Here is a 142550-nt window from a genome sequence, read left to right as displayed (position 1 = left end):
TTTGTTTGTTTGTTTGTTTTTGACAAAGTGTTGATCTGTCGCCCTGGCTGGAGTGCAGCGGCGTGATCTTGGCTCACTGCAATCTCTGCCTCCTGGATTCAAGAGATTCTCCTGCCTCAGCCTCCTGAGTAGCTGGGATTACAGGCATGCGCCACCACACCCAGCTAATTTTTGTATTTTCAGTAGAGACAGGATTTCTCCTTATTGGCCAGGCTGATCTTGAATTCCTGACACCAGTTGATCCACCCACCTTGGCCTCCCAAAGTGCTGGAATTACAAAGTGCTGGGATTACTTGGCCTCCCAAAGTGCTGCACCCAGCCCTTCATAGGTGTTTTTACAGTGTTTTCAGCATGGTGCCTGGCACATAGTAAGCACTCAGTATATTATCATTATAGCTTCCAGATACCTTTCTCTATATGCACTCGTTTGTTAATTTTTTTTTTTTTAAGTGTAACTGGTCAAAATTAAACCCAAAACTGTTTTATCTGACTGGGGCAAAAGGTACAGGGTGCTAGCACTGTCCTAGATCTACAAATTTTACTTCTTTTAGTGCAGCCTAAAATTATACTGGCTTTTTTTTCCTAAGTAGCCATATCATACCGTGGAGTCATATCACCCTTGCATTTAATAAACCTCTCAGACCTTTTAGTGTGAATCTCTGTCCAAATAGCACTTGCCCTTCCTGTATCTGGGTAATCAATTTTAAAAAATATTTTAATTTTATTTCTTAAGATGGAGTCTCTCTTTGTGGCCCAGGCTGGAGTGCAGTGGTGTGATCTCGGCTCACTGGAACCTCTACCTCCTGGGTTCAAGTGCTTCTCCTGCCTCAGCCTACCAAGTACCTGGGATTACAGGCACCCACCACCAAGCCCGGCTAATTTTTGTATTTTTAGTAGAGACGGGGTTTTACGATGTTGGCCAGGCTGGTCTTGAACTCCTGACCTCAAATGATCTACCCACTTTGGCCTCCCAAAGTGCTGGGATTACAGGTGTAAACCACTGCACCCGGCCTGACTCATCCATAAAGTTGCTGAACAGGAGGCCAAGGGCAAAATCAGCATAACTCTAGCAAAGCTCTTCAAGTCAACAGCAGTCAATAGTCCAGCAACATTCTTCACATGCAGTCTTTCAGCCTGCAATTCCCCATCTCCGTCTGTAAGGATGTCATGACAAACGTCCCAAATTACCATTTCTTAAAGATGTCTGCAAAATATGGGCTCTAAGGGTGTTTGTTTATAACAGCAAAAAACAGAAAGCAACCTTAATGTCCAACAAGAAGAGATGGATTGCATCCATGTTTGTACATATTTTCAGTGGACAGCTTTTGCATTACAAAAAATTTAAAATTCTGCACATTCGTGTGGCCTAAACTTATTTTTAACCATAGATAGTTGTGGCTATTTGGGGTTTAGCTCCTCCCTAGTTTTCCTTCCCTCTTCTGGTAGTATCACTCTGACTGTCTTCGGGTGAAGGGAATTTCCCTTTCCCACTGGGTTCCTTTTAGTGAAACTGTCTAATAAAGCAACTCTTGCTTCCCTAACCAGAGGGAGGATACCTGACCCAAGCTAGGACATTGAACTAGAACTGTCTCTTCAAGGACTTTAGGGACTAAGAAAAATTGGAACTGGTGTGTCACAGCAATTGTGCCGTGATCCAACTGGCTATTAATTCCTGCCGCCAGAAGCCCAGAGCTGCCCCGGTTCCTGCTCTTTCTGATTCTGATTTTCTATCTCTCTCTTTGATGTGGTGAACTCCCCATAACTCCCAATGAATGACATTTTGCTTAAATTGTCCAGTGTTAGTTTCTGTTGCTTACGATAACAAATTTTAATTGGTTCTGTCAAGTCCCTTAAAATATTTTAGAACTGATTTTAAAATCCCAGTATATAAAACAGAGTGCAGGCTGAGTGGCAATGGCTCACATCTGTAATCCCCAGCATTTTGGGGGACTGAGGCAGGTGGATTGCTTGAGACTGAGGCAGGCGGATTGCCTGGGCAACACAGTGAGATCTCATATCTACCAAAAAAAAAAAAAAATACAAACAAAATTAGCCAGGAGTGATGGCACATGCCTGTAGTCCCAGTTACTCCGGAGAATGAGGTAGGAGAATCGCTTGAGCCTGGGAGGCAGAGGTTGCACTGAGCCAAGATCATGCCACTGTACTCCAGCCTGGGTGACAAATGAGACCCTGACTCGAAAAACAATCATACAGGCCAGGCGCGGTGGCTCACACCTGTAATCCCAGCCCTTTGGGAGGTCAAGGTGGGCAGATCACGAGGTCAGGAGTTCGAGACCAGCTTGGCCAACATGCTGAAGCCCCGTTGCTACTAAAAAGACAAAAATTAGCTGGGTGTGGTGGCGCGCGCCTGTAATCCCATCTACTCAGCAGGCTGAGGCAGCAGAATTGGTTGAACCCGGGAGGCAGAGGTTGCAGTGAGCCAAGACCATGCCACTCTAGCCTGGGTGACAGAGTAAGACTCTGTCTTGAGAAAACAAACAAAACAAAACAAAAACATACAAACAAAAAACCCAAACAGAAAAACAAGAAGAAACCAGAGTGCTCTTGCACGTGAGTGGTCTGTCCATTTGGCTAATTCTTACCTGTACAATAAACTCCCAGGGCTCTACGAACGCAATGTAAAGCAGAAGTCATCTTTTGAGAATGGAGTGTCTCCTCTTCTCTCTGTGGTGATATTAAAGGTATTCACTTATTATTTCCTACAAATCTTAATGTTGGTTTTGTGTGTTGTCCTGTCTTTCATGTTAGAAGCTTTTCCCAAATGTCTGACGATTTTTGGCTGTCAGTTTCTGTTTAAAAGCAACCCAGTAAAATGATTACCAGATATGTACAGGGCCAGGGTTTGTACCCCATTCTCCTGTTTTCAACTCCACTCCTTGCTTTTGAGGTCCTCAGTGCTTCAGATTCCTGAGACTTCCTGGTGTTCTGTTGCCCAAATTGTCTTCCTTCATTGGCATCTCCTTTTGGAGTCATTTGCTTCCAGCTTTCCCTGTTCTGCCAAGTCAGTTACCACTCATCCATTTATTTTCTACCTTCCAAAAATGCATTGTCATTGCTGGTCCTGTCGTTTCCTCTCCTAATCTCTTTATCTGCGGATTTTTATCTTTCTTATTCCTTTCATATAATTTTAGTGTTTTTTAGTGAGAAGGAAGTAGAGATAATTTCATTATTGGGTTCATTATTTCAGTAGAAATCTCTACCTTTTCTGAAGTTACCCATTTTATTTTTATACTAAATACAAACAAGAGTATTTTTAACTTTATGAAGACACAGTCCTATAACATTTGTTTGTTGTCTGCCAGTAGTCTACAAATCTATTAGTCAAATCAAAAAGGAAATAAAGACAGTTACCATGATTTGTCCTTAATAAATTAATTGTGGCTCCAAGTATTGACTTAATTATTTTCTGGGTGTTCACAACAAACAACCCTGTTTCACCAGGTGATCCTATTAATTGTCAATATTCAACACCAAGGTGGTGATTAGCAGAACCCACTATTTTCCTACTCAATTGCAACTCCTTTCCAGTTTCTCATGAAATTTTAAAGCTTATTGATACTTTACAATCCCTTTCCCAAGTCCCCTTAGCATCTTATAAATAAATGTGTCTAGACATGAGGTTTTTATTTATTAAAATAATTACTTTAAATAAATTACTTCATCTACCCGAGACTTTAATCCTCTTTTTGCAATATTTGCCTTAAATCTTTTTAGTTTGAGGACTGTACTCGATTTTTTCTGGGAAAAGTGGGACTGCCTAGCATCTAAACACCCTTCTTATCTGGGGGAATCCAGATAAGGGCTCCACTGTGAAAACCAAAGGGGTAGAAATTCTCTCTCCTGTCCTCTAGCACGAGAGCATGTGATCTAGGCTCAGTGAATCAGGATTTTGAATACGGGGGGAATGATGTAAAGACACAGAAGGTGGGAGATTTCCGCTGCAGTGGTAGAGGAGTGGGAGTAGGCATGTGTGGGAGTGGGCACCCTTTGCCAGTGATGCCTTGGAGTGGGCACCCTTTGCCAGTGATGCCTGGGAGTGGGCACCCTTTGCCAGTGATGCCTGGGAGTGGAAGCACCAAGTAGCCACTGGTGGCAGTTCCAGCCATGATGGCGCTGTTCTGGTGGCAGGACCTTGATAGAATTTGGCTGCCCAACCTCTCTTTATCTCTGGATGGATTTTTTTGTTTTGTTTTGTTTTTGAGAAAGAGTTTCACTCTGTTGCCTAGGCTGGAGTACAATGGTGTGATCTTGGCTCACTGCAACCTCCACCCCCTGGGTTCGAGTGATTCTCCTGCCTCAGCCTCCCAAGTAGGTGGAATTATAGGCCCCTGCCACCACACCCAGCTAATTTTTGTATTTTTAGTGGAGACTGGTTTCACCACGTTGATCAGGCTGGTCTTGAACTCTTGGTCTCAGGTGATCTGCCCGCCTTGGCCTCCCAAAGTGCTGGGATTACAGGCGTGAGCCTCTGCACCTGGCCTCTGGCTGGGTTTTGATCTTGGTGTTGTGGACTTCCCCTTGATTCTGTGAACTGTCTTATACCATTCCACAAATTTCTTTTCTGCAGAAGTTAGCAAGAGTCAGTTTCTGATATCTGGACGAAGAACCTTGACTGGTACAGAGAAATTGCTACAAGGAGATGGTTGCAGATGACAGAACCCTGGAGAAATGGATGAGGGAGGGAAGATGAGCTGTCTACCTAGCTACTTAGGACTGAGAGCAGTTAAAATTCCGTTAGTATGTAGGGATAATATGTGCTTAATATTGTATAGTGGCAGAAAAAAATTAAAAGAAATATTTTCCAGATCACTACTTATTAGCAATTATTTGCCCCTGCAAACTATAGGAAAGTCAAAAGAAATGCAAGGACTCGAGAGTGGTGCTCACTTCTTTTCTTGGCTAGAGTCTGCTTCAACAAAAACAGATGACAAGCTCAGCTCCTTAAATTCTCAGATCGTAACACAGATTGACACACAGGCACTTTCTAAGACCATACTAAAAAGGATCTCATTTATCACAACCATAGGACAGAGGTAACTGAAAGCCAAACTCCAGGAATTACCAAATTACAAAGTCAGTTGAATTTTTAGCCTCACTAGGACCCGTATGTGAAAGAGCATTGATCAGAACCACTTTGCCACCGAAGAACTGGAATGAGAAAATATGGGGATATTTGAAAAACCCAGGGAACTCTGTACCCTCAAGCTTCACTAAGCCTTCATCACCAGCCAAAACAGAGCCTGCACCTATGTGTAATGAGGCTATCATTGCTTTACATGAAGACGCACCTAAGAGAGTTATCATGTAAAAGGAAGCCAATTATTTTCCTGTTCTACTCCCTTCACTCCTCATTATCTCCAAACATATAACTAGAATTAGGTACCAGCATGTCCAAGAGGGCCAGTTATAAAGTTAATGATTAGCACACACTGGACAAGATGCACACACACACACACACACACGCATACATCCCAAGATTTGCTAATTTACAGTAATGTGGAGGAACATACATAGAAATGGATTTTCTGAGGAGGAAAAAAAATTTTTTTGATTCTGGCTGAATTTATCAATGCAGGTATACTTTCTAGAAATTCAGATTTAGCAGATTGACTCAAGTAGCTGGAAATGTTTCTAAATATTTTCTTGGTTGGTTGCCTGAAACCTAGTCACCATGAAGGACAATGCCAAATGAAGTGGAGGTACAAAGTGTTGTCATGTTGAGCAAGGAATTCAGAAATGCTGGAAGATAGAAATACTGGAGGGCATTCCTATGTCCTCTTTTTATGTCCCCAAGGTGGCCCAGAAAGCCAGTGAAGAAAATACCCGCGTCTTTGAGAGCGCTTTAGTGACTGTCTAAGTAGGCCAGGAGTGCCTATGGGAGAAGCTGCAGCTGCCGTGGCTTCCCGTATTTTAACGGCAATGGATAGATCCCGGGTCAGCAGAAGCCACATGGTGGCACTTAACTGCCAGTGGTGTGGGGACGTGACTTTCATCTTAGGCAGCAAGGCCAGCGTGATGATAAGAAGCTTCAGACCTTCAAAACTCTTTGTTTTTGTCTTTTGTTTTTGGGGTTTTTTTTGGTTGGTTGGTTGGTTGGTTGGTTGGTTTTTGAGACAGGATCTTGCCTTGTTGCCCAGGCTAGAGTGCAGTGGCACAATCATGGCTCTCTGCAGCTTCCACCTCCCAGGCTCAAGCAATCCTCTTACCTCAGCCTCCAGAGAGTAGCTGGGACTACAGGCTCAAGCTACCATGCCTGGCTAATTTTCATATTTTTTGGTGGAGACGGGGCTTTGGCCCGTTGCCCAGGCTGTCTCAAGCTCCTGGGCTCAAGCACTCCAACCACCTCAGTCTCCCAAAGTGCTGGGATTACAGGCGTGAACCAGCATGCCCAGCCCCTTCAAGGCTTTTTGATCATAGGTCCTCAGTACTATAACAAGTGATTAGCCGTTAGACATCCTCAGAATCACAGAAATGGCCTCCTGACCTGTGGAATAAGGCCTATATGTAAACAGGGTCATTTGGAAGTACCTGCACTTCCCCTTACCCATCCAGAATCAGGCAAAACCCTGCATCCCCAGGGAAATCACCACCAGGATCTCGTTAGGCACAAGGTGCAGTTATATTACATTTCCATTAACGATTTAGTTTAGTACAGAAACTGGCTGGATCTTGAAAAATCACATGGGTCCTCAGTGCTCTTGTATCTGCTGTTCCAGTTGGGGTCTCCTAATATAGCAGTGGCACCTGGAAGACTGCAATGGTCCCTAATGCCTTTGTTTTCTATCCCAGGAATTAGAAAACACCAGGAAAAGGGTTGTTTCCACCTGGAAGAGGAATGCTAGAGCAACACGCCATCTTCCTCCGCATTACCATCTGTCTCTGGACAACAATGAAATTCACAGGACACTGATTGTCTTTTTATCCCATTGGACATCATGCTAGTCTACAATACTGATAACGCCACGATGATAGGATCTAAAGACCTGGAAGCTGCAGGTACCCAAAGTACCTTGATAAAACACATGCCAGAGTATGGGAAGGAGGATGGGAAGGAGAGAGATTCTAAGAAGATGCAGGAGTTGGCTGGGCGCTATGGCTCATGCCTATAATCCCAGCACTTTGGGAGGCTGAGGCGGGTGGATCACCTGAGGTCAAGAGTTCAAGACCAGCCTGGCCAACATGGTGAAACCCCGTCTCTATTAAAAATGCAAAGATCGGCTGGGCGTGGTGGCAGGTGCCTGTAATCCCAGCTACTCAGGAGGCTGAGGCCAGAGAATCACTTGAACCTGGGAGGCGGAGGTTGCAGTGAGCCAAGATCATGCCACTGCACTCCAGCGTGGGCAACAGAGCAAGACTCCATCTCAAAAAAAAAAAAAAAGACAACGCAGGAGTCTGTCACCTCAGTGACGTTTCTAGAGGTTGGTAGGGGGTCTAACTCCCATCAGAATAGCCCATACGAAATGAAGACTAGGTTGAGCACCTTTTACTCTCATCACTAAGAAAGAGGCACTAGTGGCCAGGTGCAGTGGTTCACGTCCATAATCCTAGCACTTTGGGAGGCCGAGGTGAGTGGATTACCTGGGGTCAGGAGTTTGAGACCAGTCTGACCAACATAGTAAAACCCTGTCTCTACTAGAAATACAAAAAAAATGTAGTCGGGCATGGTGGCACATGCCTGTAATCCCAGCTACTCGGGAGGCTGAGGCAGGGAGAATTGCTTTGACCCAGAAAGCAGAGGTTGCAGCCAAGATCATGCCACAGCACTCCCGCCTGGGCGACAGAGCAAAACTCCGTCTCCAAATAAATAAATAAATAAATAAATAAATAAATAAATAAATAAAGAGGCACAAGCTTTGCTGGCCTTTTTAGACTTTTTTTTTCCCTTTCCTGAGACAAGGTCTCCCTCTGTCACCCAGTCTGCAGGGCCGTGGTGTGATCTCAGCTCACTGTAGCCTCAACCTCCCAGGCTCAGGCAATTCTCCCACCTCACCTCCCAAATAGCTGGAACCACAGGCACGTGCCACCATGTCTGGCTAATTTTTGTATTTTTTGTAGAGACAGGGTTTCACCATGTTGCCCAGACTGATCTTGAACTGGGCTCAAGCAATCCTCCTGTCTTGGCCTGTCAAAGAGCTGGGATTACTGGCATGAGTCATGGAGTCCCGCCCTATTTATTTATTTATTTATTTATTTATTTATTTATTTATTTTTGAATTCTCTTGCCCAGACTGGAGTGAAGTGGCACCATCTCGGCTCACTGCAACCCCCACCTCCCAGGCTCAAGCAATTCTCCTGCCTCAGCCTCCCAATTAGCTGGCATTACAGGCACGTGCCACTACCACTCAGCTAATTTTTGTATTTTTAGTAGAGATGGGGTTTCCCTTTGTTGACCAGGCTGGTCTTGAACTCCTGACCTGAAATGATCCACTGCTTTGGCCTCCCAAAGTTTCGGGATTGCAGGTGTGAGCCACCGCACCCGGCCCGGCCTTTTAGACTGTCCAGGTAACACATACCACAGTTGGGTGTGCGTCTCCAATCCCTTTACCAAGTGACTTGAAAGGCTTCCCAGTTTTCAGCAGGGGCCAGGTTGCAGTATGTGTGATTTGGCCACTTAACCTTAACAACCCAGTGGATCTAAATGGTGCTTGAGTTATCAGTGGCAAACTGGGTTGCAGCATGTAGCTTGTGGCAAGCCTGATTAAGAGAATCACCGTGGAGACCTTTATTGTTTTGCATCAATCCCTGACCTCTTCAGTAAGTGGCTGTTCCCTTTGTAAGAGATACTTTTGGCCTGCTACTGAGCCTTAGAATAGACAGAATGTTGCCCATGGAACATTGGTCACAGTGAGATCTTGAGTTATCCGTCGTGAATTTGGTAATGTCTGAGCCACAGTGCCATAAAGTTGGGTGTGTTTAGCAGCTTACTAGAAAGCAGTGAGAACAGGTTCAAGTAGGTCCTGGAGGCACAATAAAAGAGAATTTGTTCACACGTCTAGTACACCAGCTCCTGCCACATTGCTGTCCCTTCCTCAGCCCACGTCTGTGGTCTCATGTGGAGCACCTTACCAGCCGTATCTACTAACAACCCCACTCAGGTTAGTTCTAAGGGACATGAGAGAAAGGACATCCTCTCGGTAGGCAGAACATACAGCATATCTCACTGTCCATTTTGTCTTGAAGAATTGATAACTTGAGGTAAGAGTTTACAATGAGTGTCTGGCAGTGTCTGGTGTTTTGGCTGTATAACAAGGCACTTGGAACAAGACTGCAGAATAGTTTTAGGGAAGAAGTACTTTTAATGACCTGTTGGTCAGAAATGATGTTGTCGTTTTGGAGCAAGATATTTGGGGAAGAAGAAAGTGAAATGAATCAGGCACAGTGGCTCACACCTGCAATCCCAGCACTTTGGGAGGCCGAGGTGGGCAGACGACCTGAGGTCAGGAGGTACAGACCAGCCTGGCCAACATGGTGAAACCCCATCGCTACTAAAAATGCAAAAATTAGCCAGATGTGATGGCTTTCACCTATAATCCCAGCTACTTGGAGGTTGAGGCAGGAGAATCACTTGAACCCGAGATGTGGAGGTTGCAGTGAGCCAAGATCATTCTACTGCACTCCAGCCCGGGCAACAGAGTGACTCTGTCTCCAAAAACAAAAAGAAAAGAAAAATGAAATGACCCAGTAGAATGAACCCAGTTAATCAGATGAACAGATGGTTACCTACTCTGCCATTCAACTTCCTTCCCAAACTACCCTAATGTTTGTCCAATGGGATGAAGCAAAATAGAAGCTCTACATTAACACAACTACAGGGAAATTCCTGCTACCGAGTCCATTTTACCTGTGTTTCCTTTCTTGGTATGCTAAATACTTTTATATTTCTACTTTAAAAAGAAAAGAATTGTAGGCTGGGGGCGGTGGCTCACACCTGTAATCCCAGCACTTTGGGAGGCCAAGGGGGTTGGATCACCTGAGGTCAGGAATTCAAGACCAGCCTGACCAACATGGTGAAACCCTGTCTCTTCTAAAAATACAAAAATTAGCTGGGCGTGGTGGCATGCACATGAAATCCCAGCCACTTGAGAGGCTGAGGCAGGAGAATCCCTTGAATCTGGGGATGGAGGTTGCAATGAGCTGAGACCATGCCACTGCCCTCCAGCCTGGGCAACAGAGCAAGACTCCATCTCCAAAAGAAAAAAAAAGACTACATTCCTTTGCTTCTTCTACTTTTTGAAGAGTTTACATCATAAGGCAAGTAAGGAATCCCTCATATGATTTGCTTTGAGTTGAATTACACTCATATCTCAAGATCCCTTTTTGCAATTATTGCTTCTCTACAGAGAGAGAAACAGGAAATAGAGGAAATAGAGTTGAATATTTGAAAGGCAGGACATCCTCAGGGGGTAGGCCTCAGTAAAGTCAGCAATGGACAGATGTGACTATGCTCTTGGGGATGTATCATGCTAAGCAGTTTCACAAGAAATGGATGTTTCGAAAGTGCCCACTTACAGTTAGAAATGTAAGTACTTGGGAGGCCGAGACGGGCGGATCACGAGGTCAGGAGATCGAGACCATGCTGGCTAACACGGTGAAACCCCGTCTCTACTAAAAAAAAAAAAATACAAAAAACTAGCCGGGCAAGGTGGCGGGCGCCTGTAGTCCCAGCTACTCAGGAGGCTGAGTCAGGAGAATGGCGTAAACCTGGGAGGCGGAGTTTACAGTGAGCTGAGATCCGGTCACTGCACTCCAGCCTCGGTGACAGAGCGAGACTCCGTCTCAAAAAAAAAAAAAAAAAAAAAAAGAAATGTAAGTACATAGAGGACTGAAATGTTCAAATTGGCTGATTTGCCAGCCTCACAGATAAGCTAAAATATAACCAGAAGATCGTGGTGAACCAGGGAAAAGAACAAAGGGAATCAGCAGGTTTATCTAAAGGTATTAAGCTTGATCGTCAGATACATCCATCTTCCCTATGGGAATATACCTGCCAATGGACCTGAAATATCTGGGTCTGCTGGTCAGGGATGCCCATCCCCCAGAGAGGCATTTGCTTCAGGTCCACTGCCAAAGTCAGGCTCCCTGGGCACGCCTTTCCCAGGCTTCTATCTGATCATCTGCATTATTTTCATACACATCTGCTTTTAGGGTGAGTACAGGTCTGGCACAATGGCTCAAACCTACAATCCTTGCACTTTGGGAGGCCAAGGCAGGAGGATCACTTAAGCCCAGGAGTTCAAGACCAGCCTGGGCAACATAGTGAGACCCCATGTCTACAAAATAAAAAATAAAAAAGATTAGCTCGGAGTGGTGGCATGTGCCTGTAGTCCCAGCTACTCGGGAGGCTGAGGCATAAGAATCACTTGAATCTGGGAGGTGGAAGTTGCTGTGAGACAAGATTGTGCCACTGGACAAGCCTGGGTGACAGAGCAACACCCTGTCTCAAAAAAACACAACAACAACAAAACAAAAAAGAGGGAGTACGACATAGTAGATGAGGGCAGAGCCTGAGATATGTTAATACCGTCCTCTGAAAGTGTGACAACACCCACACACTCTGTCCCTGGTATTCCCCAATGCCTGGGACTCCCATTGTGAATAGTTACCTCCCCCATTGGCTTCCCTCATTGACAGTTACTGTGTTAATTGAAGTTGTGAATTACTTTGCCCTTACACACACCCACCATTATATTCAGTTGTACTGCTAGTTCTCATCTCTTTATTACAAAACCAGCTCCTTTTCTAGAGTTTCATGTTGCATGCATTTCTGTTTCCCCTTAGCGGTGTCCCCTTACCACCACCACTAAAGGAAACTCCACATCTTTATCCTGTGACAGCCTCCTCCTTGCTCTATGATCTGGGGCTCTTACGCTGCCTGCTCTCAACTGCTCGCAGTCATGTCCACCAGTTCCCGCTACCTGTGGAACCCAGGCTTCTTCCATGAGTCTGGAGTGGAGCTCAAGAATCTGCCTTGTAGAAAGCTCCCCAGGGGCTGCTGGTGCAAGCTGAAGGGAAGCCCGCTGTGAACCACCTCCTTCAGTTCCCCAGCGAGCTTCCTAGAAGAGTGACATTGGCCAGACCCATCTGCTACCTCATCTGTTGCCACATCACAAACCTGCGGCTGAGCTACTTGCAATCTGGTGAGAAACAGAAGAGAACAGAGCTTGGAGAAAGGCAGACCGAGACGGGAATCCTGCTTGTACCATTTATTCTTTTTGATGTTGTTGTTGTTGTTGAGATGAAGTCTTGCTCTGTTGTCCAAGCTAGAGTGCAATGGCACGATCTTGGCTCACTGCAACTTCCGCCTCTTGGGTTCAAGTGATTCTCCTAACTCAGCCTCCCAAGGAGCTGGGATTACAGGCACCTGCCACCATGCCCAGCTAATTTTTGTATTTTTTGTAGAAATGAGGTTTCACCATCTTGGCCAGGCTGGTCTCAAACTCCTGACCTCCGGTGATCCACTCGCCTTGGCCTCCCAAGTGCTGGGATTACAGGCATGAGCCACCATGCCTGGCTGCTTCTACCATTCATTGTGTGACTCTGGGAATGGCTCTTTTAAAAATGCGTTTCCTAATTCTAATCTAGTTCCCAGGGTTGTGAGGCTTAGAGGGAGAAAGATGCTTCCTTCAATGAGTATGTGTTGAGCCCCTCCTACACACCAGGCATTGGGTACTGGGCTAGGTGTAGTGCCTAACACTGAGCAGGAGCTTGGCAAATACTCATTCCTTGCTTCTTCCCTCTCCCTCTCATCGCCCTGAAACCTGAAGGTCACCATTGGAGTTCTCCCTTCTCTTGGCTGGCCTTGTATCTCGTCCAGCTGCCTCCTGCCACGCTTAGATTCCTGAGAGGTGACACAGGGCACATTGCTGATGAATTCCTTGTCTTGATTCCTGATCAAGGCATCTCTGTCTCCAGTCTCTGGGTGGGAAACGTAGTATGCCAAGCTAGGCAATATGGAAACCAGTATGGACCCATTTCCCTCTTACCAATGCAGTTGAGAGACAGAGTCGGCCATAAGGAGCCAGCTTGTTGTCTCCCGTCCCCTTGGCCCAATGGCGCCCTTTAAAGGCAAAGGAGCCTCCCAGGTAGAAGGCTTACACAGCCCATGTCTTGCCACCCTAAGGGCCACTTCTTAAGGGAAGGAGAAAGAGAATACATAGGGATGCAGATGAATTTTATAAGCCCTTCCCATTCTTTCCTGGGAAACAGGAAGAGACTTGGTTCAACCTTGGTATAACCCTGCTGTGCATCTTCAATGCCCCCAATGCCAGGAACCGCCTTTCTGAAAGAGGCAGTCATGAGTCAGGGAGGAAATGTGTTTAGTCACCAGTGACCTCTTAACTCCACATCCATCAGCCCTTTCTGCTCCTTCCTCCACCTATTAGCAGCATCTCACACTCTTGATACCCCATAGCTTCCAGAAGAATCTTCCTCACTGAATAGAGGCCAAAGTCCTTAGGTACTCAAGGCCTTTTGTGACTGTGCCAAAGCCCGCCTTTCTTACTGCATCTCTCCCCGTATCCCTTCAGTTAGCATATGTTCCTCTCAAATGTGCCATTTGCTTTTCTTTATACATAGCTGTGACTTCCCAACACCTGCCTTTGCTCAAGTTACGTTCTCTCTTCATGTCTGGCTCCTTCCCTAACTCCCTCCCAGTCCACCCAGGTGGAGCCTCTCTCCTAGGCTTCTGCCAGGACTCCATTTTTCTCTTTCTCTGAGACATCTCTCTATGCTGACTTGTATTCTCGACTGGACTGTGAGTTTTCTGGATGGCAGGGACTTTTTACTCTCTCCCCACCATGTCTTGAATGTAGTAGGCTCTCAATAAATGCATGTGCCATAATTTAGAACATGAGTGAGTCCTAACCTACCAGACATCAGATACAGACTCAAACTTCAACTCGACTTTGTCTACCACGTGCGTGTTGGCATGTAGACGTCTGAGCTTCTCTATCATGTTCACTGAGAGTTGATGAACATCCTCTTCCTTGGGCCATCGTCATGAGACTGAAGTCAGCTGACATCCTTGAGCCAGAAAAGTGAGGGTTGGGCTAGAGATTTGAAAGCTGAGGATTGGGGCTGAGTATCAAAGTGGAGTCCTGTGGCCAAGAAGAGTCCAGAAAAGGGAAAGCGGGCATGGCCAGGGATCCTTAACTGCAGAGCTGCCAAACCCTGAGGGGGCTCAGGTGAATGTAAAAAACAGCATGCTTTATTGGGAAAGGGGTGATTTCAGGGTCCGAAGTCCATATAAGGCAGTGGCTCTACAAGGCCTGGAGGGCAGGGTTTGGCTTAGGTGGGCGAGGGTAACTTCCCCAGAGAGGTTCCATCTGGCCCTATTGAAGAGCTGGGGCTCTTCCTACACCAGTACCAATTTTCAGGTCTTAGGGGTTCAGCATCTCACATGTTCTTTTTGTATTCTTATTCTATTAGCCAGGTTTACAATTTCCTGGAGGCATTTTTCTTTTTACATATTTAGTTTTTTGAGACAGGGTTTTACTCTGTTGCCCAGGTTGAAGTCTGGTGGCGCAACCATGACTCACTGCGGCCTCAACCTCCCAGGCTCAAGTGATTCTCCTAACCTCAGCCTCCCCAATAGCTGGGACTATAGGTGCATGACACCATGCTTGGTTAATTTTTTTTTTTTTTTTTTTTTTGCAGAGACAGGGTCTTACTGTGTTTCCATGGCTGGTCACCAACTCCTGGGCTCACGCAATCCTCCTGTCTCAGTTTCCCAAAGTGCTGGGATTACCGGCGTGAGCCACCACGTCTGGCCCTGGAGGCATTTTTCTCCCTGTCCTTTCATTTTGTTTCAACCGTTCTTTGATTGGGCTGGCCAGTTTCTGGGCAAGCCTATTTCTTGGCTGTGGTGAGATGCAGGTTTCCTTAGCTATGGCGAGGAGAGCCACATCTGACTTTTTGAGATCACCTGTGTGACCAGCTATTCATTTCCTATCTCTTCTTTTCTCTTCCATGTCATGTAGATCAGCAGGAAGAAGAGATGGAAGCAACGCCATGGACCTTTATGTTCTTCCGAGTGTGGGTGGGCTTGGGCCTTGCAGTGAGAACAAGTATCACTCAGGATGGAGATGGGAGATAATGGGTGGGCGACAGGTGCCTCCTACTGCTGGCAGCAAGGAGAGAGTGAAGAGGCAGAATTTCCTTGGTCTACACTAGAGTCTGGGTCATGGGCATGGCAGTGCTTGAGCTTTTGACCAGAAGCAAGTGGACATGGATTTGAGCTTCGGGTAAGAAAAGAGACTTCTCTCCAGGGACCATAGGGGCTGGCAGCTGAAGAAGGTGACTTGGCCCCTGTCTAGAGGGTGAATACAGGGTCAACCCAAGGCCATGAAGTAGATGGAACTGGGAGAGCCTGCTTGGTACTTTTAAATGTCAACATGTCAACCACAAATACCTCAAACACTGCTCACACAATGGTAAAATCTAGTTGCGAAATCTGTCCTGCAGCAGCCTTCTCCATCCCAGGCGCCCAGGCCCCATCTCCTGGCAGCAGGCAGCTCTCCCCATCCCCCGTCATGTCCCTCCTACAGCCCAAGGCAACTCCCAGCAACCTTCGTGAACGAAGCACATCCTGCTGCCCGGGCTCCTGAGCTGTTTGCCGTGCTGCGGAGATGCAGCCTTCAGCCGTGGATACCCACCCACTCCTCTACTTGGGCGTTGTTTTCACAGGCTGCTCTTCGCTGTAGCTTCAGAGAAGTAGGTCAAGTAGGTTAACTTGCTTTGAGGGAGAAGTACCAGGGGTTCAAGTCACCCAGCCTGGAGGCAGGAATCCTGGGTTCTATTGCTGACTTCACAGCTAATCCTCTGTGTGACAGTCATTAGGGGCCCATTCTCCCCTCTGGGTCTCCCTGGGCCCTTCTCTAGGTCCCACATTTTTTTTTTTTTTTCTGAAACTGTATTCCCTGGACTGTCATCTTCTTCCCTCTTCCCTCCCTCTGGCAGTTGCTCTAAAGCCGTTGGCTGCTCGAGGCTGGCGCCCTGGGCAAGAGGGGCTGCAGTTGTTGTAGTTGATGAGGAGGAGATAAGAGGTTTTTGTGCAGACACAGTTGAGCTGATGGGGCCGTGTGAGGCTGGAGTGTCAGGAAGCCAGACTCCTGTAACTACAGGACAGGCCCTGGTGATGTGATGACGGGGATGTGACGGGGATGCTGAAGCCCGGAATGCGAATGAGAGTTCCTGGGTTTTATGCAAGGGATGTAGATTCCCTCCCACTTCTAAGCCTCCCTTTCTGTGTCACGCAGGGAAATTCAGTCTCTGGTTCATATGGAAACTTGGGACCTCACTGTGCTGCTTGCTCTTGGCAGAGGATATCATTTGAGCTGTCACAGCAGAGGACCACGTTTACCAGGGTGCACTTTGGCCAAAGAATATTAACCTTTCTAAGGTTTAGTTCCTCTGGCCTGACCAAACCAATCCCAGGAGGCCCCTGGGTTCCAGTCAAGGTCACGAGGGAGGCCCACCATGGATGAGGCCTGGGGGAGCAGGGTGGAAATTAAGTGTCCAGGTGTGGTATGGATAGCCTGCAGCCCTCTCCAGTCCCTACCCTCCAAACCCAGTGATGGGGCACATGAAACAGGTGAGGCAGAGGAGCAAATGTGGGTCAAGGGCAGGAAGGGGCGTGAGGCTTTAGACTGCCAGGAACTCCGAACTGTACTTGACTTACAGCACGGTTGTGATGTGCACATCAGTGTGTGCCACAAGACAGCATGGTGTGGTGGAAAGAAAATGGATTTTGGACGGAGTGTCCTGGGTTTGAATCTCTGCTTGCCCATGTACTAGAGAGTAGTCTAACCTCTCTGGGCCTCAGTTTCCCAGATGTAAAATGGGAATAGTAGTACTTACCTTGCACAGGTGCTGAGAGAATTCCATGAGACAGACAACCTGTGTAAAGTGCCTGGCATAGACCTATCATATTAGGACACTCAGTAAATGTGATATCCTTTCTACTTGCCTTCCTGTCATACCCACCACCATGTTTTGGATTTCTGCAGCTAAAGTTAAGACCCTTTTAAAGATAGGAATCCCAATTCTCACTTTGCTTCCTTTTCATAGTTCACCTAAATGGCTGACTCTGTTCAGTGCCTCTTCATGGGCACACTATTCTGGAGAGTGGGACCCTAGAGTTCCGCCCTTCAGTTTTTTTTTTTTTTGGTTTGTTTGTTTTTGAGACAGAGGCTTGCTCTGTCACTCAGGCTGGATTGCAATGGTGCGATCATGGTTCACTGCAACCTCCGCCTCCCAGTTTCAAGCGATTCTCCTGCCTCAGCCTCCCGAGTAGCTGGGACTATGGGCGCCCGCTAGCACGCCCAGCTAATTTTTGTATTTTTAGTAGAGACGGGATTTCATCATATTAGCCAAGCTGGTCTTGAACTCCTGACCTTGTGATCCACCCACCTTGGCCTCCTAAAGTGCTGGGATTACAGGCGTGAGCCACCGTGCCTGGCCAGCCCTTCTGTTTTAGACTGTGAGCCCGAAGACTGGGCTCTTTCCCAGGCTCAGTTTCCTCATATACATAAAGCCACTGTCGTCAACTTCTACAGCACTATTTCCTGCAAATATTTTGTCTAAACACCTTGACTGCACCTCAGAGAAGCTGGGTATGGGCCGGATTCCTTTGCCACTGAATACATAGAGCCCAGAAAACAATGTTGGCTGCTAAGCCCCGGGGGGAGAACAGAGAATCAGAGCCTCTTTTCATGGTTCTCACAGGCCATATGACACACAGATGGGAGAAGCTGGCATCTGCAGGGCCAAAGGCCTCTGGCCAAGGCACCCATACCAAAGGGGACAGACTGGCCAAAGTGACCTTATCCCTGTCTCCTTAGGAACCACATTCTAGTGAGATCTGTTTGGTGACACAGGTTGGGAGCACGGATGTGGAGGCCTGCTCCAGGCCTGGTTCAGTCATGAGGATCCGGGTGCACCCTCCAATGGCCGGTGCTAACTACAGTTGCCAGATAAAACACAGGTAGAATCTGAGTTTCAGAAAACAAACAAAAAATGTTTTTAGTATGTCTCACATACTGCCTGTGGCGTACATTAGAAATCAGTCCTTATATATTTGAAACTCAAATTACATTGGGCATCTTGTATTTTTATTTTTTTGAGACAGAGTTTCACACTGTTGCCCTGGCTGGAGTGCAGTGGCGCGATCTCGGCTCACTGCAACCTCTGCCTCCTGGGTTCAAGCGATTCTCCTGCCTCAGCCTCCTGAGTAGCTGGGATTACAGGCACCTGCCACCATGCCCGGTTTTGTATTTTTAGTAGAGACGCGGTTTTGCGATGTTGGCTAAGCTCGTCTGCCAACCCTAGAGCTGACAGGAAGGCTTTTTGGGTTGGGCGGTTTTACAGGGAAAATTTTCTCTAACAGCATTTTTCCTTTACTCTCACATCACAACAATCAACGCAGAAGAGTTGTGACCAAATATGTGGGGGGTTTTCCCCACACACCAAGCAGCTGGGTGTCCTCTAATGCCGTTCTGACACTGAAAGATAGTGTCAGATCCCACAGTTGAGGGCTCAGTCCCCAAGACTGTTCCCCCTAACACCAGTTGTAAGTCCAGACCTCCAGAACTTCTGACCAACTGGCTTCAAGTTGGGGTTCCCGTGACCCCCTCTTCGGGTTCAATTAATTTGCTGAAGTGGTTCGCAGGGACTGAAATTTGCAAAGGTCAGAGATGGTAGAGGAAAGAGTATGGTAAGTGTGATGTGCAAGCCCATCTGGTGGGAGCACAGTTGAGGAGGGAACGGGAGGTAGAAGCCAGGTGGGAAAGGAAGTCTGGGGCCCTGTTGGGAGGACCTTGAGTGCTGTGCTGTTATGATAGACAGTTTTCCTCCACAATTCCTGGCTCATAACTCCCATAGACCTTGTTACAATCTTTTGTTGTAATATTGAGTGTGTTAGGCCACAGGAAACAAAATCTCTCCTTCTCCTGCCCTCCTTTCACCTGCCCCAAGGCAGGACTCTAATCTTTCCTGACCTTTCCAATGGTCTTCTTAAGATAATTCCCAGAGAGGTTCCCACCCTGTACCCCCAGGGGAAGGAATGCTGACGTTATGAATCTTTCATAAAAACCCAAGAGGACAGGGTTCAGGGAGCTTTTGGATACCTGAACATATCGAGGTTCCTGGACTGTGGCGCCTGGGGGAGGGCCTGGAAGCCCTGTGCCCCTCCCCCCACACCTGAATGGTGATTTTTTCTCTTTCCCTTCACGAAACTCTTCCCTGCTCCTTATATGAACCTCCATAGTCATTATAAGATTTTACGATAATTTTGACATGTCTCCCCGCTCCTAAGTACCTTCCACAGGGTCTAGCATGTCATAGGGAGTGATCGGTAAATGACTGATAGAAAGAACAAATTAAACCATCAGCCTTGTAAGTTATCTAAACAGAGATCTGTACTTCTCATGCAGAATAGACCATGTTTTTTTCTTGCCCAGTAATTTTTTTTTTTTTTTTTTGAGTCGGTGTCTCGCTTTGTCACCCAGGCTGGAGTGCAGAGGCACAATCTCAGCTCACTGAAATCTCCGCCTCCCAGGCTCAAGCGATTCCCCTGCCTCAGCTTCCTGAGCTGCTGGGACTACAGGCATGCACCACCATGCCCGATTAATTTTTGTATTTTTAGTAGAGATAGGGTTTCACCATGTTGGCCAGGCTGGTCTTGAACTCCTGATCACAGGTGATCCTGCCTTGACCTCCCAAAGTGCTGGGATTACAGGTGTGAGCCACCAAGTCTGGCCTCAAGTAATGTTTTTATCAGTATTCATCTGGAATTCCTTGCTAGACCTTTCATTCTTTGAAGATAGACACTGTATTTCCTTCTGTACTGCAGACACCAATGTTTCATGAGTATATTTTGTGTTGAGCAGAATTGTGGGAAAGGAGTGTCTCTGGGTGATCATATCAAGCTAGAGCCGAGATTCTTCTTCCTGCTCTAGTTCAAGTCTGACTCTCAGTCAACCTCAAAGCCACCTGGCCTGGTCCTGGAACTGAAGAACAGAGACAGAGCTTATTTATGAGATGCAGTGAGTGTGTGCCCAGGGTGGGGGGTCTAGACTAAATGTGTGTTCCAGGAACCATCCCAGGGTTTCCCTTGGGGCTGGCATGCTGCTAAGAGAGTCAAAGAGGTCAAGGAACAAGAAGAAAACCTGGAAACAGCAAGAGAGTGGGGCACGGGCAGGAGGTGGAGGCCCAGACCAGAGAAAAATAGGAAACATAAGTTTTGAGGGCAACAGACTGAGCACTGTTTCAAGAGTCTGGCAACCTGGATTCTTTCTCTGGCTCTGTCCCTGCCTTGATCCATGAAGGAAGGAAAAAAATATACATGAGTGCCCACTGTATCATTTCATGTAGATTTTATTCAAGTTTCCCAACAGTTCTGCAGGAAGCTGGGGTTGAGAGAGTAGATCACTGGCCTACAGAAACACAGCCCAGCATAACAACATAAATTAACCTCTCAACGTTAAACGAAGTAAAATGAAGTTCAGTTCAGTTCTTAAGTATCTTTAAGTTCCTTTCTTCTCTAACTTCTTCTAGTAGAATATTTTTACCAGTAGAAAAAACAAACAAACAAACAAAACCCAGACAACTCTCAACCATGGGGCAAGAAGAACTAAGAAATCGATGTTGAAAGGCCAGGAGGGTCAGGAGAAGTGGCTCAGGCCTATAATCCCAGCACTTTGGGAGGCCGAGGCGGGCAGATCACTTGAGGTCAGGAGTTCCAGACCAGCCTGACCAACATGGTGAAATCCCTTCTCTACCAAAAATTACAAAAATTAACTGGGCGTGGTGGCATGCACCTGTAGTCCCAGCTACTCTGGAGGCTGAGGTGGAAGAATCGTTTGAACCCGGGAGGCGGAGGTTGCAGGGAGCCGAGATCGCTCCACCGTACTCCACCGAGAGTACGGTGAGTACGAGACGAGAGTGAGACTCTACGTCGAAAAAAAAAAAGACAGGGGAACGTGTTCAGTGTAGAGAAGGCTGGATGAGAAGCCCAGGAAAGTCCTGAGCTAGCTTAGGAGAGATCTTCAGGTGTGGGGCGTAGGCATGAGACCCTGCCTCTCTGTGCCTGTTCCTCACAGGGTCACTGCAGGTGCACAGCTGGAATTCAAGTCGGCCCTGGGGCTCAGCTAGAGAGGATCCTGGCGGCAAAGCTTGCGAATTACACATATAAATCGGGGAGAGGAAAAGCAAGCGGACTTCCTGCAGCCCTTGGGGGTTGGGAGTGGGGTGCGTTTCCTGCATCCCTGACCCGGGAAGGACGCTGTTTGGTGGTAGCAAGCACCTAGCCAGAGAGTGGCTGGGCACCTAGTAAGAGAGTAGCTCGTAGGGCGCAGCTGAGGGCTGGAGGGCTTCATCAGAGAATGGAGCTCAGCTAAGGTAGCCAGGAGAGGGTGGAGGTTATCCCCCAATTCCCATCCTTGTACCTCCGGCTTAGCCCACGCAACCTGGACAGAACTGGAGGAGGGGTGCACCTGCAGCTCCCAGCGCCCCGGCTGACCTCGAGGACCCCAGGTTAGGGAGAGCTTCCGAGCGCTCCGACAGGAGCTGGGAATTGGGGTGGGTAGCTCCGCAGGTGCACGCCGCAACCCTTAGGGCGACAGCCTCGGAAAAGGCGCATCTCAGGCTGTGGGTTTCTCGGGGGCGGGGCGCAGGGGCGGGGCGGGGCGAGGGGCTCGCAGCGGCCGCCGGTTGGCCGAGCCGGGAGGGAGGGGCATCATCATTAGCATAGCCCCTGCCCCCTGTGCGCAGCCGGGCCCAGCAACCCGAGCGGAGGCGGCCGCGGCCAGCCCGGCGCTGAATGGGCTGGCTGCGCCCGGCTCCGTCCCGCCCGCGGCCGGCCCCCGCGTCTGCTCCCTCCCCGCCCGGGCTCCTGTCGGCCGCCGCCAGCCCCCGCCCCGACTGTGAATGAAAGGCGGGCGCCGCCGAGGGCTGGCTGGGAACGCCGCTGCGACGCCGGCCTCCCGGGAGGCGCGCGCCCAGCCGAGATGTACGGTAAGGAGGGCTTGGCGCCCGGGCCCGAGCCCGCGGAGGCGACTCCGCACACTTCCCGGGCGCGAATCATTGTCCCCTTGCGCGGCCCCGGCGCGGGGCCAGGCCGCCGACCCGGTGCCCGGCGGGGCTGTTGCGGTCGCTCTCTGCGCGCGCGTCTGCGCTGCGAAGACAAAGATGCCTCGGGCCGGGGACCCTGGGGTCCTCTCCAGGCCCGGCGCGTGTTGGTGCTGGGCGGTGGTCCTTCAGGGGGCGGAGGCTCAGGGGAAAGCGGGTCTCCTGGAGCCGAGCAGACCGGGAGTGCTGAAGGAGGTGGTCGTGTGGCAGCATTTGCGGAATTAACAAAAGCGGTTTGTGCCTGGTAGTTTTCTGCGGGAAGCCGGTCCAGGGCTGAGGGAGACGCCCGCGGCCGGTCGTCTGCGCGGCTCGGAGAAGGCGGGAGGCGGCGCCGAGGCCCTGGGAGCAGCCAGTGGCCGAGTCTCGTCTCGCTGGCCTGAATGGACTCGGCCTTTGCCTGCCCCTGCCGCCCTGCGGGATCCAGGTTCCCCAACTTGCAGATTTGTCCTCCGCAGTGATGAAAGGAGGAGACGCTGCCGAGAGTGCAGCACAGCCCTGACCTCTCCCCGCCTCCACCGTCATCCCCTCAACTGCGGTGCAACAGTTAGCCAGACCCTCACGATGCACGGCTTTGCTTGATCATTTGCCAGGAATCCCTCTGGTTTTGCAGGCAGTGTGGGTGAAGAAGAGAGAGCGCGTTGGGTCCCACAGTGCAGCTCTGATGAATGGAGCACTGGAGACCTAGACCAGTCTCGGAATGGACTGCATTCCCGAGCCTGCAGCCCATCAAGGGCTGTGCGTATGTGTGTGATCCCAGTAGATGTAAGTCTATGAAAACCCAGGTCTCTGGCAGCTCTTCTAGGGCCAGCAAAAGAATTGGAGCTGTGCTCACCTCCCAACCCCACTGCAAGGTAGGGGCTCAGGCTGCACTTGAGGGGTCAGTGTTTGGAGAAGAGTGCTTTCCCAATTTAACCCATCACTGAGGCTGCTCGGCTGCTCAGCTGCCTCGCTCCTGGAACAGACTGTGAGTCACAAAGTTTGTTAGAGGCAGAGGAAACTGAGCCTGGTGCAAAGGCTCAGCAATTGGTGGGCCCCCCTACTGAGAGAGAGCGAGAGAGAGAGAGAGAAAGAGACTGACTCAACTTTTTCATCAGTCTCCTTCCCTGCCCAGTTGCTCAAAAATACATTTGCATTTCTGATCCAGGGTGAGACATCAGCAGGTCCCCTCAGCAAGTACCATTTCTCTTGGACCAAGTGGGAGGAGGGGGAGGTTGGCCTGAGAGGCTGTGCTGCTGACCACTGGGGACTCTGGGGAAAGGTAACAAGGCGGTTGTGCTTTATAAGCCAGAGGTTGTGAGCTATATATATAGATATAGATATATATATTTTTTACTCTCTCTGTTTTACCCCTATTCTTTTCTGCAGAGGGAGCAGCCTGAAGCTGCAGATCATTTGACCAAAGCATGTGACTGCAGGGGCACCTGCAGTGGGGAAGGAGTTAGGACAGGCTAATCAGAATGGGTCAGAATTAGGAACTGGGTTCTGCTGGACTGCCTCATTGTACTTAGCCCCAGATAATTTGAGATATCTGAAGGTGGGGGTCCCAGGCTGCCTCTGTTGTATGAAGCAAGACAAGGAAGAGCTGGATAGTCAGAAAGGTGAACTGGGGAGCCAATGCATCTGGGTGCTATTTTCAGACACATCACAGATTTTCATTTCTCTTTTATATTTTTATTTCCCCAGATGCAAACAGAGATGGTATTTACCCTGAATGATTCATAGAAAGATTGTAATGGAGGAATCCTCTGGGCAGTTGCCTGCGGCAAAGGAAAGTCACACCAAGCTTGGGTGGGAAATTATTACTGAGTTGCTGGGTGCAGAGTCTGATCTTAGGAGGTGTGGGAGGGAGCCCACTCCCCCTGGTGAGGACTCAGCTGCCTGGATTTTAATATATTCCTGACTTTCATGAAAATAAAGGGTTTGTGTGATATTTAAAGTCATTTTCTCACCAGAAATCAATAGTGATGAAAAAAAGTGAGTAAGGAGGTCGAGGGGGAGCATGGAATTACACACTTCTTATAATTGCTATTTTCTTCTTATTTTACAAGTTATTTTTCCAGAGTGGCACAGTTAGATGGAACAAGGCAGAATGAAAACAGGGGCCTCCTGGCACTGTGCTTCTCCCCCTCCCACCTCCGCCATGCGTCCTATAGAGGCTCATTAGAAAAATACCACCAGGGGTTTTATTAACTGATGGGCAGAGAGTCCCCTGTGGAGCCAAAAGTCACCTAAGAGCTTTAGGTAAAGGTGTCCCTTGTCCACCCACCTTGGTGACTTGTGCCACTATAAATTTGTCTTCCCATCTTTCCAGCTCTGGAGAATCTCTATTTCCCATCCTTCCTCCTCCTCACCCTGCCTCTGCCCTCCACAGCTCAGCCTTCTTCGTTCTGCTTATGGGAGACTGGGAGCCCCATGTCTTTGCTGAAGGACACAGTGCTATCTAGGATAGAAGGAATCCTTGTTCTGGGGTCATCCCATCTTAATCCAGGAGCCCTTTGATGGCTGGGTGACCTTAGGCAAGTGGGATTGTCATTCAGAATTAAATCCCTGTATACAAAAATGAAATGCATGTCTGTCTACCTTCCAGGTCTGTTGTGAGCATCACAAGAGGTTCCGAGCTCCTGAAACTGGTTGCTCAAGAGCCTGTCCCCTTTGGGCCCCCTTGGACCTGTTCCCTCCTCTCTTCTCTGCCAACTCGGGCACAGGCCTGTTTGTATCACCTGCCACCCCCGCTTACACTCGCACATCACCTCGACTGTGCCAGTGCCAGGCCGCTGAGCCACTTCTCTTTCTCAGACTCACCCCAGCTGTCTCCTCACCACTCAGTCATCCCTAAACCCATCGCTTTCTGGAAATGGCTCTCCAAAAGGACACAGTGACTGCCCACAGTTTTGTGTGGGAATCCTATGAAGGCAGATTGACAAGGGACATGAAAAAATGAAAGCATTTTTACTGGGGTGGGAAGATCATTAGCAAATTCTCTGCAAAAATGGATTCCCATGAGCTTTTCCTTTTGTTAGTATTATACAGCTAAGGCTGGGCGCGGTGGCTCACGCCTGTTATCCCAGCACTTTGGAAGGCTGAGGTGGGCAGATCACCTGAGGTCAGGAGGTCAAGACCAGTCTGGCCAACATGGCGAAACCACGTCTCTACCAAAAGTACAGAAATTAGCCAGGCGTGGTGGCGGCACCTGTAATCCCAGCTACTCAGGAGGCTGAGGCAGGAGAATCGCTTGAACCTGGGAGGCGGAGGTTGCAGTGAGCTGAGATTAGCGCCACTGCACTCCAGCCTGGGAGACAAGAGCGAGACTCTGTCTCAAAAAAAAAAAAAATTATACAGCTAAGAGTTTCCCTGTTGCTCTCATGTGGGCTGGTGCATCCCATTTCCCCGCTGAGGTGAGACAGAGCTCTGAGAAATGCCACCGTCTGAATTAGGGCAGCCAGCTAGGAGGGACATTTGGAAAGGATTTCCCCAACCACAGTCTGTGCACCCCGATCCCACTAGCAGCAAAGCTGCCCTAATTCTTCCTCACCGCTGAGTGCTGCCTCATCCTCAGCAAATGCCTCTCGTCCCGCTTAGTGGTTGAGAATGCTGACTTTAAGGAAATAGCAACAGCGAACAACTTTTTGAAAATGTGCTTGGGCTGGGCACAGTGGCTTACGCCTGTAATCCCAGCACTTTGGGAGGCCAGGGTAGGTGGATCACCTGAGGTCAGGAATTTGAGACCAGCCTGGCCAACATGGTGAAACCCCATCCCTACTAAAAACACAAAATTAGTCAGGCATGGTGGCACACACCTGTAATTCCAGCTACCAGGGAGGCTGAGGCAGGAGAATTGCTTGAACCTGGGAGGCGGAGGTTGCAGTGAGCAGAGATAGCATCACTGCACTCCAGCCTGGTCCACAGAGCAAGACTGCATATCAAAACAAAACAAAACAAAACAAAATAAAACAAAACAAAAAACCACACCAAAAATGTGCTTGACGGAATCCTGTTTGGTGAGTGAGACTGTTGCCATAAGGGTGGAGAAACTACAGGGCAAGGCAGGCTCCCCCGAGGGGCAAAGTCTTACCTCTGCAGGAATCTCCATGGACACCCTGCTCCTCCTCACCGGAGATCCCACAGCACATGTGCGCATGTGCACACACATGCATCAGCCTCCTCCCCCAGATCCTGAGGTTTCTGCAGCCCCAAGATGCCAGGTATGGCCTGTGCATGTGGGAGCTGTGTGCCCTTCCCCCTCCTACCCACCACTCCAACTCCTTTATTCCCCTTGAGAAGAGGGCCAGGTGAGCCTGTTTTCTCTCTTGCTGCTCACAGTTCAGTGAATACAAGTGGTCAAAGTTTTTTCTTGTACATAAATAAAAGTTAAGGTAATATTATATTACAGAAAATCTGGAAAAGAGTGGAGAAAAAAATCATCCACAATTTACCCGTTTAAAGCAGCCTTCTATATATGACATCAATTACCGCTCCGGTTTTGTGCTCACCTCCTCCAGTCCTTTCGTTGCTATTTCTTTTTGATCCTGGCTTCAAGGAGCACGAAGAACCCCACAGCCTGGGTCTGAACCCTGGCTCCCACCCTCGGGTAATCTTGAACCCGAGCATTTCTGAGCCTCTTTCCTGCCTCTGGAAAGATGACAGCCGTGTTTATCTCATGGCAGAGATGAATTAGGATAAGAGAGCTGCCCCCACTTTCCCTGCCCCTTTTCTTACCTCTCTTTTCTCTGTTTCTTAAATTTTTTTTTATTTTTTAATTATTTATTTATTTTGAGACAGTCTCGCTCTGTTGCCCAGACTGGAGTGCAGTGGCGTGGTCTTGACTCTCTGCTACCTCCACCTCCCAGGTTCAAGCAGTTCTCATGCCTCAGCCTCCTGAGTAGCTGGGATTACAGGCACGTGCCACCACGCCTGGCTAATTTTTGTATTTTTAGTAGAGATGGGGTTTCACCACATTGGCCAGGCTGGTCTCGAACTCCTGACCTCACACTGATACACTCACGTTGGCCTCCCAAAGTGCTGGGATTACAGGTGTGAGCCACCATGCCTGGCCCTTACTTTTTCTTTTAAAGGCAAAAATAAAACAAATAAGAATTTATGTTCCATAAGATTAAGAACAGTACTGTAATACCGTTCCTTGTATCAAACAAAGGAAAAATGTAAAAAATCATCTAATCCCTCCAGAAAATCTAGAAAATACAGTAAACTATAAACATAATATTTACTGTTCTAGTATCTTTCTTTCCATGCGTTTGTTTAGGTGGTTGGAACCATTTTTTTATTTTAGAGACAGGATCTCACTCTCCCCCAGGCTGGAGTGCAGTGATGCTGTCATGGCTTACTGTAGCCTTAACCTCCTGAGCTTAAGTGATCCTCCTGCTTCAGCCTCCTGAGTAGCTGGGACTACAGGCATGTGCAACCATGCCCAGCTAATTTTTTGTTTTTTGTAGAGATGGGGTCCCACTATATTGCCCAGGCTGGTCTTGATCTCCTGGCCTTAAGCGTTTCTCCCACCTCAGCCTCCCAAAGTGCTGGAATTACAGGCATGAACCACCACACCTGGCCTGGAATCATTCATTTTATATTGTTTTGTATCCTTTTTCTTTTTCCACTTGGCGCTAGAATATAAGCGTGCCCCACAAGTTAGTACACTCATTGGCTATCATTTTTAATGTCTATGTAATGGTGCACGGAAAGGATGTATAATTTTGTTATTGTACATTTAGGGGTGTTTCTATATTACTGCCCCTGGAGAAGTACTTGGTACTCAAAGCTTTCTGTGAACTTTGGATTTTTTCCCTAGACTGTAGCCCTTCTAATGGATTGGTCAAGGTATATAAACATTTTAAGACTAGTTACATATTGTCCAATTATTTTCAGTTTGTATCCATTATACTCCTACTAGAGTTATAAAATCACCTATCTCCCTGTACTCTCAAGAGCATTCAAGATTAAGATTTTTTCCCCTGGTACTTGCTAATTTGATAGAAAATGTATATCACTTTAACTTACATTCTTTATTATTAGTGAACCACTTCTTTGTCTTCTAACTATTTGCGTGTTAGTAAATTGTCATGGGAGTATGAGTTATTAACTACTTGCCTGTCTTTTGCTGTCTGCTCTGTGTTTGGAAGGGATATAGACTAGGGATATAAGCTGTCAAGTATTTATGGAATAGCAGCTATGTATGATACTACAGAGGCCATCATGAGGGATGGAAGAATATATAAAAGTAGTTTCTGTCAAGAACATTAGAATTTAACTGGGCAAACAAGTTATAAAACATGCAAACAATTAAATGATACAAAGTTCAGTAAAATTGCACTGTTCTGCAAAGTGGAATGGAGTTACTCATCAGGTGTTCAGCCAGCAGTATCTTGAAGTGGAAGAGACCCGTGCGAGGTGGAGTCATCTGGGCAGGCTTCAGAAGCAACAGCCATTTCTCCTCTACGGAGGAGTAGAGAAGGGAGGTGGGTGTGGCTGGTGGAGGCACCAATGTGAGGAAGTGTGTGTGGAGGTGGGGATGGAGAAGACCTGTCCAGGGAGAGTCGGGGGGCTGCCTGGGTTTGAGCAGAGTTTAAGGGGAGAATTATGTGATCGATGAGGAGATAGGCCAGTCGCAGTGGCTCACGCCTGCAATCCCAGCACTTTGGGAGGCCAAGGCAGGCAGATCACCTGAGACCAGGAGTTTGAGACCAATCTGACCAACATTGTGAAACCACATCTCTACTAAAAAAAAAAATACAAAATTAGCGGGGTGTGGTGGTGCATGCCTGTAATCCCAGCTACTTGGGAGGCTGAGGTAGGAGAATCACTTCAACCCGGGAGGTGGAGGTTACTGTGAGCCGAGATTGCGCCACTGCATTCCAGCCTGGGCAACAAGAGTGAAACTCCGTCTCAAAAAAAAAAAAAAAAAAAAAAAAAATAGATAAGGAGATAATGTCAAGATAAGGAGTTTGCACTCATTCCTGTGAGCAGTGGGAGCCATTGATGGTTTGAAACTGTTGAAGGACTGATTTGCTCAAGTGATGTGAAGTGAAATCAAGCCGGGGGCAGCTGTGCAGGGTGGTGGGAGGTGATGTAAAAATGAAGAGAAGCAGAGGAGGAGACAGTTGTTGCAGCCACAGGTGGTGGCCTAAGGAGCAAGAAAGCTTTGGACCACAAGTTTCTGTGCATATGCAAAGGATGATGTTGGCTCCTTTAAAAAAAAACCTTTGTGTGGGGGTGCGGGGGTAAGGGTGAGGAAAAGGTGAACTGAAACTTAAAAAAATTTTTTTCCATGGTACATAAAATGGGGTTATATAAGCAGTTATTTTAAAAAGTTGATTTTAAAATAGAAAATAAATTACCTAGAGTTATACATTTATTCTAAAGAAGATTTGGGGCATATGTTTTACACACACATGACAATACATAAAGAGATCAAAGCAAAGAAAATCTTACACAAAAAAAGCCAGGAATAAAGTCATTTCAGAGAAAAAAAAGCAGGCTATGTTGCAAATTCCATTTTGAGCTTACTGTAGGCCAAAATTAAGAGGGGGAAAGTCATTTACAAGATTCATTAGCATTGTAAAATTAATGAGATTGCCTAGGACGAATACAGCTTTTTTGGGATGCTAAGATTTGAGAGGAATTCATCCTAGAAGAGGAGATACTGCCTAAACCTTGGTCTAAATTAGATATTTCTTTTGAAAATATAGTCACCTTAATCTGCTCTTTATCCATTTGCATGGTATTAAGTTTGGTCCAAATGCGAGTTTGTGGAGAGGATGAGTGACTGATTTCCCTCGGTGAAATTGCCACTGACCCTGCTCTCAGCTGCCTCCTGGTTTGCTCACGGAGGCTCCAGTCCCTTTGCAATTGTGGATATGATTTCTCTTTTTTTCCTTCTTTTTTTTTGAGATCGAGTCTCACTCTGTTGCCCAGGCAGGAGTACAGTGGCATGATCTCAGCTCACTGCAACCTCCGCCTCCTGGGTTCAAATGATTCTCATGCCTTAGCCTCCCAAGTAGCTAGGACTACAGGCGTGAGCCAGCATGCCTGGCTAATTTTTTTGTATTTTTAGTAGAGACAGGGTTTCACCCTGTTGGCCAAGCTGGTCTTGAACTCCTGACCTTAGGTGATTCACCCACCTCAGCCTCCCAACGTGCTGGGATTACAGGCGTGAGCCACCGTGCCTGGCCTGATTTCTCTTTTGATGGATGATGTGATCTTCTGAGATCTCTCACTGAGAAGCTGTTCTTGCTTTCACTATCTCAGGAGGCCATCTAGTCACACTCCTTTGCATACTGTATTTTAATTCACTGTATGGCCATTCATCACTAATATTTCTCTTGTTTCCCCCAGTAAACTGTAAGCTCCATGAAAGCAGATAATACATTTCTCTTTTGTGGTTTTTTTTGAGACACAGTCTCGCTGTGTTGCCCAGGCTGGAGTGCAGTGGCGCAGTCTCAGTTCACTGCAACCTCTGCCTCCCGGGTTCAAGTGATTCTCCTGCCTCAGCCTCCCAAGTAGCTGGGATTACAGGCACGCACCACCACGCCTGGCTAGTTTTTGTATTTTTAGTGGAGACGGAGTTTCACCATGTTGGCCAGGCTGGTCTTGAACTCCTGACCTCAGGTCATCCGCCCACCTCGGCCTCCCAAAGTGCTGGGATTGGCTGGGTTTGGCGACACTCCTGTAATACAGGAGCCGAGATTGCGCCACTGCATTCCAGCCTGGGCAACAATTCTCACTCCTGTAATCCCAGCGCTTTGGGAGGCTGAGGTGGGTGGATCACCTGAGGTCAGGAGTTCGGGACCAACCTGGCCAACATGGTGAAACCCTGTCTCCACTAAAAATACAAAAATTAGCTGGGTGCGGTGGCACATGTCTGTAATCCCAGCTACTCAGGAGGCTGAGGCAGGAGAATCGCTTGAACCTGGGAGGCAGAGGTTGCAGTGAGCCTAGATCACACCGCTGCATTCCAGCCAGGACAACAAGAGTGAAACTTAGTCTCCAAAAAAAAAAAGAAAGAAAGAAAAGAAAAGAAAGTGCTGGGATTATAGGCATGAGCCACTGCACCTGGCAGAGAACACATTTCTCTTGTTCTCTACTGCATCTTTAGGGCACAGAACACTGCCTGGTCCTCAAAAACCGTGTTGAATGGTCCTCAAAAACCATGTTGAATGAATGCATTCTGAGCGAGGCATCATCTTTTTCATTTGCTTCTTTGTAACTTCTGACTCACTCTATATATTTCAGCCTCAGGTGGGTTCTGAATAACAGCACAGTTACTGTTAATGTGGCTTCCATTCATTGGGCACCACTGTGTGCCAGGCAGAGTTCTTTTTTTTGAGACGGAGTCTTGCTCTGTCACCCAGGCTGAAGTGCAGTGGTGCGATCTCTGCTCACCACAACCTCTGCCTCCTGGGTTCAAGCGATTCTCCTGCCTCAGCCTCCTGAGTAGCTGGGATTAACAGGTACACGCCACCCTGCCTGGCTAATATTCTTGTATTTTTAGTTGAGACGGGGTTTCACCATGTTGGTCAGGCTGGTCTTGAATTCCTGATCTCATGATCTGCCCACCTTGGCCTCCCAAAGTGCTGGGATTACAGGCGTGAGCCACTTTGCCAGGCCTGTGCCAGGCAGAATTCTAAGCACTTTTTTTATGGAGATAAATTTGTCTGTACTAAGCAGTTTTTATGTCTTATATAATCTTTCCCAAACCCTATGATGAGGGATTAGTATTCCCATTTTAGAAATGAGAAAACTGAGGTGTTGAGAGGTTTAATAACTTCTCCATGGCCACCCAGTTATGTGAAAAGTCTGGGATTTGAACCTCAGCATTCCAGCTCTGGAGTGTGGACTCAGCCTCCTGTCACACTGTCCCTAGAACATTCTGAATAGTCCAGAGAACACAAGTCTTTCCTCTGTGGAGCTCACTGTACTTCAGACTCATGCATTATTAATACTTTGGGAAGGGCAAGAGAATGTAAGACACAGGCCTGAAGGTCCCAGGCCAGTCAACAGCGAGGCTGCGAGCTATCACTTCTGGATCACTTCTCTCACTTCTCACTCTTGGCACCTTTCCCACCTCCCTTACTTTACTTTGTCAAAGAGAAAGAAGGGCCCCAGGAAGAGCTTTGGGGACCACAGTGAGGATAGGTCCTGAGAGGCCAGAGAGCAGGCTGAGGAGGATGGAAGACAACGCAAGCACCGACAATGGCCTGGAAAGAAAGCGTGGACATGCCTTTCAGAGACAGGCAGACTGCAGAGTGGGGTGTCACCACCAAGACTGGGTCACACACACACCTGATGGGCAGTGTTCTTAGAGATGGGTTCCATGGTCAATCAGTGCTTGGCCTGGAGAAGAGCAGAAACCGGGAACCTGGCATTGCAGGAGGAGCTTCTGCTCTTCTGACGGTTTGGGTGTGAATTAAAACTCCTTCCCTGGCCAGGCACAGTAGCTCATGCCTGCAATTCCAGCACTTTGGGAGGCTGAGGTGGGCAGACCATGAGATCAAGAGATTGAGACCATCCTGGCCAACATGGTGAAACCCCATCTCTACTAAAAATACAAAAATTAGCTGGGCATGGTGGCGTGTGCCTGTAGTCCCAGCTATTCAGGAGGCTAAGGCAGGAGAATCGCTTGAATCCGGGAGGCAGAGGTTGCAGTGAGCTGAGATTGCACACTGCACTCTAGCCTGGTGACAGAGCGAGACTCTGTCTCCAAAAAAAAAAAAAAAAAATTAAAAAAAGAACCAAAAAACACACAAATGAAAAATTCCTCCCCTTCATCTTCAGGTCCAGGCAGCAATTTGTGCTTCTAAGAGGTGGAGCTGGGACCGGGCTGTGTGGTGCAGGCCCAGTCCTGTGCAGATCCCTTATCCCTAGACAGCAAAGCTGTGCAGTCCATGGGTTAGGCTGGAATTGATGGACACATGGTGGTCCAAGTCCCAGATGACCATCTTCCAGCCAGAGGGCCCTGAACATTTAGTTCGTCTTTGTCTAAGCTCATTCCTCCCCCTGGAGAGGTGGGATAATTAGTCCGCCCCACTCGTGAGGGTGTATGAGGGGGATCAAATGAGATAATATCTATGTACATGGACTTATATTGCATGACACCGTACCTGTGAAAGGTGACATTATTACCATGCAAGTAATTCAGTAATTCTTTTTTTGGAGATGGAGTTTCCCTCTGTCACTCAGGCTGGAGTACAGTGACGTGATCTTGCCTTACTGCAACCTCTGCCTCCAAGGTTCAAGGGATTCTCCTGCCCCAGCCTCCCAAGTAGCTGGGATTACAGGTGGCTGCCACCATGCCTGGCTAGCTTTTTGTATTTTTAGTAGAGACGGGGTTTCGCCATGTTGGCCAGGCTGGTCTCAAACACCTGATCTCAGGTGATCCGCCTGCCTCGGCCTCCGTAAGTGTTGGGATTACAGGCATGAACCACTGTACCTGACCCATGCAAGTAATTTTTATGGATGCTTCTGGAATATAGCCATACCCTTTCCAGAAAGTGACAGTCCCTGCATATAAGGATGAGTGTGTCATATATAGGCTGTATTTGTTAGTGAAAATCCTTAGAAGGGTCTGGGTAGTAAGAACATAGAAACAGGGCTCCTGAGATACTGAGGAGCCTGCCTGAGTGCTGTCTGTCCACCCTGAGAGGGGACGACCATGAACCGATCGCCTTGAATACGTCCTCATCCTCTAGAGGGCTGCCCGCAGGTCAGCAGTCCATGACTGTGTCCCTCTCATCTCTGCACTGGAAAGACAAGAAAATCTCTTAAGCCACAAAGAGGACAGAGGTGACATCTTTATCTAAATCCTTATGCAATTCTAAATTCGTATGCATGACTAAAATTTTGCAATGTTTATTCCATGCCATTCTATTCATTATCTCAATTCAGAAGAACTCTTTGGAGGTGGATGTCATCATCATTTCTGTGGTTGGGAGGAGAACGCTGAGATTCAGGAGTTCAATAACTTGCCCAAGGTCATGCAGCTGGTTCAAGTCTGTTCACTCCATTGCCTCCTAAGCAAGCATTCACAGAGCTTCATGTGACATTAAAACACTGCCTTGTGCCTGATGGCAACTGCACATGTCTTATGCCAAACAGCAAATTTTACTATTAGAGAACTCTAAATTGAATATTTTCATAGATTTTACATAGATAACTTATGGCCTTACATCTAGGACTTGGGTTATACAAGTCCCTCATTGGGGACCCACAGGGCCTTTTAAGCTTGGTGCGCTATAGTACGTCCTTTATCCTGACAGAGTGGTTTGTCTATAAATCTGAGAATTAGGGTTCCTAGATTCAAATGCTAACTGTCTTATTACCGTGCAGAAGGTCCTAGATAACCTTAAGCATTCAGAAGCCAGGAGTCTTGAATCTTAGCTTGGCCGAGCTCCCATCCCACCCTTGGTGTAGATATTCATAAAGACTTCATTTCCTCACTTTCTTTTTAGCTGGGTAAAAAGAAATACTGTTTGTGCATTGCATGAAGGATAATCCCTAAATTACAAGAACATTTATAAAGACCTTGCCTGAAGATCTTGTAGAAAGGAATGACTTACAATGAAGGGATGCATCCCTAGCACCTTATAGCTGCTCACAGCGTGTGCAGGAGGGATGCTTCTACAGCAGAAGCATACAGGGTGGATGCTGGGAAAATCTAGAGCTCTGCAGGCTCCCTCCAGGTCTCCTCTACTGTATCTTAGAGTTTACTGTTGTCATTTATTTCTTTACACAACAGATCAGTGAACCTCTTGAGGACACTATCTTAATCAGCTTTGTTTTTCCTAGCATCTAACAAGGAACTTTGGTATGTAGTAGTAAGAGTCCAGATATTTGCATCTGACTATAAAATAATGATACATATCATCCGTTCGTCTATACCTACATAGCAGCCGGTGTTTCCAGGATATCAATGAACATGGGCTGGGGATTTATCTAAGGTCAGAGAGAGTCCTGTAGTGACAGCAATAATATTTTGTCATCTCAACATATCTTTTCATGGATTTTTGTTCCAAATAAATAAAGAATATACTAGAATACAGCCATTTGAGTTTTCCTCCACACTTGGAGGCATTGGTTGCAGACACAGCCCCTTGGCCTTTCTGCTGAAACGGTTAAGGCTGTTAGAAGGACTTCTCATGTATTTCCTCCTTGGTTTCTGGCACTCAGGATAAATGTCACAGTCTTTTCTTCTGAAAGGAAGGTCATTTAATGGTATAATTATGGATAAGTCTCTATTTTGATTTCCATTCATATTACTTGTGCTTTTTTTTCTTTACAAAACAAGAATGATGAAAAGGCCCTTTGAGGCAGAGGCAGTAAATGTCTGTATCTCGTTGCCTAGAAGCAGCCAGCTGGAATGTTCCTGATAAACCACTAAGCAGCCTTGTGCACCTTCAGCTTGTGTGCAGTAGCAGGTCTTCAGGTCATATACAGACAAAGCAAAAGAGGGAAAAACAGCAGGGTCTTCCCATTGCTGTCATCCAGCTCCTAAAAGTGCCTGATCATACAGGCAGGCCTGGGCCCAGCAGCTGGCAAATACAGTAAGCACGTCTGACTGTCCAAAAGCTTTTCCACAGGGCTGCTCAAAACGTCCTCCTCTCCCCCAGACAGCACTCTCAGAGAGTAGGCTGAGTGTTCTGGAGAGGCATGGGTGGCACTGGGAGGCGCCAGCACTGTCCTTCTATTTTATCAAGGACATTTCTGGACAAGGGGTAGAGTTGGCCATTAGAGGTGATTGCTGTGTAAATTTGGGCAAGATTCTCAACCTCTTTCAGCTTCAGTTTCACCATCCGTAAACTCAGAGAGCTGGAATGAGTGGGCTGGAAGGGTTCTCCAGCTCTTCTATTCTGCAGCTGAGGCACCCGGGGCTGGGGGTACAGCCAGAGTAGAAGTTTTCAGAAGATCCCAGAGGGAATGTAGGTGCTGCCATCTCAGGTTCTTTATGTAACCTGGCTATGCGTGAATTTCCTCATTGGTAAGACAGGGATAATGCTCCCTTTGTGAATTCAGTGTCTGTCTAATGGCATGACCCCCACTGGTGTAGCGGTAGATGGGAGCCGTGCCCCTTCCAAGTGCTGGTGCTACAATTCTTGCTCTGCATGCATTTTAGTTTCACAAAACTTCTGCATGGTGGGTATGCCTTTCCCTCCTTCCTCTGCCATTTTCAGATAAGTTAAATGCCTTGTGCAAGTCACCCAGATTGTTAAGTGGCATGGCTAAGAAAAAAAAACAGGTCTGTTTTATTCCAACGCTCTTCTCTTATATCCCACAGATTCTTATTGAAAACACCATTATTAGGCTAGACGTGGTGGCTCACGCCTGTAATCCCAGCACTTTGGGAGGCTGAGGCAGGTGGGCCACCTGAGGTCAGGAGTTTGAAACCAGCCTGACCAACATGGAGAAACCCCATCTCTACTAAAAATACAAAAATTAGCTGGGCACATGCCTGTAATCCCAGCTACTCAGGAGGCTGAGGCAGGAGAATCGCTTGAACCCGGGAGGTGGAGGTTGTAGTGAGCCGAGATTGCACCATTGCACTCCAGCCTGAACAACAAGAACGAAACTCCGTTTACAAAAAAAAAAAAAAGAGAGAGACCATTATCAATTGAGCTACAGTAAAATTAAAAACTTTTGTGCATCAAATGATGCTTTTCAACAGTGAAAGGCAACCTACAGAATGGGAGAAAATATTTGCAAATAATACTTACAAATAAATATTTACAAATAATATCCTGGATAATAGGTTAACCTCCAGAATATATAAAGAAAAGAGCACGTAAAGCTCAACAAAAACAAGCAACTTTGATTAAAAATAGGCAAAGGATTTGACTAGGCATTTCTTCATAAAAGATACATAGCTGGGCATGGTGACCTGTATCTGTAGTCCTAGCTACTCCAGATGCTGAGGCGGGAGGATCACTGGAGCCCAGGAGTTCTGGGCTGTAGTTCACTATGCCAGTCTGGTGTCTGCATTAAGTTTGGCATCAATATGGTAACCTCCAGAGAGCAGGGGACCACCAGGTTACCTAAGGAGGAGTAAGACAGCCCAGGATGAAAACGGAACAGGTCAAAACTCTCATGCTGATTAGTAGTGAGCTTGAGCCTGTGAATAGCCACTGCACTGCAGTCCTGGGCAACAGCGTGAGACCCTGTCTCTTTTAAAAAAGAAGTGGCCAAGAAGCATATGAAAGACACCTAACATCACTCATCATTAGGGAAATAGGAATCAAAACCACAGTGAGATACTACTTCACACCCATTAGGATGGCTATTATCAAAAAAAGCAGAAAATAAGCAAGTGTTGGCCAGACGTGGTGGCTCACGCCTGTAATCTCAGCACTTTGAGAGGCTGAGGCAAGCAGATCACCTGAGGTCAGGAGTTCGAGACAAGCCTGGCCAACATTATAAAACCTTGTCTCTTCTAAAAATATAAAAATTAGCCGGGCAGGGTGGTGAGTGCCCGTAGTTTCAGCTACTCAGTAGGGTGAGGCACAATAATTGCTGATTGCTTGAACCCTGGAGGCGGAGGTTGCATTGAGCCGAAATTGCGCCACTGCACCCCAGCCTGGGCGACAGAGTGAGACTCTGTCTCTAAAACAAAACAAAACAAAACAAAAAAACAATAACCAAGTGTTGGTGAGGATGTGGAGAAATTGGAACCATCACTGTGTACGGGTAGTGGGAAAAAATGGTGCAACTACTATGGGAAACAGTATGGCGACTCCTCAAAGATGAAAAATATAATTACCATATGATCCAGCAATCCCACTAATAGACATAAACCCTAAAGAAATGAAAGCAGATTTTTTTTTGAGATGGAGTCTTGCTGTGTCTCCCAGGCTGGAATGCAATGGCACGATCTCGGCTCACTGCAGTCTCCGCCTCCTGGGGCCAAGCCATTCTCTTGCCTCAGCCTCCCGAGTAGGTGGGATTATAAGCATGCTAATTTTGTATTTTTAGTAGAGACGGGATTTCACCATGTTGGTCAGGCTGGTCTCAATCTCCTGACCTCAGGTGATCCACCTGCCTGGGCTTCCCAAAGTGCTGGGATTACAGGCATGAACCACCACACCCGGCCAATATTCAGTCTTAAAAAAGAAGAAAATCTTGACACATGGTACAACATGGCTGAACCTTGAAGATATTATGGTGAGGGAAATAAGCCAGTCACACAAGGACAAGTAGTGTATGATTCCACTAGTATGAGGAAGCTAGAGTAGTCAAATTCATAGAGCCAGAAAGTAGAATAGAGGTTACCAGGGAATGGGGGGAGGGGAGAATGGGGAATTGTTGTTTACAGGTTAGAGTTTCAGTTTTGCAAGATGAAAAGAATTTTGGAGATAGATGATGATGATGGTTGTGCAACAGTGTGAATGGACTTCATGCCACTGAACTGTACTTTTAAAAATGGCTAAAATGCCAGGCATGGTGGCGCATTCCTGTAATCCCAGCTACTTGGGAGGCTGAGGCAGGAGAATCGCTTGAACCCAGGAGGTAGAGGTTGTGGTGAGCCAAGATCATGCCATTGTGCTCCAGCCTGGGCAAGAAGAGCGAAACTCTGTCTCAAAAAAAAAAAAAAAAAAAAAAAAAAGACTAAGATGGGCCAAGTGCAGTGGCTCACGCCTGTAATCCCAGCACTTTAAGAGGCCGAGATGGGCGGATCACAAGGTCAGAAGTTCGATACCAGCCTGGCCAACATGGCGAAACCCCATCTCTACTAAAAATGCAAAAATTAGCCAGGCATGGTGGTGCACGCCTATAGTCCCAACTACTCAGGAGGCTGAGGCAGGAGAATTGCTTGAACCTGGGAAACGGAGGTTGCAGTGAGCTGAGATCACACAATTGCACTCCAACCTAGGTTACAGAGCAAGACTCTGTCTCAAAAAATAAATAAATAAATAAAAAAGGCTAAAATGGCAAATTGTATATTATGTATATTTTACCATAATTTTTTAAAAAAACGTTTTCATACACACATTATCAGAGTTAATCATACCCTTTGCCAATGGCATGGATCAGACCACGTTGATGGCTTTGTGTAGTCACTTTATTGCTCAGGGGTGTCTATAAAAAGAGACTCAGAAGCTGGCATCTTCATATTCTTTGGATCTCTGGAAAACTCTTCCAACTCAAATTAAGACTATCATTAAAGTGCCATTTTTTCCAGTAAAGAAAGTTTAAATAAAATTAAGAGAATGTCTACTACTGTGTTTTGTGAAAGTGGCTGGAGGAATAATTGTCAAAATTGGAGTACCTGTTAGGGGTGGTCTGAGTTCATGGCAAATGGGCTATTCACCTTGGGGAGGGGGCAATATCAAAAAACTAGCCGCTGTCTGCCGGGCGCGGTGGCTCACGCCTGTAATCCCAGCACTTTGGGAGGCTGAGGTGGGCGGATCATGAGGTCAAGAGATCAAGACCATTCTGGCTAACACGGTGAAGCCCCATCTCTACTAAAGATACAAAAAATTAGCCCAGTGTGGTGGCGGGTGCCTGTATTCCCAGCCACCCAGGAGGCTGAGGGAGGAGAATAGCGTGAACCCAGGAGGCGGAGCTTACAGTGAGCTGAGATCATGCCACTGCACTCCAGCCTGGGCGACAGAGCGAGACTCTGTCTCAAAATCCACACAAACAACAACAAAAAAACCCCAAAAACTAGCCACTGTCCTTCTGAGTGACAAAACCGAGGTACCGCGAGAGACCCACGTGACTGCCGATGGAAAGAAGAGGGCCAGGCATATTCCACAGAAGAGAATAAATGTGAATTCCAATGTTGGCTCCAACTCAGCCACAGGGGTTGGCACCTTGAACTGGAGGATAATTTTTTTTTTTTTTTGAGACAGTCTCACTTTGTTGCCCAGGCTGGAATGCAGTGGTGCAATCTTGGCTCACTGCAACCTCTGCCTCCTGGGTTCAAGTGATTCTCATGCCTCAGCCTCCCAAGTAGCTGGGACTGCAGGCATGTGCCACCACACCCAGCTAATTTGTGTAGTTTTGGTAGAGACAGGGTTTCACCATGTTGGCCAGGCTGGTCTTGAACTCCTGAGCTCAAGTGATCCCCTTGCCTCAGCCTCCCAAAGTGCTGGGATTATAGGTGGGACACACTGTGCCCAACCTGGAGGTTGATTTTTGATCGAGCTGCCTCTCACACGGGCAATGTAGATGGCCTACTCAGAAGTGAACAGTAATGAGCTTTATTTATTTATTTATTTATTTTATTTTTTTTGAGACGGAGTCTCGCTCTGTCGCCCAGGCTGGAGTGCAGTGGCCGGATCTCGGCTCACTGCAAGCTCCGCCTCCCGGGTTTACGCCATTCTCCTGCCTCAGCCTCCAGAGTAGCTGGGACTACAGGCGCCCGCCACCTCGCCCGGCTAGTTTTTTTGCATTTTTTAGTAGAGACGGGGTTTCACCGTGTTAGCCAGGATGGTCTCGATCTCCTGACCTCGTGATCCGCCCGTCTCGGCCTTCCAAAGTGCTGGGATTACAGGCTTGAGCCACCGCGCCCGGCTCATTTATTTATTTTTGAGACAGAGTCTTGCTCTGTCCCCCAGGCTGGAGTGCAGTGGTGTGATCTCGGCTCACTGCGAGCTCTGCCTCCTGGGTTCACGCCATTCTTCTGCCTCAGCCTTCTGAGTAGCTGGGACTACAGGCACCTGCCACCACGACCGGCTAATTTTTTTGTATTTTTAGTAGAGACGGGGTTTCACCGTGTTAGCCAGGATGGTCTCAATCTCCTGACCTCGTGATCCACCCGTCTTGGCCTCCCAAAGTGCTGGGATTACAGGCTTGAGCTACCGCGCCTGGCCCTTACTTTTTTTTTTTTTTGGAGACGGAGTCTCGCTCTGTTGCCCAGGCTGGAGTGTTATGGTGTGATCTCAGCTCACTGCAACCTCCACCTCCCAGGTTCAAGTGATTCTCTTGTGTTAGCCTCCCAAGCAGCTGGGATTACAGGCGTGCACCGCCACGCCTGGCTAGTTTTTTGTGTTTTCAGTAGAGATGGAGTTTCACCATGTTGGCCAGGCTCTTCTCAAACTCCTGACCTCAGGTGATCCACCCGCCTTGGCCTCCAACTGCTGGGATTATAGGCATGAGCCATCCTGCCCGGCCTACTTATTTAAAAAAAAAAAAATCTAATGCCACACTGAGTAGCCACCCTGTAATAATTGTGGATGTACTGGCCCTGAAAGAAACCCGCTAGAACATGAACAGTGGTTATTTCTAGGTGGAAAGATCATGGGTGATTTAAATTTTCTTTTAATTTTTTTTTCTTCTTTCTTTCTTTCTTTCCTTCCTTCCTTCCTTCCTTCCTTCCTTCCTTCCTTCCTTCCTTCCTTCCTTCCTTCCTTCCTTCCTTCCTTCCTTCCTTCCTTCCTTCCTTCTTTCTTTCTTTCTTTCTTTTCTTTCTTTCTTTCTTTCTTCTTTTTTTAACTGTTCCTTGAGGAGCAGGGCCACCTCATAGGCAGTGTATGCAATGGTTTCAACTTTCTTTTAAAACGTATTTTGTATTTTCTACACTTCATGTAGTGAGTGCGTATTTTTAATTTTTAATTTTTTTCCCTACAACTTAATGCTCAGAAGTGAGCATGTATTTTTAATGGCAGAACGTAAATATAATTAAAAGTGTTCTTCATCACCAGGGGCCTTGTGGGTAGCTGTCTAGACTCTTCTAATTACGTTTCAGAAATCATGATGTAAGAATACATGCAAAAACAAATTTATGATCATAGATATCAGATAGTTGGGCCAGTGGGTTGACTGGAAAGGGGGACTTTGTGAGGGGATTAGCAATGTCCCACCTCGTTTGGGCGATGGTTACACAAGCGTAAAAGCAGTTGTCAAAACTCAAGGTACTGAATGCTTAAATGTGTGCATCTTACTGCATGTTAATTATATTGCAGTAAAACAGGAAACCCTGGAAGAGAAGAAAACATCCGTGCAAACAATCCCAGGGCTGTTTTGCAGTGCTGGCAGTGGGTATACTAGGAGACGGATGGTCAAAGGCCTGTGCCAGCCCGCACCAGGGCTCTTACCAGCAGCCCAGCACCAGTGAAAGGGCTTATTGAGAACTGCTGGTTGGGGCAGCAGGCTGGGGCTGCAGGCTACAAGACAACTTACGTGCTGAGTAGCAAGCAGCGGAAGCTGACCCGGGAAGTCCATCCAGTTGGCAGCTGGGAGGCTGATGGTGCCGGCAGGGCAGTGGGTGGAGGCCTTTACAGCAGGACCATCTAGGTGTCAGACCTGCCTTTTGGACGCTGCCATTAGCATTGCTGACTCTCAGGGGACCTTCAATGACAAAACCTGACTCTCCTAGGCCTCTGGCACTGTCTCAGCACAATCACAGACACAGCTGAGCAGGTCTGGGTATGGATTGAGTTTTCTTTTTTCTTTTTTTTTTGAGACAAGTCTTGCTCTGTCGCCCAAGCTGGCATGTAGTGGCACGACCTCGGCTCACGCAACCTCTGCTTCCCATGTTCAAGTGATTCTCCTGCCTCAGCCTCCCGAGTAGGTGGGATTACAGGTGCCCCCCAACCTGCCCCACCCACCACCCTCGGCTAATTTTTTTGTATTTTTAGTAGAGATGGGGTTTCACCATGTTGGCCAGGCTGGTTTTGAACTCCTGACCTCAAGTGATCCACCCGCCTCAGCCTCCCAAAGTGCTGGGATTACAGGCGTGAGCCACCACGCCTGGCCGAAGGATTGATTTTTCCATTTCCTCCTTGGGGCTTTTGTGACCTCACAGCCCACAGTAATGCCATTCTCCTGGGAACACAGAGGCTTTAATGACCTTACTCACCTGTTCCTTAATAATGTACTGGCTTGTGACATCTCTGTGTAAGGACCTATGCTCCCTGGTTAGGAATGGTATATTTTCTAATCGCACATTGAAATGGATTAATCTCAGTGTGTCCTTTGCAGGCCAGGGCTTAAGTGGGAAGACCCTGCAGTCAGACAGTCCTGGGTTTGAATCCAGCTACCCCGTATAGCAGTTAATGTGACTTTGGAAATGTTACTTAACTGGCCTAAGCCTCATTTTCCTCATCGGTAAAATGGAGACCGACCCCGCCTCAGTGTTGTTGGGAGGATTAGGTAAAAAAATGCATTCAAACCTCCTAACAGTTCCTGACCGATTGTGAGAGCTTCATAGATGTTAGCTGATGCTCTGATGCTGATGTTAATTACAGAGCTTGTAATACATATTTTACCATCAACCGATCCTTTTAATGACAGTGTGGCAGTAACAGGGTCACCCTCTTCAGGGGCCTGAGGGTCTGCATTGGAGGAAGGGTTCTCCACTCCTCATTTAGAGCTTTTCAGAAGCTGTCTCTTTCCAGCTGCATTCTCACTGTCTGCTCCTGGCTTCTTTTTTTTTTTTTTTTTTTTTTTTTTTGAGACGGAGTCTCGCTCTGTCACCCAAGCTGGAGTGCACTGGCCAGATCTCAGCTCACTGCAAGTTCCGCCTCCCGGGTTCACGCCATTCTCCTGCCTCAGCCTCCCGAGTAGCTAGGACTACAGGCGCCCGCCACCTCGCCCGGCTAGTTTTTTGTATTTTTTAGTAGAGACGGGGTTTCACCGTGTTAGCCAGGATGGTCTCGATCTCCTGACCTTGTGATCCGCCCGCCTCAGCCTCCCAAAGTGCTGGGATTACAGGCTTGAGCCACCGCGCCCGGCCTGCTCCTGGCTTCTTGCGGTGGGCAGAATCTGCTTGAGGGACTTCCTTCCTCATGCAGGTGTTCCCAGGAGGCCCATGCGCGTTAGAGCTGCTTCATTAAAAATGGGTCTTGGCTCTGCTTGGCCTGCTGCTTACTTGGCATTTTTAGTAGGGCTTAACCTAGTACTTGTTTTGCATTTTTGCAGAATTCTGGTGCTTGCTTCTGATTCTGTTTTGCATTTCAAAAGTGTTGCTTCTGAAATTTCTCTTTGGCACCGTGACCACCCTGGCCCTGGCTCCACGTTTCGGAGGCTCTGGGCATGGCGCCTGTCTTGTGTTCTGGCACTGCGTGCATGTTGCAACAGTCTCTCTGATGATATATTTGGGCATTTGAATGATTGATCTTGGATCTTTAGCTTTTCAGAATCTGCGTCTTAAATCTGTGAGTTCGTCTGTATATTTAAAGCACTTACACTTGATCTCAATCAGTTTGGCTCCATAACAATAAAGCTTCCTCTGTTTCTATATTTGACACTGTGTGTTCATTGAGAAAGCTGAAGGTGAGTAACCCTGCTTTTTATAGGCTGTCTGCTGACCACAATAGGAAACTAGGCATATTTTGGGAAAGGGGAAAGCATAAATGTGTTGTAAAGCCCAAATCCCGATTTCTAACACTATTGTCTTCGTGTGATAGATTCTACTCGCTATGATGCAAGCTCTTTGAGAGTACGAGTTATTTATTGGAATGCTTCTTACCCCCAGAGTCCACATGTACTTGAAAAAATCAAATGCCTCGAGGTGCCAAATAGTAGGTATTCAGATGAATGAATTCCCATGAGGAGCTCAGATCACCTTAAAGAAAGCTGTATACGGAAGCATTAACTTTTTTCCCTTTGCTCCCATTTATTGGGATTCCTGGAGCTTAAAAGGCTTACAAAGCACTTCCTTCCAAAAATGTAACCAATACATTACTTACACTGATAAATAACATTTTTAAAGTGAATACCAATCAAGTTATAAAATACCAACAATAAATTAACAGTAATTTTATCATCAAAGCTACAAAACACATTTTGGATTCTAAGGACACAACTGGAGCCAAGTGTCAGGACCAATTTAGCAGTTCACCCCTAGCCTGGGGTCACTGGTTCCCAAAGACCTGCACTGCTGGTGTTAGAAGCAGCCTGCATCCCTCAATTGTTCCCACCTAGGGGTGAGGGGGCACACCAAGGTGGCACATCTGCCCCAATCTATTCAGAGACAAAGCAACAACAGCTCCCGTTGTTATTGTTGTTAAATAAATTATTCCTATAATATTTATTTATTTATTTTGAGACAAGGTCTCGCTCTGTCACCCCAGTTGGAATTCAGTGGCACAATCATAGCTCATTGCAGCCTCGAACTCCCTGGCTCAAATGATCCTCCCACTTCAGCCTCCCAAGCAGCTGGGACTACAGGTGTGCATCACCACACCCAGCAATTTTTTTTTTTTTTTTTTTTTTTTTGGTTCAGATGAGCTCTCACTGTGTTGCCCAGGCTGATCTCAAACTCCTGTGCTCAAGCGATCCTCCTACCTCGGCCTCCCAAAGTGCTGAGATTACAGGTGTCAGCCACCATGCTCAGCTGATTATATAATATTTTACAGTGCTCTTGAGCCAGCAGTCATTGAAGCTGAGATTGCACCTTTCCCCCTTTCATAGTCATTATTCACTTCACGCTATTTGAAATTCCAATGTCACCTCCCCACTGACAACCTCTCGGGAAGGTCACCAGTGCAGGCCTGAGGGCCAGGCCCTGTGCCTTCACCTGCTTCTCAGTTCTCACTGCTTCTTCCTCTCTCAGCCATTTTTTCTTCTCGAAATTCACCTCCCCTAAGCTGTCAGGACTCAGCGCCCGGGGGTCCTTGTCTCCTTTTGTGATGATGGCCTCTGCTCTGGGCTGTTCCCAGCCCACCCGTGTCACACACTCACCCCGTGTGAACGGGCAGGTGCTGGGAGGCTCTTCCTGAAGCCCTCTGCTGTCCTCTGCCTCTGAATGTCTCCTTGGAAACCCCTCCCACATGAAGGGAGGGAGAGCGGCAGATGTAGCCTGTGTTCCACCCACCTCATCTCTGGTCCTCTACTCCGATCCCACATGTAACCACTTGGCTATGGGGCAGGTGGACGCCAGTCAGAAGCCTCTGCTTTCTTTCTGACTTTCTTTTATAATTCCCTAGCACTTCACTGCAGGCTGGAGACCAGATATCCCCCAACCTCCCCACGTCACACACTAGCCCAGTGTGATGCCCCCAAGTTTGTCACTTCCAGCTGGACATTTATAGTTCAGGGCCTTGTCTTGCTCTTCTTCCAGGATAGAGACATTCTTAGTGGCCTCCTGGGAGGTTCAGAGCTTGCTCCATTTGTTTATCCACTGGAAGTAGATTCTTTATGCATTCTAAGAGCACAATAGAAGGTGATAGTGGCTGTTATTTAGTCATAATGACAGCTCTCCCCTCTTGGCCTGGCATTTAAGGGCCTTTCACCATCGGTCCCCTCCCTGACACCTCCAGCTTCACCAGTGCTACTCTAGACAGGCTGGCTAGCTGATATCTCTTAGAACATTCCCTTGTGCTTGGCACCCCCACGCTTTTACTGATGCTGTTCCCCCTGCCTGGAATGCCTTCCTTTCTTGTCTTTGTCCACATGTTACTGATACTTCATCTCCATGGGGAGGCATCTAAACCAAAACAACGTCTCCACCCTCTGAAGGAAGTCCTAGCACGCTGGCTGTCTGACCTCAGTGACGCTTGTGCTTCCTTTCAGTATGGCCTCATGCTGTCACTCTAAGGGGACAGGGACTTGTGCATTCTATTTCTTTTCACCTTCTATGTCTAAAGGACTTGATGCATTTTGTGTTGCATGCCATGTGTGCATGAATAAACATAATGACTTCTAGATCTTCAATCAGCTCCTTTGGTTCAAAATTCCAGCAAGAACAGAGCCGAGCAAGTTTAGAAAACAGTTCCTGTATGTATACGTGTGTGCATGTGTGCTTTAACTCCAAGATTCCAAATCTTTAAACAGACAACTTTTGCTCATCAGATTTGTAAGGAGTTTTATCCTGAAGAGAAAATGGGAGAAATTTATTTTAAATTACATAAGTAATACTCCTGCAATGATGTCAGTGCTCTGTGTCTCCACTGTCCAGTGTGGTAGCCATTAGCCACAGGTGGCTAGTAAGCACATGAAATGTGGCTAGTTTGCTGGAGGAACTGGATTTTTTTATTTAATTTAAGTAGCCACAAGTGACTAGTGGCTACCATATTGGGTAGTGCAGTTTAATTCCTCACCCCTCCATCCCTAGGCGCCCCCACCCAGCTCTATGCGGTAACCAGTGTTAACACTGTGCTATGTATCTATTATAGATCTTTCTTTGTTCATAACGGCATATTTCACGCACATAGTTACATACACACTCCGTTGGTTTGGCCTGTGAGGGTGCACACAAACGGAATCATATCATAGGTGTTCTACAGCCTCCTTTTTAGTTTTTGTTTCTTTGTTTGTTTTTTTTTTGTTTTGTTTTTGAGATAGACTCTCACTCTGTCGCCCAGGCTGGAGTGCAGTGGCATGATCTTAGCTTACTGCAACCTCCGCCTCCTGGGTTCAAGCAATTCTCCTGCCTCAGCCTCCCGAGTAGCTGGGACTACAGGTGCCCGCCACCATGCCCAGCTAATTTTTTGTATTTTTAGTAGAGACGGGGTTTCACCGTGTTAACCAGGATGGTCTTGATGTCCTGACCTCGTGATCAGCCTGCCTTGGCCTCCCAAAGTGCTGGGATTATAGGCATGAGCCACCGTGTCCAGCCGCAGCCTCCTTTTGAATTAACAGTATGTTTGAGAGCTGTCTGGGGCAGTGCTCAGAGCTCTGCTTCATTCAGTTCAGCTGCTGCCTAGTGTGCATTGCATGACTGTTTCCTTCCTTATTTAGTCAGGCCTCTGTCTTCTTTTTAATATTAAAACATTTTTTTTTCTTTTGGAAAAAAATAGAGATGGAGATATTGCCTTGTTGCTCAGGCTGGTCTCAAACTCCTGGGCTTAAGTGATCCACCCACCTCGGCCCCCAAAGTGCTGGGATTACAGGTGTGAGCCCCTGCACCTGGCCTATCCAGTCCTCTATTGATGAGCATTGTAGGTTGTTTCCAAACAAAGGCACCAGATCCATCCCTTACCTGCTTCTCTGTGCATATGAGCAGGTGCGGATACCCAGACATGGGCTTTCTGAGCCAAGGGGAGGAAAAGCGTCCATATTTCTCCTGTGGTGCTCTCACCCCTGGTTCTCCTGGACCATGTATGGAGGGTCGGGGCTGACGTGTGTATGAGCCATAAGTCTGAGATGCGCCTGGGGAGCCGTTATTTATTTAGTTTTCTTAAGGAAGCTGACAGTTGTGTCCTACTCTGATCTGTTTCCACTCCCTACACTGAGGAGCTGAAACTTAGATTTTATCAAACAGGCTGTGATGGGCCCTAAAAATACTGAGACATTAATAACAATCTGAAGCTGACAGACACAGACAGCAGGCATCTGCAAGCTGAGTCAATGCAGACTTGAGCAAGATCAGGAAGGCTCCACGCCTTGTTTTCTAAGTTACATTTCTCAAGCCTCGTTCATTACGCTTACCCTGGGGCACAAGCATAAGATAACTGGGTTTAAGGACCTATGTGTTGGCTAGCATTTGAATATTAGGTGTCGAGCAATGAATAAAACAAAGATTCACCATATGATCTGTACCAGAGTCACTTTTCTTTTTCTTTTTTTTTGAGACGGAGTCTCGCTCTGTCGCCCTGGCTGGAGTGCAGTGGCATGATCTCGGCTCACTGCAAGCTCCGCCTCCCGGGTTCACGCCATTCTCCTGCCTCAGCCTCCTGAGTAGCTGGGACTATAGGTGCCCCCCCAACACATCCAGCTAATTTTTTGTATTTTTAGTAGAGACAGGGTTTCACCATGTTAGCCAGGATGGTCTCGATCTCCTGACCTCGTGATCTGCCTGCCTCGGCCTCCTAAAGTGCTGGGATTAGGGGTGAGCCACCATGCCCAGCCTCGCCACCCCACCCAGCTAATTTTTGTATTTTTAGTAGAGATGGGGTTTCACCATGTTGGCCAGGCTGGTCTTGAACTCCTGACCTCAGGTGATCCGCCCGCTTCAGCCTCCCAAAGTGTTAGAATTTCAGGCGTGAGTCACTGTGCCTGGCCTGTACTGGAGTCACTTTCTAAGTAAGCAAAGGAGGCCAGACCTTGGGCACAGCAGAAAAGCCAGGGTCAATTAAAGCGAGGTGAGAAGCCATCGCTTGTCTCTGGTGGCCACGATGTATCTTGTCTGATGCTTTTTTTCCCCCTCTTCCTGATTTCAAACCATGCTAAAATAAAGATTATTAAAGAGTCAGTACTAATGTAGGCTAGGCGAGCCCCAAAGTGAGGCTTAGTCTGTGAGGGTTCTTGGCTTTGCCCAGGAAAGAATGCAGGGGCGAGCTAGTGATAGAGTAGAAGAAAACAGCTTTATTGAAGTGGCAGCATTACAGCTCCAGTGGTGTTCCAGCTCCATGACTGCTCCTGCAGGGCAGGGCTACCGCGTAGACAATCTGTCTGAGAATAGCAGCTCAGGGCAGTTTCGCAGCGGTATTTATACCTACTTTTAATTATATGCAGATTAAGGGGCAGTATGTGCAGAAATCTCTAGGGAAGGGGTAGTAACTTTTGATTCATGAGGTCATTGCTGTGGAAAGGGACAGTGACTCCTGGCTGTTGCCATGGCAGTAGTAAACTGACATGGCACACTGGTAGGTGTGGCTTATGAAAAGATACTTCTGCCTTGTTTTAGCTAGTCCTCAGTTTAGTCCGGTGTTCAAGTCCCCCCACCAGAGTCAAGTCCCGCCTCCTACCTTATTACACAATATTTTCCCTGCGATTATTGGGGGCTTCTAATGATTTTATTTATTTATTTATTTATTTATTTATTTATTTATTTATTTATTTATTTTGAGATGGAGGCTTGCTCTGTCACCCAGGCTGGACTGCAGTGGTGCAATCTTGGCTCACTGCAATCTGTTCCTCCGGGGTTCAAGCAATTCTCCTACCTCAACCTCCTGAGTAGCTGGGATTGCAGGCACGCGCCACCATGCCCGGCTAATATTTATATTTTTAGTAGAGATGGGGGTTTCACCATGTTGGCCAGGCTAGTCTTGAACTCCTGGCCTCAAGTGATCCACCTGCCTCAGTCTCCCAAAGTGCTGGGATTACAGGCGTGAGCTACCACATCCAGCCGGCTTCTGATGATTTTAAAATTCCACTCTGGAGAAGCTGGTGATGGCTGATAAGACAATGAAGGAGGAGCCGGGTGCGGTGGCTCAAGCCTGTAATCCCAGCACTTTGGGAGGCCGAGACGGGCGGATCACAAGGTCAGGAGATCGAGACCATCCTGGCTAACCCAGTGAAACCCCGTCTCTACTAAAAAATACAAAAAACTAGCCGGGCGAGGTGGCGGGCGCCTATAGTCCCAACTACTCGGGGGGCTGAGGCAGGAGAATGGCGTGAACCCGAAAAGTGGAGCTTGCGGTGAGCTGAGATCCGGCCACTGCACTCCAGTTTGGGTGACAGAGCGAGACTCCGTCTCAAAAAAAAAAAGGAAAGGGCCGGGTGCGGTGGCTCAAGCCTGTAATCCCAGCACTTTGGGAGGCCGAAACGGGCGGATCACAAGGTCAGGAGATCAAGACCATCCTGGCTAACACGGTGAAACCCTGTCTCTACTAAAAACTACAAAAAACTAGCCGGGCGGGGTGGCAGGCGCCTGTAGTCCCAGCTACTCGGGAGGCTGAGGCAGGAGAATGGCGTGAGCCCGGGAAGCGGAGCTTGCAGTGAGCTGAGATCCGGCCACTGCACTCCAACCTGGGCGACAGAGCGAGATTCCGTCTCAAAAAAAAAAAATAAAAAAGAAAGAAAAAGAAAATGAAGGAGGAAAGCAGTGAACAGCAAGTGACAGCCTTTCCATTAGAAATGTCCCTCCAGCAGCCAGGAGTGGGAGATATTTGGCAGGAGTGGGCCACTGTCAATGAAGAGCTGAGGAAGGGAGAAAGATGGAGTGGACATGGGAAGAGATGGAGGGCACAGAGGCTCAGAGGGACAGACTCTGTTCATCTGCTCATCTGACAAGCTGTGAAGGCACACACACAACATTGGAAGGGTGAAGATATCCATTCAGATTAAGGCAGAGATCCACACGTGTTGATGGAAATGAAAACAAAGGAGAAGATTCACTGTTGTTTAATCCTCCACAGGCCAAGCTTTTTTTTCTTTCTTTCTTTCTTTCTTTTTTTTTTTTTTGTTTCTGAGACAGTCTCACTCTGTCGCCCAGGTTGGAGTGCAGTGGCGTGATCTTGGCCCACTGCAACGTCCGCCTCCTGGGTTCAAGCGATTCTCTTGCCTCAGCCTCCTGAGTAGCTGGGATTACAGGTGCATGCAACCACACCTCGCTATTTTTTGTATTTTTAGTAGAGACGGGGTTTCACTATGTTGGCCAGGCCGGTCTTGAACTCCTGACCTCGCGATCCACCCATCTCGGCCTCTGAAAGTGCTGGGATTACAGGTGTGAGCCACCACGCCCAGCCAGCCAAGCTCTTTTCTTTTCTGCACATCCCCTGTCCCAATGTAATCGTAACTTTCATAGTTTTGTCCTACTTTGGATGCGGTTGAGTGTATATCTTTCTCATTAAATGCTCTAGCCGAGGAATTTTTCCATGTGGTTGCCTAAATTATGTCTTCTTTATTGCTGAAATTATTTTGTTGTCTTCCAAATTATGTCATGGAGGTTTGTACTTACTTAATCGATACCTTTCAGCCAGCTGGCTAAGCTCCCCTCAGAGTTCCTTTGTTTACAAACATCCTGGTGAAGTGTGTCCTGTGCCTGTGATTAGCAGGTGTGAGAGAAATAGATGCTGGTTCTGGAAGGCTCTTGCCTGTGGCTTTCACCCCGGAGTTTTCATCAGCTTTTCAGTGTATCTGTTTTACTGGGCAGTCTTCAGACTCTGGCCCCAGTTCCTCTTGTTTCTTATGGCTGGTATCAAACCTCGCACATCACCCTGGTGGTGTGGTTTTATTGGTGCCAACCTTCCTTAGTGGTGGGATGAGTTTCTAATCCAGTTTGCATTGCCAGTGTGGCTATGAAGCTCTGGGGGTGGGGTCCCCGCTTTCGTCATCAGTTCCAGGCGCTCAGCTTCTCCCTCTGGGTGCTGGCAGTTGTGGATGTGGGTGGCTGTTACTCAGTGCTTGGGCCATCTGGCCATTCCTTTCTGTTCTCTTTCCCCCACCACCCAGGCTCTGGCCCTTATTTTCTCTTCTTATCTTTATTTTTTTTGAGACAGGTTTTGCTCTGACACCCAGGCTGGAGTGCAGTGGTGTGATCTCGGCTCACTGCAACCTCTGCCTCCCAAGTTCAAGTGATTCTCCCACCTCAGCCTTCTGAATAGCTGGAATTACAGGCACATGCCACCGCACTGGGCTAATTTTTGCATTTTTTGGTAGAGACGCAATTTTGCTATGTTGCCTGGACTGGTCTTGAACTCCTGGGCCCAAGCGATCCTCCCACCTCAGCCTCCCAAAGTGCTCGGATTACAGGCGTGAGCCCCTGCACCCGGCATCCTTATTTTCTTATGCCTTGACTTCTGCTTCTTCTCTAGATGTTCTCCCTTCTTCTGAGCTCTTTAAACTCAAATTCAACCATAGCCAGACCCATGGCTACCCTTCCTAATACACCATTCTCATCCTCCAGTACCTCCTCTTCAGAAAGACCTCAAATGACACCCCTCAGCTGCAGAATGCCACCAAGTTCTTCACCTGGGCAGCCAGAGCTTCTTGCGGCCTTGGGGCCCACAGGACTGCTGCTTGGAATCTCCCCTCTAGCTACTCTCAGGCCTTTCCTGCTCCCGAAGAGACCATTGAAATTCTTGAGTCTTAAAAATATGCGTACCTTTTGACTCCATTGCTGGAAATCCAGTCTAAGGAAATAATCCACAAAATGGAAACAGCTATAATGTCTACATACTCTTTCCAGCATTGTTTTAAATAGCATGAAAGTGTAAACAAGATATACGTCAAACAATATGGAAAAGATTTGACGCATTATTGTGGATCTTCTCACTGGAATTTGAAACACACATTCAAAATGATAATTATGATGACAATTCAACACCAGGATAAACACTTAAGAAATAGAATGAAGAGGACTAGGGAGCTGCCACCTACAGAGCCCAGTGTGTCCCAGCACATATTCGGTGTTTTGCTCACCTCCCACAGACAAGGAAACCCACAGAGGGTGTGGCACACCTGCCTGAGGCCACATAGCCCGTGGTCCCAGTTTTGCTGAATTCCAAGGCATGTTCTCCTTATGCTATAAAATACAAAACTGTGTATATTATTTAAGCTATTTAATACTTTATTTTTAGACAGAGTCTCGCTCTGTTTCCCAGTCTGGAGTGCAGTGGTGCAATCTCAGCTCACTGCAACCTCCACCTCCCAGGCTCAAGTGATGCTCCCACCTCAGCCTCCCAAATAGCTGGACTACAGGTATATGCCACCATGCCTGGCTAATTTTTGTCCTTTTTGTAGAGATGGAGTTTCGCCATATTTCCCAGGCTGGTCTCAGACTCCTAAGCTCAAGTAATCCACCTGCCTCGGTCTTGATTGTGCCTTTTGTCTCCAACTAGACTGTAAGAGCCTCCAAACCAGTCCTGTCTTGGCAGTGTCTCATATCGCCAGGTAGCTCTTGGCACAGTGGGGGGACCCATAATGGATACTCAATATATGAGTCAGCAAATCTTATTCTCCCTCCAGTTGTGACCAACCTGGTGTGGGGCTGTTTGGTCGCTCTAGGGGGTGGCAGGAGAGGCTCTGGCATGATGTTGGGATGCTCTTGTGCTCCCATGGCTCATCAGGCTCCTGAGCCAGAATCCTCCGCCAGTTACTACCTCTACTCAAAGGAAGCATCTTTGGCTGAGCACAGTGGCTCTCGCCTGTAAACCCAGCACTTTGGGAGGCCGAGGAGGGTGGATCACTTGAGGTCAGGAGTTCGAGACCAGCCTGACCAACATGACGAAATCCCATCTCTACTAAAATACAAAAGTTAGCCAGGCATGGTGGTGTATGCCTGTAATCCCAGCTACTCAGGAAGCTGAGGCAGGAGAATCGCTTGAACCCAGGAGGCAGAGGTTGCAGTGAGCCAAGTTCGTGCCACTGCACTCCAGTCTGGGTGACAGAGTGAGACTCCATCTCAAAAAAAAAAAAAAAAGAAAGAAAGAAAGAAAGGAAGGGGGGGGAGAGAGAGAGAGAGAGAGAGAGAGAGAGAGAGAGAGAGAGAGAAAGAGAGAAAGAAAGGAAAAGAAAAGAAAAGAAAAAGAAGCATCTTTGCCTTCACTATCTGCCAACTTCTTTTTTTGAGACAGAGTCTGTCTGTGTCGCCCAGGCTGGAGTACCATGGCGCGATCTCGGCTCACTGCAACCTCCATCTCCCAGGTTCAAGTGATTCTCCTGCCTCAGCCTCCTGAGTAGCTGGGACTACAGGTGCATGTGCCACATTAGGCTACTTTTTGTATTTTTAGTAGAGATGGGGTTTTACCATGTTGGCCAGGCTGGTCTCGAACTCCTGACCTCAAGTGATCCTCCTGTCTCTACCTCCTAAAGTGCTGTTTTAGAGGCATGAGCCATCATGCCTGGCCTATCTGCCAACTTTTTAAAAAAATTTTATTTTGAAATATGGATTCATGGGCAGTTGCAAAAAAATGCACAGAGAGGTCCTGTGTACCCTTCACCCAGCCTCCCGCAGTGTGAACATCTGCATAACTATAGTTCAGTATCCACACCAGGAACTTGATGGTGGTACCATCCACAGAGCCCAGATTTCATCAGTTACACGTGACTTTTCGAGAATAATTTGTCCTGGAAATTGTCCTTTCCTACTTGAGCACATTTTCTTCATATCCCCACCTGGAATATTTACTCTTAGTTCAAATCTCCCACAGCTCCGAAGTCAGAGGGCCTCCCTGGCTGTGTTCCTGACTCTGTTCCTCACTTCCTGTGTGATCGTGGGCAAATCAGACAACCTCTCTGAGCCCTGGTTTTCTCTTCTGAAGACTGACAATACTAACCTCATGGGATTTTATTTTTTTTTAACAAGGTGCTCAAGTTAGGCTGTTAAAATAATAGGCAGTCAGGAAATGTCTGTTTTCTTTTCACCCTTTCTGACGTGGAAAACCCTCTTTCTCACCAAACAATGGAATCCTTCTCTTTTAAGTAATGTTCAAAATTAGTCTCCTCTGACACCTTCTATCCCATCTCTAGTTTCCTCAGCAACCCTGCTCTGTGTGTGTGTAACAGTTAATTCGTATGATCCTGATTATATGTTCCATGTTCCTGGTGAATGTATTTTCAATTCTATTTTTTACCTACACGGTATTTGCAGGCAGAGACCTCAGTTCTTTAATTTTACAAGTTAACATATTAGATAAGAACCTAGGCTTAGTGCCATCTGTAAAACAAGGATAACTGTGTCAACCTCAGAGGCTTTTGATAAAGATTGAAATGAAAGAATGCATAATGCCTGGAACAGGCAAGCTCGAAACACGTTAGCTGTTGCTCATGGTCATCATGGCGCCCTTCCACTTGTGTTTCCTCATGGAGCTTTGTCCTTGGGCGGGGCCTCGTTCTGTCACTCAGGCTAGAGTGTAGTGGTATGCAGTGCAGTGCTATTCACGGCTCACTGCAGCCTTGACCTCCTAGTCTCAAGCAATCCTCCCACCTCAGCCTCCCAAGTAGCTGGGACTACAGGCATGTGCCACCATGCCTGGCTGATTTTATTTTTATTTTTAGAGATGAGGTCTCACTTTGTTGCCCTGACTGGTCTCAAACTCCTTGGGCTCAAGTGATCCTCCCACCTTGACCTCCCAAAGTATTGAGATTACAGGTGTGAGCCACCATGCCTGGCCTTGGATTTAGATGTCTTAATCGTGATTGGTACTTCACATCCAAGAATAAAATAAAGATAAAGGACATTAAGGGCTATCGTTACTCCAACATTCTGTTTTTTTCTACCCTGCCTTTTTTCTGCTAAGTTGGGAAAAAGATTTTAATAATAATTATCATAGTAATACTGATGATGATGATGATGATGATGATGATGATGAAAGCTAACAATTACTGAGTTCTTACTGTGTGCCCAGAATAGGTATAAGAACTTCACTGTGTTCACTTATCTAGTCTTCACCAGAACCCTATTAAGTAGATTCCCTTCCTCCCATTTTGCAGATAAGTAGAACAAGGCACACAAGATTGTACAGCTTGCCAAAGCTGGAACTGGATTTGAAACCAGGCTTTCTATTTCCCCAAAATGGTTGGCATAAAATTTTCCTGCTGTTAGTGGTCCCGAGAGACAGAGAATGGAAAAACATTCTGTTTATTTTCATCTATTCTTTGCTTGAAGAGCATATCGAAGCCCAAAGAAGCCTGTAGTTCGTGAAGAATTGAAGCCCTGACATTAAATCAATCAGACACATTTCTCTCCTTTTAAATCCCCATCCTCAATTAAGGTGGCAATCAGATTAACCAAGATTGGCCGGAAATGGGTGAGCATCTCGAAAGCTCCAGAGCTCCAGAAGGTCAGGCCACTGACAGCTACTGATTTGTCTGTTACTTCAGGCAGCTCTCACCCACACTCTCTCCCCAGGGAGAATTCAGCTGCTTTTTAATTCTACTCCCAGTAAGATCTGTTTGGAAACTCAAATCCTGCCTCCTTCCCCAGATTCATTTTCATCAGCATTTCCTCTTGATCTCTTCAATCCTGAATCTTTCCCAGATGAGATATAGGTCCCGGGCCCTGCAGATGTGCCCCTCTGCTGCACACCAGTCCTGCAGCCACATGGTGCTGTTTGATTTCCTTATCACCAATAAAACAAAACTAGGCTCTGCCTGTATGATTCCTGGCTTTAATTACCAAAGGCAAATTGCTGCGTCACTCAGAATAATGAAAAACTGGAAACAACAGAGAATGATTAAATAAATCAGGATCCAGTCAAAAGATGAAATAATAAGTAGCCATTAAAATTAAGGTTTGAAGTATTTTCTTTCTTTCTTTTTTTTTTTTTTTTTTTTTTGAGATGGAGTCTTGCTCTTGTTGCCTAGGCTGGAGTGCAATGGCATGATCTCGGCTCATTGCAACCTCTGCCTCCTGGGTTCAAGCGATTCTCCTGCCTCAGCCTCCTGAGTAGCTGGGATTATAGGTGCCCGCCACCATGCCCGGCTAATTTTTTTGTGTATTTTTAGTAGAGACAGGGTTTTGCCATGTTGGCCAGGCTAGTCTTGAACTCCTGACCTCCTGATCCGCCTACCTTGGCCTCCCAAAGTGTTGGAATTACAGGCATGAGCCACCATGCCTGGCCAAAAAATCTTCAGTAAGAAAGTAAGTGCTCACAATATAAGAAGAAATTAGGTTTTAACACTATCCTGTAGGATCCCTATTTTATGCATATATATTTAAAAATATACATAAACATGGACACAAAAACTAGAACAAATACACTGAAATTCTAATAGTTATCTTTTAATTATGTGATTCTAAGTGATGTTCATTTTCTTTTTTCCTCCGTTTTATAAATTTATACCTGTGAGCATCTATTCCTTTGAAATTCAGAAGCAAGGAAAAAGGGAAAAGAAAAGAGGGAACCATTTTGCTTTTCTTAAAATTGTCCCCATTGGAGGGTTATTGATTTTTTGTTTCATGGATTCACCAGTACTTACCAGCTGTCTCCACCCCTCATATCTCACATGTCACCTCTTCCAGGAAGCCTTCCTAGATTCATTAAACTCAGAGATTTCTTCAGTTTTATGGACTCCTTAGTCTCATTGTGACATATCCTTGACCCTTAAATGTGTGCAGGTTTTGTGTCCCCAGCTAGAGAGTAAGTTCCTCGATGGCAGAACCTGTCTATTTTAAACTTCCTTCTCTTCCCCACGCCACCCAGCAAGTGCCCTGTGAACTGCTGGAGTCCATTAATGTCAGTGAACACAAGTGCCCCGGGGAAGGCACTTCAATGTGACGCACCTCTCTCTCTGAGCTTTGTTCCATTTCCTCCAATTCATTTGAAGGGGGTGTCCATGCCATTAGCCCTGGGTCAGATTTTATTGTAAATTGTTTAAAAAGAATTCCATTTGTTTTGGTAGGAACGATCAAGTCCAGCCCTTGTCTTTACAAGAAGATTATAAAGCTGAGAAAATAAATACAAACTATATTGAGCAAAAAGGCATTTTTCTTGGTGAATGGGGATGAGAGAGTTGATGTTTATAAGAAGGAAAGGAAAGGCCAGGAGGGGAGGTGACTTCCCCGAGTCTCACGCTGATCAAAGGCAGGTGAAGTCACACATCACGCCAGCTTTCCTCTAGTCCTGCTGGGCTCAGGATACTGTATTGAGGTCAAAAGAAAACGAGACCTAGGAATTTACAGTTTATCTTGGGAGAAGAAAAGATGAGTCACTGAAATAACTTCGCCTGAACAAGCAGCGGGAGAAGATTATATAAGGTGATACAGTGCGAAGGATGCACAGAAGTCGAGCTGGCAGAGAGCACGCTGTGCCTGTGGTCGGAGGGTGTTCTTCATGGAAGGCTTCCAGGGAGCTCAGCAGGTGTCAGGATCCGCCAGGTGTCAGGTCCATGGCGCTGACTCTCCTGCTCTTTCAACATCTCCAGCTTGTGACCAGTCCCCGTCACCCAAACATCCTGTCATTCACAGCTACGGGGCTGTGTGGCTCCCCCAATCTGCTTCTCTTCCAACCTCCCAGACCTTCTCACTGGGGATTCTGGCTGCTGGACACAGAGTATTCCAGGAGGCAGAGCATGGGTGAGAGGACCCCCTACAGTGGAGGAAGGACTTGAAGACAAAGCAACCGTCCCCACCTCTATTGGGGCATCCCTTGTTAAATCCTAAGTTGAAGGGTTGACATTTAATGCAGCACAGGCCATGCTACCTGCTTGACCATGAAGCAAACTAAATTAAATATTTGCCTTGGAGCTACATAAAGAATGAATTGAAGCGATGAGACTGGCCAGGTGCCCGGGACTGAGTGGCAGGTGTTAAGGAGGCTTCCAGCAAGGTGGCTGTGGCAAAGGAGAGCACAAGATGAACTTGGGAAATTGTTAGAGATATGCTTTTTTGAAAGTGATGGAAGAATTAGGGAAGTTTCATGGCAGAGAAGAACATGCTGTGTGACCTTGGGCAAGGCACTTAACCTCTCTGATCCTGCCTCTTTATGTGTAAAATGAGAATAATAGTATCTACTTTATGGGGTTGTTACAAGTCTTATATAAAATATTTGTAAAGTGCTTGTCCTAGTGCTTAGTGCAGAGCTGGTGGTAAATCCTAGAATTTTTTTTTTTTTTTTTTGGAGACAGAGTCTAGCTCTGTCGCCCAGGCTGGAGTGCAGTGGCGCGATCTCGGCTCACTGTAAGCTCCGCCTCCCAGGTTTACGCCATTCTCCTACCTCAGCCTCCCGAGTAGCTGGGACTACAGGCACCCGCCTCGTCGCCCGGCTAGTTTTTTGTATTTTTTAGTAGAGACGGGGTTTCACCGTGTAGACCAGGATGGTCTCGATCTCCTGACCTCGTGATCCACCCGTCTCGGCCTCCCAAAGTGCTGGGATTACAGGCTTGAGCCACCGTGCCCGGCCAAATCCTAGAATTTTTTAAAATATATTTTATTTGTAGGACCCTTATCAATGAAGAACTTTGTATCCAACAATAATAACAGACATATTGCAAGTTACATTTTGTAGAAGAAGCAAATAAGACTGGCTGCAACAAAAGAAATTAGATACCTGCATTCTAGGTTCTTTATACAAACAGTCTGTTCTCTAAATAGTAGAATTAAATGCAAACCAAATGCTTTTAAAAGTTTGTATACCTACATGGCAATTACAATCTCCACATACTAAAAAGAACAATAACACAGAACATGGTATTCTTAATGATTATAGCACATTTAACACCTTCAGCCATCCTCTGGGTTTTTAGATCATATTGGCTGAAATTTCACATCCACATGGGCTTGCTTGGCTAAGGTCACAGTTTCAGAGAGCCTTCTGACCATTCTAGCAGCTTCCTCCAAGTCGTCACAAGCAAGAATTTTAAGCCCACTGTCCACTCTCAGTGCCTTAGCATCGTCAACTCATGTACCTTGTAACCCCCACAACAGGTATTTTAATTTCCACATCTTTTACTGCCATGACTATACCCTGTGCAAAAACACCACAGTGCATGATTCCTCCAAAAGTGTTGACCAGAATAGCCAGTACCTTTTTATCTGAAGTGATATGCTTAAATGCTTCTGTTACTTGATGGACTGTAGCACCACCACCAACATCAAGGAAGTTGGCTGCAGTCCCTCCCCAAACCTTTTTTTTTTTTTTTTGAGACAGAGTTTTGCTCTTGTTGCCCAGGCTGGAGTGCAGTGGGACCATCTCAGCTCACTGCAACCTCCGCCTCCCGGGTTCAAGCGATTCTGCTGCCTCAGCCTCCTGAGTAGCTGGGATTACAGGTGCCCGCCATCACACCTGGCTAATTTTTGTATTTTTAGTAGAGACGGGTTTCACCATGTTGGCCAGGCTGTTCTCGACCTCCTGACCTCAGATGATGTGCCCGCTTTGGCCTCCCAAAGTGCTGGGATTACAGGCATGAGCCACCATGCCCGGCCCCTGAAGTTGTATTATATCCATTGTGGCCATGGCCAAACCAGCACCATTTGCTAGACAGTCTAGATTTCCACTGAGGTCAGTGTAGTTGAGATCTGCCTTAGCAGCATCTTTGTCACTTTCATCTTCCTGGGTTCAGTACTATAAATCAAAGATTTTCTTTTGGTGATAGGCTGAATTAGAGTCAAAATTGATCTTTGCATCCATCACAGCACAGCTCCATCTGAATCTTCCACCGTTGGATTTATTTCTTATTATGGTTGCATCATATTTCAGAAAAAGGCTGTAAAGCTTGACCGTGTTTTCTGCTGCAGAATACACAATATTCTGGTGGAAATATGGGTGGAAATCCCATCTTCTGTTCAAGCCGGAGAGCTTGTTCCTTTTTGATGCCTTCTACAATATCAACAGGTTCTTTAATTGCATCAGGAGTCTCAGCAGCAACATCTGCAATGTTGTCATCACCATGTGAACTTCCTGTTAATACAGGACCTTGAAGTGACCTTTCCGTCACTATTGCAAAGTAGTCTTCTCCCCTGGGGTATTTTCGCTCCAATCCTTGATTGCATATTCCGCCCTTTTCTCCCATTTGCTTGGTAAACAACTTTTTCCCAATCATTTGTGAGGAAACATCTTTTGCTTCTTCTGGAGGGAAAACTGTCTTCACTCCTCCTTTGAGGCCACTTTCAAATGTTCCTTTTCCTCTACCATCCGCTAAAACCTGCGCCTTCATCTCAACATCTTTTGAACCTGCTTCTTACTACTTGTGAGTCCCAGAGAACTTGCCAGCAATACTCATAGTTACAGTTTATCCTGCACATGTTCTTTCTTTCTTCTGTACCTACTTTTTTGGCAATTGCATAAGCTTCATCTGGTGACTTTGCCATACATATCCTTTGGGAACAGAGATGCCAGCTTCTTGCAATAATTCCACACTCATGTATTCATGTAGTGAGAGATTCCTGTGCTGTTGCTGCTGTACTTGGAGTCCATGGTTATTCAACAATCCAGAACCTCCTAGAGCTTGAGCAGTGGCCCACAGGGCCATCCAGGGCAGGTGGCTCCGAAGGGTGGCTGTAGCCAACAGCCGGCTGTAGAACATGGAGGCTGCCATTTCTGAGTCAGACCCATCCCCTCGGTGCCTCCCGCAGCCATACAGGCCCCTGGAATTTTTTTAGATTTTAAAATCAGCATGAGAGAGACTGGAGTGACAATGAAGGAGAGGAAATAAATCAAAGGAAATAATGTATCTCAGTGGGCCTGGCAGGTGATGCTGGGTTACTAGTAGGGAGTTTGGGGGAAGGGACCTAGATTTTGAAAAGTATGATGTAGCGTTTGAGACTTTGTTTCAAACCACCAATTGCCCTGAGTAGGGGGTGGCTGTGATCAAGGGGACAGCTCAGTCAGGCAAACAGGATCCAGCAAGCAGGCCAAAGAAGAAACAGGGCTGCAACGCCTAGGGATCACGGGGACCCAGATGCTGCTGGTGGCCCAGGTGAGGGTCCTGCGTCCTCTGTGGCAAGGCTGCCAGCAGCTGTAGGATCTGCTCTCACATGTTGGACAGACAAGGAGCTGGTGGCACCTTACCCTGGCTGTGTGCCGGAATTGTGTTGGAGCATTTTAAACACCTCTGGGTCCTCTTCACAGCACAGGGGTCATTCTGATGAGCAGCCAGGATTGCGGCCACAGGCCAAGCCAGGAGCCAGCTAAGGGGGTTGGGGGAGTGAGGACAAAGCAGGCTGGAGGCCTTGGGCCGACAGGAGGAACTCTGACCCAGGCTTCCTGATGCCCGGCATGTCTGCCTGGAGAGAGACTGGTCCCAGTGAGCTGGGCCTCAGGAGCTATAGGTGTTGGCAGCCGTAGAAGATGGGCTGGGCACCAAGTTCAGGAACAGGAGCCAACTGTTCTATAATAGGAACTTTTCCCCAAAGTTCCCCTGGGAGCACTGTCTTGCAAGCACCCGGAGATCCTTTGCTAAGTGCCTCATAGACTTTGACTTACTGACTTTGAAATTACTGACCTTGAAATTCATCATTGCTTTTCTGCTCAATCACACCGTCATCCCTTCATTCGACAAACCTGTATGAGCACCCCCTGCCACCACCACCAGTGGGTTGGACCCTATTCCAGCCCTGGGACACAGTGGGGACAAATGGACAAAGGTCCTATACTTGAGGAGCTTACCTTCTAGTGGGGAGATGGAGTGTAGACACGATGAACTGTGTCCATTGGTAAAAAGCACTATGAAAAGGAATAAATCAGGACAGAAAATTAAAGTGGAATGCTGGTCAGGGAAGCTCTTTTCAGCTCGGTGACATTTGGGCAGAGACCTTAGGGACATGAGAGTGGGAGGCCAGAGGACATGGGAAAGAACATTCCGGACGGGGGTTTGGGGCAAAATGAGCCACTGAGGGAGGTCTCACCATTCTTATGGTTTTAAAGGAGGAAGCTGCCAAAATCATGTCATTGAACATTTGGTTTATTCCTACCGATTTGCCTTTTCATTGGCAGTGCAGCTACATACCAGGGAACTGGCCATATCACGTTTCCCTCTCTTCCTTAAAATAGGTATGAAAATATCAGGTAAGACAGCTCCTAGTGACAGAAGAGGATCCTTCATAAATTTACCTTCGGCTACTGTGGTTGGATCTGCCAGACACGATCTCCAGAGAGTGAAAGACGACCCGTTGGAAAGTGCTTCTGCCTTAGCAATAAAATGGCTCAGAATTAAATGATTCTTTTATAGGCATATAGTTGTGAGTTAAACTCCACAATTTCTATGTATGAATACATTAAGAATAAATGCCATCAGAGTGAGATTGAAGAAATATATAAAAACATATTATTTAGTGTCTAGTTACAATGAACTGTTTCTAGTTTCTTTTTAATGTCTATTATTTGTTTCTTTCCTAGCTGGGTTTTGTGGCTACTTAGAATTCACCATGGTTGGGTTGGAAGCTTTCTAGGGGTGCTTGTGGGTTCCCAGCACCCACTAAGCTGCTTTGGGACCCAGAGGCTGGGCGCTCCTGACCAAAGCTCCCCCAGCTCTCCTCTTGGAGAGGAGAACTGGGAATCTCCTGCCGTCAGCTTCGATTACCTATCCAGGAAGTGTGGACTATTGCACAGGGCCAGACAGTAAGAAATGAGAAGAGCTAGGATTTCATCCTAAGCCTGTCTGACCTCCAAGCCCAGATTCTTAACCACCATGCTCTGGTGGTTTGCAGACTCAAAGAGTGGTCCTAGGACCAGGGGCATCAGCATCCCCTGGGAACCTCAAAGAAATGCAGAGTCTCAGGCCTCACCCCAGAGTCTAATCGGAGCTTGCATTTTAACCAGATCCCCAAGAGACTCGTGCACTCTACAGCCTGAGATGCACTGGCCTAGTGGTTCTCTTTCCACGTAGCCCTCAGTTTCCCTAGCTCTGTGACAATGGTAACGCATCGCTTCCCTGGTTTTATATTTCAGAACATGGACTCTGAAGGTAGATTTTTGGGGTTCAGATTCTAGTCTGTCATTTATTAGCTGTGTGGCTCTAGGCAGGTAACTTAACCGCTTAATGCCTCAGTTTTCTCATCTATAAAATGGTGATAAAAATAGTACCTATGCTGAGGCTGGGCGTGGTGGCTCACGCCTGTAATCCCAGCACTTTGGGAGGCCGAGGCGGGTGGATCATGAGATCAGGAGATCGAGACCATCCTGGCCAACACGGTGAAACCCCGTCTCTACTAAAAATACAAAAAATTAGCTGAGCGTGATGGCGGGTGCCTATAGTCCCAGCTACTCTGGAGGCTGAGGCAGGAGAATAGCATGAGTCCAGGAGGCAGAACTTGCAGTGAGCAGAGACTGTGCCACTGCACTCCAGCCTGGGCGACAGATATACATTTATCTCAGTGAGCAGAGGGGTGACTTAGAATAGAATGGGAGGCAGGTTGGCCCTAAGCAGTTCCCAGCTTGACTTTTCCCTTCAGCTTAGTGATTTGGGGGCCCCAAGATTTATTTTCCTTTCACAGGTTGTTGTAAGGATTACAAAAGTTGGTGCTTGTGAAGTATGTTAGAGCTGTGCTTGACTCACAGGGAATAAGGCACCCACTGTCTTTCTCACTGCCATGAACTCTACCCCCTCTCTTCTTGTATCTCTCTTCTGGGAAGCCTTCCCCAACTATCAGAGCTCAAGATAATTTCTCTTTTTTTAGATTCTGTGGCAAATGATCTGGGATTTCCATCATAAAACTGTAACTTAGGGAAAATCTGTTATTGTATTGATAAGGAAACTTAAGGTCGAATGATGGAATTGGGCCTGGAACTCAAAGGTGGAATGACAGAAGCAGGACTTAAACACCAGTACGCTTTAAACTCTAAAATTAGGGCTGTTCCCAATGTGATACATTTATAGTATTATATTCCTTACTATTTCCCACCTGTTTTTAAAGTAGGTAATAAATGTCTTGAAAAAAGCATAATTAAAATATTCATCACAATGATTTCATTTATTTATTGATTGATTGATTTATTGAGACGGAATCTCCTTCTGTTGCCCAGGCTGGAGTGCAGTAGCATAATCTCAGCTCGCTCCATCCCCCACCTCCCCGGATCAAGCGATTCTCCTGCTTCAGCCTTCCGAGTAGCTGGGACTACAGGCCTGTGCCACCACACCTGACTAATTATTATATTTTTAGTAGAAACAGGATTTCACCATGTTGGCCAGGCTGGTCTAGAACTTGTGACCTCAAGTGATTCGCCTACCTCAGCCTCCCAAAGTGCTGGGATTACAGGCATGAGTCACCACACTTGGCCAAAAGGAGGGTGCTGGTGGCTGTTGACTTTTCAGAATATATTTATTTGTGCTATGAATCTGGTATAGGGGGATTTAGTATGCCTGGCTTCGTATATTTATTTGTCCTTGGAGCCTTTTTCTGGGAAATGCTTGTTAGCATCACACAGCTAGTGTTTCATGGAACACAGTTTGGGGACTGTGGCTCTGCTCTCCAGAGCATCTGCTCTCCTACCCCATGTACTTTTTCTTTTTTTTTGAAGACTCTATTTTTTAGAGCATACAGTATGTAGCTTTTTCAGATTGGCTTCTTTCCCTTAGTAATATACATTTAAGTTTCCTCCATGTCTTTTCATGGCTTGATAGCTCATTTCTTTTTAGTGCTGGATAATATTCCATAGTCTGGATGTACCACAGTTTATTCACCCACTGCAGGACATCTTGGTTGCTTCCAAGTTTTGGCAATTCCAAATAAAGCTGCGGTAAATATCCATGTGCAGGTTTTTGTGTAGACATAGTTTTCATTTCCTTTGGGTAAATACCAAGGGGTGTGATTGCTGGATCATATGGAAAGAGTTTATTTAATTTTGTAGGAAGCTGCCAAACTGTCTTCCAAAGTGGCTGTACCAGTTTGCATTCCCACCGGCAATGAATGAGGGTTCCTGCTGCTCCACACCCCTGCCAGCATGCACTGTTGTCAGTGTTCTGGATCTGGGCCGTTCTAATAGGTGTGGAGTGTTATCTCATTGTTTTAATTTACATTTCCTGGATGATATATGATATGGAGCATCTTTTCATAGGCTTATTTGCCATCCGCATATCGCCTTTGGTGCGATGTCTGTTAAGGTTTCAGGCCATTGATTGATTGATTGATTGATTGAGACAGAGTCTTGCTCTGTCTCCCAGGCTGGAGTGCAGTGATGTGATCTTGGCTCACTGCAACCTCCGCCTCCTGGGTTCAAGTGATTCTGCTACCTCAGCTGCCCGAGTAGCTGGGATTACAAGCATACACCACCACACCTGGCTAATTTTTGTATCTTTATTAGAGACAGGGTTTTCCAGGCTGGTCTCGAACTCTTGACCTCAAATGATCCGCCTGCCTCAGCCTCCCAAAGTGCTGAGATTACAGGCATGAGCCACCCTGCCTGGCCCCATTTTTAATTGGGTTGTTTTCTTATTGTTTAGTTTTAAGTGTTTGTATTAGTCCATTCTCATGCTGTTAAGGAAGACATACCTGAGACTGGGTAATTTATAAAGGAAAGAGCTTTAATTGACTCACAGTTCAGCATGGCTGGGGAGGCCTCAGGAAACTTACAATTATGGCAGAAGGGGAAGCAAACATGTCCTTAGTCACATGGCAGCAGCGAGGAGAAGTACAGAGTGAAGCGGGGAAAAGCCCCTCATAAAACCACCAGATCTCACGAGAACTCATTCACTATCACAAGAATAGCATGAGGGTAACTGTCCCCATGATTAAATTACCTCGCCCCAGGTCCCTCCCATGACACGTGGGGATTATGGGAACTACAAGATGAGATTTGGGTAGAGACACAGCCAAACTATGTCCAGAGTTCCTTATGTTTTGAAGACCACACACACACACACACACACACACACACACACACACACACACACATTCTTTATTAGCTGTCTTCTACAAATACTTTCTCCCAGTCTATGACTTTTTATTCTCTTGATAGCACCTTTTGAAGAACAGGATTTTTTTTTTTTTTTTTTTTTTGAGATGGAGTCTCACTCTGTTGCCCAGGCTGGAGTGCAGTGGCGTGATCTCAGCTCACTGCAACCTCCGTCTCCTGGGTTCAAGTGATTCTCCTGCCTCAGCCTCCCGAGTAGCTGGGACTACAGGCGCCCGCCACCACGGCCAGCTAGTTTTTGTATTTTTAGTAGAGACGAGGTTTCACCGTGTTGGCCAGGCTGGTCTTGAACTCCTGACCTCAAGTGATCCACCTACATCTGCCTCCCAAAGTGCTGGAATTACAGGCTTGAGCCACCACACCCAGCCAAAGAGCAGGAATTTTTAATCTTCATGAATTCCATTTTATCAGTTCTTTCTGTCATGGATTGTGCCCTTGGTTTTTTATCTAAGAAGTCATCGGAGAAAGCAAAGGTCATCTAGGCTTTTTCCTATGTTATCTTCAAGAAGTTTGATAGCTTTGTGTTTGACATTCAGGTGAATGATCCATTTTGAGTAAGCTTCTGTGCAGGGTGTAAGGGCTGTGTCTACATTCATTTTTTGGCACGTGGATGTCCAACTGATCCACCTGTCAGTTCTTTCACTAGAAGCACTCTGCCTTGATTGCTGTAGCTTCCTCGTGCACTCGTCAGTCCCTTAAGTTTCACCTCCTCTTCCCCTACCATACAGCAGCCACTCCACTAGTGGCCTTCCAATGGCAAGTCCCATGGATTCTCTCCAGCATGCCTCTTGTTTGTGACTCCATTCTGTTGTGTGACCTCATGTTTGTGTCACCTTTGCATTGGGGTTTGTAGAGTTGGTGCTGAGGTTCTGGCTTTGGGAAGGTGACCTGACAGGAATGCAGGTTGAGGTCAAGGTATCATTACTTGCAAGTGCATACAGCTGCCTTGGGGAAGTGGCATGTGTTTCAGACCCACAGTATTCTGAAGGTGTGTACTGTGATTCTCACTTCTTATGCCTTTGGACGGGCCTTGGTCACTGTGGCCAAGCAAGTGGTCAATGGGATAGCCCTGCTAAGATGTACCAAGCCTGCATGGACCAGCTGGCATGGATGGAAGGGCTCAATAGCACTGGGCCTGGGGGAAAGCAGAAAGGGGTGGGCAGCTTCCAGAACCTTCCTGGGGCCTGACAGTCCTGGCCCTGCTGTAGGTGCTTTGTAGCCCTGGACTGGCTCTGGACTCCTACCAGCCCTGTGGGATAGCCCTAGCCCTGTTATAGAGATAGGACACCCTGCACAGAGAATGTTGTTACTTGCTCCAAGTCACAGTTTAGGAAGTGGCAGTGCCAGGATTTGACCTGAGAGCCCATGCTGTTGGCCACACTGCCTCCCTAGCCCCTCAAAGGGTCTGATGAGGTTAGGAAGAAAGGAAAGACAAGAGGGAGGTGTTGGGGAGTAAGCCGGGAAAACCTCACCTTCCCCTCTTGTTCTTTAGGCCTTCTTACCTCCTCTCTACTGGTCCAGAAAGGCCCTGGGGCCCTGCCTGGGACTGGTTCCCACCATGGACCCTGCGTGGTGGCAGCTCCTGGAGGCCTCTGTGCTGGAGAGGGTGCCTTCCCTGGAGGGCCTGTGGACCAGAGAGGAAGGATGTAGCAAGGGGTGGCCTGAGGAGCTCCCCTTCTGGAATACAAGAGAGCAGGAGGCAGCAGCCTATCTGGTTTTCATTTGAGAAGAACAGAGTCGGTGTCCCCAGACCAGGACTGTCCCGGCCTGATGCCTCAGGGAATCCTCTCCAGCTGGACTAGCTGCACTGACAACCTCACAGCCCCCTTGGGGGGCTATGTGGAAGTTTCTATCGTGAGTACCCAGGATGGTATTGAGCTTTCTCCTTGACAAGCCTGGGTTCTAGCAGCTGTGAGCTTGGCCTCTGTCCAGCGCAGGCCTTGGCTCACAGGCCCTTCAGAAAGTTTCAAGGGAGGAACTGACACTACAATTTTTTTAGTCCTAAATTCCCCATGTTCCTGTTTCCTCACCCCCTGAAAATGCAAAGGGCCAGTGTTCCTGGTTTAGGGACTGTGACAAGGGAGGCTGCTGGGAGAGCGTGGAGCATGTGCTACCTGGGCACCTTGGAAAGACGCATCCTGGCAACTGCGCCAGGCAGAAGACTGGGCAGCCGCAGGTTTAAACCCTGGGCTTCCAGGCCCAAGAAGGGGGACTGGGCCCTGGGGAGCTGTCCCATCACAAGAAATAACCCTGGATGCCAACCACCCAGAACCCTAACACCTTTTCTCAGGCAGGGGCAGGGAGGGGTGAGGAGATGCCAGGAATGAGGTCGGGCAAGGAGGCTAAGCCTGGAGAGCCTGGGCATGCAGCCCGCCCACTGGTCTGCCTGGTCCCTTCCATGCTGGGGTGGGTGGAGGCTGAGGGTGGTGGAGGGGATCACAAATAAGTTATCTGCCCCTGAGCTCTTGCCATCCTCTTGGTGCCCCATGGCTACTCCAAGGACGTGCCCATCCCCAAACCCAAATCACCCCAGAGCCGAAACTGCTGCTCTTTCCTCCTGGGTGGCACCCACCCACCCCCTGCCAATCAAAACTCCCAAAGAACTCTTTTCTCTGCCCTGTGTAAACCTCTTTTGTGATTAAAGTAATTCCCAATGAAGGAACACATTCTTTTCTGAATGATCTGTAGGCTTAATCTTCCCAGGGCATATTTGCATTTCAAGTGGTGTGCTTGTACAGATAGAATTCATCTGTAATTGGCAGAATGAAGGGGCGCTTACTGCAGGGGAGGGAGGAGGTGGACTTTCCCAGGCCCCCTGGGCCCCTCCCTGATGTCCTCTTCTCTCCTCCTCCACGCCCATCCCCTCAGTGAGGGGTGGAGCTGGGTGGATTTGGAGGTTGACTGAAGAAGTGCAATGGCTATTATTCCTTTACTAATTGAAACTTTTTATGGTGAGACCTAGAGTTGCCAACTTCTAATTTTGCGGGTTTGTTTTTATCACTGGTTTCCTAACACCATCACTTCACAGCACCAAAACATGAAGGAGGAGGTCACTTCAGTCTTCTCAATGGAGTAAATTTAGCTTTACACAAATATACCACAGGGTTGTCAGATTTTTCATTTTGCTACAGATTGGTGCAAACCTCACTGGGGTCTGGCATTTGAGAACCACACACTGGATGGCCCTTAAGGCCCTGCCCAACTCTAAAAGGCCGCAGTTTTCAAATTCCACCATCACACTGCGTTAAAGATGCATCGCCAAATGTGAATCATTGATGATGATGTCCATTTATCATAGTTGCACATAACTTTCTATAATGGAAATGGCTCCAGGAGGTAGGACAATAGAGGGAGACTGAAGAGCAGGGAATAAAGAAAGTTAGGAGCAAACGAGGGGGCAGATCGGGAAGAACACCTGCCCCCCAAACCTGAATCCATCTTCCCAGGGTGCTCTGTTAGACTCCTGAGCTGCAGAAGGCACTTTCATATTCCTGTCCTGGAAACGTGTGTGTGTGTGTGTGTGTGTGTGTGTGTGTGTGTAACAGCACAGTAGGTGGGCACAGCACCTGACCTTTATGTAAGTTCCCACCCACGAAGCCTCACCCCTTAAAATGCTCCCTGTGGCCTGGCCTTGCATATGACACTGTGCCCAACCCCCAAGCAAAAGACATGAAGATGCCAGAATGGCACATGGCAGATGTCTTAGAATGTGGGGACAGGGGACAATGAGAGATGCCAACTCTGAGAGGACAAGGTCCCAAGCCCTCCAAGGAAGGGGCCGGTTTCCAGCCTTGGTTTGTTTCTTCACAGGCCGCCCCAGCCCTGGCTCCCAGCTTTTCTGGACCTGACCAGGAGGCTTTGCTCACAGTTTTTCCCGTTCTCATTCCAGGTGTGTGTGGCTGCTGCAGTGCCCTACGCCCCAGGTACAAAAGGCTGGTTGACAACATCTTCCCTGAGGATCCCGAGGTGGGTCACGTCTCTGGCAGGCGTCGTGGCTCTCACGGTCCAGGCAGGGCCTCTGACGGGGGCAGCTTGGAAGCCAGGCCTCCTGCCGGAGGGTGGGGGGAAGGCAGGCCCTGTCAGGGTCCCCAGACACTGAGCCTTCCCAGAGAAACTGGAACCTGGGCCACACCACCTGGGCAGGGGTGAGAGGCTGCTAGGGACATGAAGGATGAGGGCATTTGGATCCGCAGAAGGCAGCTGAAAGTGCATCTCGGTATGCTTGTGGCCATCACTGTCCAACCGAGACATCTTTCTCCTGCGTGTCTCTGCGTGATTGCCCCTGGAGCTGCTAACTCTGAGTGATCGTAGCTCCCTGCTGCTCAGTGTGAGGACTCCCCTGTCTTGGGTTGGGCTCAGGAGCCCAGGTCTTTCCCCCTGGCTGCCACCCTCTGTGTCTGCCAGGTATCTAGGGGCGTACACACAACTGGCCTGGCCTCCAAGCCACCTCTCCACCCGTCAGGCTGCTTTGTGGGTTGTGGTCTGGGAAACATTGGGATCTGATGTACTTGACTTGCTCTCTGGGAACCAATGGCCTGTCTTGATGGGAGCATCCTCTGTAGAGCTCCCTAAGAGCTGCAGAGCTGCCTTCGTCCTGTGTGTGCCTCGGTGCCGGCTCTCCAACATTTGGGGTGTTTGTTTGTTTGTTTGTTTTTTGAGGGGAAGGAGTCTCGCTCTGTCGCCAGGCTGGAGTGCAGTACCACGATCTTGGCTCACTGCAATCTCTGACTCCCTGGTTTAAGAGATTCTCCTGCCTCAGCCTCCTAAGCAGCTGGGATTACAGGCACGTGCCACCATGCCCAGCTAATTTTTTGTACTTTAATTAGAGATGGGATTTCACCATGTTGGCCAGGATGGTCTCGATCTCGTGACCTTGTGATCCGCCTGCCTTAGGCTCCCAAAGTGCTGGGATTACAGGTGTGAGCCACCGCGCCCTGCTTGGATGGCTTTTAATGATGCTGTATCATCTATTCTTAGACACACACACACACGGTGTGTATATATATACACACCCATACGCACATACATGTATGCATTCATGTGTATATATCCATACACATCCACACACATATAAACATTATACATTTGTATCACTTGCTATTCTTTTTTTTTCCCCCTCTGAGATGAAGTCTCGCTCTGTCGCCCAGGCTAGAATGCAATGGCGTGATCTCGGCTCGCTGTAACCTCCACTCCCCGGGTTCAAGCAATTCTCCTGCCTCAGCCTCCTGAGTAGCTGAGATTACAGGCACTCACCACCATGCCTGGCTAATTTTCATATTTTTAGTAAAGACAGGGTTTCACCATGTTGGCCAGGCTGGTCTCAAACTCGTGATCTGCCCACCTCAGCCTCCCAAAGTGCTGGGATTGTAGGTGTGAGCTTATAACTAAAACTATGTTTTAATCATCTGCCTGTCACTGAAACCCACATGTGGCCTGGCACATCCATAAAGGGCACTCTGTAAATGCTGATTCAGTCGAATGATTATTTTTCTCTAGACTTGAACTCATCTAGCCGTAGTGTGGCCACAGTGAGCACAAGTTGTTTTCTCCTGCAGGATGGACTGGTGAAGACCAACATGGAGAAGCTGACCTTCTATGCTCTCTCAGCTCCAGAAAAGCTTGATCGTATTGGCGCCTACCTCTCTGAGAGGCTCATCCGTGATGTGGGTCGTCATCGATATGGGTAAGTAGTTTGGAAGGGAGGGAGGGAGAATGTCAGGAACTATATTGTTAGGCTAAACATAGGGTCCTTTTAAGAAAATGATGGCCAGGCAGAGTGGCTCACACCTGTAATCCCAGCACTTCAGGAGGTCAAGGTGGGAGGATCACTAAGTTCAAGACTAGCCTGGGCAACATAGCAAGATTCCATCTCTGCAAAAAATTTAAAAATTAGCCAGGTGTGGTGGTGCACACCTGTAGTGCCAGCTACTTGGGAGGCTGAGGCAGAAGGATCACTTGAGCCCAGAAGGTCGAGGCTGCAGGGAACCATGATTGTGCCACTGCATTCCAACCTGGGTGACTCTCAGAGTAAGACTTTGTCTCAAAAAAAGAAAAAAAAAAAAGAAATAGATTATCAAACAGACCAAGAAAACTGGGGACTGGGGCTAAGGAGTATATCCCCTGTGATCTTCCAAAGGCAGGTGATGCTGCTGCCGAGGTTTGGGAAGAAGAAGGTGTTGGCTTCCTACAGCACCTCTTCCAGCATCCATTCTCTCTTGTGTTTCCATACAGAAGCCCTCATACAGTCTGGGGCCTTAATAAAAATTGAGGCTATGATTGCACCGCCATCCTCATCCAACCTATCCTGCCTTATCCCACTTACTGTCTTGAAAACTAAGGAGGAGTCATCTACATTCTAATAAGAAGACAGAGTTAAGGGCAATTTGTCCATTAAAAATACACTTAGGTGAAATATTTATCAACCTTCTGAAAAGAAGGGCTTTCTATGTTTAAAGAGTGAAGAACTCTTAAAGCAAGTGACTGATCAATAGACTTAACTGTTGAAAAATTTAAATATTTTGATGTCAATGAAGAAGCACTCAGACCAGGCACGGTGGCTCATGCCTATAATCCCAGCACTTTGGGAGGCCGAAGGGGGAGGATCACTGAGCCCAGGAATTCAAAACCAGCCTGGGCAACATACTGCCCATCTCTACAAAAAATAAACAAAAATGAGCTGGGCGTGGTGGTATGCACCTGTAGTCCCAGCTACTCGGAAAGCTGAGGTAGGAGGATGGCTTGAGCCAGGAGGTCAAGGCTGCCGTGAGCTGTGTGTGCGCCACTGCACTGTAGCCTGGGCGACAGATAGAGACTCTGTCTCAAAAAGTAAAAAAGAAAGAAAAGAAAAAAGAAACACTCAAAGTTTAAGAGACAAACAACAAAAAAGTATATTTGAAAATTAAGACAAAGGATTCAAACTTATATATTAGTAGCTCATACCAAATAGTGGGTGGAGTGGAGAAACTGAGATACTAAGAGATTTGAGGCAAGGGCCACAGACAAGCGACTTACAGGAGAGGAGAGAGAACTTGCCACACACGTGGGATGACACCCAAAAGACTTGTGATCAAAGGTACATAATGAAATATTAAGATACTAACTTATTAAATTCATCACAAAGGAAATATAATTTCCAGTATTAACCAATAGATGGCAAAATGGGAGGCATTTTCATTCTTTTCTAGAAAGAGTACAAATTGGTTGAAACTCTCTAGAAAGTAATTTTGAAATAATGTGTCAAGAGCTTTAAAAACACTTATGCCCTTTGACTCAGTAATTCCATTTCTATTTGTTGATCCCAAAGAATCCTTTTTTTTTTTTTTTTTTTTTTTTTTTGAGACAAGGTTTTGCTCTGTCACCCAGACTGGAGTGCAGTGGCATGATCTTGGCTCACTGCAACCTCAGCCTCCTGGGCTCAAGCCATCCTCCCACCTCAGCCTCCCACATAGCTGGGACCACAGGCGAATGCACCATGCCCCGCTCATTTTTGTATTTTTTGTATAAATCGGGTTTTACCATGTTGCCCAGGCTGGTCTGGAACTCCCAGGCTCAAGCAATCCTCCCGCCTCGGCCTCCCAAAGTGTTGGGATTACAGGCATGAGCTACTGTGCCAGGCCCCAAGGAATCAATGTTAAATACAGTCTACCTTCACACACAGAGATGTTTGTTATCTTGTTATTTATAAAAATGAAAAAGTGGAAATGAAATGTCCAGCCGGAGGAGAATAGGTCAGTGAATCATGGTGTATGTCATTTGATAAAATGTTATCTAGTCAATGAAATTGGTGTTTATAAAGATGCTTTCCATATAATTTGGAAAATGCTTTAAGTAAATGAAAACCAGAATCCATAATTATGTAGACAGTATCTGCAATAAAGTTAAAAAATCAACAACAACAACAACAAATCTAAATGGCTAGAAAATATAGTAAAAATGAACATACTGGCCAGGTGCAGTGGCTCATGCCTGTAGTCCCAGCACTTTGAGGGGCTGAGGCGGGTGGATCACTTGAGGTCAGGAATTCAAGACCAGCCTGGTCAATATGGTGAAACCTCATCTCTATCAAAAATACAAAAATTAGCTGGGTGTGGGGGCATGTACCTATAGTCCCAGCTACTCAGGAGGCTAAGATGGGATAATCGCTTGAACCCAGGAGGCAGAGTTCGCAGTGAGCTGAGATCACACCACTGCACTCCAGCCTGGGTGACAGAGCAAGCCCCTATCTCAACAACAACAACAACAAAGAACGTACCAATATGTTAGGAGTATTCATTTTATGAACAGTGTGGCTGGGGATTTTTGTTTTGTTTTGTTTTGTTTTGTATCTATTTTTTCTATGTTTTTCCTAAATATTCTTTATGTGGATGTGTTACTTCTACAATAAAAAACATGAATTGCAGAGCACATTGTGTTTGCTGCCCAGACATCATGCCACAATTCAGAGACTGAATGTCAGGAGAACACTCAGATATTCCTGGGGGCGTTGCTCATAGGGGCTGAGGGTTGGGTGGATTCAGGATTCAGGCCGCGGTTCTCAGTCCTGTTGGTTCCATTCTCCACTGAGTCTTTTTTTTTCTTTTTGAGATGGAGTCTCGCTCTGTCGCCCAGGCTGGAGTGCATTGGCGTGATCTTGGCTCACTGCAACCTCTGCCTCCTGGGTTCAAGCGATTCTCCTGCCTCAGCCTCCTGAATAGCTGGGAGTACAGGTGTGTGCCACCATGCCCGGCTAATTTTTGTGTTTTTAGTAGAGACGGTGTTTCACCATGTTGGTTAGGCTGGTCTCGAACTCCTGACCTCGTGATCCACCTGCTTCAGCCTCCCAAAGTGCTGGGATTACAGATGCGAGCCACCACACCCTGCCTCCACGGAGTCTTTTATAGCCATCCTCTACTTTCATCGACTCTAGCCTTTCTCCTGGTCTAGGCTCTTCTCTTTTCGTTCAGATGATGGCAGTAGCCTTGGACATAGTCTCCCTGCTCCCCATCCTGCTCTTGTCCTTCCGGGTTAATACTGCTATGTATGATCTTCAACACACAGACCCCAAGCTGTACTTTCCTAGCTCTCTGAGAAAAAAATCCAGCATCCTCAGCTTGACTTCTGGGGTCTTCCACAACCTGCCTGTAACCCAGCCAAGCCCACCACCCCCGCCACACCTGCTGTAGACCCACTCCACATGGACTGGCTGACCACCCAACTGGCTCTGTGGGTCTTTCTGGTGCTCTCCCTCACTTTGATCTCTTTGATGGGCCTCCCCCTGCAGCTGCCCATCAGCCCCACTGCCATCTAAGGCCCCTTCCTCCTGGCAGGAGAAGACAGAGCCAGTCTTGAACTACAGTGAAATGTGCATGGTGCTGATGGGGTGGAGAAGTCTAGAAAGCACAGGCCTCACCAGCGAATCTTAAATCAAGCCACCCTTGGTGTAAAAAGCAGGATCCAAATCAATATGTTTCTGTAATCATTGTATATAATAAAATGAGGTTACATCCTGAATAAGAGCAAATCTACCATGCATGCTGATTATATTAAGGGCCTTGACATATTGTAAATTATACTCAAGCAAGTAAAAATGACTTTATCCTAGGTTGAACCTAAAACTAATATGCTAGCTCTAACATTAAACACTTAATACTAATTTCACCAGCTCTCTCTTCAGTGATGGTTCTCTCAGTAAAAAATGTCCTAGAGCCAGCAGAGCCACTCAGAATCATTCTACTGCCCTTACAACTGCAATTCAAATTTAGTACCATTCTGTTAAAAATAGCCATTGTGGCCTCTAAGTATTTAAACCCTGAAGGCCTCACTAAGGGCTTTGTTCATAAACATTTGGAGAAGAAAAATCTGTTAGATTTGATCTCTTATTCTGTCTCTCTTTGCCCTCCCCATCTTTTTGTACCCAATGCCACATACATCATCATTATCTTCCTCATCACTGATGGCAGCTTTGGAAGAGTAAAATATTCTCATGCAGACAGGGTGAGAGGCTGTGTCTTCCTGCCATGATGCAGGTGTCTGTATTTGGCGTTTGACCATACGGACATGAACCTTGGATGCTGGACCCAGGGGCAGAACCACCCTCATCTGCCCCACTGCCTCCCCACGTTGTCACCCCATTTCAGTTGTGTGTGGACTCTGGCTCATAGGTGTTTAGCATAGGGATGGTGGTGGGCAGCCAAATGTGAGCAGAGAGAGGATGAGATGTGAATTTCAAGGCATTGTTCATGGGCTTGCAGTATGATGGGCAGTGATGTGCAGAACAGCGAAAACCGAGCAGTCCTTCTATTTTCCCTTCTCTTTACATTTCCCTTCCAGTTCAACTCCAATGTGAGCACGTCCCCTAGAAACTAAGGGAGAGCAGGGGAGGGAACAGCAGTGCTGGGCAAGACTGGCTCAGTCGACAGTGACCCCTGAGCGTTGATGGATACAGAATGCCATATAAGACACCGTCAGGATCCCCAGTGCCTGGAGCTCTCACCCAGCTAGGACCAAGCCGTGGTGGATGGAGATGGCCACGCCAGAGGGTTGGGCTTCTCTAATCTGAGGACCCTGGCCCTGGAGCTGACCCAGAGGCACTCCTAAGAGATACACATTCACCAGAAGGACCCTGAACTTGGTTGGAGGATGGCTGACCTTGAGATAGGGATACCGCAGACGCTTACTAGATGAGGAGGGTCATCCCTCCCTTCCTTAGCTGAGGTCAGCCCTCTCTCCCTACTTCTGGACTCCTAAAACCCAGAAGGTTCTGTCTAGGAGTGGGCTGACCAAATGCACTCAAACCACCTGGAACAAGAGGTTCTTTGTCCAGGCCACTGCTCTTGAGCAATTCTTGCGCAATGCCTGGCCCTACTAAAGCTGCCTCCCTCATCCTGCCTGCTGACCCTAATCCCTGACCCTGGATCTGCCTTTCCTCTCCAACTAACCCTGGTTCCCAGACTTTACTCCCCACTCCTCCTTTCTTAGGCCAGTTCAGATTCTCAGACCTGTTATGACTTTGTCCTTCAAGGACACCCACCCCAGATCAGATCTCTGCTGGTAGTAACCTTCTGACCTGGGGATCCCAGGTTCTGTTCCTTTTGAGTGTGTAACAGATTAGACACACTCAAGAAGGTTACAATAAAATAGCACAAACATGGAGAGCGTTGGACTCGGGGCTTCCAAGGTCCCATTGACTTCGAATTATCTAAGATGCTTTGAAAAGCTCAAGTTCATAATTATAAACATTCCATCCTTACTATTGGATCAGAGACGAGGAACAAAGGATCATGTGTTCAGAGAACTGGGCCTTGTACTTCTTTACTTTTCAGTTTCACTTCTACCATAATTTTCGCCTTCTACCAAAATGGAAATTTTCCACTTTCCACTCTTGGTAAGTAGCCAATTTATTTTTTTATTTTTTTATTTTTTTTCATAGCAGATGGTTTTTCCATATCAGGAATTTCTGGAATTTTTTGCAGGAAGAGGAAAAGCAGTAATCTAAGCTCTGAGGTTCGCGAGGCCTTGAGTTTCTTCTCTTGCCCAACCCCACCCCTTCCTTTACATCATTTAAACACCATAATAATGGTGAAATGCCGCAGATCCCTTCATACAGAAGGATGCCGGGATGATTCGTAAGGGAAGAGAATCCCAAGCTGACTGCCCTCATTTCTTACCCACCATGCTTGGCTGCCTGAAGGTGTCCAGGTCTCTCTGCAGGGAAAGCCTGTCTCCTTTGGAAGGGCTCCAGCCCAGTCTGCTTCCCCAACCCTGCAGAATTCAGTCTGTACACAGTGGACCTGAAACATACTGGGACTGGGTCTGCAAGGCACGGCAGGTTTCCTGGATGGTGATTGTGATGGCCTCTGAAGGGCGAGGCTGCAGAGCCAGGAATGGCTGTCCCGGGAGCAAGGAGGAATGGTAGGCATGGCTCCCGCTCACCAGAGGAGCTCAAAGAGCCAAGGCTGCCTTTGTATTTGAAAAACACTCTGTGGATAGAGCATGCCTTGATCCATCTGTGAGTGGACCCAGATAACTATTCAATAATACTTTAATTTAATATCATTAAAGAATCATTTAATAGTAGTTGACTCAGCTATTCTAGATAAAAGAAATAAACATTTTGTAAAAGTGGAAAAGAACATTTCAGCATTTAAAGGCTGTTTTATTTTCTGGTTGCTTGGTGTAGAAGTTAGCTCAAGGGTACGTAAGAAGTAGCTGATACCTTTTTAAAAATTTAGAAGTCATGACTGCTGTTAATTTATTTTTTTTTATGTTTGGATTTGCAAAGCTAGCTTAAGTATGAGGCAGTCTGACTGCAATATCTGAAACTGGGTAGCTGTCCCAGGAGGTATTGTGGAGCCTTGTGTTGTAGCCTTGAAAGAGCTCCTGAAATTGTCCTATTGTCATCCTCCCTATGCTTTTTGTTCACCCAAACTTTGTTAAAAAAAAAAACAAAAAAAAAAAGACAAAGACTAGCTAATCAGGAATTTTTAAATAGGCCAGGTGTGGTGGTTCACACCTGTAATCCCAGCACTTTGGGAGGCCGAGGCAGGAGGATCATCTGAGGTCAGGAGTTCAAGACCAGCCTGGCCAACATGGTGAAACCCCATCTCTACAAAAAATACAAAAAATTAGCCAGGCGTGGTGGTGGGCACCTGTAATCCCAGCTACTTAGGAGGCTAAGGCAGGAGAATCGCTTGAACCCGGGAGGCAGAGGTTTCAGTGAGCCGAGATTGCACCATTGCACTGCAACCTAAGCAACAAGAGCAAAACTCCGTCTCAAAAAAAAAGAAATTTTTTGTTTTTAAATATCTGCCTAACATTCAATGATGGATATGACTTGGGTCAAGACATAAAGAAGAACGAATCTTTTAATTCATCCTTTATTACATTTACAGCATGTGAACCTGACTTTAGAGTTTCAAGCACCTTTAACATTTTAAAGTCCTGTGGTGGCAGCTTTGCTGCGATCTTGCAAGAGAGGCCTTTTGCTACTTCATTTTGACTCAGGGAACATCAACCTGATTCCTGGGCACCCCAAGTAGGCTTTACAGTTTTCTGCTTACTTTACCTCCCCTGTATTTTCTTTGTATCAGGAGGTACTTTTCTATTCCACATGATTTGACATTACAAGTAGAAGGATCACCATCCTGTAATGGGCACATGCGCCCAAACTCTGAGTTCATGAAGCCTTGCAATGATCTCCCATTTAGCAGGATAGGAAACATTTCTAGCTCTTGCTTCCCTTTCCAATGAGGCCAGTCACTTGGTTTGCTTTGGATTGCTCAGAATTCACCTTTATTTGTGCCATCAGGTTTCTAAAGCACTCCCAAACCTGATTATTAGGTGCCTGTACTATTTAGAGTATAAAGAAACTCAAAAGACAGTGGCTCCAGCAATATGAAAGTGCTTTTCCTCTCTCTCACATCAGTCTGGAGTAGGCCAGTGGGCTCTGCTCCATGAGGTCATTCAGAGATCTTCAACACATGGCTTTCATCTCTGGATCTCCAGTTGTTTCCACTTCCCAGCTGGTAGGAAGAGGGAAAGAGAGAGGACATAGAGGGCAATTGTGTCTTACAATCAACAGATGCTGATATTGTTCACAACACTTTCTCTTAATTAATTAATTAATTTGTTTGTTTATTTTTGAGACAGGATCTCACCCTGTCCCCCAGGCTGGAGTGCAGTGGCTCAATCATGGCTCACTGCAGCCTCAACCTCTCAGGCTCACGTGAGTCTCCCACTTCAGCCTTTGAGTAGCTGGGATTACAGGCATCCACCACCACGCCTGGCTAATTTTTGTATTTATCATAAAGAAGGGGTCTCGCCATGTTGCCCAGGCTCTCTTGAACCCCTGGCTCAAGCAATCTACCCACCTCAGCTTCCCAAAGTGTTGGGATTCCAGGTGTGAGCCACCATGCCCTGGCCACTTCCCCTCATTTTAATGGCAGTGTTTTAGTCATGTGGTCTCACCTCACAGCAAGAGAGACTGGGAAATGGAGTCCCAAGTGAACAGCCACCTGCACAGCTAAAATTCTGAATTTCTAGGGAAAGGCAAGGGGACATATTTTAGGGGAGACATCTAGCATTCTGCCTGGGAAATTTAACTCCAAAACTGTAAAGGTTTTAACCAGAATAATTTCTGAAAGGTTTGCAGCAGCTTCCTTGTTAGAAGTTCAGAACAAAACAAAACAAAACAAAAACAAAAACAAAAACAAAACACAAAACCTCTCTTTCTTTAGAATGCAAACGCTTTCTAAGTGAAGGATGTATGTTTTATGATGTAGACATTACTAGTTATGTCACACTCTTGGAACAAATATGGAGTTTGAGCTTAGAGGTGCCCTTCTCCTTCTCATTAGGAATTTGATTCTTGGCATTTTTCTTGGGATTTATGAGAAGCATTGAAGAAGACGACTAAGATAATTGGGGGTTGTCCTGTGAAGGCTAGTTTGGGAGAACTTGAGTATATTTAGCACAGAGGAGAGAACAGCAAGAATAACAAATGAGACTGTTATTTTCAGGGGTTGAGGAGCTGGAGGTAGGAGATGGCATGTCCCTCTTTTTTGCTTATTCTGAGAGTAGAATTGTGAATAGAGAATAGAGGATATTAGGCTTTAGGTTGACATTTTATTTTGTTACATTAGTCCATTCTCAGGCTGCTATGAAGAAATACCCAAGACTGGGTAATTTATAAAGAGGTTTAATTGACACACACAGTTCTGCAGGGCTGGGGAGGCCTCAGGAAACTTACAATCATGGCAGAAGTCACCTCTTCACATGGCGGCAGGGGAGAGAATGAGAGCCAAGCAAAGAGGAAGCCCCTTATAAAACCATCAGATCTCATGAGAACACACTCACTATCACAAGAACAGTATGGGGAAAACCGCCCCCATGATTCAGTTCTCTCCACTTGGTGCCCCCCTCAACACGTGGGAATTATTACAATTCAAGGTGAGATTCGGGTGGGAACGTGGAGCCAAACCATACTAGTTGTCAGTCATCTAGTGAGAGGACTTGGCTCTTTGCCATTGGATGTTGTGTATTCCTGGTTTCTGAAGTTGTTCACTCAGTCTTTAGACTTCAGAGGAATTGTTTAAGTAGTTTAAAGACTTAGTTCACATAGGGAACATTCCTCTTGAGAAAAAAATTTATTCTGTGTCCATTTTGTCTGTCTTATTCCCTGGGTAGGGAGTATCATCCAAACATAGTAATGCTGCTAACCATATTGCTTGCATAGTACTTTATCATGGAATTTCTGAGGCTTCCAAACACAACACCTGCAAATTTTCTATTCCATAAAGCTGGTCCTCAGGCCTGTCTTAGATTCTTCATAAAGATCTTGACTTCCTCCCCACTTGAGCCATCTCTCTCCATCCTTGGAAACCTCATGGGACATCATGCATGATTTTCTTGTAGGATTTATTTTCCCTTTAAAGGAATATCTGTGTATTTATCTCAGCTCGTTAAGTTGAAGGACTGCCTTCTTCATCCTTACACCCCCTGCACTGTCTAGGACAGAGCCTTTCCACAGTGGGCACTCAATAAACACTTCTTGACTTGGATTGGATAATTCCCCAACCTCACAGAGTTTAGACTTAGAGTTTGCTATTGTGAGCATCAATCTTGCTCTTTGTGTTGACTCATGAAATGCTCTATCTCATCCGTCCTCCTGTTCTTAATCTGTAAAATGAGGGGCTGGATGAGTTGGTCCCTAGGCTTCCTTCCAGCCCTGATTCATTCTGACTCAGTTCTAGGCTGGAGCAGACACTTGTTGGAAAGGCTATCCAGACGTTGGCAGCCTGTGGGGGAGCCTCATAACCCGGATGCTGCATTGCCCAGGTCACTGCGCTGACACCTTTCATGCCCCGGTCAGGCCATGGGGTGGCAGGGCCACAGCCGGTGACGGCGTGTGCTGCCCTTCCCAGGTACGTGTGCATTGCCATGGAGGCTTTGGACCAGCTGCTCATGGCCTGCCACTGCCAGAGCATCAACCTCTTCGTGGAGAGCTTCCTCAAGATGGTGGCCAAGCTGCTGGAGTCGGAGAAGCCCAACCTGCAGATCCTCGGCACCAACTCGGTAAGGAGCGGCCCAGGGGGCTCCAGGTCTCCCAGCCGCATCCTGGGGATTGGCAGGGGAGAGGGAGACCTTGGGGTCGTCACTGTCATGTTCTGTTCCTATTTGGTTCCCAACCCTAAGTGTGATACACTGCTTGTTTTAGGGTCTCCCTTTGTGTGAACAAAGGGCCCTTTCATTTTTTAATTTAAACAAGTATATAATTTATATAGATATATAATAAAATAATTTTTAAAAATAAAATTCACCACTTTCAAGCATCCTATTTTAAACCCTGTGGTGGCCGGGCACAGTGGCTCACACCTGTAATACCAGCACTTTGGGAGGCCAAGGCAGGTGGATCACTTGAGGTAAGGAGTTTGAGACCAGCCTGGCCAACATGGCAAAACCCCCATCTCTACTAAAAATACAAAAAAAAAAAAAAAGAAAAAGAAAAAAAGAAAAAAAAATTAGCTGGGTGTCATGGTGCACACCTGTAATCTGATCCCAGCTACGTGGGAAGCTGAGGCAGGAAAATCGCTTGAACCCAGGAAGCAGAGACTGCAGTGAGTCGAGATCGCGCCACTGCCCTCTAACCTGGGCAACAGAGACTCCATCTCAAAAAACAAACAAACGGCCGGGCGCGGTGGCTCAAGCCTGTAATCCCAGCACTTTGGGAGGCCGAGACGGGTGGATCACGAGGTCAGGAGATCGAGACCATCCTGGCTAACACGGTGAAACCCCGTCTCTACTAAAAATACAAAAAAAAAAAAACTAGCCGGGCGAGGTGGCAGGCGCCTATAGTCCCAGCTACTCGGGAGGCTGAGGCAGGAGAATGGCGTAAACCCGGGAGGCGGAGCTTGCAGTGAGCTGAGATCTGGCCACTGCACTCCAGCCTGGGAGACAGAGTGAGACTCCGCCTCAAAAACAAACAAACAAACAAACAAACAACAACAACAAAAACATGGTTTTAGTGTATTCACAAAGTTGTGCAACCATTAACACCATCTAATGTGTTTAGCGCTATATTGATGATCTCCAAACTTTTTACTAATAGAGTTTTTTCCCCTCGAATAATTTTAAGTGGGACCCCAAATAGATATAAAAATCTATGGAAACAGAGGCTTTGTTTGGAGGGCAGGAAGAGCCCAGGGCCCTCACCACTCAGCACTCTATGGGGGCATATCTTGAAAGCTATCCAGGTTATGCCTCTTTCAAAGATAGAGCAAAATGATGTCCCCAGGACAAAGGTACCAGATCAGTGGAAAGACCACGGGGAAGCAGGACACAGGGCTTCTGGCTTAGTTTTGCCCTTTCCTCGCTGTGAAGCGTCAAGCAGGCTACCTTTTATAGGCCTCAGTCTTTTCATCAGTACCATGAGCAGGTTCAGCTTGGTCTCTGTTAGTCCTCCAAGCTAATGCTGGTCTCAGTGGAAGTGGCTGCGGTCATGGGAGAGTATGATTTTGTTAGAAAAGAGCTATCAGATATGTCAGAAACTCTCTGCTTCATGTGTGCATTTAAACATACTCCCACACCCTGGTTGTCTTTAATATCTTGCCATCTTTCCCATTCCTTCCCCTTCAGGACATACTTTAAGCTCCAGGTCTTCATGCAGCTTAGATATGACTATTTTACAGATCTTAAGTGAAGCCTTTATCTATCTGCAGATATCACAAAAGTTTAAGGTTTGCCCCTTAGCCTCCCAACCTGAATTTATATTTTTTTATTTTATTTTATTTTTTTAGACGGAGCCTCTTTAGCCAGGCGAGGTGGCGGGCGCCTGTAGTCCTAGCTACTTGGGAGGCTGAGGCAGGAGAATGGCGTAAACCCGGGAGGTGGAGCTTGCAGTAAGCTGAAATCCAGCCACTGCACTCCAGCCTGGGCGACAGAGCAAGACTCCGTCTCACACACACACATACAAAAAAGACTGAGCCTCTTTCTGTCACCCAGGCTGGAGTGCAGTGGCACGATCTTGGCTCACTACAACCTCCGCCTCCTGGGTTCAAGTGATTCTTTTGCTTCAGCCTCCTGAGTAGCTGGGATTACAGGCATGCGCCACCACACCTGGCTAATACTTGTGTTTTTACAATAGACAGGGTTTTGCCATGTTGTCCAGGCTGGTCTCAAACTCCTGGGCTCAAGTGATTCACCCACCTCAGCCTCCCAAAGTGCTGGGATTACAGGCATGAGCCACCGCACTCTGCCCCCAACTTGAATTTTTATGGCATGGGTCAGAGCTGCTTTCCTGTTCTACATAAGTTGATTTAACCAGAAGAGAGTCTTCCAACTTTCCTTCCAAGGACCAAGAGTAGCAACCTATACAGATTCCCTTCTCTTTCCTCTCCCTGGGAGCCAGCTGCCTTTGACACATTACACATATTATAGCTGAGGGGAAAGTCCTTTGTCAAGTTGCCCTGGCAACAGCTTCAGATACTGTTTTGGTTGTCCTGTTTAAGATAACTCCAGAGAACATCTGAATGAAAAATGAACCTGCCACCATGCATCTGTGGGGGCCACTGGAAGCAGGTGGCCACCAGCTCTAGCTTCCCCCACAGGAAATCCTAGCCCAGGGTAGGTGTTTTGTCAGCTACGGCCTGGAAAATTCAGTGTCCTGCAAATTCCCCATCGCAGTGAATCATCACATCAGCCAGAGCAAGTTGACTAATGATTGCTATACTGCAGACAATGATGATGATATAAGGACAAGCTATTGTCAGTGAGTTAAGTCAAATATTTGCAGTAGCTCCAGAGTGCAGCTTGGAAGGCAGCCTTTTCTCTTGCTGTCCCCTGTCTGATGCTCTTTCTGGCTCTCTGAGCCCAGACCTTCTTGAACCTTCCTGAGAAGAGTGTCCTTTTGCTCCTCATCATTTTAGACCTGCCAGCATGCTAGTGTGTGACATTATCTTACAGTCTAGCCCAGGAGTTCCAAACAGGTCTTCACAGGGATTTAGGGCTTTGTGGGGGGAAAGGGGGACTGAGGGAGGAGGAATAGAGTCTCTAGGCCCTTTACTGCTACTTCATCCAGTAGCCACCTCTGAGGGTTTTTTGTTTGTTTGTGTTTTGTTTTATTGAGGCAGAGCCTCGCTCTGTCACCCAGGCTGGAGTGCACTGGCGTGACCTTGGCTCACTGCAACCTCTACCTCCGAGGTTCAAGTGATTCTCCTACTTCAGCCTCTCCAGTAGCTAGGATTAGCTGGCCACATGCCCAGCTAATTTTCTTTTTCTTTTCTGAGATGGAGTCTCGCTCTGTTGCCCATGCTGGGATGCAGTGGCACGATCTCGGCTCACTGCAACCTCTGCCTCCTGGATTCAAGTGACTCTCCTGCCAAAGCCTCCCAAGTAGCTGGAGCTACAGGCACCGGCTACCATGCCCAACTAATTTTTAGTAGAGATAGGGTTTCACCATGTTGGCCAGGCTGGTCTCAAACTCCTGATGTCAAGTGATCCGCCCGCCTCGGCCTCCCAAAGTGCTGGGATTACAGGCATGAGCTACAGCGTCTGGCTCCAGTTAATGTTTGTATTTTTGGTAGAGACAGGGTTTCGCTGTGTTGGCCAGGCTGGTCTCAAACTCCTGACCTCAAGTGATCCACCTGCCTTGGCCTCCCAAAGTGCTGAGATTACAGGTGTGAGCCACCACGCCCAGACCTTTTCATTGTTTGTATGGAAGTTTGCAGCATTTGGACAAAAGGTTTTGCTGCCAGGAAATCAAAAGAAAGGGAAGGAGAGAAAGAAGGAGAAAAGGAAAAGAAAGCAAAATGAATCAAGTTCATCTAACCCCTCATTTTGTTGGATTTCTCAATGTAGAGATGGGATCCCAAGAAGTGAGATGGTTTGTCTGTGCTCACACAGCTAGAGCGCTGGCTTTAGACAGTGATTCTTTTGGCCCCTGTGCATCTATTAATATTCTCCCTAGAATCTGAGGGGTGGCAAGGTCAAAAGCCCCTCACTGGGCCCTAGATTCCAAAGCGTGGCACCCAGCCTCTGTGCAGATGCCCCCCATGGCCAGACTTAGTCTATCACAAGGCAGCCCCTGGCCTTGTGGGTGAGAAGCCAAGAAAAAGGCTTAACTTGAGCCCACTCTTCCTCCCTGTAGCTTTTCCCTCAGACCTGGTTTTGCTCCCTGAATTGGCATAGCACAAATCTCCCCTCTGTAGAGTGTCTCTTCAGAAACCATATGGCCTTCAAGGTCCCCAACTCGGACCAATCAGCTTTAGAAACCTACCGATTCCCAGGGCTCAACCAGACCTGTATCTCTGGAGAGGAGACCTGGGAGTCTGTATATTTTTGCTTCCCATGTGATGCCATTTAGGTCTGGGAACCACTGACCCATTCTAGTCTTAAGCCTGTGTAGGATTCCTTCCCTCCTTTCTTTCTTTTATTCTTTCTTCTCTCCCTCTCCGTGTCCCTCCCTTGCTTCCCTCATCCCAGGTAGGTATTCATACAGCTTGTGCTTGATCACCCCAAGGATGAAGTAGTCCAGAGACTTGTCACAAAATCCAAATTTGCTAATACCATTCCTGTACATTACATGCAGTAAAGTACAATTTAAAAAATGTAAGTGATGCTTTTTTTTTTTTTTTTGAGACAGGGTCTCCCTCTGTTGTCCAGTCTGGAGTGCAGTGGTGTGATCTTGGCTCACTACAACCTCCGCCTCCTGGGTTCAAGCGATTCTCCTGCCTCAGCCTCCCGAGTAGCTGGGATTATAGGCACCTGCCACCATGCCCAGCTAATTTTTGTATTTTTAGTAGAGACGGAGTTTCACCATGTTGGCCAGGCTCTTCTCAAACTCCTGACCTCAAGTGATCCACCTGCCTCTGCCTCCCAAAGTGCTGGGGTTACAGGTGTGAGCCACCGTGCCCAGCGAAAATTTAAGTGATGCTTTCCGGTCCTTAATGAGAATGCTTGGGCTTTGGATCATGATGAGGGACTGGAAAAGCCAGGAGAAGGTGGGGAGGCAGGGCCTGCTAAGCTCCTTACTCACTGGGGATTCACTTCTGCACACTTGCCTAATTGCATGATGGGTGCAGATGCATGTCTTGGGGACAGTGTCAATCACCACATGTCCTGACTTTTTAAGGGCACTTACTAATGATAAACTAAAAATATTAAATCTGATGATGCCGAGATCCTCTACATAAACAATCTAATATATTAGCCTAGTGTATACGAACGGTAAAATATTATGAAGATTCATAGATTGAAAGTTTATACTTTCACTTCTATCTCACACCACACACAAAAATTAACTCAAAATAGATCAAAGCCTTAAATGTAAGAGCTAAAACTATAAGACTCTTAGAAGAAACTATAGGGATAAGTCTTTAGGTCTTGGACTTGGCAATGGATTCTTAGATATGATATCAAAAGCAAAAGCAACTATAGAAACAACATAGATAAATTGGACTTCATCAAAATTTAAAACTTTGGACACAGTGGCTTACACTTATAATCCCAATTCTTTGGGAGGCCGAGGTGGGTGGATCACTTGAAGTCAAGAGTTCCAGACCAGCCTGGCCAACATTATGAAACCCCATCTCTACTAAAAATTCAAAATTCAGCTGAGGTGTGGTGGTGCATGCCTATAATCCCAGCTACTTGGGAGGCTGAGGTGAGAGAATTGCTTGAACCCAGGAGGCAATGGTTGCAGTGAGCCAAGATCATTCCACTGCACTCCAGCCTGGATGACAAAGTGAGACTTTGTCAAAAAAAAAGAAAGTAAAACTTATATGCACCAAAGGACACAATCAAGACAGTAAAAAGATAACCCACGGAATGGGAGAAAATAGCTCCGCCTCCCGGGTTTACGCCATTCTCCTGCCTCAGCCTCCCGAGTAGCTGGGACTACAGGCGCCCGCCACCTCACCCGGCTAGTTTTTTGTATTTTTTAGTAGAGACGGGGTTTCACCATGTTAGCCAGGATGGTCTCGATCTTCTGACCTCGTGATCCGCCCGTCTCGGCCTCCCAAAGCGCTGGGATTACAGGCTTGAGCCACCGCGCCCGGCCTACAAATAATTATTAAGACTTAACAACAACAACAACAACAACAACAACAAATTAAAAACGGACAAAGAACTTTCATAGACATTTCCCCAAAAGATATACAAATGGCAAGAAGCACATGAAAAGATGCTTAACATCACTAATAATTAAGGAAATACAAGTCAAAACCGCAACAAGACACCACTTCACACCCACTAAGATGGCGATTAAAAACACAGTCTCACACACAAAAGATGGCAAATGTTGGCGAGGATGTGTGGAAACCGGAACCCTTATGCATTGCTGGTGGAAATGTAAAATGGTGCAACACCTATGGAAAATAGTTTGGTGCTTCCTCAAAAAGTTAAACATACGGAATTATGTGGCCCAGCAACTCCGCCGGATATATACCCAAAATAATTAACAACAGGTTCTCAAAGAAATAGTTGTACACAATTGTTCATAGCAACACTATTCACAAGAGCTGAAAGGTAGATACAACCAAAAGGTCACATATTTATCATCCCACTTATATGAGATAAACAATTAGGTAAATCCGTACAGACAGGAAGTAGATGTGTGTTTGCCAGGTGAAGGGGGAGAGAGGAATGGAGAGGGACTGCTGAGTGGATATAGGATTTCCTTTTGGGGTGAGGAAAATGTTTTGGTTGCAAAACATTGTGAATGACTTAAATGCCACTGAATTGGGTGCTTTAAAATGGCTAATTTTATGATATGTGATTTTTACCTCAATTTTTAAAATGTTGGACTCTGAGTAACCCAGAGTCAATGGCACACAGGCATTTATGCTTTTACTGTGCCACACCCTCAAACCAAGCCCACGCGGAGGCTGGTGCAAAGCGAGTCACCCAGCAGGTGAGGGGGAGGGCGGCTCCCCTGCAGCAGGCCAGGGTTATGGGGATCCTGGAGACGTCCCTCCTTGTGACTCAGGCTGTGCAGCACCCTGTTCCCCCTACCCTAATGCCCCCACCTCAGAAAACCACACGGCCTGTGGGTTGGGGCCTCTACACATATGTGCATTAGGAGTTTACTGGGCTTTCAAGCAGCCTCCTCTCACGTCCTCCAAGTGGTCCTTACAGACCTTCCATTTCCCCCTAAACTCCCCTCGCAAATTAGCTTCTTCAGTTTCAAGATGCCTTTGCCTTCTTCTCCCACTCAGGAAATGGGGGCTGTCCCAGCGTGCTTTTTCCACTTCCTATGCCCATCTCCTTCCTCTCCAAAGGGTTCCCAGCCCCTCCGGAGCCTCCCTGGATCCATTCTTTCTGCCCCTCCCCATCTCCACTCTTTGCCTTGCTTTGATTCCTTCCCTCGATCTAAACACAAGTTCAAGTCTCCTGCAGCGTAGTAATAAATTAAATTAATAAACAAGAGAAAAACAAAAAAAAAAATTACATTCTCCTGCATAACTACAAAATGCCATCAGCTTGCCTGACAAAATCAACCGTCATTCCCTGGTCTTATTTTAGTATGTCGACCAAATCCAGATTTCCCTAATTGTCCCCCGTTGTCTACATTGCTATCCTTTTTCAAATCAGAACTTAGTAAAGACTATTTCTTTGTTTTCTACGTCCCTTACCTCTCTTAGCAGCTTCCCAACCTCTCTCTGCCCCTCTTTTATTCGTGACATTGACGTTTTGGAGGGCAGGTCAGTTGCTTTGTAGAATGCTCCCCATTCTAGATTTGTCCGGTTCTTTGCTGTGGTGTCACTTATCTGACTCTCCTGTCTCTTGTATTTCCTGCAAACTGGAATTAGATCTGAAGGTTTGATTGGATGCAGGTAACTACTTTTGGCTATAATACTTCAAGGGGGTTTTGGGTTGCTATACCGGGTATCACAGCAGGAGGCACAAATGTCTGTGTCCCACCTTCGCAGATGCCCAGTGTGATCCCGGTCTAGGGTGTGGGAGCCACCCCTCTCCACTGTAAAATTACATTTTTATCTTTGCAGTTAGAATCTGTGGAAACCATGAAAATAACCCACTCCCCACCCACCTTGCCCCTCATGTTTTTATCTTTTGGTGGCATTTCTCCCTGGGGTTGCACCCATTTCTCCCTGGGATTACACAAATTTCTCCCTGGGATCGCGCCCATTTCTCCCTGGGGATCGCGCCCATTTCTCCCTGGGATCGCGCCCATTTCTCCCTGGGATCGCGCCCATTCCTCCCTGGGGATCGCGCCCATTTCTCCCTGGGATCGCGCTCATTTCTACCTGGGTATTTCTCCCTGGGATCACTCCCATTTCTCCCTGGGGATCACATCCATTTCTCCCTGGGATCGCGCCCATTTCTCCCTGGAGATCGCGCCCGTTTCTCCCTGGGATCGCGCCCATTCCTCCCTGGAGATTGTGCCCATTTCTCCCTGGGATCGCGCCCATTCCTCCCTGGAGATCGTGCCCATTTCTCCCTGGAGATCGCGCCCATTCCTCCCTGGGATCGCGCCCATTTCTCCCTGGAGATCGCGCCTATTTCTCCCTGGGATCGTGCCCATTCCTCCCTGGAGATTGCGCCTATTTCTCCCTGGGATCGTGCCATTCCTCCCTGGAGATCGCGCCTATTTCTCCCTGGGGATCTCACCCTTCTTCACACTCCCTGGGCTTCTTCAGGCCTGTCACTGCAACACTTCCCACTGGACTTGCCCTGCTTAGTTTCTGTGGTAGGCTGAATGATGCCCCCACCCCACCTTTGCCTATGTCCTAATCCCTGGAACCTGTGAATGCCACCTTATATGACAAAAGGGACTTTGCAGATGTGATCAATTTAAGAATCTTGAGCTGGGGGAGATTATCCTGGATAATCCAGGTGTGCCTGATGTAATCTCAAGGGTCGTTATAAGAGGGACACAGGAGGATCAGAGTTGGACAGAAGGGGACGTGATGATGGAAGCGGAGGGACAGAGACAAAGAGATCTGAAGATGCCCTGCTGCTGGCTTTGAAGATGGAGAAGGGGGCACAAGCCAAAGGATGTAGGTGGCTTCTGGAAGCAGGAAAGCCTGAGAAAATGGATGCTCCCTGGAGCCCCCAGAAGGAATGCAGCCATGCAGACCTATTGTAGACTTCTGAGCTCCAGAACTCAGATAATAAGTGTGTGCTGTTTTAAGTCACTAAATTGTGGTAACTTGTTACAGCAGCCACAGGAAGCCAAGACAGTGTTCTTCAAATAATTCTTTTTCCTCATCCCCCTGAGTGTCTGTGGTCTCCAAGGCTCTGTGCTCTACCCTCTTCTCACTGGATATACTGCCCCTGGACAATTTCATCAACTCTTGTGGTTTTAACTGTCATCTGTGGACTAGATATGCCCCAATCTTCAGCACTTTGGTTCAAAAATCAGCACTGCTGGAGACCAGCAGGCCGGAGGTGGGTTCTGTGAAGTCAGGTGAGGTCAGAATTGCAAGGCCAGTGGAATGGCCCAAGGCATGGGCTCAGCCCCAGCTAGGGACAGGCTCTGAGAGCAGAGGCAGCCAGCTGGTGCTCCCCGAGGTCTGTGTTTCCTGAGTGCAGGCCTTAGAGTCCAGCAGATGGGGCTACCCAGGGCCAGCAGGGATGGTGTCCTGGGGCCAGCAAGGACTAGACTTTCCCAGGAGTCCTTAAAACCACAGCCAGTTTTGCAAAGAGTCTTGATGGAGGGACTGTGTAATGTGGATGGACAGGAGAGTATGTCATAGATCTGGGGAGTTACTATGCCTTGGCTGGTAGTCAGGAGGTTGGCAGGACATGATCAAGTTAAGATGGGATAGACTGTGCCTCTGGCTACAGTGAAAACTGCCCCAGGGAATTGCTATAAACAAGGGCAGTGGGGAGAAAGGGACAGGCAATGGTAAACTCAAAACCATGTGGCTGGCAAGATTTGCTTTCCAACTAGGACTTGTCTTAAATTTGGGCAATGCTTTTTGGTGCTGATTTTTCTACCCAGGTTAAGTCTAGTGAGGCAAAGAAGCAGTTCTCCTTTCTCTTTGTGTAGGTAAATGCAGCAAAAAGGCCGTCAGTCCTTGAGCTGTGAGAGAGATGGGTTTTATGTATGCCCCGTATTTTTAACTATAGTTCTGTCACTGACAGCAGGAAGTTGGTTGGTTCAGAAGGCCCATCTATAGAAGAGGGAATGGCTATCTTCTGTTTGGAGAGACTTGGCCTGTGATAAGACCAGGGGAGAGCTATTCCTGCAAGGCCAGTCTTTGGAGCTTTCGCTCTCTATTGACCCTTAGTAACCCTCAGTTTTCACACCATTTTGCCTCCTGGCTGCCTATACCACAGGGTGGGTGATCACTCCAGCAAGCTTGGTGCCCTTTGTTGTATATAAAGAGCTGAAACTTTGATCTTGAAAGGGTGGCCCTAGCAGTGCCCCTGGCCTTTGAAATGTCACATGTTCGAAATCTTCAGTTGGTTGCTATGGCGACTTTCCTCATCATTGCTATATCTTCAAACAAACAAATAAACAAAAAACCATGATCTTTCATGATCTCATGCATTAGAACTCAAATTTTAATAAAGGTCATCTGTAAAGTATGAATTCACAATTGTAGGGGTGAAACATTTAGGAAGTTCTCGCTGTATTATGCATTTAAAGAAATAGTGACCAGTCACACAGGTAAACGGGCCCAGTGGAAACTCATGGAGTATTGATGACAGGCCAAAAATGCACTGGGGGAGAAAATGAGGAGGCAGTGCGTAACTGTGACAGGTGAGGCAGGTAGAGTTCTGGTCAAACCAAGCCTACAAGGCAGGTGCTTGGGTTACCCCTACTTGATAGGGAACTGAGGCACAGGGAGCTTCAAGTAAGCTGGGACAAGTAAGCTTGTCCCAGATCACCCTACTAATAATTAGGATTCAAATATGTGGTCTGGCTCCAAACCCCTTCTTGTAGTCATAACACTACACTGCCTGTTTAAGAGGGAAAAGGCCTTACTCACTCTAAAACCTGAGAGTCCCAACCTCATCTCAGCCAGACACTGGCACATTCTGAGGTGGACTTCCGCAATAGGTGTGGTCCTTTGACCAGGGTCCCCAGGAAAAACCCCATCAGACCCTCTGAATCACTGTCACCAAAATTTCCAGCTTGGCCCCCTCATGTCAACCCCTGGAAGATTCAGGAGCCACATAGGGTGGGCTTTCTAGGACCTGCCCCTACAGGGACCCATGACCAGCGCCCCCTGACCAGGTGACCTAGCTGGGCTGCTGGGACTGTGCTTTCATACTTCCAGCCTCAGGGAAGGGAAGCGCCTCCCCACAATCTATCACACCAAGGGATCCTAAGGAGGCTCAAGATCCTGGTACCAAAAAGGTGCTTTTTTTCTCAGATAGCCCTGTTGCACACACCTTATCCATGGGAGATCAGGGACTGGCATTCAGTGCAGTCTCACTAGAATATCTAACAGAGCAAGAGTCCTGGCAGCCCGAGGGAATGGAATGGTCAACAGCCCGAGACTCAAGGCTACAGCCTCCTAGGCAGTCCTGGGCCCCGGAGGGCAAACTGTGCTCCAGAGATGGAGCCATGCTACCCTTGGTTCAAGCCCAAACCACCCCAGTTCTCCCCTTCAAAGGAAGTGGCTGTCCATCCATCCAGCCTTGACGGACCTCCATGACCAAGAACATACTTCCCTAGCTTTTCTCAAGGTTCTGTGAGAGCTTTCTTCCCCCCACCCTGCCTCAGAACATTTCTATAGTTGTTGGACGAGTTTACCCTGGGCCAAGAATATGTGACCTGTAGACCCCATGCCCTAGAATAGGGGGAGCGGGCACTTAAGGATGCAGATACCTGGCCGGGCGCAGTGGCTCATGCCTGTAATCCCAGCACTTTGGGAAGCCAAGGTGGGTGGATCACTTGAGCCCAGGAATATGAGACCAGCCTGGGCAACACTGAAACCCCATCTGTACAAAATAAAAAATTAGCCAGGCATTGTGGCACACACCTGTAGTTCCAGCTACTCGGGAGGCAGAGGTGAGAGAATTTCCTGAGCCCAGAAAGTCAAGCCTGCAGTGAGCCATGATCACGCCTCTGCACTCCAGCCTGGGCAGCAGGAGTGAGATACTGTCTCAAAAAAAAAAAAATAAATAAATAAAATAAAATAAATAGAGAAAATAAAATAAAATAAATAGAGAGTCTGTTCATTAGGATAGCAGTAGGCTGGAGTGGCTCAGAAATCGGTATTTTAAACAAGCTCCCTAGGTAGTTCTGATACACATTAAAATGTAAAGAGCTAAGATCATGGGACCCAGTGCGAGAATTCCCAAGCCTGAGGCTCAGCTCCACCTGTCACAAGCGGGCTGAGCTGAAATAATTCACTTGCTCCCTTAAGCCTCAGTTTTTTCATCTCTCTAACGGGAGCAACGCATGTTCTGCTAAACTCACAAGATTGCCGAAAATCGTATCAGATAAAGGATGTTGTGATCAGCTGGAAAATGATGCATCAATAGATGGCTCCATCTTAATCCCTCTGCATGTGACCTTATATGGAAACAGGGTCTTAGCAGCTGTGATTAAATTAAGGACTAACTTAATTTGAGATTGGGAGATTATCGTGGATTTTCCAGGTGGGTCTAAATGCAATCACAAGCATTTTATTAGAGATAAGCAGAGGGAGATTTGACACACAGGGGATAAGACGATGTCAAGACGGAGGCAGAAACAACACAGTCACAGACAGCTAACACTGACATGTTAAGCAACCAGTGCCACAAAAATATTTACTGTTGTTATTACTTAGACTGTAGGTGTTAACTGGGCCTGGCCTGGCCATTCCTGATGAAAACTCCTATGTCTATGAATAGCCTCTTCTAGAACTCGGGCTTTGTGATGTCTTTTAGATATTTTGAAGGCTTCCAACAGAACAAGGCATGGATTAAACGAAAGCAAATAAGCTTTAATACAACCATATCTGAAATTTGTTTTTCTGATCAAGTGGGATGGGAAAGAACAGTGGCATGTTAAGAATGGCGTGTTGTTTTTTAAGTGGTGAGTGGAATATATTTGTTCATTGCCCCAGCAAACACTGCTATTCAATGATTGTGTGGTGCTGAATCCTGTAGGGTCATAAAAGGTCTAAGCCTCTTAGAATAAGAATCTTACTAATAATATGCCTTGAGTTCACACAGTTCCTGTTACTCCAGGAGTTCAGGGAGCTTTTCGGAATCTTCTCTACTTTATTCATGTTCCTAGGAGGTGATAGATACATTTTAAAGAAAATAAAACAGGCCAGGTGTGGTGGCTCACGCCTGTAATCCCAGCACTTTGGGAGGCCGAGGCAGGCAGATTGCTTGAGACCAAGAGTTCAAGACCAGCCTGGCCAACATGGCAAAACCCCATCTCTACTAAAAATACAAAAATTAACCAGGAGTGGTGGCGGGCGCCTGTAATCCCAGCTTTTGGGAGGCTGACGCACGGGTTGCTTGAACCTGGGAGGCAGAGGTTGTAGCGAGCCAAGATGGTGCCACTGTACTCCCTCCTGGGCAACAGGGCAAGACTATTTCAAAAAAAAAAAGAAAAAAAAATTTTTTTTTTGAAGACTCAAAACTAATATGTCAGGGAAGAAGAGCACAGAAGAACACACATCCAGGGACTCATGGAGCCGCAGAAGGAGAGAACAAGGGAGTTTTCCAGTGAGGTTAGCAGCTATGGCTGACCCGCTTGGGACAGATTCAGGAGAAACTGCTGACCTGGTCTGGAATGAGGCCTTCTATGGTTTTAGGAAAGGGAGTCCCACTTACGTTTTCTACCTCGCACCACCTCAGGGGTAACTGCAGAACTTTCATTTTTTAAAAAATTGATTTTAATGTCAATTCTGACCTTACAGCCAGGGATAATGATTGAAATATTTAACAGCATAGACAGCAGGGATAATGAGGACAGATGTTGGCCGTGAGCAGCTGTGTGGCCTGACTGGCCTCAGTCCTATGGTGCCACGGCTCCCCGAGAAAGAGGAGACTCAGAGTTGAACGTGGAGGGGTCTTGGTGTCCCAGTTCCACCAGGATCAGGAATGGGTTCCAAGGGGCATGGGTGTGGGGAGGGGAGAGGAGGAGAGAAGGCGGGACTGCCCGTCAGCCCCTGCCTGCAGCTCCCAGGCGTGGCTTCCCAGGTGTAGGCCTCAGACTGGCCCACTGAGATTCCCAGGCCTCTTCCAGGACAGAGTCAGCATGTCTGGGAGGGGTGGGGGACAGAAACCAGTGTGGTCAGCAGTGCCCCATGACTCTGCTGTCTGGCGGTGTTTGAAAAGCCGAGTCCTCCCACCTCCAGCCCCACCCTACCTGTCCCCCACCCTCTTAATAAAACAATACTAAGGTACCTGTTGCCCACTTTCTTATCCACCTCTTGTTCTTCCCTAACAATATCATCCCCCCTCCCCAGCAGCAATGTTCCTGTGTCATCTAGCCTGAGGCTGGAGGAAGCAGAAGGCAGCAATAAAAACTGGAGAAAGTTTGTACCCTTTGACCAACCTCTCCCTATTTCCACTACCCCTAGCCACGGCAATCACCCTTCTACTCTGCTTCTGTGAACTTGACATTTTATTTTATTTTACATTTAATTTAAATTTAATTTTATTTTGAGATGGAGTCTTGCTCTGTCGCCCGGGCTAGAGTGCAGTGGTGTGATCTTGGCTTACTACAACCTCTGCCTCCCGGGTTCAAGCAATTCTCCTGCCTCAGCCTCCCAAGTAACTGGGATTATAGGCGCACACCACCACGCCTGGCAAATTTTTTGTATTTTTAGTAGAGATGGGGTTTCACCATGTTGGCCAGGCTGGTCTCAAACTCCTGACCTCAAGTGATCTGCCTGCCTCGGCCTCCCAAAGTGCTGGGATTACAGGCGTGAGTCACTGCACCTGGCCAAGATTAACCATTTTAGATTCCACATATGAGTGAGATCAGGCAGTGTTTGTCTTTCTGTGTCTGATTTGTTTTACCAGCATAATGTCTTCCAGGTTCATCCATTTTGTTGCAGCCGGCAGGATTCCCTTCTTTAAGGCTGAATGATATTCCACTGTGTATGTGTGTATACACAGATGACACAAATGGATACACAAATGGATTTTCTATATCCATTTATTTGTCAGACATTTAGGTTGTTTCCACATCTGACCTATCTTAAATGTTCTTACCACAGAAAGGAAGGAGGGAAGAGGAAAGAAAATGGCAGTTATATGAGGTGATATGTTAACTGGCTTAATCATGTTGACTATTTCACAGTGTATGTCAGAAACATCAAGTTGGAGGCCTAGGAGGGAGGATTACTTGATCCCAGGAGTTTGAGACCAGCCTGGGCAACATAATGAGACCCTGTCTCTACAAAAAAAAAAAAAAAAAAAAAAAAAAAAAGCCAGGTGTGGTGGCTCACGCCTGTAATCCCAGCACTTTGGGAGGCCGAGGTGGGCAGATCACGAGGTCAGGAGATCGAGACCATCCTGGCTAACATGGTGAAACCCCGTCTCTACTAAAAATACAAAAAAATTAGCTGGTTGTGGTGGTGGGTGCCTGTAGTCCCAGCTACTTGGGAGGCTGAGGCAGAAGAATTGCTTGAACCCAGGAGGCGGAGCTTGTAGTGAGCCAAGATCGTGCCACTGCACTCCAGCCTGGGCAATAGAGTGAGACTCCGTCTAAAAAATAAAACAATAAAAAAAAAAAATTAGCCAGGCATGGTGGTGCACACCTGTAGTCCTAGCTACTCAGGAAGCAGGAGGATCACTTGAGCCCAGGAGTTCCAGGTTGCGGTGAGCCATGATTGCACCACTGCACTCCAGCCTGGGTGACAGAGAAAGACTCTGTCTCTATAAATGAGTGAATAAATCACTAAAACATCAAGTTGTACACCTTAAATATATAAATATATACAATTTTTATTTGTCCATTATACCTAAATAAAGCTGACAAATAAAAATAAAACAAAACAACCAAAAAGCCAAGGTTTTCAGTGAGGAAGTCCTGCTGGAGACAGGCAGCAGGATGTGGGGGACCGGGCACCTCCTGCAGGGCCTTGGGCAAGTTGCCTAACTGTTGTGGATGTCAGTCTCTTTGTCTATAAAATGAAAATAGAAACCACTCTAACTTAGAATCATTTTAAGAAATAAAAGAGATGACGTATGTACAAGTCTTAGGGTAGTACCAGACATCATATAAGCTTCTAGGCCAGGCAGGGTGGCTCACGACTGTAATCCCAGCACTTTGGGAGGCCAAGGCAGGACTATCACTTGAGGTCAGGAGTTCAAGACCAGCCTGGCCAACATGGCAAAACCCCGCCTCTACTAAAAATACAAAATTAGCCAGGCATTGTGGCTGTAGTCCCAGCTATTAGGGAGGCTGAGTGGGGAGAACCACTTGAACCCAGAAGGCAGAGGTTGCAGTGAGCCAAGATCACACCACTGCACTCCAGCCTGGATGACAGAGCGAGACCCTGTCTCAAAAAAAAAAAAAAAAAAAAAAAAAAATTGCTTCTCAAATGTTCATAGCCATCAGCCCACAAACCCCCAAACCAGCGAACATCAAGTTTGGCCGTTCATTCTCCTGAGGTGCATTTGAGTCTACACCGTCACTACATCCTGGGGACAAAGCCTGTGTTTGTTTCTTTCTCGTTGTTATTGGCTTCTTTTTTTCACTGTTTCTTTTATTCTAAAATGCAGGCACTCTTACACACATAGGGAGTCTTAATCTGCCTCATCATATTCGAAGTAGACATAATATAGATTTTTGAAACTTTAAAAGAACCTTAGTGACAACCGGGCTGCTTATTTTGCACATGGGAAAACCAAAACATAAAAAGAAGTTAAATGTCTCATTCAAAGTCCACACCTCCAGTTAAGAGCTAGATCTGCATTTGGAACCTGCTAGAGCTGTGTGTCTCCTTTGAGTGGACAGACATCCTGACTGGACCAGACTTTGCCTGTGTCGGTGGCTAAGGGCAGTGATGCACCCAACCTTAACTTCAGCCAAACCTGGTTCATGGCTTCAGCACCTCAAGTCTGTGTTCCACCCTTGGGGGCTTATGAAGGCCAGGCAGCCGAAGGCCGACTTCAGCCTTCTTTCTGGAACTCTCCTGAACTTGCACGTAATTGATGATCTTGTGATCGCATGGATTACCACTGGATCCACCATTGTGCCTCTTCTGCATCACCACATCAGTCATGCCAGCAATGTCACTTGGATTTATTGCTGATATCAGAATATTCTCTCCCAAATATATGAATCCATTTTAGATGTAGCTTGGAAGGAAAGATCTCCTTATTTGCTTATATGTTGGGATTCTCTCAGTCAACAGAAAATAGCTGTTGTGTTTATTATTGTAAGAATAAAACACTACAATAATTAATGATGTTTGTGGAAGCTGCTAATTTTCATTCAGAAAAAGTTATTAACAACTTTTAAGTCGTTAAATACAGATACAAATTGACAATACTAAATATTATGAGAGTCCACTAACTAGATACTTTTGGGAAGAATACCATATCCTTTTTGATGCAACACATGTTTATAAAAATTAAATAATAATACAGGGCAGAATAATGGAGAATATATTGTATAGTGAATCTAACCTTTTTAGTTGTTTGGGGGTACTAGATTAATAACAGTAAACAAAACAACCTATAAAGGCTGGGTGCTGTGGCTGATGCCTATAATCCCAGCACTTTGGGAGGCTGAAGTGGGTGGATCACCTGAGGTCAGGAGTTCAAGACCAGCCTGACCAACATAGTGAAACCCCCTCTCTACAAAAAAAAAATTAGCTAGGCATGATGGCAAGTGCCTGTAATCCCAGCTAGTTAGGAGGCTGAGGCAGGAGACTCACTTGAAACCGAGAGGAGGAAGTTGCAGTGAGCCGAGATCGTGCCATTGGATGCCAGCCTGGGCAACGGAGTAAGACTTCATCTCAAAAAAAAAAAAAAAAAAAAAAAAAAGCCCTGGCCGGGCACAGTGGCTCACACCTGTAATCCTAGCACTTTGGGAGGCTGAGGTGGGCAGATCACGAGGTCAAGAGATCAAGACCATCCTGGCCAACATGGTGAAACCCCATCTCTACGAAAAATACAAAAATTAGCTGGGCATGGTGGCGCACTCCTGTAGACCCAGCTACCTGGGAGGCTGAGGCAAGAGAATCGCTTGAACCCGGGAGGTAGAGGTTGTAGTGAGCTGAGATAGCGCCACGGCATTCCAGTCTGGCGACAGAGCAAGACTCCGTCTCAAAAACAGCAGCAACAACAACAACAACAAAAACCCCATAAGAATCATGTTAAATATTTAGTAATTTAACTTCATTTAGTTCATGATTGTTGCTTCTCTGCAGGACTCAGTTGAAATTAAGTCCCTATTTAGAATTGCAAATGTGCAGCATCCTGGTGCAGAAGGAATCTAGCTGCTCAGGATGCCTATCAAGACCTACTGAACTGAAATGGCAAACTTAAGAAACGGACTCCAATTTTTGTCGTTATTGTTGTTTTTGTTTGTTTTTGTCTGAGATGGAGTCTCGCTCTATTGCCCAGGCTGGAGTGCAGTGGTGCGATCTCAGCTCAAAACAACATCCACCTCCCAGGTTCAAGTGATTCTCTTGCCTCAGCCTCCCAAAGTAGCTGGGACTACAGGCGCCTGCCACCATGCCTGGGTAATTTTTGTATTTTTAGTAGAGACAGGGTCTCACCATGTTGGCCAGGCTGGTCTTGAACTCCTGACCTCAAATGATCCACCCACCTCAGCCTCCCAAAGTGCTGGGATTACAGGCATGAGCCACTGCACCTGACCAAACTCCAATTTCTAACAATAAAGTGTAATTACATTTTTAAGTCAAATTTCAGATTTGTTCTTGTGTCCTCGAATTCATTGAGGGTGGTGCTGCTGCTTCATCGCTGGCTTTCACTCAGGTTCCGTGTTATTCCTAACAGCCTCCCTACCCCAGTGTGTTTGCGCAGTTCTGGATGGAGGGGTGAGGGCAGGTGCTTCCGTGAACCCCTTCATGTTCCCTTCTCTTCCATCCTCTGCTCCTACAGCAGGGTAGGCCTGAGAAGGGCCATGGTTTCCAGTCTTGTTGTGCAACGGGAGAGCTGAGCAGGATTGGGAACTCATTTCCCCAGTGTGCTCTGCGAGGCCGGCCGAGCTGGCTCCAGGATGCGTGGTTCCCATGGCTTGACCATGGCAGGGGGTCTGGGGATGCCCAGCAGTGAGAAGCACAGTGGGTCACCTCACTCGTGTATTTCTCTCCTTCCTCCATGATAGTTTGTGAAGTTTGCCAACATCGAGGAGGACACCCCATCCTATCACCGGAGCTATGACTTCTTTGTGTCCCGATTCAGCGAAATGTGCCACTCAAGCCACGATGACTTAGAAATCAAGACTAAGTGAGTAGGGGAAGGCAAGGGTGGGTGGTTCAGCTCACAGCAGAAGCAAAGGTGGGTCCTGTAGATAACTTCCAACCTGCTATTGCATGTCTGCTTTTGTTAGTGTCTGTGTCTGCTCTGATGTTGCTGGGCAGGTAGGCAGCACCCAGCTCCCTACATATGGTTTCTCTTTTTTTTTTTTTTTTTGAAACCGAGTTTCACTCTGTTGCCCAGGCTGGAGTGCAGTGGCGCAGTCTTGGCTAATTGCAACCTCCGCCTCCCAGGTTCAAGTGATTCAGAGACTTCATGGGGCCCTTGGTCATGGGTAGATCTCCACTGTGCCCATTATGAGGAGTAGTAAGGGCCAGGTGTGGTGGCTCATGCCTGTATTCCCAGCATTTTGGGAGACTGAGGCAGGTGGATTACTTGAGGTCAGGAGTTCAAGACCAGCCTGGCCAACATGGCGAAACTCCTGTCTCTATTAAAAATACAAAAAATTAGCCAGGCATGGTGGCACACAACTGTCATCCCAGCTACTCGGGTGGCTGAGGCACAAGAATTGCTTGAATCCGGGAGGTGGAAGTTGCAGTGAGCTGAGATTATGCCACTGCACTCCAGCCTGGGCAACAGAGTGAGACTCTGTCTCGAAAAATAAGTAAATAAATAGGATGAGTAAGAAGTTCCTCCTCCCCCAGGCCTGATCTTTCTGAACTTCTTTTGAAAGGCATGGTCAGATCTGGGTGTCACAGAATGGATCATGTGCATTTGTGGAAGGGATTCTGGGGAGACTGAAGGAGTGCAAAGTAGTTAGGAAAAGAAGAAAAATTAATTCACATGTACACATAAGGGAACCCTGGGTAGAAATTTTTCTGCCAACCAGGCCTTGTTTCCTGCCAGCCAGGCCCCCTTGGGTGGGACAAACGAGTCCAGCACGCTGGGGATGTGTTGCACTTGTCCTTTGGGGAGTGCCTTTTTAAACTGGAACCAAGAAAAGTCAGCAGGACAGTATTCCTGGTCGTTCATTCCGAAGTCCAGACAGCGGCCAGCTCAGGGTCTTGAACGTGGTCAGGGTCAGGTCAGTGTGGCCAGGTACTTCCAGGGAATCCTTGCCCATTGCCAGTGGCCCTAAAGGCTTCTGGGCCAGGGTATCCTGGTGCTCGTAGGCTCCTGCCACCTCCAGTCACAGTTCCTTGGTAAGGCCCAGGGTAGCACCCTGGCAACCCCAGTTAAAACTGAAGTTAAAAATGCAACTGGCAACCTTGAGAAAAACTGCTCATCTCCAATAATCACAAAAGGATGTGAATTGAAATAGCTACAAAATGTGAGGATTTTTTGGACTCATAAAATTAGAACAGATGTTTAAAATAAGATCCTCCATACTGCCGCAGGCACTGTGAGAGTGGCATTCTCCTGCGGCTTGCGCATGGGCCGGGGGTGGGGTCAGTTATTTTGGCAAATTGGGAGCCTTTTGTTTCTTTTTTTGAGACAGTCTCATTCTTTCATCCAGGCTGGAGCGCAGTGGCATGATCTCACATAATCTCAGCTCACTGCAACCTTTGCCTCCCAGGCTCAAGCTGTCCTTTCACCCCATCCTCCTAAGTATCTGTGACTACAGGTGCACACCACGACACCTGGCTAACCTTTTTTTTTTCCTCTTTTTTTTTTTTTTTTTTTTTTTGAGACAGGATCTTACTCTGTCGCCTAGGCAGGAGTGCAATGGCACGATCTCAGCTCACTGCAACCTCTGCTTCCTGGGTTCAAGTAATTTTCTCATCTCAACCTCTCGAGTAAATGGGATTACAGGGGCCTGCCACCATGCCTGGCCAATTTTGTATTTTTAGTATAGATGGGGTTTTACCATGTTGACCAGGCTGGTCTCAAACTCCCGACCTCAGGTGATCCACCCACCTCAGCCTCCCAAAGTGCTGGGATTACAGGCATGAACCACTGCATCCGGCCTAATGTTTTAATTTTTTGTAGAGATGAGGTTTTGCCATGTTGCCCAGGCTGGTCTCGAACTCCTGAGCTCAAGCTATATACACTGGCCTCGGCCTCCCAAAGTGCTGGGGTTACAGGTGTGAGCCACTGTGTCTGGCTGCCTTTTATTTCTTACCTTTTGACTCAGTGATTCCACTCATGGCAATGACTTGAAATGTAGTAAAATATTTTATACAATGATGCCCATCACAGCATTATTATAAAAGTGAAACGTTTGGCCAGGCACAGTGACTCACGCCTGTAATCCTAGCATTTTGGGAGGCTGAGGTGGGTGGATCACGAGGTAAGGAGTTTGAGACCAACCTGATCAACATGGTGAAACCCTGTGTCTACTAGAAATACAAAAATTAGCCGGGCGTGGTGGCACATGCCTGTAATCCCAGCTACTCAGAAGGCCGAGGCAGAAGAATCACTTGAACCTGGGAGGCAGAGGTTGCGGTGAGCCGAGATCGCGCCACTGCACTCCAGCCTGAGACAGAGCCAGACTCCATCTCAAAAAACAAAAAAAAGCAAAACGTTTGGAAACAACTTAAATGACTACTAGTCACTAGCTTGAGAAAGGCCTTATGATAGTGTATCAGGCAACCATTCGACATATTTATGAAGAGTTAATGACACAGGAAAATGCATAGAATGTATGTGAAAAAAGCCATTACAGATCAAATATGCAATAGGGTCTTAATTCTGTTATCTATTATGCACAGAAGAAAGGAATTACATCAAAATGCCAATAACAGTTATCTCTGATAACAAAGATAACAGTGGTAGTCGTGGTGGAAGTGGTAAATCTTCTCTTCTCTCTACTTTTCTATGATTAGCATGTATTATTTTATAACCAGAAAAAAGGCTTTATAAAAAAGAAAGAAAGAAACTTCAGGCTGAAATAAACGGCCAGTAAAGAGGGCTCCCTCCCACAGGGCTGTGCTGACCCTGGGTTAGCGCAGCAGGGACTGGGGGTGTACAAAAGGGGCTCCTGCTGTGCTGTTACTCAGTTTCCCCTCTGGGTAAGCCTAGCCCCAAGCTGAAACCCTTTTTTGCCCAGAGAGCCTGCAGCTCTGTGCCTCTCCCTCTGGATCTGCCTCCCACTGCCCCCGCAAATTGCTCACAGTCTTGGATTCTGCTTCATCAGTTCTTGGTAGCATTTTGAGCTTTCACATCTTGGGCCCAAGCTGGAACAACCCCAGCTAAGTACTAAAGACGGGGAGCTGGAGCACCCAGCACCCTAGGGCTGGAGCCCAGACGGTACCAAGGCAAGCGCAGCCTGGGAGTCTCCAAGATGAATCAAAAGACATGGCTTCCTGGGCTCACGTCTGCCAGCACCAGGAGGTCCCATGAGAGTAGCAGGTGGTCTCCATTCTGCCTTCTGATGGACAAATGTATCCCTGACCCCCAAGCTGCGCTCCTCTCTTAACCACTGAAGCTGGACTTCTCAGGACTGGAGGACTTCCGAGTCCCACTTCACCCTTTTCCTTACAGAATTCGAATGTCAGGCATCAAAGGCCTACAAGGGGTGGTGAGGAAGACGGTGAATGATGAACTGCAGGCCAATATCTGGGACCCACAGCACATGGACAAGATCGTCCCATCGCTGCTTTTCAATCTGCAGCATGTAGAGGAGGCAGAGAGGTAAGCAGGCCGGGGTGGGGCAGGACAGTGGATATGATCAGCCCTCCAAGGGCTGCTTGGGAACCACATGGTTTGGGTTGGTCAGTAAAACTCAGCTACAAGGCCAGGGACATGGCTTTGTGGCTTGTTCTGCAGTGAGTCCAAAGCTGACTCCCTAGGAGCCATGGGTCTGGCTTTGTGCCAGCCCGCAGCATCCCTTAACATCTGTGTTACCAAAGGAGGACAGTGTTGGTGCTGGGCTCCCTGGGGGTAAGTCTGTTGGTAATAACACACAGAACCAAGAGTCTAGTTACCTTTGTCTCCCTGGAAACAGGGCCAAGGAGGCTTTAAGGTGCCTTTCGTGGGCCAGGTGCGGTGGCTCATGCCTGTAATCCCAGCACTTTGGGAAGCTGAGGCAGGCGGATCACGAGGTCAGGAGATCGAGACCATCCTGGCTAACACGGTGAAACCGTGTCTCTACTAAGAAAAAAAATACAAAAAAATTAGCTGGGTGTGGTGGCGGGCGCCTGTAGTCCCAGCTACTCCGGAGGCTGAGGCAGGAGAATGGGAGCCCGGGAGGCAGAGCTTGCAGTGAGCTGAGATCGTGCCACTGCACTTACAGCCTGGGCGACAGAGCGAGACTCCGTCTAAAAAAAAAGAAAAGAAAGATGCCTTTCGTGGCTCCAATCACTGTGGACTTTCCATCTGGACCGGACCTTCCTTCCTCTGTTGCTTCCTGGTGCTATTTCAGGCCCTGAAAACGTGCATGCTTGACCAGCCCATAGCCACTCAGCAAGAGCTTGTAGACACTGGGTTTTAATCCTGGACCCCCTAAGCATGGGATTCATTCCTGTCCCTGCCCCCTCATTTTTCCCCTCGGTGAAATGGAATGGGGAGAAAGGTCCACGTTGCTGTCCCACCTGGGCTATCTGTTCACTAGGCTGGTTAAGTCTGTTGATCCCAGGCTACTAGAGCTAGACTTGGGTGGACCAGGGCAGGGGCGGGAGGTGGGGTGGGGTGGGAGTCGTATGCCCTCTGGTGGCTGTTTCTGGAATAGCGTCTCACTGACAATATGGTCTCTGGGCTGGGAGTCCTCGGGCTCCTGTTCTGTCCAGATGTGGGCCGACTCCCTGTGACTTGAGGATCGTTGACTCTTGCCTGAGCCAACCACTGTGGCTCTCCTTTTCCCTCCCTCTCTCTCCTCTCCTTTCTTCCACTTCTGTTTTGTTTTTTGCCTCCCTTCCCTATCTTCATCTCCCATCTCCTTTTCCTTCCAAAGCCTTAGGTGCATCAAGACACACATGTTCTACACCTCACCTGGCCCACGGGGCTCAGAGCATCCTTCACACAGTGGCACGTCTGGAAATCTTTAAGGATTTCCAGAAAAAGAACTTTATTTTTTCTTCCCCAATCTTCCCTCACTTCCCCCAGTGGGGGCTTCTTCACCCCCGTTTAATTTCTGACAGCTGTGACACCTCCCCTATTGCTTAGTGCAACCCGTGTCAAATTCCTGTGTGTCCTGTGTGGATGAAGAACAGAAAGGCAGGACTGCACAGAGCCTGACCCCAGCCTGCATGCCACCCTCTACCCATGTGCCTCTGTCTCTCCAGCCGGTCTCCCTCACCTCTCCAAGCACCTGAGAAGGAGAAAGAGAGCCCTGCGGAGCTGGCTGAGAGGTGCCTTCGGGAGCTGCTGGGCCGGGCTGCCTTTGGCAACATCAAAAACGCCATCAAGCCTGTTCTTATGTGAGTGCCCCCACCCACTGCCTTGGCCCCAGCCTTCAGCCTGGACATGTTTCGGGTCCCTGGCATCTCCTGGCTGGCTAAGGGGAAGGGGATATTACAGTGGTAGTGCTGCCGCCACGTCGATCCCTTCCCTCTGCCTGTGTTCCCTGCACTGTGACAGCAAAAGCTGCCACAGGGTGGGCAAGTGCTGCGCGGTAGGAAGGCACCCAATGCTAAGGGAAGGTGCCCAGCTTCACCACACATGTCCACAAAGGCAGAGCGCTGTCCTTGGCCTCTCTCCAGCGCTGGACTGGGACTACCCCAAGGCCCTTCAGGCTTCACTTCTTCACCCAGGAACTGTGCGAGGGGCTCTGAGGAGGTGTCCCTCTCCCTCCAAGCTAATCTCTTCTCCCTGACACTGCCGGGAGCTTCACAGTTGTTCCCCCACGTTTTCTCCCTCACAGACATCTGGATAACCATTCTCTTTGGGAACCCAAGGTGTTCGCCATCCGTTGCTTTAAAATCATCATGTACTCAATTCAGGTATGGTGGCTCCCCTGGGCCAGCATGATCCCAGGACAAAGGCCCCTCTGGGAGCCGGACGAGCACTCAAGTGGAAAGCCAGAAGTCCCCTGTGACTCCTCCGAAGCCCCCGGTTGCCTAAACCAGTGCTGCTTAAGCTAGCTGTGGAGAAGGGCCGGTTGATTTTATTTCCAGTACATCACAGACCAACACTTTTATAAAATACAATTAAAACAAATAATTTCTAGAAAAATAAAATGAAAAACTCATGCAAAATGCAAGCCTACAGATCACACCCTTGGCTGCTACAGCATTGACAAATTGTTTACTAAACACTGACTCTCCATCCCGTCCTTATCTCAGTGTAAACCAGTATCAGACCCATCTTGAATGGGCACCAGCCCAGGGGCCCCACTTTAGGCAGCACTGGACTAAGCCATGTGACCTCCCGTGGCCCTTGCGGAAAGACCTGAGGCACCGGAAATGAAAGGAAGACCCTATTTTAAAATGGTCTTTTGACCCATTTTGAAGTAAAAGGGCCCTGGAACACTGTCAGCCGAAGCCTCCACTGGGATTTGGCTCTTTGTTGGAGGGAGGAGGGAAGGATGCAGGAAAGGGCACAAGGTGTCAGTGCCACCTGCAGTGCCCGGGGCCCTGGGACGTCCCTTTAGTTTACCCCCGCCTTTGGGTGCCAGGAGAGGGCTGCGGCCCCGTGGGGTTACTGTCCAGGCCCAGCTCATCTTCCTCCCGCAGCCGCAGCACTCCCACCTGGTCATCCAGCAGCTCCTGGGCCACCTGGACGCCAACAGCCGCAGCGCTGCGACGGTGCGCGCAGGCATCGTGGAGGTCCTGTCGGAAGCCGCGGTCATCGCCGCCACGGGCTCTGTGGGTAAGGGGCATGGCGAGGACCTGAGGGCCGGGGACCCCGCGGAGGCTGCCGCCTGTTCCAGAGAGACGCAAGGGGCAACAGGGAGGGGTCGGAGTCTGTTTTCCTCGGGAGAAGTCCGCCGAGAAGCTGGGGGCGCAGAGGAAGCCCAGGCTGGAAGGGGGCGTGGGCCTGCCCTGCCTGCTCGCGGTGCAGGGAGGAGGAGGGTGTCAGCCCTGATCTCGGGCGTCCCGCCCCGCCGCTCTCAGGGCCCACGGTGCTGGAGATGTTCAACACGCTGCTGAGGCAGCTGCGGCTCAGCATCGACTACGCGCTGACCGGGAGCTACGACGGGGCGGTCAGCCTCGGCACCAAGATCATCAAGGAGCACGAGGAGCGCATGTTCCAGGAGGCCGTCATCAAGACCGTCGGTGCGGCTCGGGGCGAGGCGCGGGGAGGGGTGGGGCGAGGCGCGGGGAGGGGTGGGGCGGGGCCCAGGGACGCAAGACGGAGGCGCAGGGCGGGGCCAGGGGCGGGGCCGAGGGGAGGAAAGAGGGTCCCTGGAAAGGGGCGGGGCCCCGGGGGAGGCCTGGGGATGGGGTTTGGAGAGCGAAGGACCGCACTGGGGCGAAGGGCATCCATCCGGGGCTCTGTAGGATCGTCCCGCATCCACATGTTATTCGCGGACCTCGGAGAAAATGAAGTCGGTCATGGTGCGCTGGCTGGGCAGGGCCCGGGCGACAGCGCCAGTCAGATGGGTTTCTCAGATCTGAAGTCTCAGGCGAACCTTCCTTAGTCCGTCTCCATCAGACCTGCCGGATGGTTCCAGGTTAGGGCTTCCAGGAGGGAGAGATGGGGACTAAGAGGAAAGAATGAGAAGGGGGCAGGCCATGGAGAAAATGTGTGTGCTTCTGGGAGCGGAGATGATAAAGCCGCTTTCACAGCCTGCCTGCCCTAGCCATGTGAGCTTCCCCTCAGCCTGGTGTAGGCAGGTTAGGAATCCAGAAGCATTTTTTTCTCTTAGTTCGTGGGAGGAGGATTTACCCTAGGGCAGCCAGTGAAAGAAGCGCCCAACGAGAACTTGGTCTCCCTCCGCCCTGGTCCCAGGGCCCAGCATTCACCATCCCCACCCACTAGCCAAGGAGCCAAGACCTTAACCACAGCCTTAGGAACAAGTGAAAACACGGAGCCTGGAAGAGACCTCCAGAACCGCCTAATGCCTCCCCTTCCTGGAGAGGATGAATCACACACGGGCTATCCTGAGTTCCTTTCTCTGGTCCTGCATTGACTCTGGAGAGCGGCAGCCCTCGCTCTCTGCAGGGGTTTGTGCAGCTGAGAGGCTGAACCAGGAGGGGCCCTGCAACCTGTGCCTCACTGGGCACCCTCTCCGCCACCTCCTGCAGGCTCTTTTGCCAGCACGCTGCCCACCTACCAGCGCTCCGAGGTGATCCTCTTCATCATGAGCAAGGTGCCGCGGCCGTCCCTGCACCAGGCAGTGGACACGGGCAGGACGGGGTGAGCCACCAATCAATCTCCCCCAGCCTGGAGTCCTCCTCTCCCCCAGCTGCATTTTCTGACTCCCTCCGTTATCCCTCTTAACTTTATTGGCTCTGCCCTCTGCTCTCTTTTTACTCCCAAATCCCTCAGCGACCTTTAGTGGGGCTCTTGGATCCCACAACAGTTTCTCAGGCTGCCCCATCAATAACCACCTCCCAAAGTGGGGGGAGCCAGTCACCCCTTGGTCGGCTTCCTGGGTCCGGAAGCCACTGTCCTGGGTAACTCAACACGATAAGCCTCATGGAGAAACGAATCAGGGGTAGAACTAAGCTGGCAAGTGTGTGATCTCCGCCCCTTTACCATCCTGGTGAGTATTTGTGTCTCTGGTCTACAGGGAGAATAGGAACCGTCTGACCCAGATTATGCTGCTAAAATCCCTCCTGCAGGTGAGCCCCATCTATCCCTATTCCCGCTCTTCCTCTACAGGAGACAGCTCCTTCCAAGGGACCAAGTGAAGGCCTCCACATACAGTCGTGCACATTGCATACTGCACAAATACACCCAGTCAGTTGAGTCAGGGCTGAAATCTAGCCTGTGTTCCACTCACTAGCCAGGCTGGGCACCCACAGAGCTGGGTCAGCCACAGCAAATGGGGAACCTGTTTCTAGTTTTCACAAAGGTTCCTTATTGGCTACTGGTAGCCTTGTCACTTAGACATGATCTATCTCAAGATGGAATCTGTTGGTTCCCGCCCTGGTTCCTTCCAGGTACCCCCTATTTCCCTTTCCCCTCTGTTTCCCCTGTTTTGCCAGCACATGTTCTTGGCACATGTGCCCACCTCAGTCTCCCAGCCCCCATCCTTCCCATCCTGTAACTCTTTTATGTAACTCTTCTTTACATCTTTGCAGCCATTACTGGAGTCTAGATCCATTGCTCTCAAACACTATTCTGATGACAATCTTGTGATAAATATATGATTCCCAGAGGTTTTGGGCTGTTAGCCTGAATGAGGTCCTGGAATCTGTATTTGTAACACATTCCCCAGGTATTCTGAAGTACAACCCTGGGCCTAAACCTGACATCTCACAACCACCTCTCCCCACCTGTCAGAAACTCAGCTACAAGAATCATTGTCTAGAAATGCTGTTCTCTTCCAGGTGCCTCTTATTTCAGAGTAGGTCTCATAATATTTTTTTTTTTTTTGCTCTTGTTGCTCAGGCTGGAGTGCAGTGGTGCAATCTTGGCTCACTGCAACCTTCGCCTCCCAGGTTCAAGCGATTCTCCTGCCTCAGCCTCCCGAGTAGCTGGGATTACAAGCATGTGCCATCAGCTAATTCTTTTTTGTATTTTTAGTAGAAATGGGGTTTTACCAGGTTGGTCAGGCTGGTCTTGAACTCCTGACCTCAAGTGATCCACCTGCCTTGGCCTCCCAAAGCGCTGGGATTACAGGCGTGAGCCACTGTGCCCGGCCTCAGTTTATAATTGATGTACAACCAGATTTCAAACTTCTCAGACTGTTGGGAGGTCCCCAGGCCCCTCTCCCTCCCTAGACCTCCTATCTCGTCTCTCAGTCTCTGTCTCCGTTCCAGTCATGCCAGTCTAAAGAGACCCCCCACCCCTGCCGCCACCTCACGCCTTCCCTCCTCTCCAGTCCATACTCTTCATGGCACTAGGTTTTTATAAACCCTTTGTGCTCCAACACTGCTCTCATATAGTTATCACCTTGGTCTCCATATTCCTGCCATTTCTTTGCTGAGTTTACCCTCATTAATTTGTACCCAGCATCTTCTTAATATGACAGTTTGGGGTACATCCTCAGGGACCTTCTGAATCATCAAAGGCATTGTTTTGCAATATGGATTTACCAGTAAAGGTGCTTTGCTGCAGTCGAATGCTTTGACAACAGCATATATGGCATGTCTATTTATGCCAAACTGGCTTTAGTCACAAAGCGCCATTATTGCCAGGCTAACAGACCTGTTACCAAATGCTTCCTATGTGCACTATTTGGTGGTTGCCGTGTGTGTGAGTTCTGATCCTTCAGCCCAGCTGTGAGTTCTTCCACTGTCTCGTTCTTTGTGATGATCATACTCTTAATAAGGCATTGTGTTCCTTGTGGCCATTCATCAGTTGTGCCCTAACTGGCTGGAATGTTAGGCTCAGAGATTGCCTGGCTCCTGCTTCCCTCCAGGGCTCATCCCTTGCTTGCTTTTTAACACCCGAATGTCCCTGCACGCTGTCCCCATCCATTCACATGTCTACTGAGCTCGCTGTCATCTAGGTGGATGTTGGAGTGTTCAAAAAGTTGCTTGGGCTGCAGGGTACGGGAGGCTGGATTGGGTAATGTCTAGAGAGCATGTGTACATCAGACCTCACTTCTGCTGGCTGCTCCTCCGTCTTCTCCTGCACCTGAGAGGGACAGCATTCCTAGGCATACTTGTCCATACCTCCCTTGCAGGTATCCACAGGTTTCCAGTGCAACAACATGATGTCAGCCCTGCCCAGCAACTTCCTAGACCGCCTTCTCTCCACTGCCCTCATGGAGGATGCAGAAATTCGACTCTTTGTTCTAGAGATTCTCATCAGTTTCATTGATCGTCATGGCAACCGCCACAAGTTCTCTACCATCAGGTGAACTTGGATGTTTCCTCCAGGTGATACAAGATGGGGAGAAGACTCTCCATTAGGTCCTGTCCTTTGGTCCTGTCCTCACACCCAGGTGGGAGGACAATTCAGATACTCAGTGAGACTCGCCAGAGAGCTGATCACCAACATTGACCCTGGGTTCCTGCAAGAGGAGGCGAGACCAAAGGGCACTTGTGTCTGAGAGAGTAGGAAGGTGAACCGAAGATTTGGAAGAGAGAGAGTAGGCATTAAAGGGAGTTGCAAGTGTGAGAAGGAAGGGGATGCAGGTTATCAGTACAGACTGAAGGGATTTGTGGGGAATAAGAGGAGGAAGAAAATACTCAGGATGAAGATTTAAGACAAAAGGGGTCAGGGGCGGTGGCTCACGCCTATAATCTCAGCACTTTGAGAGGCCAAGGTGGGAGGATCACTTGAGCCCAAGAGTTCAAGACCAGCCAGGGCAACATAGTGAGACCCCCAGCTCTACAAGAAAATTTAAAAATTAGCCAAGTGTGGTGGCTCACACCTGTGGTCCCAGCTCCTTGGGAGGCTGAGTTGGGAGGATTGCTTGAGCTCTGGAGGTTGAAGCTGCAGAGAGCTGTGATCACTGAGCCACTGCACTCCAGCCTAGGTGACAGAATGAGAGCCTGTCTCAAAAAGGAAACAAAGAGAGAGAGATAAAAGGACAAATTCTTGAGAACTTGGGAGAAAAAGGTAATTGGGCTAAGAACCAGGGCCAGGGGAGCACTGGAGGCTTTCTACCAACTAACAATGTTGGGGCTAAAGCCCAGTGACCCGTGTGAGCTCAGGCTGGCCTCATACAAGGGCTAAGGAGGCCCTTTGCATCCTTTCCCAGTACGCTCAGTGACATCTCTGTCCTGAAGCTGAAAGTGGACAAGTGCTCTCGACAGGACACCGTCTTCATGAAGAAGGTAAGCAAGCATGACCTCCAGACACAGTGAAGAGCAGGCGCAATGGCTCATGCCTGCAATCCCAGCACTTTGGGAGGCTGAGGCGGGCGGATAGATCACTTGAGGTGGGGAGCTCAAGACCAGCCTGACCAACGTGGTAAAACCCCGTCTATACTAAAACTACAAAAATTAGCCAGGCGTGGTGGTGGGCACCTGTAATCCCAGCTACTCGGGAGGCTGAGGCCGGAAAATCACTTGAACTCAGGAGGAGGAGGTTGCAGTAAACTGAGATTGTACCAATGTACTCCAGCCTGGGTGACAGAGTATAAGTCACTGCTGACCTCTGTCCCTGGAGCCTGCCTCCTCCCTCTGCGGCTATGTGTCAAGCTGACTTCTCTGAGGAGTCAAGCCCAGAGTGATGAGCCAGTCCAGGGCCAGTGACTGTTCTGCTCCTATACCTGGATGTGGGCAGCAGCTTCTGGTGCTGATTTCACTGGAGCCCATCCTCCCCTATGCGAGCCTGCTTGTGTGTGTCCACTTCTGCCAGAGCCTGCTTTAAAGGCATCCCCTCCCCAACGGAGGAGGGGGCACACACAGCCATCCTGCCCCCCTTCAGATTGGTCTTCCTCCCTGTTCTCCTTGCCCCTCCTGTCCCCACCCTACTGACCCTGGCCTTCTCCTGCCCGCTCCTGTCCCTAGCACTCCCAGCAGCTCTACAGACACATCTACCTGAGCTGCAAGGAGGAAACAAATGTGCAGAAACACTATGAGGCGCTCTATGGCTTGTTGGCTCTCATCAGCATCGAGCTGGCTAATGAGGAGGTGGTGGTGGACCTCATCCGTCTGGTGTTGGCTGTTCAGGTGGGGCCTGGTGTGCGCAGGGCATGGGGCTTGGGATCAGGGAGGGACCTGTTTTGGGCAAGCCCTGATAAGAATATTGAGTAGCAACTGCTTAACACTGTTTTGGAACCCAGGAATATTGCACGCGTGGTTGGCCACTCCTCCCTGAAGACCCCAAACCATGGTCCTGTTTGGGGAACCCCAAAGAATGCTTCATTCATGGCCTTGCCCCATCCTCAAGCTAAAGAAGACCCAGAGAATGGGGTCATTCAGAAACATCCCTTAGCTACTAATATGTCAAATCTCTCACAGAGTCTGAGTGAGACTCCAGGGATTCCTAAGAGGATGCTCTTAAGCCCTGAGTGATCCCAGAAAAACTCGTTTGTCTAAAGAATCTCTGGTTCCCGGCCGGGCGCGGTGGCTCAAGCCTGTAATCCCAGCACTTTGGGAGGCCAAGACGGGCGGATCACAAGGTCAGGAGATCGAGACCATCCTGGCTAATACGGTGAAACCCCGTCTCTACTAAAGAATACAAAAAACTAGCCGGGCGACAAGGCGGGCGCCTGTAGTCCCAGCTACTTGGGAGGCGGAGGCAGGAGAATGGCGTGAACCTGGGAGGTGGAGCTTGCAGTGAGTTGAGATCCGGCCACCGCACTCCAGCCTGGGCGACAGAGCCAGACTCCGTCTCAAAAAAAAAAAAAAAAAAAAAAGAATCTCTGGTTCCCTTGGCCGGGCACGGTGGCTCACACCTGTAATCCCAGCACTTTGGGAGGCTGAGGTGGGTGGACCACTTGAGCTCAGGAGTTCAAGACCAGCCTGGCCAACATGGTGAAACCCCGTCTCCACTAAAAATACAAAAATTAGCCAGACATGGTGGTACACACCTGTAGTCTCAGCTACTTGGGAGACTGAGGTAGGAGAAGCACTTAAACCCGGGAGGTGGAGGTTGCAGTGAGCCAAGATCTTGCCACTGCATGCCAGTCTGGGCAACAAAGCAAGACTCCATCTAAACATTTTTTAAAAATTAAAAATTAAAAAAAAAAAAGATTCTCTGGTTCCCAAACGGAGCTGTGCTTCAGAATTGCTTTGAGCGCTTGTTTAAAGTATATGTTTCCTGGAAAGGTAAGTCAGAGTCTCAAAGCCTGGGGACCTGTCTACCAAGCCTCCTTTGTGATGCATAGACAGCCAGTGTGGCACCTGACAGGGCTTGAGACTCTCATGGTCTTCCTGGGTGCATGTGTGCACCCAAGGCTACTGGGAGTCAGGGTGGGTCCTTTGGACCCCAAAGGCTGGGTCTCCAGGGTCCTGAAACCAGGCAGGCATCATATTCCTGAATCAGGGCAAGCATGGGAGTTCAGTCACAGAGTCTCACCTGTCTGATGGTGCTAAATCCTGCAGGACTAGCCTAGATGCTACAATTTTAAAATTCTATTTACCCTCAAGAGCTAGAACTTGGGGTTCCTTTATATCCCAATCCCCTGGTAACTCCCACAGCTAATTTAGCTTAACATATGAACCCAGTTTAGCAAGCCAATCCAGTCCTCTAAGAATCCTCTAGAGTGAAGGAGACAGTGCCCTGCAGTGGGATTAATGATAAGGGTTTGGGCAGTGAAGGTGGTCACAGCTGGAACTGCAGAGTGGGGAGTTGAGGTCATTGCCTCTCTAGTCTGTGAGTACTCAAAAGCCTCCTAGTTCATGGACTGTTCTACCCCTCCCTTCAGCTTTAATGAAGGTGACTTTTTTTCCCCAGGAAGTTGTGGGTCAAATGCTGAGAAAGACTTAGTCTAGGAAAGCAAGCATTTCTGAAGAAGACTGGGAAGAGGTCGGGTGGAGGGTTGGCACCCAGTGTAGTCTGTCAGTGAAAAACTCTGGGGGCCTTGTCTGTGTTGCTGCAGGACGTGGCCCAAGTCAATGAGGAGAACTTGCCTGTCTACAACCGCTGTGCCCTCTACGCTCTGGGCGCAGCTTACCTGAACCTCATCAGTCAGCTCACAACAGTGCCTGCCTTCTGCCAGCACATCCATGAGGTTGGTGTCATCACGACCAAGAGTTCAGGGGGCCCTCAACTTGGGGTTTCCTGGGAGCAGCTTTTCCTTAATTACATTAGTCCTGTACCTACTCTTAGGCAGTGAAGACAGGGTTGAAGTAAGAACCGCTAATAGTGAGAAGTTACTCACGGCATCTTTCCCTCCTGTATGACTTGACAGAGCAGGGTAGGGTTAGGCATGGGGTTGGGGGGTCTTCCATACCTGTTTCTAATACTGTCTGCCCCTCCACTTCCTGCCCCTCTGTCTTTCCCCTACTCCTGGGAGCACATCTGCACACATGCCTCAGATCATGCAGACTACAGCTATGAAATACCGCAAAAGTGGCCTGAGTAGAATGGTGAACGAATGTCTGTTCGTGCCCACTCAGATGAAATGAAGAGCTACGAAAATTTCTCCCCATTTGCTTCATGTATCTCCCTTTCCTTTGCTGAAAAAAAATTTAAATACTTTAAAACAAATCCCAGCTATCCTGTCCTTTCACTTTACATATATCCGTCTGCATGCCTGAAACAGCATGAGCACCTCCCTACATGACTGCCACACCCTTAACACAGCTCGTTAAGTGATCAGTAATTCCTTGGTATTATCTGACATCCATTCTATAGTCAAATGTGTTCTCAGTTGTTGCGTAAAGATCTTTTAAAACACATGGAAGTGTTTGGAAGTTGAATGATAACAACGTATAGGATTAACTTTAAAATATAGTAGCAGGCCAGGCGCGGTGGCTCATGCCTATAATCCCAGCACTTTGGGAGGCCGAGGTGGGTGGATCACTTGAGGTCAGGAGTTTGAGACCAGCCTGGGCAACATGGTGAAACCCTATCTCTAATGAAAATACAAAAATTAGCTGGGCATGGTGGCGCACGCCTGTAATCCCAGCTACTCGGGAAGGTGAGGCAGGAGAATCGCTTGAACCTGGGGGATGGAGGTTGTAGTGAGCCAAGATTGCGCCACTACACTCCAGCTTGGGTGACAGAGCGAGACTCCATCTCCAAAGTAAAATAAAATAAAATATACTAGCAAAACAAAATAAAACAAAACAAGAAATTTTAGGTCTCAACTAGCCTGGGTTGACCGGGAGTCACAGGGGAGGCTGCCATGACACTGTGACAGAGACCACCCCAAGGGAAGCAGGACTCTTCCAGCTTCTGGACTGATAAGGGAGTGCAAGAAAGGCAATGCCCAGACATCCTCTGCCTGACAATTGTGGGACCTTTACCTCCACCCACCACACACACCTGTATGCTGACCATCCCTCCACTTCTCACCACTTAGTAACTTTCACTTTTCTTGTCAAAAATTTGCAAAGAATACTGAGTAAAGCTCAAGATGTCACTGTCCATCAGGGTGTTTTTGCAATGCACTTGGGTACTGCAGTACCGAGGTTTGGGACATGGTATTAGCTACATTCCTTTGTATCTGTTTAAATAAAAAACACAGGAATGAGGCCAGGTGCAGTGTGGTTCAGCTTTAATCCCAGCACTTTGGGAGGCCAAGGCAGGTGGATCACTTGGGGTCAGGAGTTCGAGACCAGCCTGGGCAACATGGTGAAACCCCCATCTCTACTAAAAATACAAAAATTAGCCAGGCGTGCTGGCATGCACCTGCAAGCTCAGTTACTCAGGAGGCTGAGGCAGGAGAATTGCTTGAAACTGGCAGGTAGAGGCTGCCATGGTCCAAGATTGTGCCACTCCTCTCCAGCCTAGAAAAGAGAGCAAGACTCCGTCTCAAAAAAAAAAAAAAGCATAGGAATGAGGCACCAGAGCCAGCAGTCTCTTAAGAGTTAAGTTCCCTGCATTGGAGGACACTCAGTGCACATGTGTCATTGATGGCCACGGCCTGCGCAGGCAGCTTGAGCTTCTCCAGCTGCCCTGAGGGTCCCTGTTGATGGGAGTGTCCCCTGAAGAAGCTCAGCTGAGGGCACTGTGCTGAGGAGGCTGCAGGAGGGAGGAAGGGCCAAGCCGGGAGCTCTTTCATTGCCTGTGAGCTCCCTCTCTCTGCTGAACCAGCTTTTATCATCTGATTCCTCCCAACCACCAGGTGATAGAGACCAGGAAGAAAGAGGCTCCATACATGCTCCCCGAGGATGTGTTTGTGGAGCGGCCCAGGTGAGGAGAGGATGGGGGACGTGGTCACGGATCCCCAGGGCAGCTAAGTAAGCAGGTGGGTGGTCTGAGGTCAGGAGGGGTCAATGCCAGGAGGCTCGGGCGTCTGTGGACTCAAGGGCAGAAAATGGGCTCTGCCTGTAGTCCAGGAGTCCTGGGTAAAGTTAAACTCCATCACATTACTGCAGTCCATGCCTCGAGCATGCCATGCTGAGCCGTGTTTGCAGGTGAGACCCAGCCTCCAGGGACTTTGGCCAAGCCCATGCTAAATGCATCCTGGAAGAGTCATTCCTGACAAGACGTTCCTATCAATCCAAGTGATGTTTTCGGACCATAGCGGGTGCTGTGGGCCAGTGTCATTTCAACATCAGAGGAACTCAAGGGAAATATATTTTGCAAAACCAAAATGTCTAACAGTAGGGGATGACTTTATAAAGTATGGCCTGTCCATATAATAGACAATCATGACATTCATTTAGAGGAATAATGTAAAATACCCACTACATAATAGGTCAATAAAATAGATCACAGAACAGCGGGTGTGGAAGGGGATATCTATGTGTATATGTAAAAATACGGGACTAAGCTGGGTGCGGTGGCTCACGCCTACAGGCCCAGCAACTCAGAAGACTGAGCAGGAGGATCTCTTGAGCCCATGGTTTCAAGACAACCATGGGCCACAAAGCAACAACCCATCTACGAAAAATTTTTAAACAATTTGCCTGGGCTGGGCACAGTGGCTCATGCCTATAATCCCAGCACTTTGGGAGGCTGAGGTGAGCAGATCACTTGAGGTCAGAAGTTCGAGACCATCCTGGCCAACATGGTAAAACCCTGTATCTTCTAAAAATACAAAAATTAGCTGGTTGTGGTGGTACACACCTGTAGTCCCAGCTACTCTATTCGGGAGGCTTAAGCAGGAGAATCTGCTTGAATCTGTGAGGCAAAGGTTGTAGTGAGCTGAGATCATGCCATTGCACTCCAGCCTGGGCGACAGAGCAAGACTGTCTCAAACAGAAAAAAAAAAAAAAAAAAAGGCCAGGCAAGTGGCTTATGCCTATGTAGTCCCAGCACTTTGGGAGGTTGAGGCGGGCGGATCACTCGAGATCAGGAGTTGGAGACCAGTCTGGCCAACACAGTAAAACCCTGTCTCTACTAAAAATACAAAAATTAGCCAGGTGTGGTGGCGTGTGCCTGTAATCCCAGCTACTCGGGAGGCTGAGGCAGGAGAATCCCTTGAACCTGGGAGGCGGAGGTTGCCATGAGCTGAGATCATGCCACTGCACTCCAGCCTGGGCGACAGGGAGAGACTTAGTCTAAGAAATAATAATAATTAATAAATAAATAAAATTAGCTGGGTGGGGTGGAGCATACCTATTGGGAGGCTGAGCATGAAGATCACTTTAGCCCAGCGGGTCAAGGCTGTAGTGTGCTGTGATGGCACCTGTGAACAGCCACTGCACTCCAGCCTGGGCAATACAGTGAGGACCCTGTCTTAAAAAAAAAAAAAAAGTGACTGAGGGATGTGATTGCTGTACGTAAGAGTATGTTATAACGTGAATAGTGGTTATCTCTGGAAATGGGACTGGGGGTGACCCTTTTCCTTTTGCTTCTCTGTCATCTTGCATAGTGAAGATGTTACTTTTGTAATAAGAAAAGTTGGCCGGGCATGGTGGCTCATGCCTGTAATCCCAGCATTTTGGGAGGCTGAGGAGGGTAGATCACCTGAGGTCAGAAGTTCAAGACCAGTCTGGCCAACATGATGAAACCCCATCTCTACTAAAAGTACAAAAAATTAGCTGGGTGTGGTGGCGGGCGCCTTTACTCCCAGCTACTCGGGAGGCTGAGGCAGGAGAATCGCTTGAACCTGGAAGGCGGAGGTTGCAATGAGCCGAGATCGCACCACCACACTCCAGCCTGGGCGACAAGAGCAAAACCCTGTCTAAAAAGCAGAAACAAAAAAACAGTTATTCAGAAGTCATTCTAGATACCGTGGTTCTAACGAGCTTCCTCCTCCCTCCATCTTCCAGGCTGTCTCAGAATCTTGATGGGGTGGTGATTGAGCTTCTCTTCCGCCAGAGCAAGATTAGTGAAGTCCTGGGAGGCAGCGGCTACAATTCAGACCGGCTCTGCCTGCCCTACATCCCTCAACTGACAGGTATGAGCTCTGTGCAGGGATGCCTGGGCCTGCCTCTGTCTTTCCTTGGCCAGGTAAGGGCCTGAGCGTAAGGGACTTATGGCCCTTTGATTGCCTGTGAAGCACCTTGGATGTCGTGAGAGCTGAAAGACACAGTGCAAATTTATGGTGAGGTCCTCTTGATTGCCCCACCTCTCCTCCTCAGGGCAGGGTCCTTGAAAGTACCCTGCCCATGAGATGGCCCGCCCTGAGGATGGGAGAGGCTCCATTGTGCTAGAAAGAGCATACATGGCTACAGAACCAGAGACCCAGTTCGAGACCCCTGTGCAACTCACTGCCTGAAAGATCTTAGACAAGTCCTTTGCATCCCTGAATTTCAGTTTCCTTGACTGTAAAACAGAATGTTAACAATAGCTGCCCGGTGGGGGCAGTGGCTCACGCCTGTAATCCCAGTACTTTGGGAGGCCGAGGCAGATGGATTGCCTGAGCTCCAGGGTTCAAGACCAGCCTGGGTAACACAGTGAAAGCCCGTCTCTACTAAAAATACAAAAAAAAGTTAGCTGGGCGTGGTGGTGTGTGCCTGTAGTCCCAGCTACTCTGGAGGCTGAAACAGGAGAATTGCTTGAACCCAGGAGGTGGAGATTGCAGTGAGCCAAGATCGTGCCGTTGCACACCAGCCTGGGCAACAGAGCAAGACTGCGTCCCAAAAAAAGAAAAAAAAAAAAAAAAAGCTGCCTTAGAGGGCTGGCATGATAAGGTACCTGTATTAATGCAAATACGCTTAGTAAATACTTCATGAAATGCTTCATGAAGAGCTACTGGTGCTCTTAGCAGATGATGCTTACACATGAGGTGAGATGTGTATTCTGGTCATCAGCACCTTCTTTGTGTTCTCATTGACAATTTCAAAATTTTAGCCCCAAAGAGCAAAATTGACCACCCTAAGATGGACAGAGAAGGCCCACAGCAATTGGAAGCTTCTGTAAACTCCAGGTGTAGCCTGAGTGTGCACTGAGCCTTAGAGGACTGTGGACCAAGGAGAGGCAGAGGGGTTGGGAGGTGGGACTCGCGGCTCAGTCCTGGATCTCCGAGGGCTGGGAACTAAAGCCTCCAGGCTGCTTCTTCCCCAGATGAGGATCGCTTATCCAAGAGGAGGAGCATTGGAGAGACCATCTCCCTGCAGGTGGAGGTAGAATCGAGGAACAGCCCAGAGAAGGAGGAGGTGAGTGTCTCTGCCACCGTCCTGGGGCAGCCCCACCTCCTGTAGATTGGATGCTGGACTCCAGGCTCCCCTGCCCACACAGTGTGCTTAAGGCTGCATGGAAAGCAAGTTTCTTGAGTAATTCCACACTCGCACTGACTCTCCCCATGTATGTGTCATAGATACTTCCCTTTGGAAAAATTTTTAGGGTCCTCCCTGCTCCCATGAGGATATCATTAAAACTCACTCTTGAAAGGCCTGGCTGGGGATGGTGGCTCACACCTGTGATCCCAACATTTTGGAGGCTGAGGCAGGAGGATTGCTTGAGCCCAGGAGTTCGAGATGATCTGGGGCAACATAAGGAGACCCCATCTCTACAAAAAATAATTTGAAAAATCAGCCAGGCATGGTGACGTGCACCTGTGGTCCCAGGTACTCAAGATGCTGAGGTGGGAGAATCACCTGAGCCTGGGAGGTCGAGGCTGCAGTAGGCCATGATGGCACCACAGCACTTCAGCCTAGGTGACAGAGTGAGACCTTGTCTCAAAAAATTAAATAGAAAGGCGTGCTGGTCATCATTCCCCACTCACAGGGGGACCGACATGCTCTGGGTTGGAAACTAGAAGACTTAACTGGAGAGAGAAGGGTGAGAACAGCTTTCATAGTGTTGCTTCCGTATGTATCAATAAAGAATATTTTTTTCTTTTTTTAAATTTAGACTATTTTTAAAGCAATTTTAGGTTACAGCAAAATTGAGAGGAAGGTACAGAGATCGCCCTTTGCCCCCTCCCCTCCCCTGACACATGCACAGCCTCCCCTCCCATCCACATTGCCCAGCAGAGTGGTACATTTCTTACAGTTCAGCCTGCCTTAACACAACGTTATCATCTGAAGTCCATCGTTTACACTGGGGTTCACTCTCAGCGTTGTACATTCTGTGGGTTTGGACAAATGCATAATGACATGCCTCCCCCACTAGAGTACCATGCAGAGTCGTTTCCTGCCCTAAAACCCCTCTGTGTTCCACCTCTTCATCCCTCCCGTAACCACTGACAGCCAAGACTTTTTTTTTTTTTTTTGAGATGAAGTCTCACTCTGTTGCCCAGGCTGGAGTGCAGTGGCATGATCTCAGCTCACTGCAAACTCTACCTCCCAGTTTCAAGCAATTCTCCTGCCTGAGTCTCCCAAGTAGCTGGGACTACAGACATATGCCACCACGCCTGGCTAATTTTTGTATTTTTAGTAGAGACGGGGTTTCACCGTGTTAGCCAGGATGACCTCTATCTCCTGACCTTGTGATCCGCCCGCCTCGGCCTCCCAAAGTGCTGGGATTACAGGCGTGAGCCACTGTGCCTGACCCCAAGATTCTTTTTTTTTTTTTTTTTTTTTTGAGACGGAGTCTTGCTCTGTCACCCAGGCTGGAGTGCAGTGGCCGGATCTCAGCTCACTGCAAGCTCCGCCTCCCGGGTTTACGCCATTCTCCTGCCTCAGCCTCCGGAGTAGCTGGGACTACAGGCGCCCGCCACCTCACCCGGCTAGTTTTTTTGTATTTTTAGTAGAGACGGGGTTTCACCGAGTTAGCCAGGATGGTCTCGATCTCCTGACCTCGTGATCCGCCCGTCTCGGCCTCCCAAAGTGCTGGGATTACAGGCTTGAGCCACCGCACCCGGCCAAGATTCTTTTTTTTAAGAGAAAGCTGCTACAGTGCCTTAAAGACCTCTCTTCCTTCTCTCCTCTCTTGAGGACTGTAAACATTGAATTTTTGTTCAAATTAACATGTGATATCTCCCCTGCCATTATCTCATTTCTTCCACCTCACTCCACTCAGTGAGTGAAGCAGATGTACCCATGAGTAGGGAAGAATAAGGAATCATAGTGGAAATACAAAACTTATTCTCCCAAACGAGAAAGAAATGGAGGTGGAGGGCAGAGAGGAGGAGGAATGAGACATGAGGGAACTGAAGCCACAGATGCAATATGCCTTTTTTTTTTTTTTTTTGAGACAGGGTCTCGCTCTGTCACCTTGGCTGGGGTGCAGTGGCTTGACCTCAGTTCACTGCAACCTCCACCTCCTCAAGCGATCCTCCCACCTGAACCTCCCGAGTAGCTGGGACTACAGACACTCACCACCATGCCCAGCTAATGTTTGTATTTTTTGTAGAGATGGGGTTTCGCCATGTTGCTCAGGCTGGTCTCAAACTCCTGGGCTCAAGTGATCTGCCCACCTCGGCCGCCTCGTAGTGCTGGGATTACAGCCATGAGCCACCACACCCAGCCTTTTTTTTTTTTTTAATGCTGACTGTCCCAGTTCACAAGAAGTATGGAGGACACACATCTGGGTGGGACTGGGACAGAAAGACTTACATGGTCCTTGGGCATGGACAGGTTGGCATTCCCGAGGTTCTATGCCCATTAGGGTTAATATAGACATGAAGGACAGCTTTGACATCAAGCCTTTCCCCAGATGCAATCAGAGGTAGGAGAAGTCTCTAGGGGTCAGGATCAAGCTTCCCCCTAACGGTGCCCTCGACCACTTCATTTATTGGGGCAGATCTCCACCCCAGGGCCCTCAAAGCTTATCTAGAACCTTCCCATGGAAGGAAGCTGTGACTTGGGCTAACTGGACAAGTAAAATGAGGTTGAACGAGGCATCCTCCATGGCCCTTCCAGCTCCAAGGACTGGGAACCTCCAATGCATTAGGCATCGGAGTGAGCTGGCTGCTCTCTCCCCATAGTGGCGATTCTCTCTTCCCAAGAGGTAAGAGACTCTCGGGAATTGAGGAGTGAAGTGACGCAGAAGCGGGAGGCAAAATGCTTACACAGCTAGAGCCACCTCCTCACTAGTGGCCTCCTGGGCCACCAGTATCAGTTCCTTCTTCCCTTCAAGAGTCAGCTTAGCCCAGAGGTGGCTTGGTGGCAAAGCAGGGGTGTAGGGGCCTTCCTCCTGTGCCCTTCTGCCATGCCACAGCTCTCTCCACTCTCAGCCATCAGTGCTAGTCCAGAGTCCCATGGTGGTTCCTAGGACTGTACTGCCCAGGCTTGCTGCAGGAGTGAATACATGCTGCAGGGGTGAATAAATGCTGGTTTGGTCAAATCTGAATCCTGGTGCCTGGCATTCCCAGCCCTGCATAGTCTGGGCTCTGCCATTTCATTTTCCCCCACCTGCTCTGGCCTGTATCCACTGTCCCAGTCTGGCAGTGCTGCTCTCGGTCTCTCCCGTGCTGTGCTCAGCCATCTCCAGGCCTTTGCTAGTGTAGAATGCCACATCTGAACCACCCTTCCCCTCCACACTGGTGCAGCTGAGCACCTGTGAACTGTCTGTTCTCCGGCGCCCGGCCCCTGTTCGGTTTCCTCCATAAACTTCTCTCTCCCTGCTCTTGCCCAGGGAGCATCCCTTCTCTCTTGCCCAGAGAGTGGCCTTTTCTTTGACTGTTGCCACCACACAGTTCCCTAGCACCCTGCAGGTGAATATCCAATGTTGCTCGGTGCTGACAGTGGATGAATGGATGGACGTACAGAGGATAAGTCCTCAGAGCAAGTTAAAGCCAAGCACAGCTCTCTCTTGCATGTAATTCCTATGCTAACAAATTGTGCAGTTTCTATGGACTCACCTACAGTCCTGTATGTAGTTGGTGCTCACTTAATGTTTGTTAAATGACTTTATATAATACCTATTCTTCTGTCCTCTCCTACTCAAACAAAAATGCCAAACAAATAAAAAAGTGCACAACTCAGTGAATTTTCGTTAAGTGTATATGCCCATGCAATCACTCCCGGATGAGAGAGTGGAACACTGTCATCGCCCAGGGGCCCTGCCTCTGTACCCCCTTCCCTAAGGGAGCTCCTAGCCTGAGTTGCGTTACTTCTGGAACTTTATATCATTGAAATCATTCTGTGTCTGCTGCTTTTGCTTAAGATTATGTTTAAATGATAAAGCATCAGGCTGGGCACGGTGGCTCACGCTTGTAATCTCAGAACTTTGGGAGGCTGAGGCAGGAGGATCACCTGAGGTCAGGAGTTCGAGACCAGCCTGATCAACATGGTGAAACCCCTTCTTTACTAAAAATACAAAAACTTGGGCCGGCCTGGTGGCGGCCACCTGTAACCCAGCTACTGGGGAGGCTGAGGCAGGAGAATCACTTGAAACCAACTGGGAGGTGGAGGTTGTAGTGAGCCAAGATTGTGCCATTGCACTCCAGCCTGGGTGATGAGAGCGAAACTCCATCTCAAAAAAAAAAAAAAAAAAAGATAAAGCATGGGTAAATCATAGGTCTAATAGTTCATTGTCTAGTGAGTAATTTCTGGAATTTAGTCCAAATTCCTTCACTATTTTCAGCATCTGTGGAGCTCCCTTCTTTGAGTGTTATTATTTTCCACCTCCTTTTATAGGCTTTGCAGACGACTGAGTGGGGCAACTCCTTGGAACCTTAGCAGTCGGTGGGGGCCTGGTCACCTCTTTTTTTTTTTAAGACAGAGTCTCCTTCTGTTGTCCAGGCTGGAGTGCAGTGGTGTGATCTCGGCTCACCGCTATCTCCACCTCCCGGTTTCAAGCGATTCTCTTGCCTCAGACTCCCCAGGTAGCTGGGATTACGGGCGTGCACCACGATGCCTGGCTAATTTTTGCATTTTTAGTAGAGACGGGGTTTCACTATGTTGACCAGACTGGTCTCAAACTCCTGACCTCAAGTGATCTGCCCGCCTCGGCCTCCCAAAGTGCTGGGATTACAAGCGTGAGCCACTGCATCCGGCCTGTCACTTCTAACCTTCCATTTCTTATCTTTATTAAATGCTCAAGTCACGTTGGTGAGTAATTTATTTATTTATTTATTTTTTTTAGACGGAGTCTCGCTCTGCCGCCCAGGCTGGAGTGCAGTGGCCGGATCTCAGCTCACTGCAAGCTCCGCCTCCCAGGTTCACGCCATTCTCCTGCCTCAGCCTCCCAAGTAGCTGGGACTACAGGCGCCCGCCACGTCGCCCGGCTAGTTTTTTGTATTTTTAGTAGAGACGGGGTTTCACCATGTTAGCCAGGATGGTCTTGATCTCCTGACCTCGTGATCCGCCCGTCTCGGCCTCCCAAAGTGCTGGGATTACAGGCTTGAGCCACCGCGCCCGGCCGTAATTTAATACTTTAAGAGTTCAGAGCTGATACTCAGTTCTTGAAATTTACATCTGAAGTTATTTGCTTCCAGTGTTTTCTGTTGTGTTCTCTGGTGATGTTTTAAAATTACAGTATTGGCTGGGCGCGGTGGCTCACACCTATATTCCCAGCACTTTGGGAGGCCGAGGTGGGCAGATCATGAGTTCAGGAGTTCGGGACCAGCCTTACCAATATGGTAAAACCCATCTCTACTAAAAATATAAAAATTAGCCAGGCATGGTGGTGCATGCCTGTAATCCCAGCTATTTGGGAGGCTGAGGCAAGAGAATCACTTGAACCCAGGAGGCAGAGGTTGCAGTGAGCCGTGATCGCGCCACTACACTCCAGCCTGGGCAACAGAGTAAGACTCTGTCTCAAAATAAAATAAAATAAAATTGCAGTATTTTCCTCTCATGGTGCTTGATGGACAGGCTTGGGGAGGAGGCAGGGGACAGTGCGTTCTTTTACATGAGACTCAGGATTCTGTTCTGAGTCTGAATCTGATGAGGAATGAGCTTCCCCGCTGCATCTCGCTGTCCTCTGTGCCTGCTTAGGGAGCTTCCAAGACCCTGATGGGGCTGGGGGTGTCCTGAGGGACTTCCTGCCCATTGGGACTTTCTTCTAAGAAGCAAGGGGCTGCCAGAGAGCTGGGGGTGCTGGGGCTGCCTCCTTTCTCTGCCCCCTGACTTTCTGAGCACCTCTGTCCCTTCTCCTTCAGCGAGTGCCTGCCGAGGAGATCACCTATGAGACACTGAAGAAAGCCATTGGTAAGTCAGGCCAAGGGACTCTGGTTAGAAGGCAAAATGGGGTGGGGTCCTTGGGCCTGTTCCTATAGATGCAGCAGGACCTACCACCCTCCGCAGTGGGATCCAGCATCTGCATGAAGGGAGAGGCTGGTGGCTTTTGACAAACTCATCACAGCCACCAAAGCTGCCACTGAATGTCCCTCCTCTCCTGAAGGGGGTCAGTAGTGGGGCCCTGTGTGGCCCACAGTGGGCAACGCTTTTGCCACTAAGGACAGCTGCCTTTAAAAGTAATCAGTGGGCCGGGCGCAGTGGCTCACACCTATAATCCCAGCACTTTGGGAGGCTGAGGTGTGTGGATCTCAAAGTCAGGAGTTGGAGACCAGCCTGGCTAATGTGGTAAAACCCTGTCTCTACTGAAAAAATGCAAAAATTAGCCAGGCATGGTGGACATGCACCTGTAATCCCAGCTACTCGGGAGGCTGAGGCAGGAGAATTGCTTGAACCTAGGAGGCAGAGGTTGCAGTGAACTGAGATTGCACCACTGCACTCCAGCCTGGGCGACAGAGCAAGACTCCATCTCAGAAAATAAAAAATAAAAAAAGTCATCAGTTGACGGCTGTAGGTAGAAAGCATTTCAGAGCAAATTTTTTTTTTTTTTTTTTTTTTTTTTTTGGTGAATTGTGACACAAAAGAATAAGCTGGCCAATGGAAGATATTAAGAATGAATCATATGAATGTCTGTTTAATAAGGGCAGATGATTTTAAAATGCATTGTTATCCCTCTATCTGGATCATTGGACAACAGATTTTTTCTAACTGTTGACAAATTATACCTGTAAATGCCAAACTTTTAACTTTTTGTCATCATTAATGGTAGTCTCTCTGAATGTACACATTTCTTGCCCTTTTTTTTTTTTTTTTTTTTTTTTCTGAGACAGTCTTGCCCTGTCACCCAGGTTGGAGTGCAATGACACCATCTTGGCTCACTACAACCTCCGCCTCCTGGGTTCAAGCAATTCTCCTGCCTCAGCTTCCCAAGTAACTGGGATTACAGGCGCCTGCCGCCACACCTGGCTAATTTTTGTATTTTTAGTAGAAACACAGTTTCACCATGTTGGCCAGGCTGGTCTCGAACTCCTGACCTTAGGTAGTCAGCCCTCCTCAGCCTCCCAAAGTGCTGGGATTACAGGCATAACCCACTGCACCTAGCCATTTCTTGCCTTCTTAAACTGAGTATGGGCCAGGCATAGTGGTTCACACCTGTAATCCCAGCACTTTGGGAGGCCAAGGTAGGAGGATCCTTTGAGCCCAGAAGTTTGAGACCAGCCTAGGCAACATAGTGAGACCTCATCTCTATTTTAAAAAACCCAGTATGTTGGACATGTGCGACACACACCCCTTTTTCTTCTTGGTGCTAACTCATCTTGGATACCAAGCAGCATGTGTAGAAGCCTTAAACTAAATGACCTCGGGCTGCCCTGCCACAGGTGTTCCGTGTTGGCTTTCGTGGTCTGTGCGGCTTTACCATTGTCAGTGTCCCTTTTCTTTTCTTGTTTATATATTTTTGAGATGGAGTCTCGCTCTGTCACCCAGGCTAGAGTGCAATGGCGCAATCTTGGCTCACTGCAACCTCCACCTCCCTGGTTCAAGCAACCCTCCTGCCTCAGCCTCCCAAGTAGCTGAGACTACAGGCATGTGCCACCACGCCTGGCTAATTTTTATATTTTTATTAGAGAGGGGGTTTCACCATGATGGCCAGGCTGGTCTCAAACTCCTGACCTCAAGGTATCCTCCCACCTCGGCCTCCCAAAATGCTGGGATTACAAGTGTGAGCCACCACGCCCAGCCTCGATGTCTCTTTACAAAATACCCACAGAGTACTCAAAGGACCAACTGTTCAGGACCTTCAATTTAAGAGTCCTGGTGGGAGAGCAGCTACTTGGGGCTGTAAGAGCCCCGCTGAAAGGTCCTCTCACATAGTTCTCAAATTCTTACATGAGGAAGAAGGCTGAGCCCTCAGACAGAATCAGGAACTGGTCCTACCTTCCAGGGCTGAGTGAGGGCACCACACCTCCACGCCACTGTCCCCTACTCTTCAGATGAGGGGAGAGCCCAAGCGATGCTCATGGACAGTGCTCCCCAGAGGAGTCCCTCCCCTTCCCCTCAGTGAGCAAGGCCTGGCACTAACCCAGCTCTCTGCGTCGCAGTGGACAGCGTAGCAGTGGAGGAGCAGGAGCGTGAGCGGCGGCGGCAGGTGGTGGAGAAGTTCCAGAAGGCACCCTTCGAGGAGATTGCCGCACACTGCGGGGCCCGGGTAAGTGAAGCGTGACATGGGCGAGTCCTAGGGAGCTGAGTCAAGACTGAATTTGGGTCCAGGACAGGATTAAGTTCCTAGGAGATCTTGGCTCTTTGACCACCCCACCCCCACCCCCTGTCAGACATTAGGGCTTGTATTCCAACTCAGAGAGCTCTGCTGTTGCCCTGCCAGGCTTTCCCCGACACCCCGATGCTGCATTGCTCCCCTGTGAACCAAAAGACTTGGGTGTTTGTCTGGGGTCTCTCTGAGACCTCACACTTTTCACATAAGGAAGAAGTCCTGAGCTGAGGCACCTGTCTGGCAGTCAGATCATGCTCACTGTGGTCCTGACAGCAGGCACACGAACAGCACTCACTGTGGACGACAGCTTCTTCTATTCATGAGCCACTTTCATTCTCATGATAACTCCTTGAAGTTGGTGCCATTATGATCCCCACGTTACAGGGTGATGGGGGAGGGGTGTGTGGCAAAGGAAGATGGTCAATGTTGGCACCAGGACCCTCTTCCAACCAGGGTACCTTAGCAGGGGGATGGAACAGCCAGGCCTTGGCAAAGAGATCAGAGAGAGAGGCAGCTGGACACGTAGAAACGAGGAGCCATGTCTAGACTGGAGGGAGGAGGTCAGACAGTCCTGAAATTGATTCTATGCTGGGATTTATTAGCCCCGAATGTCAAGCTTAGTAACAATGAAACATAACTGTAAACATTCAAAATCTACAAATAACCTATTCTCCCAACAAAATATAATATGTATAATTTTCTGTTTTATATATTTTATATATAATATTCATATGTAAGTCTATATATAACATATAGATTTCCACGGGCCGGTGTTGTCCTAACCTGTCGTCCCGCTTTGAGAGGGATGCCCATTTCATGAGCTAGGAATTAGGGCCCAGTCACGGAACACGTGCAGTCCCACTCTCTGCATTCATTGACCTCATTAGAGCCAGAAGTAATCAGAGATCATCTCTAAGCCACCAGTTTTGCAGCACTGCCCCTTGCAAGTTAGAAAAGAGCTGGCACAGGCTGGGCACAGTGGCCCATGCCTGTACTCCCAGCACTTTGGGAGGCTGAAGCAGACGGATGACCTGAGGTCGGGAGTTCGAGATCGGCCTGGCCAACATAGCAAAACCCCATTTCTACTAAAAATACAAAAATTAGCCGGGCGTGGTGGCAGGCACCTGTAATCCCAGCCACTCAGGAGGAGCTGGGAGACTTGCTTGAACCCAGGAGGCAGAGATTGCAGTGAGCTGAGGTCATGCCACTGCACTCCAGCCTGGGTGACAGAGCAAGACTCCTTCTCAATTTAAAAAAATAATAATAAATTAAATTAAATTTAAAAAAAGAAAGAAAAGAGCTGGCTCTAGTGCAGTCTCCTGACTCCATGCCCAGCAGCCCCTACTGCCCCATCTTAAGGAGAAGGACCTTCCAGAACTGCCTGCTGACATCCTCCCTGGTGATTCTGAGCCTCTGTCCTATCCCCAGCCATCCTTCAGTAGGTGGCTTTCCCTGACCCGAATCTGCAGTCAGGGTCCAGTGGATAAGTGCTGGAGTGTGTTCACCTCTGCCTGCCTTCCTAAGGCTGTGGCTGCCCTGTACCTCCAGTGTATACTCTGGACACCCTGAGCCAGCTGGCAAAGGTTCTGAGCCCCCCACCCCTGCCAGCTCACTTCCCGCTGTTTGTGTCTAGGCATCGCTGCTCCAGAGCAAACTCAATCAGATCTTTGAAATCACCATCCGGTAAGTGGCAACCCTGGACAGGGGACCCTGACCTCTGTGACCCAGTATTGGGGTTCCTCATCCTGAGTTCTTCTCTCACCTGTCTTCCCTTCTCCCCTCCCCCACTCCTCCTACCCCACCACAGTCTCTATCCCCTGGGCTGGAGTCGGCCACCAACTCTAACCATCCCTATACAAGGAAATAGAGACCAGAGAGGGAAAGAGGCCGCCTCAGTGAAACCTGGAAGGACCCAAGAGTCCTAGTGTCCCAGGCTGGCACTTTTCTAAAGCAGCAGTGTCACTGCAGAGTCTGCAGAGAAGCTTGACTCCAAGCTGTAGATTCTAGTAAAATCTGGAATCCTGGGAACCTGTGGAATGAAGGGGTCACTGGTCCCTGTGCAAAAAGAAACCCAAGTCACCTACTCTGTTTGGTTGCACAAGGGTGGGATCCTAAAATTCTGTTTTCATGCCTTTCTACTCATGTGTTCCTGCCGCCTAGGCCCCCACCAAGCCCATCGGGAACCATCACTGCAGCCTACGGTCAGCCGCAGAACCACTCCATCCCCGTCTACGAAATGAAGTTTCCTGACCTGTGTGTATACTGAATTCTAGGAGCCGGAGCTCCTCAAGGGGATGGGGTCTCAGGAGGGGCTCGCTTCATGCCCACCTGACCACATGGAGATCCGGCTGGGATCTCTGAGAAAATGTCACCTTGGATGGCAGCGCCTCCCAGGCTAAGCCAAGGTGGAGACTCTCTGGTCCTTCTTGGCCCTCCTACCTCCTCCTCGTCTTCCCTGAGGGAGATCTCACCAATCAGCGTCTCACCTGCGCCCTCTTCATCTTCTCTTGTCAGCAGGGGCAGAGAATCGTGGGGTGTCTCTCGAGAGAAGCCGGGGGGAAGGGGCTTAGAAGCTCCTGCTTGGTGTTTTGAGTGAAGGGCTTCCACAGGGGGTGCATGTCCTCCCCAGAGGAGGGAGCTGGATGGAGACTTGGTTGGTGAGAGGAAGCTAAGGACTCTACTCCCCTGGGGAAGGAAGCTGAGAGGGGGATGGCTCTCTCCTCCCCAGCACTGCCCCTGCTCCCCGCCCATGTCCCTGCTGTGTCTCTCACTCTCTTGCTCATCTCCCATTTGTCTGTGTTTCTACCATTAATGAATGCTGAGCCCGTGTAATGGAGCTGGGGTGGAGACACCACAAGGGGTGTGGGGGCAGCAAAGGGTAGGAAGCAGGATGCAAGGCTGGCAGGACGCTTTCCAGAGTTGGGTTCTCTCTCTGTGATATCTTTCTTCTGAGGGTCCCAGAGTGTTCCTGGGGCCTCTGGGTTGAGGAAAGGCCGAGCAAGATAATCTCGGAGGGGAACTGCAGGGTCCTCAAGATTTGCCCATATCACCTCCTATGGAAAAGGCTCCCAGCCTGACCTGGGTTGTGGGAGGGTGGGGAGGGTGGGATGAGTGGCGTTTTGGGGCTCAAGGATATCAGAAGCCAACTTTTTAGATGTTCCGTTTGAAGAAAGAAGGATCTAACACCTAATATTAGGATGATTTCTTCACTCTCTGGACAAAGTCTGGGACATTGGCACCACCTGGCAACGCTTGTGGCTTGGGAGAGGCCATGGAGACCCCTTTGGGTTCTGGGTTCCTGTTTTCCTGGTGTGCCGTCTGTGTCTCTGTGTAATGAGGGTGTGCAGAGAGGAGCTAACACGGAGCCGGGCGGAGCTGCCCAGGAGACAGTTTGCTACCTTCTTTGCCAATTCCCCTTTCTGGCCCCTTCTCCAGGAGCCTTTGTGTCTCCCGGGGTGCCACTGACAGAACCTCACCTGGGGCTCCGCCCGTGGCAGTGCCGTGTGGTCCAAAATCGTCCTTTCCTTCTCCGCTAGTCACATTTCCTGTAACTCCTCTGAGCCGACATAACCTACAGTAAGATGTGAGTGTCAGATGTTCTCTCCCTGGAGTCTGCATTCTAAAGGAGGCAGGGTGAGTAGATTTCTTGATCCAAAGGAATCCATTTTTATTTTTTTTTTCTAGAGATGAGGGTCTCACTATGTTGCCCAGGCTGGCCTCGAACTCCTGAGTTTAAGTGATTCTCTCGCCTCAGCCTCCTGAGTAGCTGGGAATCCCTTTTTAGGGTACAATTTCAGGCAGTGTGGCAGGAGTGTGGCCAGGGCTGAGATCTGCCCACAGAAAACTTCAGAGCTGGGTGTGGAAGGGAAGGCATGGTGGCATCAAATAGTAATCTTAGGACTCACTTCAGGTCCCTGTGATCAGCCCCAGTGATGAGGCTGTCCTCACTCAGTGACATATTTCCTTGTGGTGCAGACATGCCTTGCCCTTTTTGGCGTCTGGATTATTCATGCTGCTCCACATAGCTGCGTTGCCACAGGCTGCATCTGCCCTTGGAGGCTTGGCTCCAGGCTCCTCTCCCAGGAAGCCTCATTGGGCTGCTCTGCCTTGCCAGTCATACTACCTGGTGGGCTACGTGGCAAATTTGTGAAAGTGAAGCCAATTGCACAGCAGTGGATTCTTGAATAAGGTGGGTCCTCTCAGGTCCTTCCCAGCAATAAAATCGGGGATTCTTACAAAAATCAGCCTGGTGTGGTGGGGTGTGCCCATAATCCCAGCTACTTGGGAGGCTGAAGCAGGAGAATCGCTTGAACCGGGAGGCAGAGATTGCAGTGAGCCAAGATTGCACCACTGCACTCCAACCTGGGTGACAGAGCAAGACTGTCTAAAATCGGGGATTCTGAGGGCAAAGGAAATTGCCCCAGCCACCACATAGGCATAGCAGCGAATTCCTCATCACTCCAGTGCTGGAATTACGGGTCTCCCAAATGAAGTACCCAGATGAGGCTGTCAGCAGCCAAAGTGGGTCAGTGGACTGGAGTGTTCCTTCCCACAGGGCTCAGGATGGGATGGCTTCAGCAAGATGGGCACCCACCACGCACGGTCCAGCCCCACAGTCAGAGGGCAGGGGCTTGGTTTGGTGCTGAACTTGACCTCATCTTAGGGAGTTCTCCCACCAGCTAAAGAGCTGTGATGATGGCAGAGCCCTGAGTTGCGCCCCAGACAGGTTTCTGGCCAAAACAACAAGAACAGATTTTCTGATTTCATGCTCGGGTACCTTCATTCTTCACTCAAATCCCAGGGAGTCTGGGCATAAGGCTGGCCCTAGTTTGGCAAAGGTTTTGCAGTTTCTTGAAAAAAAGTACGAAATAAACAAAGATACACCTAACATGTGCTTTAGAGGGCAGAGTTGGAGCCAGAATCCCAAATGCCCAGAATCCAGAGGAACGGCTTTGTGTTTGCTTTGAAACACACACTTGTCAAAAATGCTCTATACACAGCAGGGATCAAAACACTACCACCCTAGACCAACTCCAGCCCACCAACTACGTTTGTAAATAAAGTTTTATTGGAACACAGCCCCACTCATGTATTTACCTTGGCCATTTTCATGCTACAACAGAGTCGAGTAGTTGGGACAGAGACCATTTGGCCCGCTGTGGGGACAAGAGTGACTTTTTTTAAAATGCTAATCCCCAGCTGGGCACGGTGGCTCACGCCTGTAATCCCAGCACTTTGGGAGGCCGAGGTGAGTGGATTGTTTGAAGTCATGAGTTCGAGACCAGCCTGGGTAACATGGTAAAACCCCATCTCTACTAGAAATACAAAATTTAGCCAGGGGTGGTGGCACACATCATCTCTACTAAAAATACAAAAATGATACAGGCATGGTGGCGGGTGACTGTAGTCCCAGCTACTCAAGAGGCTGAGGTTGGAGGATTGCTTGAACCCAGGAGGCAGAGGCCTGCAGTGAGCCAAGATCGCACCACTGCACTCCAGCCTGGGTGACAGAGCAAGACTGTGTCCCAAAAAATACAACAAAACAAAAAAATAATAACAATAAATGTTAATCCCCCAGGTGACTTCTGACTAGCCCCACATCTGGGAATGCCTCCAAAGTATCAAGTTGACGTTTTATTCTTTGTGTGGGAACACCTATTCACTGTGAGTGTCACCTTCCCTACAAAACAACCTTTGCTATTGGTCCATACAGCATAGGCTGTGACACCCATAGCAATGTACATGTGCCTTCCAAAGCACATATACTTTTTCCCCAACATATAAGCCCTGGCTCTGGGGTGGGGGTGCAGTACAGAGATCGCCCTGTCTCGCAGTCACCCAAGACCATGCTTCTGTCTGTAAATTCCCCGACCTTCTATTGACAAACTGGATTAGTCTGTCTCATTCTTTGGTTTCTCAGCTCTTTTGGCATTTGGGGGCCACTTTGCATATACGGCCCTTTCACAGAACACTTACAAAGACTAAAATATTAACTTTCTGGATTCTTCATAGCAAAGATTCGCCAGTCCCTGCTCTAAGGATGGGGCCTTGTCTGCCTCATCTTTGGACCCCGTATTCTTTCCCAAGTCCAGCTCCGAGCCCAGGGTGTGGTTCAGAGAGAGAGGGCTCTCACCCTGCGGACTGAAGGAGCCAGTGCCTCTGCTTGTAGTTCCCAGTTGTCCCCAGAACCAGCCTGACCACAGGCGAACGGTTCACCTGAGAGGTGCACCTGTAGACCTGTTGAAGGCACTCAGAGGCCTAGCCATCTTCCCAAGGCCATTGATAAGGATATTCCAAAGCCTTGTGAGGTAGGCAGGACAGCTATTAGAATCCCATTTTATAGGCAAAGAACTGATGCTCAAGGAATTACATGCAAAAATAAAAACTAGGTCCCAGAACTCCTGGCTCTCTCCCTGGCTCTCTCTCTGCACATGGACTTGTCTCCAAGCTGCTCATCTTCTCTCAATAGCTCCCAAACCCCACTGTACGGAGCCTTTGCCAAGACCGGGAGAGGTGTAATGGCCCTTAAGCCAGCCCAGAGGACAGAGAGGAAAAGACACGAAGTTTTCACTCTGAGAATTTTTAAACTTCCGCAGGAAAAAAAATAAAACAAATAATACTCCAGGCAAATATATTTAAAATAAGAAAGAGTTAATACCTGCCATAACCAAAGATCCAAATGCTTCACCTGAATCCCAAGCTGTCCTGAAGACCGCCCCCACCAGGGCAGGGACTAGTCAGCCCAGGTCTCACAAGTGGGGTGAGCCAGGCAGGACTGACTCTTCCCCTGTCCAAAGTACACTCTGTCCTGTAGCAGCTCCCAGGCTCTGACAACTGTGAATTAACTACCTGCTGCAGTGTTCTGGAGAGGATGATCCAGGAGATAGATATAGAGCTGAAGCGTGAAGCATGGTCTCTCACAGGCAGTGTGACTGCAAAATCATTTTCCCTTTTGAAATCTGTTTCCCGTGTGAAAAATGGGCTCATAATGCCTATCTCGCAGAGCAGAAAACGGAGACCGTGAGTGTATTACTAGAAAGTTCTCTGCTTATTTGCAAAGTGATTATTTCTATTATTACATAAACTAATCAGGATGGTCAGTGGGCCAGCATGCAAGTCCCATGAGTGCAGGAGGGGAGCCCACATTTCCAGCTGGGTTGCTCATAGTCTTAGTCACCTCAAAGCTGAATGATTACAGATCCAATTGTTGGAGTTGCTGAAGTTCAGAGCTTTTACCCCAGAAGTGACATTATGGACTCACGTGTGGATTCTGGAGCTCCTCCATCACAGAGTTGATGCTATTCCGGTCATTGAGGGACCACAGGCAGGCCGAGCGTGGTGGCTCATGCCTGTCATCCCAGCACTTTGGGAGGTTGAGGTGGGCAGATCATTTGAGGTCAGGAGTTTGAGACCAGCCTGGCCAACATGGTGAAACCCTGTCTCTACTAAAAACACACAAATTACCTGGATGTGGTGGTCCAAGCCTGTAATTCCAGTCACTCGGGAGGCTGAGGCAGGAGAATCACTTGAACCCAAGAGGCGGAGGTTGCAGTGAGGCTAGATTGTGCCACTGCACTCCAGCCTGGGCGACAGAGTAAGACTCTGTCTCAAAAGGAAAAAAAACAAAAACAAACAAAAACCACAGGCCCTGGTAGAAGACTAGAAGGCCATGTCGATGTGCCCCACCTGCCACATCGTGTGGTGAAAGGCAGACATAAGGGTTTCCGTGCAGCCCCAGCCCTGGCCCAACAGTACCCCAACCAAGGATGACGAGCAGTGAGAATACTTCGGCAGCCATGCACACGTTTGTCAGCATGGTGGCCAGCCTGGAGCTCCAGCAGTTAGCCACCATCAGAAGGAGGATGCTGGTGACAGCCACATTCTTGAGCACAGCCAGGGGCAGTGAGGCACAGCCAGGGTAAAAGGGAACCATGCATGCTCAGCACAGCTCAGAGAAACAGCAGCAATGGTAGCTGGTCTGGCCACCAGCAAATATGCGTGGATGACCAGGAAGGCTGGCAAGGAGCTAACGGTTCGTAAGATGTAGGTATACTTCCCCCAGATTCAGGAACAAGGCACTCAGTTCAGCATAGCACAGGGCGCCCAGCATGGCCAGGAGGCCACAGCCTGCCCAGACCATGAGACTGGCCCCAGGACTGCCCATGTGGACCAAGACCCCCCTGTGGTGACATGAAGATGCCAGAGTCAATCATACAGCCAGCAATCAGGGACTCGGTGCTCCACAGACCAATCTCCCTTTGCAGCCTCAGCCCAGGCACCCCATCAGCCGTCCCTTGCCCTACCACCCCTCACAGCCATCTCTTTCCTTCCTTCTCTCCATCTCAGACTTCAATAGACACTGCCTCTGGTTGAGCAGAAGCAGGGACTTTGATGCCTGTCTTACGGGCTTCCTGGAGAAGTTAATGATTACAGCGCCGGAGGGAGTCTGAGCCAGCAGCCAAAAAGTCAGGGCATAGTGTATTTAAAAAAAAAAAAAAAAAAACTGAGGCCTCACTGACCTAGCCAGCACCTGTCCAACCCAGACCCTGGTACAGGGAGTTTGCAGGGGCTGTTTGCCAACACAACCCAGGAAAGAGCAAGGAAAGAGAGGTTTTAAAAAGTCCTGCTGCACTGGGCATGAAAACTCAAGTCTAGAATCCCAGAATTTTGGGAGGCCGAGGCAGGAGGATCACTTGAGGCTAGGAGTTCAACACCAGTCTGGGCAATATAGCTAGACCTGGGCAACATAGCTAGACATGTTGTCAATGGCTGCATTCTTGCAGAGTTGAGTCACTGTGACGGGGACTGTGTGCACAGCAAAGTCTAAAATATTGACTAGCTGGTATTTTCAGAAAAAGCTGCTGACCGTTGGCATTGGGCACAGACAGGAAGAACTGGGGCAGGAGAAAGAACAGAGTAGATGCCATACATTGACTGAGGCTGGCAGGCTGGCTTTGAGCACAGGTATGACATTTCCTGAAAAGTCCCTGAAACACTTCAGAAGACTCTCAGGGGCCTGGAGATCACGTATGACCAAGGTGATAAGAGCAGGAAGCATGTGTTTTTGATGTCGACATAACTTTATTCATCTCCACGGGAGAATGGGACGTAAGGATTTTCATATTATACTCATAAACACTTTTATGGGAGAGTCATCAGCCCCATTTTACAGCTATCCTGATTTATAGATGGCTCATACTTACAGAACTGTATTGGTCTCTACCAAAAAAAAATTTAAAAATTGTACCAGTGTGGTGGTGCATGCCTGTAGTCCCAGTTACACGGTAGGCTAAGGTGGGAGAATCGAGGATAGCTTGAGCCCAAGAGGTCAAGGCTGCAATGAGCCACGATCGCACCATTGCCCTCCAGCTTAGGTGACGGGGTGAGACCCTGTTTAAAAAAAATCTCTGTTGCCCAATTCTACAGCAATATGTGAGGAATAACAATTGGATGGGTGCTTTGTACATCATAAGCAACTGCACATCAGGAACCCAGGAAGTCTTTGCAACAGTTTTATCAGCCAAGCTATCAGGAAACAAAGGTTACAATGCACTCAACCTGTAATTAAAGTTGCATGAACCCTACCCTAAAGAAGACAGGTGGGGCAGGCCACATAAGCACTCTTTAGCAGCTCCATTAACATTTCCTTACCAGCACTGGTTCATAAAAATGACCATCTTTTCTGTAGCTCAGTGGCAGAAGTCATGCACAGTAGTTAACAATGGAAATTTCATGGTATCTGGCAAAACAAGCTCTTAACTTGGCCCAAGCCAGATTTTTTTCTTTCTTTTATTTGTTAAATTTAAACATTTTAATGTTAACAAAAGAGAGTGAAAGAGAGAGATGGGGGTCTCGCTGTGTTGCCCAGGCTGGTCTCAAACTCCTGAGCTCAAGCAATCCTCCCACCTAAGCCTCCCAAAGTGGTAGGATTACAGGCGTGAGCCACCATGCCTGGACCAAAATTATTTCTGGTCATCAAACCAGTAGCCATTATTTTTCTGATTTTGTTTTTTGACCTCTGGTGCCCAATTCTGTGCATCTTTTTTTTTTTTTTTTTTTTTTTTTTGAGACGGAGTCTCGCTCTCGCCCGGGCTGGAGTGCAGTGGCCGGATCTCAGCTCACTGCAAGCTCTGCCTCCCGGGTTTACGCCATTGTCCTGCCTCAGCCTCCGGAGTAGCTGGGACTACAGGCGCCCGCCACCTCGCCCGGCTAGTTTTTTGTATTTTTTTAGTAGAGACGGGGTTTCACCGTGTTAGCCAGGATGGTCTCGATCTCCTGACCTCGTGATCCGCCCGTCTCGGCCTCCCAAAGTGCTGGGATTACAGGCTTGAGCCACCGCGCCCAGCCTCTGTGCATCTTTAGTAATTGTTCTAAGATCATCTTTTGGAAACTTTTCTAACTGGGCCATGAGATTTGATCAGGAGGATCTCTAAGAGGAACATTCTTTGTAGCATTATCAGCAAAATGGTATTCCTCTAACTTCCATGAAGTCTGGTTTCAAATGTCCTGGAATCTTAATAATGGCCAGAGCAGCAGGTAGTTGTTTTGCATCTAACAAGTCTTTTACATGAGGTTCATTATTTATTTTGTCCCTATTACAAGAAAGGAGTCCCTGAGCCTACACTGGCTCAGGAGGCTTTTCTGATTCAAAAATTTAAAAATTATTCTCACTCCCCTATGTTGCCCCTCTGTTAAAATAGAAACAGGGGCCAAGCATGGTGGCTCATGCTTATAATCCCAGCACTTTGGGAGATCGAGGCAAGCAGATTACATGAGGCCAGGAGTTCAAGACCAGCCTGGCCAACATCTCTACTAAAAATACAAAAAGTAGCTGGGTCTGGTGGTGCACGCCTGTAATCCCAGCAATTTGGGTGGCTGAGGCACGAGAATCGCTTGAACCCAAGAGGCGGAGGTTGCAGTGAGCTGAGGACGCACAATTGTGCTCCAGCCTGGATGACAGAGCGAGACCCCGTTTCAAAAAAACAAAACAAAACAAAAATACAAATGGGAATTAATTTATGTCCCACTGCTGAATACATGTAAACTTTGTGCAAAAATATCTTCTATGAAAATGATTTGTAATCTGTAGACTTAATATCTGGGAGATGTCCTTAGATGTAAAATCCCATCGTTTGGGTTGTGAGTTTTTTGTTTTCTCCAAATAAATCTGATCTTTAAAGTTAAAAAAATTTTTAAAAAGCTTTTTAATTAAAAATTTTAAAAATGCTTAAAGAAAATGAGAAAATAAAATAAAACAAGAAAAGATCTCTGCTTCCACAATCTTTCAAAATCATGAGCAAGTTCAAATGCATATCTACTGTCTGTAGAAATGTTAGTGATTTTTCTCTTGGGAAGGAAGCAGGCTCGAATGAGGGCAAATAGCTCTGTCTGCTGGGCTGAAGTAGCTAAAGCAAAGGGAGACTGCTTCCAGTCTCCAAGGAAGTGGTAATAGCATAACCTGCATATTGTTCACCAGTATCATCCTGTATGAGCCGTCTATAAACCAGGACAGCTGTAAAATGGGGCTGATGATTCTCCCACAAAAGTATTCATGAGAATAACATGAAAATCCTTATGTCCCATTCTCCTATGGAGATGAGTGAAGTTATGTTGACATCAAAACTCACGCTTCCTGTTCTTACCCCACCTTGATCATACGTGATCTCCAGGCCCCTTGCAAAGTCTTCTGAAGTGTTTCAGGTATTTCTCAGGAAATGTCTTACCTGTGCTCAAAGCCAGCCTGCCAGCCTCAGTCTGTGTATGGCAAATCCTCTGTTCTTTCTCCTGCCCCAATTCTCCCCATCTGTGGCCAGTGCCAAGAGTCAGCAGCTTTTTCTGAAAATATCAGCTAGTCAATATTTTAGGCTTTGCTGTGCACACAGTCCCTGTCACAGTGACTCAACTCTGCTAGAAAGCAGCCAT

The 142550-nt window shown here is 48.0% G+C and overlaps 1 protein-coding gene and 1 pseudogene across 1 annotated transcript; one reads left to right on the top strand and one right to left on the bottom strand.

Moving 5' to 3' along the window:
- Positions 1 to 21821: 21821 nt before the first annotated feature.
- Positions 21822 to 133117, top strand: EFR3B (EFR3 homolog B). Its single transcript, XM_030920463.1, has 23 exons — positions 21822 to 22032; positions 70873 to 70949; positions 72539 to 72666; positions 82883 to 83033; positions 102190 to 102311; positions 105765 to 105914; positions 107504 to 107638; positions 108082 to 108160; positions 108893 to 109028; positions 109274 to 109435; positions 110408 to 110519; positions 110896 to 110947; positions 112960 to 113132; positions 113983 to 114058; positions 114737 to 114898; positions 116773 to 116904; positions 118966 to 119033; positions 121061 to 121188; positions 122298 to 122389; positions 128224 to 128272; positions 130459 to 130565; positions 132262 to 132311; positions 132789 to 133117. The coding sequence occupies exons 1-23, from the start codon at positions 22026 to 22028 to the stop codon at positions 132892 to 132894; spliced, it is 2454 nt and encodes an 817-aa protein (XP_030776323.1). The 5' UTR covers positions 21822 to 22025; the 3' UTR covers positions 132895 to 133117.
- On the bottom strand, positions 59882 to 61671 carry LOC104658463 (annotated as a pseudogene).
- Positions 133118 to 142550: the final 9433 nt, after the last annotated feature.

The sequence above is a fragment of the Rhinopithecus roxellana genome, chromosome 17, assembly GCF_007565055.1.
Source record: "Rhinopithecus roxellana isolate Shanxi Qingling chromosome 17, ASM756505v1, whole genome shotgun sequence".
In the NCBI taxonomy this organism is placed as follows: Eukaryota; Metazoa; Chordata; class Mammalia; order Primates; family Cercopithecidae; genus Rhinopithecus; species Rhinopithecus roxellana.
This window is presented reverse-complemented; position numbering and strand designations above follow the sequence as displayed.

What these genes read in the sequence shown, in the direction of transcription:
- EFR3B (XM_030920463.1), top strand. An exon ending in GACTTAGAAATCAAGACTAA is followed by an intron (nt 102,312 to 105,764) that starts GTGAGTAGGGGA and finishes TTTTCCTTACAG; the next exon opens with AATTCGAATGTCAGGCATCA. An exon ending in GTGTTTGTGGAGCGGCCCAG is followed by an intron (nt 119,034 to 121,060) that starts GTGAGGAGAGGA and finishes TCCATCTTCCAG; the next exon opens with GCTGTCTCAGAATCTTGATG.